Source organism: Sebastes umbrosus, chromosome 3 (genome assembly GCF_015220745.1).
Source record: "Sebastes umbrosus isolate fSebUmb1 chromosome 3, fSebUmb1.pri, whole genome shotgun sequence".
In the NCBI taxonomy this organism is placed as follows: Eukaryota; Metazoa; Chordata; class Actinopteri; order Perciformes; family Sebastidae; genus Sebastes; species Sebastes umbrosus.
Window position 1 is genome coordinate 38,834,387 of NC_051271.1, and position 144,179 is coordinate 38,978,565.

General features: G+C 41.2%; 3 protein-coding genes and 1 long non-coding RNA gene across 6 annotated transcripts; 3 read left to right on the plus strand and 1 right to left on the minus strand.

Annotated features, from left to right (window-relative positions):
• Positions 1-8,322: 8,322 nt before the first annotated feature.
• LOC119484775 (testis-expressed protein 2-like) lies at positions 8,323-50,819 on the plus strand. 3 transcript variants are annotated; one of them, XM_037763853.1, is made up of 13 exons: positions 8,323-8,491; positions 8,997-9,088; positions 27,951-29,529; positions 30,636-30,836; positions 31,496-31,826; positions 32,811-33,049; positions 33,319-33,510; positions 35,937-36,036; positions 43,902-44,028; positions 44,938-45,045; positions 45,193-45,402; positions 46,792-46,912; positions 48,038-50,819. In XM_037763853.1, exons 3-13 carry the CDS (start codon positions 27,976-27,978, stop codon positions 48,185-48,187), a joined length of 3,333 nt encoding a protein of 1,110 aa, XP_037619781.1. In that variant the 5' UTR covers positions 8,323-8,491; positions 8,997-9,088; positions 27,951-27,975; the 3' UTR covers positions 48,188-50,819. The 3 variants fall into 3 exon arrangements, with proteins under 3 accessions (XP_037619781.1, XP_037619780.1, XP_037619779.1); XM_037763852.1 differs by having other exon boundaries at positions 33,325-33,510; positions 44,932-45,045; XM_037763851.1 differs by having other exon boundaries at positions 8,324-8,491; positions 44,932-45,045.
• Positions 50,820-51,509: 690 nt separating this feature from the next.
• On the plus strand, positions 51,510-69,000 carry ccdc40 (coiled-coil domain containing 40). Its single transcript, XM_037763854.1, has 19 exons — positions 51,510-51,770; positions 51,939-52,073; positions 52,416-52,509; positions 53,604-53,764; positions 54,085-54,168; positions 54,827-55,046; positions 56,865-57,022; positions 57,145-57,267; positions 58,072-58,193; positions 59,954-60,197; positions 60,296-60,478; positions 60,970-61,215; positions 61,352-61,565; positions 61,841-62,010; positions 62,105-62,196; positions 64,106-64,226; positions 66,677-66,868; positions 66,955-67,113; positions 68,526-69,000. The coding sequence occupies exons 2-19, from the start codon at positions 51,954-51,956 to the stop codon at positions 68,775-68,777; spliced, it is 2,955 nt and encodes a 984-aa protein (XP_037619782.1). The 5' UTR covers positions 51,510-51,770; positions 51,939-51,953; the 3' UTR covers positions 68,778-69,000.
• LOC119484790 lies at positions 65,838-77,583 on the minus strand. Its single transcript, XR_005206119.1, has 3 exons — positions 77,571-77,583; positions 75,061-75,065; positions 65,838-66,455 (listed from the first exon to the last, which is right to left on the minus strand). It is a non-coding gene; the product is annotated as an uncharacterized LOC119484790 (long non-coding RNA).
• Positions 77,584-77,870: 287 nt separating this feature from the next.
• On the plus strand, positions 77,871-101,452 carry card14 (caspase recruitment domain family, member 14). Its single transcript, XM_037763869.1, is given in 25 exon segments — positions 77,871-78,773; positions 79,184-79,321; positions 79,412-79,585; positions 79,588-79,736; positions 82,458-82,604; positions 82,606-82,617; positions 82,786-82,905; positions 84,429-84,547; positions 84,696-84,699; positions 88,302-88,457; positions 88,547-88,684; positions 90,099-90,199; positions 90,796-90,851; positions 91,056-91,113; positions 92,661-92,794; positions 92,797-92,876; positions 92,955-93,081; positions 95,793-96,033; positions 96,140-96,203; positions 96,294-96,414; positions 96,556-96,647; positions 96,649-96,721; positions 98,014-98,132; positions 98,853-98,968; positions 100,437-101,452. Coding segments are annotated over 25 exon segments (2,961 nt in total). The 5' UTR covers positions 77,871-78,559; the 3' UTR covers positions 100,645-101,452.
• Positions 101,453-144,179: the final 42,727 nt, after the last annotated feature.

Consider the following 144,179-nt stretch of genomic DNA (forward strand, 5'->3'; position numbering starts at 1 on the left):
ATATTCGGCTAATGTGTGAAATGATCTCAAAATCTTGTTTTGCAAAGTTTGTCACATCTGCTTTTGTCTGATTAATCATAGCATTAGGGCATTGATCAGAAGACAGTTCCTCCTTTTGCTACACGGTATGATCATCACACCCTGCAACACCACATGAACCAAAATGTGACTCTTTTTTTTTGCTCATCTGACGTGTTTCACACTTTGTCTCGAGTGGTTTAAGTCTTTCACTGGAATAAGGAAGTTTCATCTTCCAGTAGATTCTTGTATTTCTTTTGTGGTTAAGTACCGCTCCGAAATGATTAAAGAATATATACTGTATATATATTAGGGTCAAAGTTAGCCTGATAATAACGCGTTAATGCAAATTTGTTTTAATGCCACTAATTTCTGTAATGCAACTTGCGGTTTTTAGGTTGTAGCAGGCTCCGTTTTAAAGCTAGAGAAGATACTGGTATCATATAAAACTAAAAATTCTAAAGAAACCATCGGTACCAACCATGTTATGGTGACAAGTTAACGTTAGTCAGGAAGGAGGTTGAATAACGCTCCAAACTTATGCTAAAAACTGTCATGTCCATTTTAAAAGGGGTCCCATTTTAAAAGGGGTCCCTTGACCTCTGACCTCCAGATCAGTGAATGGGTTCTATGGGTACCCACGAGTCTCCCCTTTACAGACATGCCCACTTTATGATAATCACAGGCAGTTTGGGGCAAGTCATAGTCAAGTCAGCAAACTGACACACTGACAGCTGTTGTTGCCTGTTGGGCTGCAGTTTGCCATGTTATGACTTGAGCATATTGTTTTATGCTAAATGCAGTACCTGTGAGGGTTTCTGGACAATATCTGTCATTGTTTTGTGTTGTTAATTGATTTCCAATAATAAATATATACATACATTTGCATAAAGCAGCATATTTGCCCACTCCCATGTTGATAAGAGGATTAAATACTTGACAAATCTCCCTTTAAGGTACATTTTGAATAGATACAAAATGTGTGATTAATTTGTGATTAAATATTTTTAATCAACAGACAGTCCTAATTTTTCTCTGTGCCTTGGTATGCGTTTGCCAATAGGTGATGTAGTTGTTGTAACTCATTATTTTGCGATTAATCGCGATTAAATATTTTAATCGACTGACAGCCCAAATACATATATATATATATATATATGTATAAGCAAAAAAGCTTGACTTTTGAGTATAAAATTACTCGGATCATCCGGCGATCTTCCGCATCCATTGGGCCCATAGTTATTAGTGCAGTTTATAACTTTTAGGAACTGATGATTTAAATAAGGGCTATTCAAGTGTTTGTACTGGGAAGGTGATTTACCTAAAAAAAAGAAACTATCTGCTGTTTTACAGACGTCTCTTTCCGAATGTAAGTCTTTGGGAAAAAGTCTTTTTTGTGGCCGTTTGGCTTCTACAAAAACTTCGTGCTTCTAAGTCCGGTGCACTTCCTGGGGACTTGGTGTACATTTATAATGATGATTTGGTGGGAGTGTCTTTGGAGGGAGGCTTGAAGGGACGGACTGTCAGTGTGGCCGACTTGGTGACCTTCTCACTAGATTTAGGGACTTTTGGAGCTAGAGCTGCTGCTACTTCCATTGAAAGAGAGTTCAACAACACTAGGCTGGGTTTGATGGTTGGATACATTTTAAAGTCTAGTGTACTCTTGCTAGTTTCTCAACATTATGGACCCTTAAAGTTACTGTTTGTAACTTCTTACACGTATAAATCGGGTCTGTGTCCCATGCGCGCTCGCGTGTGGCTGTGCTTTTCCAACACAAACTACACGGAAGCACCAAAACCGCAAAGTTCTATCTAGTGAAGCCTGTCTTGCAAAACAGTGTCAACTCATCCTGCTTCAGCCTCCCGACCGTGGCCAGAAGACACAGAGGAGACCGTAGCTTTGGTCTCCAGGGCCGGAGTCTCTGCTCCTCTGCCTGCTTGCCTTCACTCACACACCGCGCTTGTTCTCACTCGCTCCACCTCTTACGTGCATGCGCGCACACTACACACTGCAGAAGACGGGAGTCAGAAGCAGGAAACACAGTATCAGCATTGATCCATGGAGAGACCTTCGTCTGGTCAACTAACATTACTGCCAAGCAGCTGAAATATAGAGTGATATTGTGCTTTTAGCTGACGTGTGTCTCCTCACTGTTTTGAGCGATGCTCGTTCACGTCTATGTAGAGCGAGCACAAGCGCGAGTGCGAGCAACAGGACGCTGACTTTCGTTGACTTAACGGCAACAGGTGTCGCTGTAAACAAGCAATTTCTGATTATTACATAGAGTCCCTTTAAGTATGCATATTAATCTAGATTATGATGAGGATTCTTGTCAGTATTTGAAGGTGTGTACATTGTATTTTGCAAGACACACAGTTAGTACAGACGGGGTTTCCTCCCACTGCATCTGTGTTCATAAAATGAAGATGTTCACCCTCTGCTGCTGCTCCTCCAGTACTAAAGGCAGCCGCCCATCTCTACTCTAATAATCTAGGACCTCAGAGAAGCTGCAATTCATATGATTACCACAGAGAGGCACTAGTTCCATGCAGACTTTACTAGAAATGTTAGATACTCCCAACAGCTGTATGTTCCAGCAAATCTTCAAGCTTATGATGTATATCAGAAACCTTCTGTTTCTCTTAGCAAGAATTACTAAATTATTATTAATATTTAATGTTGTTGAAATCAGGGTTGCTGTCTGGCAATGAAGGAGAAGAAATCTTCAAAGTTCTAAACTCAGATAGATGCTATCTATAGCATTGTTTATCAGTTATCGTCTGTCTTTGGGGAGTGTGTCTTCTTCCTTCTGTCAAAACAGATGTTTCTGAACTTGAGCTGTGTGACACGAGGGAATTGATGTATCCACCGTCTATTTATAACACAGAGAGCAGGTGTGCCGATACACAGAGGCAAAGTGATTGGTTGGGATCTTCAGAGGACTCTTTGTGCTTGTGCAAATAAACACACACACACACACACACACACACGAGGAACATACTTGCATAGTCAAACATGAAAACATACACACATACATTGATCTATATGAATCCTTTTTGCAGCAAAGGCACATGCATGCATGCCCATATATACATATATATATATATACTGTATACAAGACAAATGCACTCCCATGCATGCATACACGTTCAGACAATGAAAGATTTACAGCTTGCTGCTGGCACACCCACAGATATCCAAACACACATTTCCATCCAAGTCCAAGCAACTGTCAAATGAAAAGAGAGACAAGATGCTCTTCACAATATCAGCTTCTTCTCCCCTGAGGATAGAGCAGATCCACACCCACAACCAGATCCTCTTAGCAACACTTCACTCAAATGATCTACTGCACTCAACAAATCAACACATCTTGTCTTAAAGCTGCAGTCGGTGCATTTGAGCAAATATGATGAAAGGTATAAAACGCACTAACGCCACTATATCCTGACAGAAGTGCATGAGACAGGTAATCTGTGAAACAATAATTTTCCTCTGCATCCTCCTAGTGCTCTTAAAGGTACCATATTGTGCTCATTTTCAGGTTCATATTTGTATTTTGTGTTTCTACTAGAACATGTTTACATGCTGTAATGTTAAAAAAAAACAACTTTATTTTCCTCATGCTGTCTGCCTGAATATACCTGAATTCACTGTCTGTCTGAAAGCTCCCTTTTAGAACATTTCAACAGAATTGCGTCGCTAGGCAACAGCTTGGGTCCATGTTTACTTCCTGTCAGCTGATGTCATTCACATACACAGGAAATAAACTGGGACACATTTAGAATGTCTATCTTTAAAACCGTGTAATGGTCTAAATATTGTATATCCTAACGGCTTGTTTCAAACACACAGTTTCTGAAAAACGAGCTGTGTGTATTTCTCCGTATATTGAGCGTTTTGATAGTTTGTATATATATATATTTATATATCACATAAACCTGCTTTATAATATAAAAGATATGAAAATCTCACTTTTTACAATATGGGACCTTTAATGGCATTTGCAAGTTTCCATGCCCGAACAAAAACAACCACCACAGCCGAGCAGTCTCTGGGCAGCTGTCAATCACTGTCCGCGAAACTTGTGAACTCTGATCAAACGGTCAAACTAGACAGCGCTGATCAAATATACGTAAATCAATATTCTGTTAATGTAACGCCTATTTCTCGCCTTAAATATTGGTGCCTTCAAATGAAACTTGTGAGCTTGTGTTTACAAAATGGGAAGTCTTGTAACACATATGCTTGGTGTTCTAGTGGTAAAGTTGGGAGAACACCGCTGCTAAGCAACGGAAATATTAGCGTTACTGTCGGCATCTAGAAGCCACAGAGGCTAACAAGTTAGCAAGCTAGCAAGTGGGTAACATAATGCAGGAAATTCAAAGAAACAATGACAGAGGAAAAAGATGAGGTCTTTGGGAATATCAACATTTTCCTGTCATATACAATTATGAAGAAAAACAATATATGACTATAATTACAATATATTCACTTATTATACACCGAAAAATGTATTTCCAATGCCTCCGCCATTTCTGACAACGTCAACAAATACGTCACAACTTGTGAACTCGGAGCTTTCAGAAACTTACCACTAACGAGGTCATGAATACCACATGAGGGGGGTGTTCATATGGACTCTTCTGGTGAACACGGTAAACATGACCCCATTTGAAGGCACCACAAGCGTACTGTTGATCTGTAAAATGGGAAAGTTTGCTCCGGCCGGTGGGCGAAGCTTGGTTTTGGCTTGACTGTTTTCAGCATGGCGGCCGGGTCACAAACTTTCTCATTTTACAGCTAAACAGTTCACTGCAAGATGATTCTGAAAACATTTTATGCAAAAAATAAGCGTTACAGTATCAGAATATTGATTCATATTTCATCACCGCTGCCTAGTTTGACCGTTTGATCGGAGTTCACTAGTTTCACAAGCAGTGATTGACAGCTGCTGTAGAGACATGCTCGGCTCTGATTGGTTGTTTTCATTTAGCGCTGTGAACTGCCATTAGGAGCACTAGGAGGACACAGGGGAACCTGATTTTTTGTCACAGATGACCTGACTCATGCACTACTGTCAGAATATAGTGACAGGTTTATAAAAATAATAATATAGTTAAATAATTATGATAATTATTTTTTATCATAGTTACCGACTGCGGCTTTAATACAAAAACTTCACAGGCAGTTTCAAACACCATGAAAACTACTATTCAGAGAACTGCCTGTGACCATATTTTATGCCTCCAACAGTGAGGTTAAAGTGGTGGGAATGTAATGCTTATTTAGTCAGAAGAACCAGTACCCAAAGTAGTTTATTACCTCGGAAAAAAAGGGGAACAGAATTTCCTGAGAATCAAGGGTGTGAGGAACATAACTTTGTTTGCATAGGTTTTTTATTGTGGTCCTTTGCACCTACCTGCAGTGAGACTGAAAGCACTGCTGCAACCTCAAAAAGGAAGTAGGCGAGGCCTGTTTTGACAGCGACAGTGCTGCAAAATATGTTCCAAGAGATACTATTTTGAAGTTTTACTCTGTATGTTAAAAGGATGAAGCAGTGGTGAACAGAACAGATGAAGATTTGTTGGAGCTGACTGTTTTCATGGACTGTACTGGACTATTCTTCAGAACTCAACATTAGGCCGATATTTTGGGAATGGTATTAGCTGGTTGACGAGGCGTTTGGATTACAAGTTTTTTTTTAAATAAATCTAGAGGGACTGAGACTGAAGTATTAATTGACACACCTAAGGATATCTCGTGTGTTGGATAGTGGATCACTCATTGTGACAATGCCTGTGATTGTACTAGAGGCCAAAGACTTCATCAGTCCCCTTTTCTTGGTGCGTACATGGGAAGTCTTATCCGGCTGTACCACCTTCAGCCTTGTGGCCTCGCTGGAACCTTCACAGTTACACCTCCAGCATCTCAACACGTTCAGGATCTTCTGCATGTTTACCTGGTGCTTCTTCTTCACCCTTACACTCCTTATCCACATTCTCAGCATCATCCAGTTTCACAGCCTTATCCCATTATCCTGGAAGAACCTGGCTACGACGGCGGCAGTCTTAGGCGCACTGATGTGTCTCAGTGCCTCTGTGGTTTTCCCTTGGATCATCATGGATCATCAAAAGGTGTCTCCGCGCCCTGTGGCAGCTGCCGTGGCCTCCTGCATCACCTTCCTGGCCTACGCCTCAGAGTCCTACATTCTTCGCACCCAAGGCCATGAACAAAGAGGCTACATGGGCAGCATGCCTGGTCTCCTCAAGATACTCCAAATCTGGGGAGGCTGTCATATGATACCCCTGGTTGTGGAGGTGATCTGGGGACTGTCTTGTGGTGTACACAGTTGGCAGCTGTGGGTCTCCGGCGTGTCATACGGTGTCTGTTTCCTTATGTCTCTAGTCACACTCGTGGTAATATTAGGAGACTTTGCTGGGCGATGTTTTCTACCTTTTGACAGATTTTTGGCTGGCTTCAGTCTGATTGGGGTGTTGCTCTACATGGTGGCCACAGTGATTTGTTTCACCAAGATACTGCAGCTGAGAGACCTCGGGCAAAAAATCCCCTGCAAAAATGCAGAACTGGTTATCATGGAAACAGTGATTGCTAGTATTACACTGTTAGCTTATACAGTGGATCTTGCCTTCTCTGTTAAACTGTTGTGTGACAGGAGTCATGCATGAAATATCACATTAAATGTATTGCAGTTTTGAAGTTCATCATGCATAGTCCTGAAAAGTTTAGGAGAAAATCATGTCTTTGGCAAGTGTGTCAAACAGAATGGATGATTTGCTGTTAATTATTGCTGTGTAATCAAACTCTGTCTATGCATTTAGACTTATAAGACATATATAAGTTGTTTGCAAATTAAACTTAAAGCCAAAAAAATGTATGAAACGGATCACTTAACATCATTTACCTGACATGTGAAAGAGTTATGTGACATTTATGGTGCAGTGACACATACTGTACAACCATTAAACCTAGATTATGTGACAGGTGCACTGACTCATAAGTACACAGCATTCTTTATGGACATAATAACCTAGTGTATATAGTGATTTTGGGTCTAGCACTCCACTGTGAATCCCATTGTTGAAGTGCAACCTCCTTTACCAAAACATCATTAAAACTGCATTGCATGAGACAGGTAATCTGAAAAAAATTCCGATCGTTGTCCTCCGGTGTCCTCCGCTGGTCCTAATGGCATCTGCAAGATTTCACAGACCAGAGGAAAACAACCAATCAGAGCCGAGCTGGAGCCTTGCCATCTCTGAGCAGCTGTCAATCACTCGCGACCTCCGATCAAACTAGGCAGCGCTGATCAAATATGAATCAATATTCTGTTACTGTAATGTCTATTTTCCATGTAAAATGTTTTCAGAAACATATTTTAGTGTACTGTTTAGCTGTAAAATGAGGAATTGAGGAAATACCAAGCACCACCCACCAGCTGGAGCAAACTTCCTCATTTTACAGCTAAACAGTAAACTACAAGATGTTTTTGGTAACATTTTACGTTAGAAATTGTCATTACAGTAACAGAATATTGATTCATATTTGATCAGTGCTGCCTAGTTTGACCGTTTGATCGGAGTTCACGAGTGATTGACAGCTACCTCCGTTGAATGAACAGCCAATAGGAACGCTCTCTCTCTATGAAATGACCTGTGATTGGTCAAAGTCTCTCGGACAGGCTAGATTTTCTAAAGCCTGAAAACAGAGCCATGAGGAGGAGCAGAAGTCTAGTTTTCTCTCAGAACACTTGAATTACAAAATGCTGAAAGGATATTATGGAATTTTTGCCAAATGATGCCAAAATCATTCTGCTTCTGAAGCTTTATGTGTAGAATATATTAAAAGTGTTCCTACAGCAGAAATACATTGGTCTCACTCTTAACAATGCTTTTATTGTGAGGATTATTAATCAGCATTACATTAATATTTTTTTTAAATAGTTAATTAGTTAGTTTATATTGGATAGTTATTTTGTAGGAAAAACTATTAATTTAACAAGGGCTCATAATCTCACTTAATTATGAGGTCCTGTAAATGTGGTAATACTGTCTAACTGTTATGTATTGTTCTTGTTTCCTGCATTGATAAGTCAAAAAGCATTGTGTTAACATTATAATATACATGTTACACTGTTCACCTCCTCACATCTGCCTCATCTGCTCCAGGCCTTTATGAGGCTCTGTCGAGAAATCGATTGTCAACCCCGGAGAGTGAGTCAGTTACCTGATCCCGCCGCTCGGTCTCGATTACTCTGGCCTTGGTTTTTCCTTTAAGGAACTGAGTCCCGTCAGTTAGTCAGTTAGTCAACAGGCTGAGCGAGACAACGAGCCGCTGATATACAACCTGGTACGTGGAGCTGATAACACACACGTTACTGCACGGTACCGTGTGGAGAAAAGACTCGTTTTGTTCGGTGTTTCCGGAGAAACATGAAGTCTTCTGGACACGGTGAGCTTTCTTTGACTTGTCTCTCTGTTTATAAAACATTCTGTGAGTTTGGTGAGATGACGTCACGTCGTCCAGCAGACTTTACAACTAATCACGACTCAGTTTGTAGCGAGCTAGTCTTTATAGTGTCTTTATAGTTCAATATGAAGTCCTATTGAAGCTCATAAAGGCAGGACAAGTGACGTTATATGCCAGTTAACGTTGTTGTTAGCTTGTTGTGTGACATGCATCAGCAGACAGGCTACTTTCACTACTCGACGTTAGGTTTGCTGTTAAAACTTGACATGTTTCTGTTTAAAGTTTAAACAGAAACATGTGGTTTAAACTTTTCACCATATGGTTAGATCCCAGTCTACAAACATTGTACACAACAGCTCCCAGTGTTACTACTGAGCTACTCTCCAAGACGCAAACACACTCTCTATATTGTCAGTTTTTATGGTTGTGTTTTTAAGCTACATATGTAATGATTTAGCATTTCCTTTGCTGATAATGTGTTTCTCAGAAGCCTCCTAAGCATCATGGACATGTGAAACTTGACCCTGCAGTAGGCAGATGCAAGTCCCAGGCTGGATTGGATGGCACTGAGGATACAAGGTAAGCACTTTGCCAGTAAATTTGAACTCATTTATTGATCCGTTTCCTGAGCTACAAATGACCTCAGTGAGGGCAAAGTCTAGAGAGACAGAGAGACAGAGAGAGAGAGAGAGAGAGAGAGAGAGAGAAGGGAGAGAGGAAGAACAAACATGGCTCAGGAGAGTGAAGATCCGAGCAGGAATACACAAAAATCTGTGTACACAAATACTTTCAGGGATTAAAAGAAACATTAGGGAAAGAGTCCATATCAAGTGATATTCCTAACCTGAACACACGGAAATGTGGGAGATTAAGATATATTGTGTTTGTCATCACAACTGCAAAGAGCAGGTTTGCCATCTTTGCCAATCACCTGTAGTGATGCTGGTGCTTAAAACATTTGAAAATGTATTTTGCCGATTAGCTGTCAGCTCTCAACAAACCTGGCCTCTAGATGACTGTCCAACAGCTTTTAGCAACGCCACACAAGTTCAGGGCCGGCAACTAAAGGCCATGAAGTATGGATGGTTAAAGTCAATAGCAGCAAGGCGTTCTACAGGTTTCTTTGCACACATTGACCTCAAGGTATATTTGAAATGTTAACTAACTCGCTATGCAAGGTTTCTGTGCATAATGACCTCCTCCCATGTAACCAGTTTACTAACTGACAGTGGTCCCTCTAGTGTTTTCTCTCTCAGTTTTGGCCTGTAGCTGTTGCTCTCGTATAGAAAAACATCAACTTCGCTCGCTGGTTGGAGTTCAGTGTCTCCTGAGGGAATTTCAACATGTCACATTACAGGTGGTAAGGCTACAACTGCTGCTCCCAGAAGGCTTATATTGGACCTCTAAACAAGCTTTCATATCTTGTGGCCAAAGTCATGTAGTGATCCTTTATTGATCACAAAAGCTGCTGAAGGGATCTAAACAAACATACCTCCAGGCCATGGCCCAGCCCTACACACCATACCACACCATGCATTTTGGTTATGCAAATTCCTTTTGTCTCTCTCCTTATCCCCGTTATAATTTATCACATGATCATTTTCAGGTCTCCGGTATATCGTCACACTATATGGTCCTGACCCTTGCACTCCTACAGTGTTCTATTTTTTTGCAGTATTCCCTAATGTCTTTGCTTAGGTGTATGGTAGATTGTAAAGTCTTGCTTATTTCAGAAAACAGTTGCTGTGTTGTTGAGTCAATTATTCACAGTAAATGGTGATTTAACTTTCAAAGTTGCATGACGTTATTAGATCTTGTATAATGTGAACAGACTACTGAGCATACTGAAAATTGTAACTTTTCTATAAGCCTTTATACTGGGTTGCTGGGGCTGAGATGCTGTGAAAATCAAGAAGAAGAGAGTTACTACAGCATTCACTTTTTTGTTTGTTTTTCAGAGAGAGAGGCATTTAGATCTGCAATGAATTGTAGATCTTAAAGGATAACTTATCTTTACTTAACCTATTTTCTCATGTTTTTGTGTCTAAGTGACTAATGGGGACAACAATTTTTGAAATTGGTCCAGTATTGAAGGAGTGCACTGCAGACGCCCGCTGCTAAACAAGCTCTAATGTAATCATTTGGGGCAACATGGCACCGTCAGTTTGCATTCACTAAAAGGGCTTGTTTTTGCCACTGACAAGCTCAGATTGGTATTATAAGTGCCTGACAACATTATGGAAAGGACCCTACAGAGAAACGAAACCTGAGATGAGAGGAGTGCCACGGGACACCGGTGTTGTCAGAGTTTGATGTGTTGGAGTACAGAAAGTGTAGCTTAGTGTTATCTAAAATATTTTCAATGTAATGGCTGAATATTTACCTGATTTCGACAATGTGGACGCAATGCGAGGTTTCGAGACTTCTCAGAGTGAGACACACAATAACGAACAGACCGGATCAAGTGAAAGGTAAGAAAAAGGTAAAAACAAGCACTTTTAATGGGCGTAAACTGACGGTGCCAGGTTGCCCCAAATGATTACATTACAGCCTGTTTAGTGGCTGGCGGCTGCAGCGTTCTCCCTCAATATTTTGACACAAAAACATGAGAAAATAGGGTCCAGGTGGAAAAATACTGAAGTTATCCTTTAAGGGTAACATGGTAAGAACTGGATGTGAACAAAAAAGGAGGGATGGTTGAGTGCATAGGGTCATTTTAAACCAAAGTTGAGTTAAACGATAATGGAGAATAATTTTTTCACTATAAACAAACCCCATGAAAGGATAAAACCCAATAACTACTAGCTGATAAATAAAAATTGTCTGTCTACCCAAAACCTGACATAGCATACAGTATGCTTACAAAAACATGAAAAATGCCATTGGGTTACATATTATTTTTTGATCAGTTAATTGTTTTTATGCAATCAGAACAGTGAGGTCTGCATTTGCATTTATCACAGTCCCTGTAACATCCAACATCATAGCACTGCTTCTTTGAGAGGGCACATGCACCGAAAGGCCGCATATCTTTGCAAATTAAATAAAGTATTGACTTAGCATGAGTTAATCTTTGCATGTAAACTATTAATTAAAAATCGATACAGAGTTTTTGAGAATCGATACAGTATAACAAAACATAATATCGCGATACTCGATTTTTTTTCAATATTTTCTAACCCCTTTAAGTGTGAGTGCATTGTTTTATCTCTGTAAAGTATAGTACAGTAGCTCCAAGTTAGGCTGACGTCGTTGCACATGCTCTGAGACATCCTTCCACGTTTACACTGGTTTGCTATTTTTTTACTATTAGCTACTCTGGACTTACATTTTTGATGAAGAGTGGGTTATGCTTTAATCAATGTCTCAAAAGAGGGTTGGATGTAATGGACCCACAGGCACAGCGCCATATTAGATGAAGTATTCAGCGGAAGAAATACAACAATGATGAGTTGAGAGGAACTGACTAGAATTGCCCAAAAATATGCATCCAAATGCAGCAGTAGAGCTCCTTTATGTTTTGTTTTTTTTATTGTGTTTTGCACAAAAAAAGATTTCTATTGCAGGGAGTAGGGCTGGGTGATATGGAGAATATCAAGTATCACAATATTTTTGACCATATACCTCTATCGATATTGCGACAATGTTGTAGGGTTGACTATTGGTGCTTTTACAAAAATATTTACGCAATGAGATTCTTGATAAATAATCATCAGTAATGTGGATATAATGACTAAGTGGGTAAAGGGGAATAATAGAACAGCTAGAACAGTCTGTTAAGTTCAGAAAATGACATCACTTTACTGTAATGTAGCCTTTAAAACCAGGGAAAGACAACACTTATGCCATGTTACAATATCAAAAACCTAAGACGCTGCATCAGGCTTCGGCTAGGCACACGTCTCTTGTTGGTGGGATAAATTCATTGTTTTTTGTTGATAATAAAAAATAATGCCAGGGTTGTCTTTTACCTGGCACCTGTCACAGATAAGGCACTGCACCACCCGTACACTGTGTGTGCTTAGCTGTCATGTTAGAAAAGGGCGAGTGAGAGGAAGGTGTCAGTTTGTCAGAGAAAGGGGAAAAACAGATTCTAACACCTGTGAGAGACAGAAGGAGGTTTAGGGTTCGAGCGACAGGTGCGGTGACCTTTCACCAGTGTTATTTTCCTCAAATGGAGTGTGCCATATTCATCTGTCACGCTGAACGAAGGAACATGTGCTGCTTATCATACTCTGCGTAAGAAGTGGCCTACACCCCTGTTGACTGAACACCTGCTCATAGCTTTGACTCACATTGTGCTTTCCAAGTTCTCACCAGGTGTGACCTATATTTGTAAAATTGATTTTTCTTTTGTTTTGGTCAAGGCTCAGTCCAGCTCAGATGTAGACAAGTGTTATATTATTATATTAAATTACTTACAGTGTGTTCACACATTTTCTGAAATTGATCTCTTCCCTTCACAATAGCCCATCACAATACAGTTTAATGGCACCTTACAATAGAGTATGATCTCAGTTTACCACCATTTGTCTACTTGATAGAAAAAGAAGGCTTTTAGATACTGCTCAAGAATTGTACAATGTTGTTCCACTGTGATCTACTTTCACTTCTTATCCAGATCTACAAGATAAGAAACTTTTAGGCAACCGTAGCTCAGTTTGCTTTCTCTCATAGCTATAGCTAGCCTTATTTGGCTCTTAAACATGTCACAGTTTTCAGGCTCCTGATTCACGGCTTATTTGGATTAAAATGAATACAAAACCAGCCTCGTCTTCAACAACACAGCCTGCTGATTTGATTAATAAGGTTTGGTTAGTGCCTTGCTTCAGGGTAACTCGCTCACTGCTTATTCAACCGTCTTGTCACACTGCCATAGACACGTTTCCTAGTCTACAGAGAGAAGTTTGACTAAGAATTCCTCCTTCGTGTTTTCATTGAAGTGATTGAAAGGTTTGACAGGTGAATGTCTTTGTCCATAAACACTGGCCCAGTTTCACACAGTTAGCAATCTTGACAACAGTGCAAAGGCAATAAGCCTAGCCTATTGTCGTGTGTGTGTGTGTGTGTACGCGCACATTAGTTTTTATAGGAGCAATGTCCAGGGCTTTGTTGGACATGTGATAGTCCTAGAGTTCCATTTGAGGGTGTGTCTTTCTTGATTTCTGTAGACAATTGTGATGCCTATCAGTAAGATACTGGTCGTGCGTAGGACAATACAACATTTAAATCAGACCGGCAATACGTCATCCAGAGTAGATCTTCAAGACCACGCCCCCTTTAAGAGGAAAACAATCCCGTGTCCCTCATAGACGGTAACAGAGTTAACAGAAGAAGTTGAAACATGTCTCCAAACTTCTACTTTAAACAAACCGCTAATAGTAATAACGCTATGCAAGAGTTGCTGTGTAGTTGGTTGCACCAACGATAAATCCCAAAACACTGATCTCCTATTTGTTCCGCTGCTGTGTACTAAATAAGATATAATAGAGGGGCTTTATGGCTCCAAGCTATAGACCAGACCAGCATGGTCTTTATGGCTCCAAGCTATAGACCAGACCAGCATGGTCTTTATAGCTCCAAGCTACAGACCAGACGAGCATGGTCTTTATAGCTCCAAGCTATAGACCAGACCAGCATGGTCTTTATGGCTCCAAGCTATAGACCAGACCAGCATGGTCTTTATAGCTCCAAGCTATAGACCAGACCAGCATGGCTTTACGGCTCCAAGCTATAGACCAGACCAGCATGGCTTTATGGCTCCAAGCTATAGACCAGACCAGCATGGTCTTTATAGCTCCAAGCTATAGACCAGACCAGCATGGTCTTTATAGCTCCAAGCTATAGACCAGACCAGCATGGTCTTTATGGCTCCAAGCTACAGACCAGACCAGCATGGCGTCATCGCCGAGGCTGAGCTCCCTTTTGGCGGAAAGACGAGCTGCAGTAGTCAAACATTAACGTTACAGCAGCATCAGACTGTCATCTCCAACTAAATCTCAGCCTATAGATCAAACAGTTGGTTATTAACACGTTGTTTTTTTTACAGACAACACTTAGCCTAACCTGATTCAATCAGATATGTAGCGATGTCTGGATAAGCAATATCCGGCCACTGTGTTGGACGGGGGAAGACTGAAGGAACATGACGCTGATCAACTTTAATTTATTAAGTTACTGCGAACGTTCAGGTTCAGGCAAGATTACAAAATAACTATTAGACATGTGTATAAAACAAACGTTTGTTAACAAGAGATGAATGCATATTAATTTGTCAAAATTACAATCCAAACACGTCAAATTGCAATGAAGTCTATGAGATCTTCGGTTTTCTTTCCCCCAAAAGGGGGCGCGACCTTGACTTTTTTGCGAAGTACCCGTATGTGCCGGTCTGATGTATACAAAGCCAAGATGTATATATGTTTTTTTGTAATGACTCTCTAGTTCTGAATCTGTGTTGACAGCAGTTTTACTTGCCTATGATGAGGGGAAAATAAGATCTGCCATTCAAAGTTGAAGATACTTGTGAGCCTTTGGTTACGTAGCTGAGCGTTGCTTCCCCTGAGCTTCCTCTCTATTTATGAAGGTGCCAGCAAATCTCACAGTTGTTACAGACAGGTGCTCCAAACACTGAAATAATGACCATTACCTCATTACTGAGACATCAGGAGAACGTGTCAGTCTGCCAGCCAGCTACGTCTACAGGCCTGTTTCAGGTGCTGCCTCCATTGTACGCTGACAGTACCATTCATCTCGCATACCTTCATAATAATCACTTGTTACCAGAGGAAAGCGACAGAGGCGAGGTGGGAGGTGGGAAGATGTATAAATATAGCCCTGTCTATAAATACTACTTCAGTTTCTCGCAAGAAAGTGAGACATTATTCACAAAGCTACAGCGTGTTCACAGGCAGCATTTTGTGCGAGAGCTAAAGGCTGGGAAGAAAAATGAAGATGTCTGAGCATCATTGAATTCATTTAATGTTTTACTTTGAGCCCTGGGGAAATAAGTGCAGCTGTATAAGATTAAAGACACTCCTTTTTCGAATTTCAAGCAGTCATTCACCATGATCTAAAGATTAGTCCGGAATACACTGACTCACACACTCGATAACAATGTAGTCTTTTGTTATTACAGTTTGCCTGAGTTCCTTTCACTTTGTCCAACACTTATAACAATAAATGTACGAATACTGCAGTCCACACTAATGGTTACGTTTCTGATTGATTGTTGGCCAGGAGGGCACATTATATATTATAAATATTTTTGAGGGATACATTTGAGATATTCTGATGCTAAGAGGAACAATTTCTTTTAAACATTTTTATTTGAATATATTGTAAATGAAATCCCTCAGTAATTTAAAATCATTAGTTAAATACAGGAACTAATGATTTAAAGTGCAGATTCATGTGCCTCAAAGCCTGCTGTTGTGAAACTGTATGGGGTTTAAGGACAACTTAATTACCCTAGACAGATGCAGGCAGCCAGTTCCAGGTGTGGTGAGTGCCATCAGAAACAGGAAAAATCCACACATATATGACATGACACATATCATATGACATATACTGGGAACTGTTTGGGGTAAACAGAAGAATCTTTGTGTAGACAAAGCAGGAAGTTGGTCCAGTCCTCTCCTGGGTTCAACCAGATGTCGCCAGCTGGGCAGATGTCTGCCCCAAAGGCCTGGATGCAGACTGGTGCTTGGCTTACTGCACCATTCCCATGTTCTTGTGTTGGCTGGAAGGCTTAGGCTGAGGCCCAAAAGTCTTTTTTTGCTTAGGAAGGTTCCTAACGGAGTGAAATGACCTGGAAGTATCTAAGTGGCAGCCACGATAAGAGCTGTTCCAATCCTGTAAATGCTGAGGAAAGGTGCTTCAATGCTTCCTTTATTATCTCCTTTAGCATAGGATACACTGGAGCATCCTTTACCAAAGGAAAGGAGATAATGCAGTCTAACAGCACCATTCTGCCCTTTATGAAAACAAACAATATGCTTATTTTGCATATTATTTCCATACAGTCATATACTAATTGGGATTCATGTTGATAAATATGAGTAGACGGTGACACCCATTTTGTTTCACTTTATTTTTAATTATTTATTTATTTCGAACATGTAAAAACAAAACAAGAATAACAAATAAAATGAACAGTAAACAAATAATCATCATAAGTAAAAATGAAAAAGGGGTAGGAAGAAGTACAACCTATCCCCCTTCTCCATAACTCAAACAATTAACTCAATATTTATCATGTATATCCTTTTTTAATTTAAATTTAAATTTAAACTTTGGTAATGAAGTGATATTTTTCACCGGTTGTCCATGTTCGGTCAGATAATCCTTTATTATATGTTGATGTAAAGTGTTCCAGCAGCAGGAGGACCTGTGGTATCTCTCCTTCACACATGGCGGGTGAAGCAGCCTGTCACTGAAGGAGCTATTTTAACAACGCAAAGGGGGAAACATGCGCCTTTTGTAGTCCATCTTCGGAACATTGTAGTTTCACCACGGCAGAATAACACCCGCTGCCTATAGTGAAAGTCCAGTCGGATTCTCTTAACACCACGGTTGTCTTTTCCTAAGTCCTTCTAAAAATCCTTCTCATCTTTCCTTGACCTCATGACGTTTTCTATCGAGGTCAAGGAAAAGTGGTAAGGCAAAAACGTAAGGACGTCATTTTCTGACTTTTCGACCGTAGCCTTAGTTTCACTGTGACTGTGAATCTTTTTGGATGGTACCGATAAGCCTGCCAGGTTTTTGTTTTGCTTTTTAACGATTCAAACTTGTGCCTTATCTGTGTGTAGCTGACTGTTTTTACACCATCATTTCTCCACCAGTTTTCTCAGAAATAGAAACCATAACTAAATCCTAGCAGTAGGCCAAGGCCTTATGAAAAGAGCCCTGGTTTGTCTTGATAGCCTGTCTGCAAAACATGATTACATGGTTACACTCAATTAAAAGAATGATCTTAACTCTTCTTTGTTCCTATAACCAGTGTCTTGTTTTTAAAGAGTGGCTTGTTTTTAAGAACTCTACATGTGACTGTTTTTTATTGAATAGTAATTGAAGTGAAGCTGGTAGATGAAATAGAAGCAATCGAAGAACGTTCTAATTATAAAAATGTAAACTGAAAACAAAACCACGAAAGCTAAAATGTCTGCTTTGAAAACTAGTTAAAGTGCTGTTAAGAAGAATTCTTTAGTTTTAAAATGAAAAGAGATGCGTCTCTTGTGGGAGCTAACGTCAAGGCCGACTGAGTCGGTATCTGTAACCGGAGCATAGAGGCAGATCGCTGTACTTGATCCATGTCACAGTTTTGTCACTGCTGCAACAGAGTTCATTTAAAAATAATGAGAGCTTGTTGATGAGGTTAAGCAGTTAAGTGAGGTGTGCATTATTTAACACGAACAACGTCTGGGTCAGTGAACTGACATGGTTTGAAATAGGCCTAATCTTACAGAGTATTAACTGCATTTAAATACAAGGCTAGTGTCTGGTCTGGGTAGTTGTGGATGTGTAATACCAGGCAGGGTCACTGTGCTATGAAATCCTACTGTTACAGTCTCTTTCTCCCACTCTGTTTCATAATACAGGATTATTTCTCTACTTCCTTGCCTCGGTGGATGCTCTGTCACATGCTCTCCTCGAGCCAGTGTGTTCTCACTGTTGTGATCAACGACAGCAGAGTCATTATTGCAGACAGTAATTGAGCAATCCAACTATCCTGATGGTCATTTGAGAACAAGCGTTAAACTGTCACAACAACTTTGTCATCGGAATGTATGAATATTAGCAAAAAGAGGAAAAACCTATTAATCCAGCAAACAACTTGTTTATTCAATCAGCTCATTTTTACAACAATTACGGACAAACGGCACACTTATCGCATCTGTCCCAATACATTGATTGTCAATGCTGAGGACGTGCATTATAGCCAAACAGGGGTAGGGTTAAAGTCAAGTAGGTCAGTTGCATGCTTACAAAAGTAATTTAGGAAAGGCTGGTCATCTTTTATGGATGTAAAACTTTTGAAATGATACACTGCAAATCTGTTTATCAGTTTTAATGAGTGTCATGAGATTAAGTTACACATTTGCAACAGTAAAATTGGTAAAATGAGTGAGGCCTGAGCAAAATGAAATACTGCTAGTGTGTGTTTTAACTGTGGCTGCATAGGATAACAGTGGTACACTGACTTCCCAAAAGCAATAACATGATCGTATTTTGTCAATACACAGTGTTGGTTTATCTTGTTTCAATGTCAGAGTGTGCTCTAGTTGGCAGAGGAAGGCTGAGAGACGTGGTGTTCTCACCGCCTAACATTTCAATCCCCGCCTGTCTCACCAGTTTGTCAGCATTCTTGAGGGCAGTTTCGGTTCTGTTGGGCTGCTATTGTTTATTCGTCTCCCGAACCTGGAATCTGAAATGACTCTGTGAAATCCATTAACCAGTTTACCACTGCCTCTTAGTCACTCAGTTAAACATGCCAGGACACACACCTTTGTCTCAACTAATGCAGTTAGCCACATGGAGCGCTGATTTACTGCTCTGCTTCCTCCTCGTCTGTCTACACTGTCTATATTTCTACAGTTACAGCGATAAAGAGAGAGCGAAAGAATGAGAAACATGAAAGCACATTACATGCCAGACTTGCATCCACATAACTGATGAAGGTTATTGCCCTCTCTTTTCTATGTATCATCCAGTTAAAGCTGAAGTAGGCAAGTTGGAGCAAATATGATTTAAAAAAAGTTATTTTTATAAAACGGTCACTATATCCTGAATTAGTACAGTAGTAGTAGTACACAAGACAGGTAATCTGAAAAGAATCATGTTCTTCTGTGTCCTCCAGTGCTCCTAACGGCATCTGCAAGATTTCACACCGGAGGAAAACAACCAATCAGAGCCGAGCTGGAGCCTTACCGTCTCTGAGCAGCTGTCAATCACTCGCGAACTCTGATCAAACGGTCAAACTAGGCAGCGCTGATCAAATATGAATCAATATTCTGTTACTGTAATGATTATTTGTTGCATAAAATGTTTTCAGAAAAATCTTGTAGTGTACTGTTTAGCTGTAAAAATAGAAAGTTTGTGACCTGGCCGCCATGTTGATATCAGTTGAGAAAATATCAAGCACCGCCCACCAGCCGGAGCAAACCTTCTCATTTTACATCTAAACAGTACACTACAAGATGTTTCTGGAAACATTTTACGCAAGGAGAGAAATAGGCATTACAGTAACAGAATATTGATTCATATTTGATCAGCGCTGCCTAGTTTAACCGTATGATCAGAGTTTGCGAGTGATTGACAGCTGCCTCCGTTGAATGAACAGCCAATAGGAACGCTCTCTCTTTCTGAAATGACCTGTGATTGGCCAAAGTCTTCTGTCACGGGCTAGATTTTCTAAAGCCTGAAAACAGAGCCATGAGGAGGAGCAGAAGTCTAGTTTTCTCTCAGAACACTTGAATTACAATATGCTGAAAGGTTATTATGGAATTTTTGCCCGATGATGCCAAAATTATTCTGCCTACTGCAGGTTTTACGCACATACGGGGCCATGAAGTGTTCACATAATGAGAGAAATCTCAAACAAAGAGCCATTCTACAGAAATGTCTTAAGTCATGTTAAGCTTTCTCCCACCTCAACATTCACTTTTTAATGAGAACCCCAAACAATGGGGTGTGTATGGGGTATGTATGTGTATGTCCTTGTGCAGCTATTAGATTGTCACTGCCTATGGGGCAGTTAACTGTTAGCTACTGTACTGTAGCTGAATTGTTGGCCGTAGCATTAATGGGAGCACTGAGCTGTGAGACATTTTGCAGGTCATTAGCTAAACTGACAGTGTAAGCACAGAGAAAGCCATTACTACTGCAAATAAATAGCATGATTTAAAGTGGGACTTCTTCTAATCCCTTCCTAGACAACCAGGATAAGGTATAGTGATCTGGGATTTCATTAAGTCTTCCATGGGGGAATGTGTGAGCATGTTTGCATGTCTTTTATAAGGTATTTTTTTTCTCAAAAATACCCTTTCGTTGTGGTTACTGACACCGGAAACACCAATATTTTAAGCCCACATGCATTTAAAAGATAGGGACATTAATGTAGGGGGGTTGAAAAGAATACTGTGCAGTCTCTGTGCAGACACACTTTTGAGCTTCTGGAAAACAAACACAATATGCGTGATCATTGTCTATTGTTGTAGGCTGAAGGCTAGTGGTGTTCCCCAGGTGGCTTTTCCCATAGTCCCATAGCAGCAATTTCCCTACCAGTTCTGTTTATTGTGATTCAGGTTCACTCCTAAGAGAGCTGCAAGGAGTTGTTGACTGATATCTGCTTCCTTACTGGTCCAAGGGCTCTTTGGTAGTTTGTCATTCGGAGTGGATAGTTAGTTAGACTGAATTAAGGGGTTTAGGAAAAGTGACCAATTGTTTGTGTCTTGGGCTGTAACCTAAAACTGCAAAGATAGTTACTGATAGGGAAGACCCACCACTCTGATTAGTTAATTTATTTAAATGCAATTTTTGGTAACCGAGCCGGAGCCTGAATCTGAGCCTGAGTCCATTTTATTTATTGTTGTGGTTTTATTTTATTTGTTTAGAATATTTTAATATTTTGTTTTAACATTCCAATTCCAATGTCTGAATATTCTTAAGAATTAAAGTGACAACAATATTGTTTACCACAATTATTTCTGGGACAATGTATCGACCAACAAAAGTCGTTACCGCGACAGACTTAAATATTAGACCCAAAACAAATGGAGAGAATGACACATGGCATGGTACTGCATGAGGGATGGTTTCATTCCTTCCTGACAGTCACATCCTTTGGAGCTTCTGATGAGGTCATGCAGGAGGTGGTTTCATTGAGAGATTCTGAGTCATGCAACCCATAAAACTGGTTATTTAAGGAAACCTAACATTTCTCAAATATGACACCTCAGTAACATTCATTCAAAGAAAATAAGTCATCAGTCAAGCATAATGGCATTTATCTATCTTGTAAATTCCTGTTTCTTCTGTTGGTGAACCCACTTTTCCTCATCTGACTACAGTTAGCTATTTCTGCTTCTGTTAGGGACTTTCTACATTTCCTATTGTGACATTGTGAAATCCCCAGAGAAAGGTTGTGAACTTGTATTGAACTCAGTGGTCATTGGTGGAGAACACAGTAGAGATACAGGAACAAGAGGTCATCTTGTTAACAAAAATTGACAGTTGCACTTCTCACTAATAAGGCAAGATGTCTTGTGGCTGCATTGATTGTTGTTAACTGTGGCATTGTCAAAAGTTGTCCAACACAACGAGTTTCTCCCAACATTGTTGAACTATGATACATTTACCTTTGAGGATTAATCGGCATTAAATCACAAATATCATTTTCCTCAAACTACTCTTAAACTGAAAGCATGTTAGGTAGCTTATCCAGCCTTTTGGTTGCATCGCACTACACCACAATGAATAACGTCTGACCCCTTTTGCAATGGATTAGTCAAAATATGAAGCTAGGACTAAGTTTATCACACATCGGGATTATTGAGGATGTTCTACTTGGTTGAAACGTTGCCTATTTTTACATTTCTCTAACAAGACAGTTGACATTGTAGTCTTGGACTAATAGGCAATAGGCTTCTGTGTACATTCTGAAATGTGTTTTGTTGACAGGACAAAAGAGGTCAGGGGTCACGTTCTCAGGAAATGATACTGAGAGAACAAGGGGTCAGCAGAAGCCAGTCTGCTCTCTCAGCAACTCATTAGTTTCAGTATGACAGTCGGGAAGCCAAATGGGACCATTGGTTCAGATCCTGTCCCTGATTATAAAGGTTCTAACCCACAATCTGTAGTCCACACTGTACACTTTTGTCATTTTTCACTAATGAGGATGCAACATCTTATTTTCATTTTCTGCTCTTTATTGCTAATGTTCATTTTGAAGACTGCCGGTAAGTAAACATGGATATAAACAATACTGGATTTAAAATACTTTAAAATTGGCTTTGCAAATGTTTTATGAGGAAGGAAATGCATTCAACCCGTTTGATGGACCTCAAGGATGCACAGACAACGCATTTTGGTGAACACTGAATGCAAACATAATGTTAGTTTGTTTTACAAGAAAACTCCACAGGGCACTTTTTAAGAATTCATACAGGCTATGTTAAGGTGTGACGGTTTTACATGCATGTTATACATATACAGAGATGACACTGGGAGGGCCTTTTCATGCATATTTTTTATAGAAAACGTCGCCATCTTCTTTTTCATATGGATCTTGTGAAAAATTACTTTTTGATTTTACTCAGTTTTTCTGCTGAGACACGGCTTTAAAATACCACATTTGATTCATAAATGCATAAAAGATTTCATTCTCAGACATTGGATGAATCTATTTTAGGCTACTTCACATTATAAAACATCACTGTGTTGAAATAGCAAATGACAGTTTTTAATTGCAACTGCTATCTTGTCACCTCACCAGCGAGTCCTCCTCGGGTTCATTTGAACAATACATTCAAGGGCTAAACAAACAAAGCCATGTACAGCTACTCAGTTCATTTGCATGCATGTATTCAGAATGTGTGATAGCTCTGTGAGTCTCTTCTCATAACCAGTGTGTTTGCTGCATGATACAGAAGAAGTGAGCTGTGAACATGTCTGTAATGAGTGCAAAACACAAGGGTTAATGAGGCTGGCTTCCTTCTGTAATTGGCTTCATCAGCGTCAATGGCAAGATTTCGTTCTTCACTGTCCTCTTATGCTGTTCATTGGCTCAGGGAACGGCACTGGGAACACAAGACCAACAAGAATTTAATTGTCAGAGTACTTATGTACACACTTGGATGGACAGCCAAATGCATGCAGATGTACTGTCCATGCCCAGTGTTTTGCTCTGTTTGTTTGTCCATTTACATAGTGTTAAATTGGGGATGTAGAATCCGCTTACAGACCACACATACACACAAACATGTACATACATACTTCACCACTTTATCACTAATCCTAATGTGCTGTTAGCAAATACTACTAGGTCCTTTTGAGTCTTTTATGTTGAAATGAAATCCATGTCCAACTGGCGATCCGTTAGAATGGCCTCATTGTGTTGCTGCTGACTGAAGGCTGGCTAGCTAGGGACAGAGGTGGCTGGCAGACTGCCCGGCTGGGTAACAAGCTCACTCGTGACCAATGTGACAATGAGTGACCAAATTGAGTCTGTATATGAGTGAGCCAGCATGATCTCATGCCACCCACCTCTGTTGACTGGACAAGGCACGAGAATGGCAAATGTAAACAAGACATTCCCATAATTCTTTTTTCATTACCACAGTAGGGATGTTCATAATTAACCGTTTAACCGTTAATCGACATTAAGCATTTTAACCGATTAATGCTATCGGTTAAAACGGTTTAAAGAAATATTTATAATTAACTCAAAAGCTGAGCGGCTCAGAGGAGCAGCTCGTCACTTTAAGGAGAAAAGCTGGTCCACCTTAACAGCCCACCTTAAGAGGCGGAGCCGGAGTTACAGGATACAGGAAGTCGGCTCCGGTCTCTCTGGCTCGCTTGAGCGGAGCAGAGGAGTTGTAGTTTCATAGCATTTATTCATCGACAAATAAACTGTACACACACTGCTACACCTACGATCACAACTAGAACGCCACCAACAACCTCACACTCACCACCAACACACACACACGGACACTCGTTAAAGTTAGGTTGCGCTGACAGACTGTATGTGTGTGGCGGCAGCGGCAAGCAAGATGCCTCCGGCAATGCTAGAGCTGCTAACGTAGCACAAATACACACACTGTTTATCGGACAATCGCTATTCGTTACGGTGAACTGGGTTCTCAGTTGTCTGTTGTGCTCAGACACTGCAGCTGGCGCGAGGCACAAATCTTGAAGGTTAACGGTTAATAAACGGTTAACGAGGGTCGGTTATCGGTTAAGAATTTTTTTCAAAATGAGCATCCCCATATCAGAGGATATCATATAGAGGCAGCAGTTTGATCACGTTGTGTTGCCAGACATGTCCTCACAGTATAGAAAATTGAACCTTAATGTGACGTTCCAATCATTAGCTGTGTTGTTTATGTTGCAAAATGCTGAATGGGACGTATTTTAGCTCAGGAAAAGTACAGCTTAAGCATGAATTCCTTTCCATCATAAGCGCATTGTTCTCTGCATTACACTGGGCAGCTTGGAAGCTGACTAAATTCATAACTATATACATCTAAACTCAGAGATCTAGAAGTCTGAACACTTATCCATGATCACACAAATTCATACTTTTGGATAGACAGTGCCATACAAATGGTGCACTTACCTTGTGTATTTAACCCAAGGCATTTCTTTTTATTTCAAGTATCAACTTTGGTAGAGTTCCTTTACTTGGCTGAACTGATCTTTTCGAAACAACCCTAACAGTAGCTGTACCTTCCACCTAAATGGCCATTTTATCATGTTTCCAATGGTTTGGTTGTAAACTAGCTCTGCATAATGAAGCTGTTACACTAGTGACAGCCGTAAGCTTGTAGAATAAACTCAAAATGTAATTCCTTAAAAGAGTACTCCACCAGTTTAGCATTGACTCCTATAACATTGTTGGACTCACAATGAGCAGTTTAAAAAAAGTAGCAAAATCAATGTAGCAGAACCAGAGATATTGTCTTTTGTATTCCACATATTTGTATTAATTGTCAAAACCTGGTGCCTACATTACCCACAGTGCAACTCAGCCACCAATGGTTCAGTCAGGGATTCTGTGTGCTATGCTAATAGTGGCTAATGAAGCCTCAAGCTGCTAACCTCAAGCAGAGATGAGCAGCGGGCTACAGAGGTCTGGTAAACTCACTTTTTAATCTCCACACACCAAGATTTTTTTTTTCCATTTTCATACTTGTAATTTTCAGACCCAACCGACTCCACAAATGGCTTTGTACAACTTTTCTCACATATGCAGTAGTACTCCCCAAGACCTGTAAACAAACTATGATGTATTAATTGTTTTGGTTAGCTTTTCTTTTTTCTTTTTTAAAATGTTGTATGAATGGCTTTAAATGTTCCCCCGGATAATTTAATAATGAACCCTTTTATAAAGTTGGATCCCTTTCTTTGTCCCAACTCCTGAAATTGCTGTCAGCTGATCATCCAGTGCACTTCAGGCATCTTGTTGTGGCACCAAACAATCGTCATGCATCATGTTGCCATGTTACATCATCCCAACCTCAATTTATTATCTGGACTTTGGCTGATATCTGTTGTCTCTGGACATGTGCCCCTTGAAGGCTGTGTTGTAATGCAATTTTTGCCAGACAGTGTGACTAAGTTGTAAACACTTGTCAAGTCTGTGGAATTATCGTGGCAATTGTTGAATGTTTGTTGGCAAAGGTTTAAATATGATTCAAAGTCACAAGACAAGTCCGTTTTATGTGGTTTGAATGTTCACAATGTAATATGCAGAAGCTAGAGCTTCCAACTAACCACTTGCTGCAGCGTTCATAATTTCTAGTAAGTCTTGATTCTTGTTTTAGCCTAGCTATCTTTGTTTTTGATTGCCTCTTATTGGACTCTTGTTGGACTCCTCGATATTGCTGAATATTTGAGCAGTCGATGCGGGAGGTATTTGCAAAAGTGTCAGCAGGCGGTGAGTGGGATTGGGGGTGTGTGAGTGTGTGTGTTTGTGGTGGTTTAAGATTCCCGATTGCTGCTGAACTGAAGTCTGACGCAAGTCACACAACCAAACTGGTTTAGAGATACAACACTGCATTTGTCAGCACTTACACAGGGTCAGATGAAAATACACATTTTTGTCTGGAAATAGCATCAATACCATAATATATACAATCGTTGGCCTTCCCAGATAAATGGTTAGTGACATCAATGGTTGTCTTTTGAGAATATGATGCATCATCTTCTCATTTTTATAATTTAGCTTGCAGGCCCTTTTCTCACTCTGAGGGTGCAGACAGCAACTAGCTTCCCCTAAGATACATGGTGTTGCAGGCCACTTTTTAGACATGCTAGCAAGGAGCATCACCAGGAAGGGCAACTGTGACTCAGAGGTAGAGGTAGAGCGGGTCACCCACCAATCAGAAGGTCGGCAGGTCGATCCTCGGCTCCTCTAGTCCAAATGGCGAAGTGTCCTTGAGCAAGACACTTAACCCTAAATTGCTCCCAAACTGCTCCTGGAGGCTGTGCCAATGAGTGTGTGTGAATGAGTATTTAGATTAGATCCTGATGGGCAGGTTGGCACCTTGCATGGCAGCCTCTGCCGTGTGTGTGTGTGTGTGCTTCCCACCTTGGAATGCTACCACCTCTGTTTGTGTGTGCCCTTTTGAATTGTTTTTGTGCTGTCGTGATGGATTTAGAGATTGCGAGTCCTGCATCATGGGTAAATGTTATTTATAGTCAGCTCAGCAAATAGCGCAAACGAGCAGCATGTGGTGGTCTCCCACATTTTGAGTCCAGAATATAGGAAACAACCCAAGGGATGACAAAGTGATATAAAGAGATGGCTTCCTTAACCAACAGTAAAAACATGTTCAACATTTGCTTGGATAGTTGATGTTGGTTAGCCTTTTCAACGAAAAGGACTTGTCAGAGGACTAATAAATAAAAGAATCTTTGTTCGGATGTCTACTTTCAACGGCATCTCACGGCCCAAAACTGTAACCACAGTCATTGCATGCTGGCTAGTTGCCTGGTTATAAGCGTCTTACATGGTTACTTGCTACATTCTTACTCATTTTTTTTTTAAATAGAAGTAATGAGATTTAATAACGCAAATTTGTTTTAACGCCACTAATTTCTTTAACTCATTAGCCCCTTAAAAATCCGACGGGCTGTTGGAGGTTGTAGCAGGCTCAGTTTTAAAGCTAGAGTGAAACTTCATCATATGAAACAAGAAAACCTAAAGAATTGCTTGATACCAACCAGGTCATACTAGCTTGTCAACTTAGGCTACATTTTGGTGGGTTAAAAAACTTGCATGGCCATTTTCAAAGGGGTCCCATGACCTCTGACTTCAAGATATGTGAATGAAATTAAGTCATAGTCAAGTCAGCACACTGACACACTAACAGCTGTTGTTGCCTGTTGGGCTGCAGTTTGACATGTTATGATTTGAGCATATTTTTTTTATGCTAAATGCAGTACCTGTGAGGGTTTCTGGACAATATCTTTCATTGTTTTGCGTTGTTAATTGATTTCCAATAATAAATATATACATATATTCGCATAAAGCAGCATATTTGCCCACTCCCATGTTGTATTAAATACTTGACAAATCTCCTTTTTAAGGTACGTTTTCAACAGATTAAAAACATGTGTGATTAATTTGCGATTAATCTAGATTAAATATTTTAATCGATTGTTTTTTGACGATCGACTAATCATCCCTGCCCTGATCTCTTTTTCTTCTGTACAGACTGCGACTCAGTGGGAGTACTGCAATGACCAGCCGGCATCCTAGCCATGCAGAGAGTGCTCACTCCAAAGAAAAACAGCCGCCTGCCTTGTCTCCCAAGCTCCATGTCCAGCGATCGCCATCAAAGGAGACCGTCACCATCCACTTCTCAGCTCTTGGGAAGGAGGAAGAGGAGGAGGAAGAAGAGCTGTACTGGACAACTGTCTCCACTACCTCAGCTGATCAGGATGACTCAAACATTGTGACAGCCGTAGAAGCAAGTGAGGAGATGTTTGAAGGTGTGCCATTGGACTCTGCACCCGAGGTTGCTGTCATGCCTGAATCATCCAGACTTTCTCCAATTTCGAGACATCCCACTAATCGTTCTCCCGCACAAACTCCGCCATCGCTTAATGCTGAGCAAAAAGGCTCAACTTCCACTTCCTCTCCTACTAAATCTTTGAGCTTTCCCTCCATTGACAAACCCTTCCTCAGCTTGGTGAAGTCTCTCTCCTCTGACATGGAGTCTCGGGACGGGATCCCTTCTCTTTCTGGTCCTTCATTAAAGCATAGGCACCTGATGAAGAATCTAGTCAAATCTTTATCTTCAGATACATCCCAGGACTCGTCATCATCGTCCTCCTCCTCCTCCTCCACACCCTACCGTCTTCCAGAATCCCGCCTCAACCTACAACTCTTCAAGCAATTCACACAGTCCCGGATGTCGTCTACTACCGCGTCGTCAGTTGGTGATTCTAAAACTGCCCCTTGCTCTCCATTAACCTCACCAGATGCCCGCAGCTTCTTCAAAGTCTCAGAGGTCGAGGCAAGAATTGAAGACACTAAGCGGCGTCTCACTGAGGCCATCTCCGAACCGCTCCAACTGCTGAGTAAGATGATGGACGAAAAGAGTGCCAGCTTAGGTAGCAGCCATATTTACCGGCCCAAGATCCTCTCTGCCAGTCCCTCAGAACTCTCCATTACTTCTATCAATGGTCACCTGGAGAGCAACAACAATTACTGCATCAAGGAGGAAGAAGGAGGCGAGTTAGTGGGTGAGAGCCCCAACAGGAGGCCTTCTGGTTCATCTGAATCACCTGCCACCCCCACTGTTGACACTAAGATCCCCAACAAATCATTACTCTCCATGTCATTGGACAAATGCTCTATGTCCGCTCTTGCTAAACAAGAGTATGAGGACTATTGCATCCTGTACAGTGAGGACTTTGAGACTGACACAGAAGGTGATGGTGGTGATAGAACTGGTGATACTGGAACTGGGAGTCAAACTAAAGTGCCACTAAGTGGTAGTACTGAACCGTGCAGTGAAGATGAATCCGAAAGTATTGAGCCGGTACCTAGTGTTCCACATTATACTCTCATCATCCTAACTGTACTGGTCTATGGGTGTTTTGTATTACCTCTGCCGACTTACGTCGGAGGAATGCTGTTTGGGATTGGCCTGGGATTCCTTTTAGCCATTGGTGTTGTGTGGCTGACGGGACCAAAACCTTCTGGCAGTACTTTTAGACATTCCAGACACCATGGGAAGCTGTGGAATCTGACCAAGTTGGACATTAAGGAACCAGAAATATATAAGGTCAGTAAATATTTCAAACCACCTTGAATTCATTTTGTCATACTGCGAAGGCCTTGAACGTCTTAAAGAATCTGGCTGATGGACTTGTTGTTGATATGTCAATTCAGTACTGAAAGAGAAATTATAATTTTTGACAGTGTTACAAAAGCGTGAAGAGCAAAAGAGGCGGAACGCATAACGCATGAGCCAATTGGCTATAATCTGACAATGATTAAGCTTTTTAAGAGCTAAGGAATAAACTGGGGTGCCTCGGTAGCTCACCCGGTAGAGCGGGTGCCCCATGTACCGAGGCGGAGTCCCTACCGCAGCGGCCCGGGTTCCAACCCGACTCACTTGCTGCATGTCGTCCTCTCTCTCTCTCCCTTTCACAACTATCACTGTCTCTATCAAATAAAGGCAAATAAAATAAAAAATAGAAAAATAAATAATCTGTCACCTGAGTTAACTGGCTACTTCCCCTTGACATCCATCAATACAGCCTTATACTGTGCAAGGTCATGGTGAGCTGGAGCTTACTAGCCTAGCATTCACTTTATATTAGGAAAAACCGTCAGAAAAATTATACTACATGAAGTTTTATAGTGGAAGAGTAGTTGACTTCAGCATGGCACTGTGTACAGCTGTAACTATGGAGTGCTGTGAATAGAGGCTAACTTGCAATGTAAGATGTATATTTCTGTGATAGTTTTTGCATTTTGCAGCAAATAAACAAAATGTGGATCCTGGGCTGAATTTAGACAGAGGAACTGCACAGAGTCTACTACAGAAAGCAGATGACAACAAACTGTCTCCACTTGAAAAGACGGTGGTTACAAGAGTCTCTTATCAGTGTGAAGTTCATAGAGACATGGTTACATGGGTGACAACACACTGTGAGCAGATATTTACAGCGTCTTCATTTTCCAGGCACCATTCTGAATCATTATCTTTATGTTTGCAGTTGTTGAAAAGCATACAGTACACAGCACATACAAGTTCCATTTTTTAAAGACAGACTCATCTATATGGGTAAACGTACTTATTTGAATTTCAGATTAAAACTGTTTTCTAGTATTATTGTTTTGAAAAGTGATCTACATTATGTGAAATGATTGTCTTCCCTCCAGGGCTGGATGAATGAGATATCGAACTATGACCCAGAGACATACCATGCCACACTGACACACTCTGTGTATGTCCGGGTGGAGGGCTCCATCATTCGTTTGTCCAAACCGAACCATAATGTCGCCCGCCGTGCCACACACAATGAACCAAAACCCGATGTTACCTACATCAGCCAGAAGATCTACGACCTCACCAACAGCAGAGTAAGTTGTCAGTATAATTAAAGAAATTAAAGATGCTCTTGATAACATTCAACCACTACATGTCGCACTCTCCCTCTCCCATTCTGTTTCATTGCCTTCACAACAAGTGGTTGCCAGTTTGTTGCGCAACCAGCATATTTGATTGTCAAGTAAAGATGTGATACCAACGTTGTTATACTATTGGCTCATAAGTTTTGTTAGAAGTGGGGGCCGAATGTCAGATATCTTCCACAGATATAAACAAACATTTTTAAAATTATCAATTCAGTCATAATAGTTTTTGTTAGGAAATGCCATACTTTTATTTGGCACCTTTCTAAATGCTCTGTGGATGTATTCTTTTTTGGATGATTTGTCTACATAAAAATGTTATCAATATAACCTTTAAGTTATTTAAAAATGGTTTCCCTAATCTTCCTATAACTGAGTTACAGGTCAGCTGAAGTTACCTGTTATAATGTACAGATATTTAAGTTTATATACAGTAAGTGTAGTCCGAGGCTAGTTCATTTGAATATGCTATTCACTGAACAATGTTGCATTTTAACATAATGACAAATACTACAGATTGAAAATTGTCCTCTATGGCTTCAAATTATCTTTAAAAAGCAATGAAATTTGGTAGAGATGTGTTGAAACACAATTTTGTCTTCCCCCAGGTATATCTAGCGCCTCAGAGCCTGGCCAGGAAACGTTTATGGAACAAAAAATACCCCATATGCATTGAACTCGGCAAACAGGATGACTTCACGTCAAAGACCGAGGGCGACAGGTTGGAGGCCAGTGAGAGCTCCACCACAAGGGACACAGTAGAGGGGACAGGAGGAGCACAGGAGCGAGGGTGGTCGACTTCGTCCACTAGAGACCTGACCCTCTACCTGTTTGGAAGGACTGGGAGGGAGAAGGAGGAGTGGTTCCAGCGATTTCTATCCGCTTCCCAGCTCAAGGTGGACTTGAAGAAAGCTCCAAGTGTTTCAAGGAGTAAGAGTGGTAAGCAACGCTGATGTTTGTGTCCACAAGACATTTGTCTCCTTCCGCAATTGTAGAAGACAATTTTAGAAATTGAGATTTTTCTTCATTTGTCCTTTATTTTGTCTTTTTTTTATACAATTATATTTATACTAGGATTGTCAATTGATTAAACTATTTAATCGCATGATTGTCCATAGTTCGCAAATTAATCGCACATTTTTTTTATCTGTTCAAAATGTACCTTAAAGGGAGATTTGTCAAGTATTTAATCCTCTTATCAACATGGGTGTGGGAAAATATGCTGCTTTATTTAAATGTATGTATATATTTATAATTGGAAATCAATTAACAACACAAAACAATGACAGATATTGTCCAGAAACCCTCACAGGTACTGCATTTAGCATAAAACAATATGCTCAATTCATAACATGGCAAACTGCAGCCCAACAGGCAACAACAGCTGTCAGTGTGCTGACTTGACTATGACTTGCCCCAAACTGCATGTGATTATCACAAAGTGGGCATGTCTGTAAAGGGGAGACTCGTGGGTACCCATAGAACCCGTTTACATTCACATATCTGGAGGTCAGAGGTCAAGGGACCCCTTTTGAAAATGGTCTTGCCAGTTTTTCCTTGCCCAAAATTTTACTTGAGTTTGGAGCGTTATTTAGCCTCCTTCAAGACCGCCTAGTATGACATGGTTGATACCGATGGAATCCTTAGTTTTTCTAGTTCCATAATATATCTTCACTCTTGCTCTGGAACTGAACCTGCTACGACCTCTGGAATTGCTGAAAAGTTGTTTTAATGCATTAAAGAAATTAGTGGCTTTAAAATGAATTTGCATTATCACGTCAAGTAGGCAGCCCTAATTTATACACTATACAGATAGAGAAATGGCATTTCTGATCTCAAGGTTTAGTAGTTTACAAAGAGCAAAATCTTAGTGCATTGTCTAATTCCGCTCCTTTTTTTTCTGATGTTTGTCGTGGCCCACAGCTCTGAGCTCTCACAGTCGCAGCAGCAGCCGCAGCAGTCTGGATGAGGCACTGGCATCCCAGCCCAGGTCAAAGGACTCCTTAGTCTCCTCAACAACAGCAGGCAGTGCCAAAACCAAACCGCTATTAGATTACAATGTATACATGGCCTCCTTACTGCCAAAACAGGCGGTAGTCAGCCCTGCAGCTGCCAGCCCTTCTCTTCAGAGTCCCCAGAGCAGCCCTGGGGCTGATAAGAAGGTAGCACATATACTCATCTTCCATCTATGCTATTAACACCTTTTCCTTACTAATTTCCTCTCTTAGGTCACAAACCTGTCATGCCATTTGCAATTCAACCTTACTATGGTACAAGCTCTGTAATTACAAACAACAAGTAGCTGATAGTGTGGCTTATCCTCATACATATTTAGAGGGGTAGAATAAGTTAAATTGTAGGAGGTTAAATGTTTTAGAGATATGAGATTCATATTCTTTTCTCCTTGTTAACTTGCCTACTGTGTCTTAAGCTGCAGAGCACCACTTCAGCTCAGGTGCAGCCCAGGACGGAGGAGGAGGAGGAGGAGAAGGAGGAGGCGGAGGAGGATACTGTTGCCTGGGTGAATGCGACTCTTGGCCGGGTCGTCTGGGACTTCCTGAGCGAGCCCTACTGGGCCGAACTGGTCTCCAAGAAGATTCAGATGAAGCTCAGCAAGATACGGGTGAGTGGAGCAAGGCCCCTAACAGAGCATGCACACACAGATAAGCTCTCCAAATGTCAGTTTGCTACTCTTTAAAGCAGCTCCACACTGGTTTAGAAGCAGAGAGAGAGAGAGAGAGACAGAAACACGTCACCCTTCACTTCTATTCTCTTTACCCCCCCCCCCCAGGCAAACCTATTTTGCTTTGTTGTATAATGTTCTTGGTCTGTGTGACTGTCCACAATGTCCTGTGGCAATAGCTGCATGTCATATTGTTGTCTCAGTACAGTGGTGAAAAAAGACTGAGCACAGTTCAGTCCACAAGGGACACATAGAGACAGTTCATTATAAGGTGTGGTGGAGGGCAGAGTGTGTCATCCATGCCTAAGGCTGCATTTACACCAAATCAGGCGTTGCATCGATTAGTGCAGGGTTGCCCTGTGATGTTGGAGTGTCACTTGGTGGCCCACAACACCAAGCGACTGTGCGAAGATTAACGTCTTTTGTTCCCTCATGGCTGGGTTGTGCAGCTCTGGATCGCCGGGGAACGTTATTGGCCATCGCAGCGTGACCTCAGGTTGCGTTTCCCTAGAAGTTCAACCCCCTGCATCCGCAACATAGACTGTATAAAATATGGATGTAGTCTCCTACGTCACCCATAGGTTTCTGAAGAGTGAAAATGAAGTTCAAAGTGGGTGGCTCTCGGCGGCTCCGGCCGTTGCCATCTTGGCAGTGACAATTCCAGCTAATCCAGAAATGGGCAAAGAGGTGGAGCGCGGATGGAGCTCGGGCAGGCCGAATGAAGTCCGGTTGTTGAAACATGCCCACATAGCTCGAAGCTAGCGTCGCCTCACGTTGTCCTTTTCTTGGTCAAAAAGTTGCACATGAACACACGGCAAATACGACAGCCGACGGCCAACTACCACGTACGTTCTGCGTCCGCGTGAGATGAAATAACTCCAGCAGGCGGCGGTAATCTGGATTCATCATTCAAAAAGGGAAACAGGAATACTGAGGACAGCGGATATACAAGCCGTTGTTATGATACGTACATGAAACAAAGCGGCGTCTGACGACCATTTTCACACCACTCTCACTCACCACTTAGCTTCATTCCAGATTGATGTCCTTTTGAAAATATCCGTGTGTTGGAATGATCAGATGAGACGAAGATGAACCTGAGACCTGAGCCAACAGAGATACACCAAAAAAGCTAGGCAGACAGATGCTCTCCGACGGCCCCATACTCTCCGACGGCCCCAAACTCTCCGACGGCCGACCGTCGGGTTGGTGTGTTAGGGCCTTAAGGCTAGAAGCTAGGCTATATCATGGAAGAGAATGGGCTACAAGCACAAGCTTCATGCTACTCTGTGTAGCTGGCTAATGTTAACCCTGCACCGCAGCACCGACAGTAGCCTACATGCAGATGAATGAAACCCGGTCTCATTCATTCCGCAGCGCACAGCCAACACACTGGCAAAAGTCCGCAGACTTTGATGGTATGTTCTGAGCGGGAGAGAGCTCTGTGCGCTGTGTTGTGTTGCCGGTCGGTACCGGTGATAACAAACACATAAAATAATGCAAACGTTAGAATTTCACTCACCGAAAAAACTGGAGCACAGACACCAAATCAATTGATTAAGCTTTGTTCGTCACACAAAATCGTACAAGGTAACGTTACAACTCCAGTGAAATTAAATCCCGTCAGCTCCTTCAATTTGTGCATTAACGTTATTCACCATAAAGCACACATCTCCTCCTTTGTTCTTTGAGTCCTCTGTTCTCTCAGATCGGTATATAGAAAAAGATTTACGGTTGAATGGCGCTATCCGGTATTTCCAGGATTTAGCGACATTACAGTTCCCGATATCCCGTTGGAAATGGAGGTTGTCCAGCAGCAGCCCACCTTCCAACGCCCGCACATTGGCCAGCCTGTCATGAAAGTGGAAATAAGCTATCGAGACCAAAACCGTATTTTGTACCAGGCTGTAAACCTAAAATAAATTTGAGCATTTTAACATGGGTGGGTGGGGGGCTCTTTGGGGATTGACTCGCTTTTGGAGACAGCCTCGGGTGGCCACTCGATGAACCCCAGTTTTGGCGCTTCGGCCTTGGCTTCACTGCTCTGCACCGGAGGTTGCCGCTTAGTCCCCACCACCGCAGATTAAACGCACTACCCGCATTCAAATGAATGGGAGGACTGGCATTTTTGCTGCAATGCCCCGTTTGGTGTGAATGCAGCTAATTGTGTGTGCATGAGTGTATTTATTTCATGATTTATGTATTAAATTTTTTTTCAAGCTGGTATCCTACAGTATATATACTTTTTGAAAGATATATGGTTATGAATTACATTTTTGTCCTTCAATTTGGTTGGATCATAATCTGCAAATGAATTATTCCTGTACAGTGTGCTCAGCGCAGTTGCATGCTTTTGTCTTTTTCAGTTGCCTTACTTCATGAATGAGCTAACCCTGAGAGAACTGGACATGGGCTCGGCCACTCCCAGAATCCTTTGGGCTTCCAAACCCTCCATTGACTACAGAGGCAAGAGAGAAATCAATGTCAAACACACGCAAACACTCACACTCATTTGTTTCTTGTAAATCTTGTAAAGAGATACTGGCCAGTAACGTATTTTGGGAAGACACCATTCATTGTGCAGACTATTTAACTTTTTTATTTAGTCTTAGTCCTGTGTTAAATGTCCCTGTTAATTTATCATATTTAGCATATAATTAGAGCTTTGTCACATCTTCCCAAAAATTTAAATAATTTCATTTTCAAAATCTTGCAGTACAAGAAGTAGTGCAAAATGTCAAATGGGGTGAATACTTTTAGCAATCTACTGCATGTATCCACACATGGACAGAAGTGACATTCTGTCTCATGACTGGCCACTGCTCCCATTCTTTGTCTCGTCCTCCTGCTGTGACTAATGAGATCACAGTGCTGTGTCTGGATGACACACTCTCCATCCTAAATCTCCACTGAAAACAACACTGTCCAGACTGAGATGCTGACAATATTAACCATCACACATCGCTAACAACTAATTAGAATGCTGATAAAATAACGCAGCAGTAAATGTCACACCATCATCTTGTTCTGATTCGTTGCTCCTGGTAAGACTTTTCATGTGAATCAGCATCGACATTAATGCAACTTTCCATACATTTTTGAAATACTAGAAATGGAAATCCATTAAGTATACACAAAAGAAATGTTTGTATACAGCTATGGTAAAGCCAAGAACATGTGCTTTATCAACCCCAATAACTGCTTCATTCAGTCAGCACAGGCAGAATGAGATTTACTGTGTGCATCACACTGCAGCATAACATGAACTTCCACCCACTCAGCTTGTCAGGCAGTGGTACCCTGCTCATTACTTTTAGGCTCTCAGCTGGTTAAAGTAGCAATAGACAAGTTTTTTGCTTTAACTTATCATTATGAAGTAAATGTTGATTGCACAATGTAATAGCTGTAGAATAACGACACCATCGGCGTTTAGATTGGTTCCCTATAAACCTTTCCCTTGAAATTCTGTCTGCTACCCGGTACGATCTCCCTGGAAAAAGAAGGCTCCATTTATGACACAAAGGAACTGCGTCATCCATTGTGCAATCAAAACAGGAAGAGCATAGCGCTTTTGTTTTTCCCGGTAGCTATTGGTAGCTATCCCCAGTTACCAGAGAGTGTCAATGTAAGTTCTTTGCAGTTACTATCGCTAGTAGCAGAAATGGTGGACGGTGGAACAACCAATGAAAGTAACTGTGGAAAACAAAATGCAGTGTGTCCTGTGCAGTGTTGCCAAATGTTTTCCAATGAAAGTAGCTAGCACTAGCTCCAAAAGTTGCTCGAAGTCACCAGATGACATCATACGCCAATTTCATATTGCTGAAATCATCATGCATTAATTTTCATAAAGCTTAGTGGTTGTGTCAGTTGACTGACGGGGAAGAGGAGAGGGAGAGACAGCGTGCTGTTGGCAGAAGAGCCGTGGACTGTGATTACTCTGAGCAGCATTTGGAATGAATTACAATATGTTATATTTGAATATATGCTTTTTCCCTGATGGTCTGAATAAGTCGCTAAATCTGTTGCTTGTAGTGGGCTCTGAGGAAATTGGAAAATGGCCCGGTTGTCTTTGAGACAGTAGTGCCAACAATAGGCTCGTTCTAGATGAGCCAGGCCTGCTCAGAATCGATCACCAGCGATTGGCGCGCAACGCATGCCGGTTACATTTGTGTCCGACTTGATCCCGACTTGCTCAGACGTCGTGCACATGTGGGCAACGATAACCTCACAAGATCGAGGTGGTCGCAGTTTAAGGGAGCCAGGCGCCGCAGTCTCTCTCCACCGATTGCAAGACCCAGGGCATTATGGGAAGCGCCTGGCTGTCGCCTGATCAGAGAGCTGATAGGCTCTTAGTTTCTACAACAAACACCACGTGTTGTAGAAAGTCACAACTTTCTGTGTAATTTGTAATATTTAACGCTAGATTGTATTAGTCTCATGTTGTGCAATGAAGGTTCCATCTATTAAACATACCTCGTGTGGTTGATAGTAGTAATAATAATAATAATAATAATTATTATTATTATTATTATAATTATGAAGGTATTTATATAGCACTTATCAAAATGAATGCTCATTACAAAGTGCTTTACAAGGCGGACATAAAAATAATAAAGGATAGAATCCAATGCCAGATACACGCACATTTCCACATATATTTACAAACAAATATAAATAGATCCCAACGTGGTCTAAAAACTACAAGTAGCCTGCAGATCGGATCTAACAGGATGTTACTTTTTATGTGACTTCCTGTGAATTCAGTGAAGGCTGCTGAAAACAGCTGGAAACTGTCCGACTTGATCACAGCTTTTAGTCACCGCTCCCTGCTGCTGCTGCCTGATCTCGTCTACTTTCCAGGCGAGGCGCAGTTCATCTCGAACGAGCCCATTAATACCACTTGGAAACGCTGGGGTGGGGTTGTCTATTACCACTGGAAGTATAGTACAATTACAAGTGTTAAAAAAAGGCATGTGTGCTCGATTTAATATGAAGAAATCTCCTTTACCAAAGGTGTTATGTACAATGGATCCTGAGAAACACTTCATACATTAAAGCAGCCATGGGTAGAAATGGAGCAAATATGATTATAATCTTGACAGTAGTGCATGAGACAGGTAATCTGAAAAAAATCATGTCCCTCTGTGTCCTCCGGTGCTTCTAACGGCATCTGCAAGATTTCACAGACCGGAGGAAAACAAGCAGTAAGAGCTGATCTGGAGTCTGCTGTCTTTGAGCAGCTGTCAATCACTTGCGAACTCTGATCAAACCATCAAACTAGGCAGCGCTGATCAAATATGAATCAATATTCTGTTACTGTAATGACTATTTCTCTCCTCAGATGTTTTCAGAATCATCTCGTAGTGTACTGTTTAGCTGTAAAATGAGAACGTTTGTGACCCGGCAGCCATGTCGAGATCAGTTGAGGAAATACCAAGCACCGCCCACCAGCCGGAGCACAGACTTTCTCATTTTACAGCTAAACAGTACACTACAAGATGATTCTGAAAACATTTGAGGAGAGAAATAGGCATTACAGTAACAGAATATAGATTCATATTTGATCAGCGCTGCCTAGTTTGACCGTATGATCAGAGTTTGCGAGTGATTGACAGCTGCCTCCGTTGAATGAACAGCCAATAGGAACGCTCTCTCTCTCTGAAATGACTTGTGATTGGTCAAAGTCTCCCGTCACGGGCTAGATGTTCTAAGCCTGAAAACAGAGCCATGAGGAGGAGCAGAAGTCTAGTTTTCTCTCAGAACACTTGAATTACAATATGCTGAAAGGTTGTTATGGAATTTTTGCCCAATGATGCCAAAAATATTCTGCCTACTGCAGCTTTAAGGCTTTTGCTTACAGAATAGAATTTGAGTGGTTAGTGAGGTCTTAGCTGAATACAATACAGTCGGGCCCTAAGCACGAGGCCAAATGGAGGCTTAGCTGTGTGAGGTCTTACTGTAGCTTTGTGAGGGACCATACGTTATTTGCCCGCTGCAGTTGCACAACTATATTGACTCAAGTAGCGCTGAAGTTTCCAGCTGACTGTGTTCTAGTTCTGATCAGAAGGAGTTTTGTATTTGATTTTAAAACTAGAGATGCACCTATCCAACTTTTTCAGTCCCGATATCGATAGTGATACTTGAGCTTTGGGTATTGTTCGCTATTGAGTATCGATCTGATACCAGTGTTTAATTGATCAGCTTAATGACTCACTGTATGGAAGCCACTGGGATCATTCTGTTATGTGTAAGGCAACATCAGGCTGGACTTATACATCACTTTCTTAACTTTGTAAAACAAATTGTGACAAATAAATACATAGATATACATTTACTGATCAGGCTCTGCAGTATTTATATATTTATATATTTATATATATATATATATATAGATATATATCTATAGATATCTATATATATATCTATCTATATATATAGATAGATATATAGATATCTATATAGATATCTATATATCTATCTATATATATATAGATATATCTATAGATATATCTATAGATATATCTATATCTATAGATCTATATATATATATATCTATAGATATATCTATATCTATAGATCTATAGATATATATATATCTATATATATATCTATAGATCTATAGATATATCTATAGATAGATAGATATATATAGATAGATATATCTATATATATCTATCTATCTATAGATATATATATATCTATAGATAGATAGATATATATATAATGTCCCTATTTTAAACTTGCATCAGCATTGAGCTTTCCGTCCCCTTGTCCCACATCGCTTCTCTCATTGTCCCTTACATTCAGAGACGGATCTGTCTTTTCAGCTGTTTCATATGCACAGTCTCCAACTTTTTCTCTTCCTCTTGCATTCACTTTCATTTCATCTTCCTCTTTGTGTTCTTACTCACTCTTTAGTCTCAGTATCTCTCTTCCTCCTCCCTCCTATGCTGAGTCATTGCCTCATTTTGATCGCTGCAGCACTCCATAAACATATAATGAGAGCAATAATTGACTGCATCTCCGACTGGGGCGGCAATGGCATTTATTGGAAGCGTTCCAGGCCAAACACACCTCAACAGTCACTCCAAACACAATCGGTGTATATACTGTATGCCACCATTTTGGTAGAAAAAGTCGTTGGCTTTAATGTCACTTTCATTCTGAAATTGCAATGTGTTGCCAAATGTTTTGATTTGTTATTGCAAGTGGATCTATCCAGATCACCTACTGTCAAACTAAAACAGCGGTGCTTAATTTTTAGACCCATTTCTTAGAAGTGAAGGAAGCAGGAAAGCGATACATGCTGCAAACAAAATACTAAAGATAACTGAAGGTATGGTGCTTTACTGAGCCCTGTGCCTGTTTCTATTTGCTGCAGCTTATACCTCTGCAGAGAAAGTGAGTGTTTTCATTCCTCTTTTCTGCTGTGCCTTTTACTTTGAGGCGATAGTTCGAAAACTTTGAGTGGAAATGGTCAGTTTAGTTTTCCCTTATGAAATCTCCACTGGTGTTACAGTGGCTGTATCCTCTAGGTGTCTCAAGTTCTGCCTTCACCGTGTCTGAGCCAGCTCCTTCCTGGAACAAGCATGCTGAGTGCAGTGGATCGATGAACCTCTCCTCCAGCTGTGTATGTGCTCATATCGCCACAAGAAATTGTCTCTGCATGCTTGTACGTTTGTGTCCAGTACACACTTGTGTTTGCACACACTCAGTTTCTGTAATGTCCATTTCTGGATGCATACAAGCAGTCACTCTGCATGTGTGAAGGCATTTCTTTATGGTATGTGCAACACAACTCTACACCCTGCAGCTTCACCCCAATTAAGGAAGCACTGCCCGTGTCCTGCAGGAGTCTCTCCTCTCCTCTCCTCTCCTCTAGTCTCTCCTCTCCTCTCCTCTCTCCTCTCCTCTCCTCTCCTCTCCTCTCCTCTCCCCAAACTAACAAACCTCAGTGCCCTGCATAAACCCAGACCCAGCCAGACACAGTCTCATTACCCCCCCCCCACATCAGCGCTGCCTAGTTTAACTGTTTGATTGGAGTTTGCGAGTGATTGACAGCTGCCTCCCGTTGAATGAACAGCCAATAGGAACGCTCTCTCTCTGAAATGACCTGTGATTGGTCAAAGTCTCTCATCACAGGCTAGATTTTCTAAAGCCTGAAAACAGAGCAATGAAGAGGAGCAGAAGTCTAGTTATCTCCCAGAACACTTGAATTACAATATGCTGAAAGTTTATTATGGGATTTTTGCCCAATGATGCCAAAAAACAACAAGAGCTTCTTTTTGTCTGCTTTCATTTCTCCTGTTTCTGTTTGACTCGCTCTCACTGTGATTGTTTTTCTCTCCGTCACACCAGATTCATCGCATTATCACGTCATTTAGCACAGCACCAGCTGGTGTTGGGGCCTCACCAGAGCAGTGAGGAGAGGGCACCCAGTCTCAGTGCTGTTTGTTCTCGTGTGTTTTGCCTCCCAGCTCTACATTTCTTCCTATCTGAACAACTTTTTTCCATTCATGTACCTGGGCCATGTATGCCTTTGTCAGGAAGGCTATGCATTTGTACGCACTTAATGGGCTTTTGCATTGCATACATGCACACGTGTCTTAGTTGCAGCAAAGTGTAATGTGTTTTGTTTTAGAATATCTTAATGTCTGTCATCCTCTGATTCACGCTTCACTTCATTCACCTCTCCTGCGTCATCAGTTGTCCTTTGCTGCCTCCCAGTGGTTCAAAGAGAAACCACACCCAAGATCATGATTAGATGTGGCTCTTTGTACACAGGAACATGTGATCCTGTGTTGTGCAGAGAGAGAAAGAAAACCAGAGTAAACATATCTTTCCCCATGCAAGCAAGGCTTTCGATTGAGGCTTTTGAGGAGTTTGTATAATCCAGATTACAGCAGGCTTGGTAGAGCAGAGGTTTACGCAGCCAGTCCCCCCCCCACCTGCTGCTATCAAACGGGGCGGGGGGGTGCTCTCCAACTGTTTCTCCTCTGTTCAATGGACCTTGTGACTTTCAGGGTGTCTTTCTCGTGTAAGTGGAGGTATCAGAGGGTCTTTAGGAGGAGATGGCAGGTTAACAGTAGATGTCACATAGAAGTGGTGTACATCATCTGAAAGCACGGAACCTGAAGATTAATTTGAGATGCAGCTCAGCACTGTGTGACAAGTTGTTCAAAAATAAACATGAATTAATTTAATTAATTAATTAATTAATTAAAATACATTTTGAAAGTTTATAAGGGCTTAGAACATTATGATAGATGTATATGATGGCCATTTCCATGCTCTATTATGTCTCATAAGTTGTCATAAGTTGCAATTTTTGGGTTGATACCATTTGTTACAAAGATTTCGTGCTAAATTTAACCATTTTTTTCCACCAGAGAATAGATGAAAATGATCAATAATCCTCCTGTTGTGTAAACTGCTCAGAAACCCCCTTATTGTTAATCTAGCTAGGAAAGCCATCCATCCTCTGAATGCTCTAGGTCTCTAGTTTGATCCATCCATCCTCTGAATGCTCTAGGTCTCTAGTTTGATCCATCCATCCTCTGAATGCTCTAGGTATCTAGTCTGATCCATCCATCCTCTGAATGCTCTAGGTATCTAGTCTGATCCATCCATCCTCTGAATGCTCTAGGTCTTTAATTTGATCCATCCATCCTCTGAATGCTCTAGGTCTCTAGTTTGATCCATCCATCCTCTCAATGCTCTAGGTCTCTAGTTTGTGGCTGTAAAGTTTCATGAGGCTGTGATTATCCTCGAGGTTACCATAGGTCATTTTATACAATGAGGTCAGATTTAAAAAGAAATGATAAAAATGGTCTCAATACAACGAACTGGCTACTATGGGGACTAACATCATCACACATGAATACAGTTGGGCTCATTGGATCCACAAGAGTCTCAGCTTTACAGTGATACCCAATTTATGTAATTCCAAAAGTGTTTAGGGACACCAGGATGCAGAAATATTCAAACATAATTTTTCGATTAGGCGAAAAATAACACATTTATACTGCATTCAAGAAACTGCATGTGATTATCATAAAGTGGGCATGTCTGTAAAGGGGAGACTCGTGGGTATCCATAGAACCCATTTTCATCCACATATCTTGAGGTCAGAGGTCAGATTACATTGCTGGTACCAGTGGATTCCTTTGGTTTTCTAGTTTCATATGATACCTGTACCTTCACTCTAGCTCTAAAACAGAATCTGCTCCCGCTTCTGAAAGACAGTAAAGTCGGTCAGGATCGCGGGCAGGTTTGAAAGGGTTAACTTTCTCTCTCAGATCAACATTTCTAATAGCTGCCTGTCCCTTTAGGTCTGTGGTTTGACCTGGAGATTTCCTACAGTGGTTCCTTTCTGATGACCCTGGAAACCAAGATGAACCTCATTCGCCTGGGCAAGGAGGGAGAAAGCGTCCGCTTTGGAGAATTTGGCAAAGACGGGTGAGACAGTCAAAGACATTTTAGAAAAGCCTTGAGATATTTTTTTGATTGGATTAGATACTGTACCTTTTTGTCCCTCTACTTGAGTACACATGTCTCTGTCAGGTGTCTGTCTGGCTCTCACGTCGTATTCTATATCTTTGCTGTCTTTTATATCTTCTCCTTTCTTTCCTCTGCCCTTCCCTCTCTACCTTCTGGATTCCACCTTTTACGCGGCTGTAAATCGGATGTGTTTCTGCTCTTGGTGAGTGCTGCTTGACTTTCAGCAATGATCTCTTCTCTTCCACTCTCACTCTCTTTGCATGTCTATAACCTTGGGGTCATCTCATTTCATGTTACCACCAAATGCTTCATCTCATTAAGCATTCATTTCTTATTGTGTTCAGTACCTTCGTCTGTGTTTCTGACTGTTTACAACAGAATATGTGAATATATATGTCAGTGGAACTACAGTCGAGATGCACCGATCAAATTTTTTCTCTCCCGCTACCAATGCATCCATAAAATACAGTGTGCATGTACAGTATATACCTGTCAGGGCTACACTGATTGACAGTAAATGAGAAGTGAGCTCATTTTTGCCAGTCCCCAGGAAACAAGTTCAGATTTAGTTTCACAACAAATTACATCTGAAAGTTGAAAACTTACTAAATTCTTTCTCAAAATATTGATGTTTCCAGAGGTTTATATATCGGTTGAGCATGTGAGCAGTCATGGGTATGCACACTCATGTCACCTTCAGATTGTTTCCGTACATCATTGGTTCGTTGTTTTGTTGGTACAGTACAATAGAATTCAGCTATGAAGCACAATGAAACATAGCAGAACCATACACACATGTTAGTGCATGCATGCATGCAGGTGTGCTCGCCCTAATCCATTTTTTCGTTTATGTGTGTCTAGATACAGGCCACGGACTTACTGCTTGGCTGATAGTGATGAAGAGTCGTCCAGCGCAGGCTCATCAGATGAGGAAGACTCCTCAGAGCTCTCAAATGACTCGGCTGGAGCAGAGGGGTACATACATTCTCTATGCTCACTTAATCCATTTCCAAAAATTTTAAATATTAAATATCAAAAAAATGTTATCATTGACTTTCATTGAAGTACAGATGCACTAAATGTATGTGACTTTAACCTTAATCCTCCTTTTATTGAATACAGTTTGGTCGGAGGCCACAAACCCAGCAAGATCATGCGCTTCGTGGACAAGATCACCAAGTCCAAATACTTCCAGAAGGCCACAGAAACAGAGTTCATCAAAAAGAAGATGGAGGAAGTGTCTAACACACCGCTTCTGCTTACGGTGGAGGTGCAGGAATTCCGAGGAATGCTGGCTGTCAACATACCGCCTCCACCCACTGACAGGATATGGTACGTGAAGGAGGTGTTGTTTTTCTACGACTTAATCTGTGTCATTTCCATGTCTGTCAGAATGACAGATAATCACATCTTCCTTAGAGATAGCTCTCCCACAGACGGAAAACACAGCCCACTGTTGATGTGTCTTTCATGTGACTCTTAATTAGCCAGTTTCCTCACTCGTGTCAACAGTTGCATACTTTTATTTCTAAATAGCAGATAATTCATGTGAAACATACACAGTGACAATATCTGTGCTCTGAACAACTGAAATACATTCTACCCCACAACTGTTTGTTTTATTGAAACAAGTCAGTGTAGCACTTTGTTTAATACATCACTGCCCTCTGCTGGTGGAGACCATACTCTGTTGCATCAGGAGGCCTTTTTTCACAGCAGACATTTTGACTTGTCATAGCAGGAAAAAGCACAGGTGAAACAAATTTGTTAACGACGCTGGGTTCCATCAAGTGTCCAAGGCCTATAGAAAGGAGGCTGGGTCATGCATCATATCTTTGGGGGTACAACACATGCGCAGTAAAATCTGGTCTGCACTCGCCGAAATTGAGCCAATCGCAACGCACGACCGCAGCTTCAGTTACACTGCGCATGTGTTATATACCCCAAGACCCATGACCACCCGTGACCCAGCCCCCTTTCCATAGGCCTTGCAAGTGTCCCAATAAGCCATGACAATGAACCAGAATGCAAAATACCACGACCATAGACTATATAAAAGAAGTGGACATAGACATCGTGATGTCACCCATTGGTTTGTAGATAGTTTTGAAGCCTTGAGTGTCATTTTGGCGTAGTTATCTTGGTTTTCTGGAGCCAGAAGTGACAATAATTGGACAAGAGGGTGGAGCTGGCGAGCAGCGAGGTCTAGCTCTAACTAACTAGCTAGCTTGGTTAGCAAGGTGCATCCGTAATTCACATTAACTGTGATATTAATTGGGATGCTAATTTTGGCTAAAAATGCTTAAAACAAAATGTATTTGTGCTGTATTGAAGAAGACTTGAAACTAGCCATTGAGACCATAAACTCATGTTTACAGTGTTTACTAATAAACCAAGTGAGAAGTCGGCTCATTTTCTCATAGACTTCTATACAATCAGACTTCTTTTAGCAACCAGAGGATTCGCCCCCTGCTGGCTATTAGACATAATGACAGTTTAAGGCACTTTAGCATTGGCTTCACTTTTCTGAGGTCGCCCCTAGACCAGGACCCTGGAAATGGCTCACCTAATGGAATGCAGTCATTTTAAATGTTATCAATTACACCTGTGCTTTTCCTGCTATGACGAGCCAAAATGTCTACTATTAAAATGTATTTGTTCATTTGTCAACTGTTAACAGTGTTTGCAAGTAAATCATTGTTTTGACCTTTTCTGTTGTAGGTATGGCTTTAGGAAGCCGCCTCACCTGATACTGAAGGCACGACCTAAACTGGGTGAAAGAGAAGTCACTCTGGCTCACGTTACAGACTGGATAGAGAAAAAACTGGACCAGGAATTCCAGGTATTGATAAACACTACATTTAATTTTTTTAGGCTCTTACACTTAAAAACAGACGACCAAAAAACTTGTTGAACACACCATGTTATCCACTGCATCAACTCAATTGAAATGAATTACTTCTGGTCTGAAATATTTGTGTTAGGTAGATGCTTTTATTACACGGTTGTGTTGAACACTTGATTCTGATTGGTCAATCACGGCTTTCTGCTGTCTTTAATTTCTTTATAGCAGACCGTTGCTATGTATAGCAGACCGTTGCTATGTATAGCAGACCGTTGCTATGTATAGCAGACCGGTTGCTATGTATAGCAGACCGTTGCTATGTATAGCAGACCGTTGCTATGTATAGCAGACCGTTGCTATGTATAGCAGACTGTTGCTATGTATAGCAGACCGGTTGCTATGTATAGCAGACTGTTGCTATGTATAGCAGACCGGTTGCTATGTATAGCAGACCGTTGCTATGTATAGCAGACCGTTGCTATGTATAGCAGACCGTTACTATATATAGCAGACCATTGCTATGTATAGCAGACCGTTGCTATGTATATCATACCGTTTGCTATGTATAGCAGACTGTTGCTATGTATAGCAGACCGTTTGCTATGTATAGCAGACTGTTGCTATGTATAGCAGACCGTTGCTGGGCGCAGTTCTGATATCGGACTCTGGCGGACCGTTTTTGTGTCAAAATATTGATTTCGTCAGTAAGTAGCCGTGTAATAAGCGGGATAATGTACAGCTAGCGGGTCATTGTTGTGAAAGAATCCCCGTCAGCATCGCCCTGTCGGGATTCTTTCACAACAATGACCGGCTCACTGTACATTATCCCTTACGTATCATATTTTCAAATTATATTCGACTCCTAAATCACCAATATTACAAGCTAAAAATATCAATAAATCCAAACATCTAAGCCACCCAATATCTTTACAATATGACAATATTCTGTGATCCTAGAATGTTCTCCTAAAACATTTTAGATAAACAGTTGCACACTCCCTATTATGTGCTTACTATTTATGGTTCGAATTCCAAGACATTCCATGTGTCAAACATGTGTTTAAAATAGTCCAAATTGATTGCCCACCCACTATCCATCCATCATTCTCTCTCTTCTTTTAGAAAGTCTTTGTAATGCCAAACATGGACGATATATGGCTGTCTGTCATGCATTCTGCCATGGACCCGCGTACAGCCGGCGGACCCTTCGTTGGCCTCGCAGTGGACCCAGAGCCTTCCCAGCCAGAGAAGGACAGCACCAGCCAGCCATGAAGATTGTTTACAGTATTTCCTAGAGCTTGTGAAGTCTCAATTTGGGAACTGGAGCCAAAGTCGACGGTCAGACGCTACTGTAATACAAATCCATTCCCGTAGTGAGTGGGCTTCTCACTCACCATAAGGAGGAACCTTATGAATTTGAAAGGAACAAGGTAGAGACGACCAAGGAAACACGAAAAAGATAAACTGTTGCTTGCTGCTCTTTTCAGTAGTATTTATTGTGCCAGATGAAAAAGGTGATTTGTCTTTTGAAGGATTTAAATAACTGAAAGAACCTATTGAATAGGGACTGATATGTGAAGAGAGTCACGTTTGGCTCAGAATTTGGGCTGGGGAGTATATAGGGATACATCCTAGACTGCATATATAGATGGACGACGCGTCTCCACTTCCTCCCACTGTACAAAAGTGAAGCCAAAATATCCTGGATACAGGAGCTGCCATCTTGACATTTTGACGTCATTTGGAGCCAGAGTCTGAGCAGTAGTGATTGAGGGGCCGTGGTATTGAGGTCCCGCCCACACACCCGCTTGAGCCAATCACGAGCCGAGCATGGCTGCAGCCACCTAGCGTGAGCCATCTTGCTGCTACGTTAGCACCAATTGGCAACTAACCATAATATCTCTATAACTAGGTTTATGATCAAATTGAAACATGTTCTGTTACACTGACTCGTGGCGGTTATGGGAAGTCAAAGTTACATCTCCTCTATAATTCCCTCCGGCTCCGCGACTACTTCACTCAGAGCAGCTGTCCATCACAGCTATCCATCATGAGGTCTTACCCCCTAATTAAAACCAAACTTATCAGAAAAAGGAAGACTTGAACAAACATCAGCATGATAACAACTACCTAAAATGACAGAAACCATATTTGTGAAAAATTCATTTGAGGTGTACTTTGGCTATTTAGTTTGACCCATGTCCCATCTACTGAAATGGGTGGGGGCGGGCTTTATGACATATACTGCAGCCAGCCATCAGAGGGCGATCCGGATGTTTTGGCTTCACTTTTGGGGAGATGTCATGTTGTCCATCTTTATGTCCAGTCTATGGGATACATAAGTATATGATGTCCTATGAACACGTTGATATGGAAGCATTCACCAGATACCTTACAGCCTGCAGATGAACACTTTCTGCTAAGGCTAGAGTGAGATTGAGCATGGTAGACCCTTTATTAAAGAAATACAGTAAATGGAGTTTTACAATCTGATAGTATGTTGACATTAGAGGTGTTTCATAGTGAATGATTAGTGTGTGATGGAGTTGTCATTTCCATTGTTGAGCATGAACACAGTGTAAGCAGGTTTAAAAAGAGTATATCAGAAAAAAGCTTCGATACTTGATGTTCGATTTATTTACCACATGAGACATTTAAACTTTAAGTGGCTTTATGTCAGCAGTTTTTGATCAGGTGTTAACAGTTCCCAGTATTAATTTGTGCTGTGACCACACCCTGAACACCTCCCTTCATTTGCCAAGTCCCCTTTTTTATGCCAATGATGCCCTTATCCATGTCTATATGGAAAACATGCTCACGAGAAAACGTACATTATCTAGGAAAAGTGTCATTCACTATGTAAATTCCATACTTATGACAAATACACAAACACAATAAGTGCAATGATAGAAACACTATAGTAGGATCTTGTATAGATATTATAGAAAAGTGTATGTCTGATGAGAAGTACGAGACCTCTAACATGTCTGTTGAATGTACGTGTGAATCGTTTTGGTTTCTATTGTTCTTGTTTAATGACAGTTTTTACCCGGTCACATTTTGACTGTGGTATGCAAATTATTGCACAAATACAAGTTTTCTTTTTGTTATCTTATGATAAACACTATCTCATCTTGCACATCTTCTGCCAGATGTGTCATTCAATCGTATAGAGGTGGTGTATTTATCTATACATCATTTCTTCTTGATTGTGTTAGTGTTGATGATATTGTTGGAAGTTAATTTAAATGACCAACTTCTATATGTGACAGTGCTTTAAAAAGACTCTACCCGGCATACTGTATGTACAACAATTTGATGAAGTAAAGGTACGTACTGTATAGTAGAGCATCTATTGCCAAGAATGTAGCCTTATCTACAGGTTCCCTTTCTGAAAGTACATTTTTAACCTTGTCATTTTTCTAATGAAACCAAAGTCCTTTGATTAGGCCTATAGTGCCAGACCTGTCTCTGCTCAAAGGTACACATCCTGTGTTGATATAGCATTGTGTTATGATATTTACAAATGCGCTACAATACCTGCATTAACTTTGTTTACAGGAATTCTTACATTGTTTTCAATATTTGCTCTCTTAGTATACTAAAGCATTGTAACATGAAATAGATATTTTTTTCCTGTATGATTGTCTTTCCCTTTATGCCTTGGTTACTTTTTGTTAAGTATTTGTTTTTGAATTACTACACAAGGCGGGTTATGGTTGTATTTTTTTGACTACATCTTTGGAATAAACAGAATGAAATAAGATTTTTGAGGATATATGAAGATCATGATTTGTATCTGTGAATTATTGAACTTTTTAAGATTATGTCATTTTAAGGCCAAATTCAGTGATTATGTGTATCTGCCTTATTTATAGAGCAAAAATAAATCTGTCAATGAAAGCCTTTTTAGTTGTTTTTTTTTGCTTTATATTTTGTATTCTGGGATGCAAATCTTGCTTACATCGTATATTCTAGATTGAAATAAAGCTTTTTCTCAGTGCGTTAAAATAAAAGATTGCGTGAGGCAGCAGAATGGCCTCTGTCAGTGTTACATGATCGTACTTATTGTATTATGATTACTAATTACATTGGTGGCTAAAGCTATAACAACGCATCAATTATAAATAACTCATCATAGGTTTTCTACATAAAAACTGGATTTAGAGTTCCTTGTATATCTCTGTTATCTCAATTAAAAGTGGCATAATGCAGTTTAGTACAGTACTTGAATGTACTTAGTGGTGGAAAGTCCAACTATTTATCCATAACTCTGCCTTCTAGCTCTCTCTGAAATGCTTTATCTGGGGTTTAGCAAACACGAGCAACCCTAAATGATTTGGCTCACTGGATTCAACCGTGAGGGTTAAAGATGTGACCATACCATTGCAATAAAGGTAACTTTAGTTGTGGCTTGATGAGCAGAAAGCGTGATGACTACTGTGTCAATAACTACTGGTAATGATTTTAGTATTGCCCTAAAAATGAACGTCCAATTCTTGTACTTTGACAAGCTGCCCTGCAGTGAGCACTCTGGGAGGAAGATGAGCACCGCCCATCCTCCTCTAACGGATTGTTTACGGTTGCCTAGCAACGGTTGCTTAGCGAGCTGGTTTGTCCTATGGGTTTGTCAGTGACCGTGCGACGGTGGAAAGTGTTGTCACAATTATAGGAAATGATTACTATTTAATTCAGATATACGCTGTGTTTCTTGTATTAGTTTGGTAGCTCAGGTTAGCTCTCCACTAATGGAACGGTTGTAGTAACTGTGGCTTCATGGGAACTAACCTCGGTCTAACCTCGGTCTAACCTTGGTCCAGGCTAACAGGTTACCGCTGAGCTAACGTTACAATAGGTAAGTTAACTAACCTAGTGGTGTTCATATTGGCTCTGAGGGGTTCGTGTTTTCTGTAACACAGGTTAGTTAGCTACGGAAAGCGAGTTAGCTCAGTGTTCAAGTGAAAAATAGCATACAACAACAACAACAAGCTCTGTGTCTCCTCGTCACCACAGGTCACCACAGGTCACCACAGGTCCGATGCAGAGTGCTGAAGCTGAGGGAGGCGGGGAGGAGGAGGTGAGGGAGGAAAGCTCCAGACACAATGAGGATGGAAGTGAAGCAGAAGACTGTGCAGCGACTGTTTCAGCTGCTCCAGAGGTATGATATGATATCTGAGAAATAACCAAGCTACTTTTTCCTTTAGTCTTTAATTTTTCCCTTCCTACTCCAACTCCTTGTGAAGACGTGTGGATATTTATTTGTCCAGATGCTGTGATGTTGCTATTGTCTTTGTCTTTGTATTGGGTGCACATAATAGAAGTTAACTAGGAGTTCAAGTCTATACTGTTGCATACAGTGTTAGTCCTATGGGACAGCAGTTGCCAGCTCCTGTAAAAGTTTAAAATGTGTCTTTGTAATGTGTGTCTAACACTACGCAATGATCTAAATCATCATCAGTGTCCAGGACCTTTATATGTGCTTCCTGTCTGTGGCCCACAGACTCAGGCAGGACCAGAGTCTGATGACCTGACCCCCCAGCTTCACCCTGACCTCAGTGGGGCAGATGACTACTCCGCTGCAGCCACAGAGTTAGGTAGGGTGACCAGGTGTCCCACTTTACCAGGGACTGCACAGCATTTTTATCCCAGTTGTTGTTGTTGTCCCACATATTCAGACGATGTCACACATTTTCAATAGCTCTAGTTTTCAAGAGTCAAACCCCTGCAGGACAGAAGCTTTTCTAAAATCTGGCTTTTATCCAATGGCTGTTAGGAAAGCAGGGAAGGCTGTCCTCACGAGGCCGTTCGCTGTCAATCAAACTGCGCACACCTGGGTCAAGTGCAGGTTAACCTGTCACCGTCTTTGCTACGCTATGCCAGGGAAAATTGCGAGTTCTTTGCGAAATTCGCCAGTTATTTTTCAATTTCACACGGGGGAAATCGACATGAAGTGACATAGTACATGTGAGTCTCACATGAAACGTTTGGCTCAAAACGAGATATGCCAATCAATGGACGCATTCGGGCAAAGCATAGAGATGTTACAAGATAAGGGGCAGAATATAAATGTTTATTTTTCAAGTTAGACATTATATCAGAATTGTAGACTACCTCTTAACATTGATAACGTGTCCCACATTGTCTCACACAAACATACTCTTTGTCCCACATTTGATTTGTTAGGATCTGGTCACCCTAGATTCAGGTCAGTCACACACTAACCCTGGGATTTAAAGTTGAGTACAAAGCAACACAGTATGACACAGCATATCACAGTTCAATACAATATCAGTTATCATCCTGAGAGAAATTAAATTGACGTGATCGGTACAAATTGCATACAGTAAGTACGGTAAAACTGTTCATTTAGGCTGGTTTGCTTAGGATTTCTTAGTTCCTTTTAATTAATTTAGACTGAATACAGGAAACTTTATTGTCCAAGGGTAAGATACTGTGCTGTAAGATTACAGATTACCTTCCTTAACTTAACTTCCTTGTTTCTAACAATATTTGCATTAAACAAGGAGAATAACATGGCAACAAAAGCCTAGGTCAGTATTTGGCGAAAAAAAACCCTGCAAATTAGATTTAGAAGACAGTTAAAGACAGACAAAAATACTTCCAAGTATATATTTACATGTTCTGATTTGTTGTTTGGTTAAAGAGTGTCTCTCTGTTTCATTGCAAGAAAATGTTGCTCAGGCGGCACTGAGAGTTCACCTCTCAAACCTTAACACATCAGAAGATATGGAGGATCAGGAACCACTGCCGGAGGAGGAGGAGGAGGAGGAGGACGACGATGACGAGGACGATGACGACGACAAGTTCATTGTTCTCGACTCTGATCATGTCTGTAGCTTCTCTTTCAATATGTATTCAATCAGTATTTATTAAATGAATAGATTTTGCTTTACTGCTCCTCAAAGAGAATAATGGTGCTGATGACTCATCTAGGAGTCTAAATATATTAGTGTATTAGGTGCATTGGTAACCCTTAAAAGTTAGCTTGGGCTTTCCAATAAATATACAGTGTGCTAAAGTATCAGCAGTACAGCCCTCCAAAAGCTATGTTCATGTTGCACAAAGTTGAATGTGCTTCTAGTGTCAAACATTATACTAGATATTTAGCCCACTGTCATGTCACTGATGCTTGTTTGATGTGTTGGCAGCCGCTGGTCACCAGGCAACAAGCTGCTCTGAGCAACCAGCTCAGTAAGCAGCTGGAGAGGATCAACCTGGAACTGAAGGAAAAGGTTGGCTACATTTCTGTCAACATCAAATTCCTACCCCCCTACTTCTGGCGCCCTTGCTCAGACCACACCTATCTTCCAACTCTGCCTTCATTTTGATCTCAACTACACACCTGTAAAGTTTCGTGACTGCATCTTGCACGGTTGTGACGCTATTGCGGTGACTAAATCTGTCCACAGACAGACAGACAGCCATATAAACACCTGGCAAAGTACTCAAAAGTGCGTCTGTGGTAGTCTCCGCTACAGAAGCTGTCTCCTGGATCACAGTTTGCCACGATGACACACAAAAACAATACCAGTGTCACTGTTGTGGCTGGTAACAACCTGTAGTTCACATAAACATACAGTTCAAGTTCCCCTGACTTTTAGACTATAGTGTCTCAATATGTCCAGAAGATGGTGTTGTTGACCTGTATAGAAATTAAATACAAATATATACATTGTATTTTTTCTCTTACATACAGCATATGTATTTTAATACCCAGCATAAAATGGTAGAAATAAAAAAATAATGAAATATCTATAACTGGAGTAATATATCTGTGACAAAGAGTGTGTGCATGACAAAAGGAAACCATCTGAGAGTCTGATAGAATGCTAAAACTCTTGTTGATTGGTTTTCTGATTCTTGTCTGTGCTCTCTCTCCCGCTGCCCCAGCTGGCAACAGAGAAGGCAGATAACAACCACATACAGGACATAGGTGTTGACATGTTCAGGGTTCAGGAGGAGCTGGCCAGACTCCAGACCAGGCTGGATGACCGGCATCATACCAAGGCACAGGCTGAAACCAAGCACCAACAAACACAGGATCAGCTGGAGGCAATGAAGAGCCAGTGTTCCAGCGTTACCAGCCAACACGGCAAAGTCAAAGCCTATGGTGAGACTGACTTCCTGTGTTGAGCTTGGATTATATTTCATTCTAACTGTGTTGCACCATTTATTTCAAACTCTAATGAACAAATCTCAGATTATTGATTTAATCCATGACAGTTCTCACGCTTGACACCATGTTTTGGAAATAAGGACAAAATATTCTTAAAGTTAGGTCTGTCATTTCTGAAAATTGTGAATTATATTGTAATAATTATCCGCAATCTTGACCTCTTACGCAGCTGAGATAGTCAGCAACACACATTTGTCTGTGCAGCCATGTCCAGGCAAAGAAGTATAGACACACCCAAGAGCAGAGAGTCTGAGTCTATTGTAACTTCACTTGCTCTGCTCATGAGGGCAACTCAATCTCTGAAAAGTGATACAGCTGTAGAAATTGTCTTTGTAGAAGCCATGTGGATTGAAACGCACAGGTCTAGATTTTAATGCAACATAATTAGATTTTTCCTCAGTTCAAATTGTAATATAAAGCTTGATTAAATCCTATCTTGAATTAAATTAGGTCTAGATTTCAGGTTTCAATTTTGGTGCAATTGATTCAACAGTTAAGTGGTGGACACACTGCCCGCGTCTAACGCGCGTCTATTTTATAGAATAGAAGGCTCGCCTATTTTACACACGAGCCGCTCGCGTCTCGGCTGCGTGTCCCATCAGCAACAGACAGTGAAGGTGATTGACAGTATATGGACATCATATCAGCTACATAATACAGTTTACATGTCTAGACATCTGTAGAATATGTCACAGACAGTGAAGGTGATCTATTGACTGTATATGAACATCATACCAGCAAGATTACTACAGTTAAGTAAACTTGTTTTTAAATCAACACTTCCTGCTTTCATTTCAAAATAAAAGCCCTCAGGTGTTTTTTCTATAGACAGAATCCCTTCATTTGTTAACACAAGGCTTTTATTCTGAAATATGAGCAGTCAGTGCTGTGGAACACGCAGTCACTTTGAGAGCTCCAAGAATTGATCAAGTTTGGGGTTTAAATCAACACTTCCTGCTTTCATTTCGAAATAAAAGCCCTAAAGTGGGTTTTCTTTGCACAGAATTCCTTCATTTGTTAACACAAGGCTTTTATTCTGAAATATGTGCCGGACAGTGATGTGGAACAAGCAGTGACTTGGAAAGCATCATAAATGAATACAGTACGGAGTTTTAATTGTGGATTATTACTATTATTTACTAATTACCACACGTTTCTGAAACTTTCTCTGTCTAAAATAAATATTAATTATATTTATCATGAAGTTAAATGGCCATTAAAAAGCAAACTCTATGCAGAAAGAAAGGGCTGACAGCAGCAGCAGAAACCCAGCTGACAGGCAGCCGACACGCAGCCGACACGCAGCCAACAAGCGTCTAGTGTGAACCACGCAGCCACCGAGCGACGCAGACGCCACGCGCTCCTGATGCGGGTAGTGTGCCCAAGGCTTTAGACCTAAATTTATTGCAATTGAAACTTCTTCCAGGTTATTGCACAGTAAGCTTTTGGGGTCAGAAACAGTTTTACTACCAAGTAGGTTTGCACATTGCAAGGAATTTGTCTTGGTGATTTGGTGCATAACAATAAACAGTGCAAAAGACATAAAACAAAGTAGCAAAATAATATTAAAAAAATTGAAAAAATATATAAAGTGGTAGAACTGTACAGTTTGTATTGAAAACAGCCTGTAGTTTGGTCCATTGGATATACCGTATTGATTCAGCAACAGCAAGACAGCATCAGTGTCAGGCCATGTTTCCAACAGTTTGAAGGCATTGTGTTAATGTTGACTCCTGTGCTTCTTCTCTTTAGTGTCCCAGTTACAGACAGAGCTAGAGAGGCTGATGCTGCATCTCGTCTTCACACAAGAACACAGTGAAGATCTGCGCTCTAATGTCAAAGCCATGAAGAATGCCAGACACAAAGCGGGAGCTGAGAAGAACCAGGCCGAAGACCAGAAATTGAAGCAGGTGGGCAGGCTGCAGATCTTTCAATTATTATTATTATTATTATTATTATTGTATTTTGACTGTGTTGGGCGTTATCATTGATGACTTTATTGTTATTGATTAAAATACTCTTGTGTCGTCAGGATTTGTATGTGGAGCGTCTAACAAAGGACATGGAGAGGCTGACGCAGCAGATAGCCATGTATGAGGCCCAGGCCGGTGCTCAAGCAGAGGAGACACAGGAAGCCAAAGAGGCTCTCTCTGAGGTAACTATATTATGGCATAAGACGGTGTATACCTTTAAGTTGAAAGTGCCTTTAATCACCCAGCAAGTACTGTAAATTAGTGCAGCTAATTGACAGGAATTCATTAAGATTAAGGATGCCTTAATATCATTTTTGGCTATTTGGGGCAGGGGTACTATCTGGAAAGAAAACGTTGATAAATCATCACCTCATGAAGTTGTTGCCTAGCAAACAGTTGCCTATTTACACATCCAGTGGATACAGCATTAGCTTATGAGAAAGTTTGTGACCCGGCAGCCATGTTGAGATCAGTTGAGGAAATACCAAGCACCGCCCACCAAACTTTCTCATTTTACAGCTGAACAGTACACTACAAGATGATTCTAACAACATTTGAGGAGAGAAATAGACATTACAGTAACAGAATATTGATTCATATTTGATCAGCGCTGCCTAGTTTGACCGTTTGATCGGAGTTCACGAGTGATTGACAGCTGCCTCCGTTGAATGAACAGCCAATAGGAACGCTCTCTCTCTCTGAAATGACCTGTGATTGGCCAAAGTCTCCCGTCACGGGCTAGATGTTCTAAAGTCTGAAAACAGAGCCATGAGGAGGAGCAGAAGTCTAGTTTTGATTCAACACTTGAATTACAATATGCTGAAAGGTTATTATAGATTTTTTTCCCAATGATGCCAAAAACAGTAAGGTTTAAGCAACAAAAAAAACATGAGCAGAGTATGCATTGATTCCCTTCACAACAATATATGTTGCATTTGCATCATCAGTCACAACACATGTCCACTCATGTTTGTGTCCGTGTGTAGGCTGAGATGGAAATGGAGTCTCTGGTGATGGCGCGTAAACAGCTGCTGCAGCAGTGGAGCAGCAGCCTGGTGGGCATGAGGAGACGAGATGAGGCCTTCAGCGCCATGCAGGATGCTGTGCGGTGAGAATGAGGGAGAGGGAAGGCTGCATATTAATATGCTACTGATCCACTTTAAATGTGCTAATGCATTCCAAACGTACATGTAACTAACATTGGGCCTCATTCATTAATATATGCGTTCTTACTTTGCGCACAAAATAAGTGCACATGCAAAATTACCGACAGATTCATGACACGTGCGCACCGGCCAATTTTTTCCCTTACCACTGTGCATACGTTAGTGAATCAGAATCATTCTAAATTGACAGCCATGTGCCCGCTATTTGTAATCAGCGTACTGCCAAGCTCCCTTTTCTTTATATAAGGAAATATGTGTTCCTAGAGGTTTATCATAGAGAAAGTGAGGAAGTTGTTGTAAAAGAGAGAAGCATGGCCCCTAAAGATAAAAAACAAAAAACATCTACTGAAGAAATGAAGACAATAGTGTCCGAGGTGGAAGGCAGAAGTGTTTCCACACAGTGACAATGATACAAAAAGGAGTCTCAGGCTGCAGTGCACTGGGGAGGTGAATGTTGTGTCCCCTGAGATACGGACTGTGGCTCAGGTAAAAAAGAAATGGTTCGATATTAAAGTTGATGCGAAAAAAACGAGTAATAGACCAGAAGAAAAAGAAGGAAACAGATGAAGGAGGAGGATCACCTGATCTGTCGGCCCAGGATGAGAGACTCCCCGCAGGGTGGGATATGTCCAATACATGAGTGATGACATCCAGCAAGGACTTTTACCCAAAGGCAATTCTTTTTTTAGGGTAATGGCATCATGAAATATGACAACAGACATTTGGAGCTTAATTCAAAAACCTCAATAGAAGCTTCAAAATATATAATATATTTGAATTATTACAATAATTGATGAGGAAGAAAGGGCAATGATTTCATAATTATTCAATACATTTGGCTGATGCATTAGTAAATTAACAGTTTTAAATGTTGTTGTCTATTCAAGCCTTTTTTTATTGAATGCAGTTTTAATATGATATGCATTTAGTTAAAAGGTGTGTGTTTGCATTAAGACAGTCGGCTGGGCCTTCATCATTTGTGCATATGCATGGTCTGAGGCAATTCTAAATTTGTTCTCAGAGTAAGAACAAATTCAGGTAAGAGAATATTGATGAATCCTGGATTCATTGTGCGTCACACATTCGTAAGCACGGTCTAAGCACAGATTTGTGTGTACACACTGTTTGTGGATGAGACCCATTGTCAAAAATATAGCAGATGTGTGTAGAAAATATGTAGAAAATACAACACAATGGGCCTCATGCAGCAATCATTCTCTTATATTTCTCTTATATTTTCTCTTAATTTTTACCCAGCTGTGCTGAATGATGAATCCCACTTCATCGTAAATTGGAGGCATGTGGCGTGTTTATTATCAGCATAGGTAACGCCCCCTAAACACTATAGGGCAGGTGTTGTGCCGTGTGCAAATACTCTGGCACATGCCCCTACTATTGGAGAAATGGCACCAACAAAAGACTGTAAGAAGAAGAACTTCAGTAATGAAATTGAGGTACTGTTAAATAAATGTAAACAAAGTAAACAGGATTTTCCAGAGCCTCAGTACTGGCGTTACAGGAAAATCAAAAAGAGCCGCATCGAAGAGCAGTATGTAATCCATTCAGAAATTGAAAAAACACGCAATATCACCCAAGTATAGTATAGTCTTAATTGGGATCAATGGACCAATAGAATAAAGTAAAGTTTTAAAATCAAGGCATGCATCTATTCACTCTTTACTGCTGCCTTTGTTTCCCTCAGCGCTGCCGAGCACCAGGTGATCTTGCTTGACAGAGAGATTGAAGGTTACAAGAGATCCACCACTGAAGAGCAGGACCAAAATGAGATGCTAACGATGCAGCTGAACTGGTCCCAGATGGACGCTGCCACCTCCAAAAAGCTGCTCAGTCAGAAGCAGGCCCGGCAAGAGGCTCTGCAGGCCCACTACAGCACCTGCCTCCGCACTCTGAGGGAGACGGAGAGCACCCTCGCCCGGCTCTCTAAGGTAGCTAGAGGACAAAGGCTTCTGTTTTGACAGCTCTGCTCCTTCTCTTTCCTACTGAAACCATTCCACTCGCCATTTATTTTCCTGCATTGTACTAGGAAACCAGCACCCACCATGTTGAAGTGAAGGATCAGAGGAAGCAGTTGGAGAAAGAGAGTGCTGTGCGTCTGGAGATGGAGGACAAGATCATGACCCACATCCAGCAGGAGCTCACCTACAAAAAGGCTGCCAAGTATTCCCAACAGCTCATCAGCAGGATAGCCACACTCAAGAAGGAGAAGGTAAAATGGGATTTAGATAGATAGAAAAATCATTCAGAGTGTTTCAGGCTGTGGGAAAGCCTCATAAAAAATGTCATCGGAATTGAATTTAGACCCTTGTCCCTGAGGTCGAAACGCAATGAGTTCCTCAAAAGGTTCCTATAGTTATGGGGGAAAGTTCCTGCGGTCGAAAAGTGGCTCCTCCTTCGGTCCGAAAGTGCAGGTTCAGAACACTCTGACAGCAAAGATCTGTCCACCAAAGTCCCTTTTCATTAACACAATCATATTATTTATATGTACAGTATATTTTTAGATCTTCAGTTTCAAACTGGGCCTCTCAAGGAGTACGCCAGCGATTTATTAATGCACCTCCATACAATTGGGGAACTAATGAGCTGAAGATAGAACATTACAAAAACAGCACAAACCCACATGTACAGTATGCTAAGGATAAAGATATATATTATGATATTACATTTTTGTCCTGCTCAATGTCTCTTCCTCTCCTTTAGCTCTCTCAGTTGTGGCAGCTGGAGAATGATGTGTGGGATGTGGGACTGGAGAGCAGCGAGATCAGCCAACACCTGGACAGCCTGACCGTCACACAGGAGGCCCTCGATGAGGAGATCGCAAAGTACAACAAATTACTGACATCCAACCAGACTGAGATTTCTTCCTTTGTTAAACTCATCAGGCACAAGCAGGCCACCATCGCCAACTACAACAAAAAGATCTGTCAAATTGCAGCCAGCACTGGGGTGAGAGATTTTGGGGGAAGCAGTAATCCCTGGTTGTCTGTTAGTGTGTTTATGTAGAATAGAAGCTCATTAGAAACAAAAAATCAGATATAAGACTCACATGCTGCCTTTGTGATTTGTGTGCCTCCATTCCCAGTACGAGGACCTGAGTCCACTGCAAATCAAGGTAGAGGCATTAATGGCTGAGATCGAGGAGCTGGCAGCGAATGTCAAGAGTGATCAGCAGCTCTGGATGAAACGACAAGGGACTCTAGTAGGACTGACCCAGGAGATACAAGCCAACAGCAAGGACATGCTCAAACTGCAGATAGAGTACACTGGCATGCAGCAGAAGAAAATACGCCTGGAGAGTACGTAATTAAGAAGCACACACATGCACAAATAGATACAAAGGTTCAAGTCAAAGTCAGTTGTCGGTAAATTATACATAGGCAACTAGTGATCATGAGCTAGTTAACAGCATGTCTGAGAATCGAACTATGTAAGTTTTCTGTATTTAACAACATCAGTCTGACATCTCTAAATTAACTGTTGTTATAGTAAAACAATTCATACAGTATGTGAGATAACTTTCCCCATGCACTCGTACATGGGTTGCAATTAAGCCAGCTCCCAACCCCATCAGGTCAGATTGAAGTAGAGCACCGTGAGGAGACGGAGCTGGACAAGAATGCGAAGATGCTGAGAGGAGACCTGCTGAAGCTCAACAGCCTGCTGAGCACCAACGGACAGCTCAGCCAGGCGCTGGAACAGGAGAACGCACTGATGGAGACTGACTTCCTCCACAGGCTTCAGGCATGGCATTGATTGTTTCATTTGTCTTTTATTTTGTTATTTTTCTGCATTTTTTAATAGTAAATGATTATTAAACGTGATCTCATGTGTTTAGGAGGCAGAGCGAGAGGCTATCGAGATGCAGATGACACACGAGAAGACCCAGGAGGAAAAAGAGAGACTCCTCAACTGCCTGGTGGAGGCTGAGTCAGTCACATATTCATTTTGTTTGTTTAATATGAGTTAATATTTCTATGTCTGTATGACAATCAACTTGATGAATTTGATTCCCTAATGTGTTATTTAACAAACATACTAGGGCTTTCAATCGATTGAAATAATTAATTGTGATTAATCGCATGATTCTCAATAGTTAATCGCAATTGATTGCAGAAACCCTCACAGGTACTGCATTTAGCATAAAACAATATGCTCAAATCATAACATGGCAAACTGCAGCCCAACAGGCAACAACAGCTGTCAGTGTGTCAGTGTGCTGACTTGACTATGACTTGCCCCAAACTGCATGTGATTATCATAAAGTGGGCATGTCTGTAAAGGGGAGACTCGTGGGTACCCATAGAACCCATTTACATTCACATATCTGGAGGTCAGAGGTCAAGGGACCCCTTTGAAAATGGCCATGCCATTTTTTCCTCGCCAAAATTTAGCATAAGTTTGGAGCGTTATTTAACCTCCTTCAACAAGCTAGTATGACATGGTTGGTACCGATGGATTCCTTAAGTTTTCTAGTTTCATTTGATGGCAGTATCTTCACTCTAGCTTTAAAACTGAGCCGCTACAACCTCAGAGTCGCAAGTTGCATTAAAACAAATTTGCGTTAAAACCCTAAAAAATATTCCTACTCTTATAAATCGTTGCTGACTTTATGCAAATAAAACAAATTATATTATATTATGATTAGTAGGTAATTTTAGATCATTGCTTAGAAAACAGTAACCTCCAGGGCAGTGGTTCCCAAACACAACACGCCAAGGACCCCTAAACTAACACAAATTAAAGATTTTGTCCCAGTGTCCCCCATCTGATAGCTTTTTTGCTTTTAGAGGATGTGTTATTACAGAAAGTATATAAAACCCATGACCAAAATAGTCATACATTCTGTTATTTTGAACTTATGGATGGAATTATAGTGAAAATAAATGATTCTTTTTCTTTACTGGGGACCCCCTGGAAACTCCTCAAAGACCCCTGGGGGTCCCCGGGCCCCACTTTAAGAACCACTACTCTATAGGGTATTAGAGTTATTTCAATATATCCATAAATATCCAGACATTTGTCTTCTAATAATCAATACCCTATATCTATTGGAATAAAATCATTCAGTTAATGACAGCTTGTATCATTCTGGTTTTAAAGGGATAGTTCAGATTTTTTGAAGTGGGGTTGTATGAGGTACTTCTCCATAGTCAGTGTATTATAATATCTACAGTAGATGGTCGGCACGTCCCCAGTTTGGAGAAACAGACAGGAGTACCAGCACAGGAACAAAGCAATGTACTTGTAGGAGCCAAAGTGTGTATTTAGCCTGTCGTTTATTATTATTATTATTATTATTATTATTATTATTATTATTATTATTATTATTTGATGGCTAGAGATAGGTTTGGATAGTTTCTGTTGACCATCACGTCACTTCACGTTTAGTTATTCTAGTTAGCCTTACTGTTTGTAATTCCTTTAATTTAATAAACTTTAAAACGCATCTGGACTTTTGGACTTTTTGGAACGAGTTACGCAGTAAAGTGCCTACTTCAGCCTCTTAGCGGCTTTTTATTTGATAGTAGTCACTACAGTACTGCTGTGGACGGGGGTGGGCCTTTCTTTTAGGTGGCTAAAACACATTTTCCTGCTGCCCCCGTCTACAGCAGTACATTGCTTTGCTCCTGTGCTGGTACTCCTGTCTGTTTCTCCAAACTGGGGGAGTGCCGACCGCCATCTACTGTAGGTAATACACTGACTATGGAAAAGTATCTCATACAACCCCACTTCAAAAAATCAGAATTATCCCTTTAACAGCTCATACCACACATATTGGGTACTGGTTTTTACATGCGTCCTTTGTTGAGTGCAATGTGTTTTGTGTGCGTGTCAGGCGGCAGATCATGCTGTGGGAGAAGAAGACCCAGCTTGTGAAAGACACTCGTTCAGCTGTGGACTCGGACACGGTTCAGGGAGACATCCATATGATGAAGATTGAGATACACCGTATGGAGGTAAAGACAATATGATTATATACGTAGAGACAATAAACAGTAATATTGAGTTGTCATCCACTGTTTGCCTTTGTATGTGCATACACGTATTGTATGTACATTAAGGCAGTAAAGTTTTACTGCTGACTCACTGAGAGAGGGGGGATCTTGACTGAGAGAAAAAGGCTCTCGGTCAGACATTTGGATATTAGAACACACACCTTTGGTTCCCTCTGCCTCCAGAAAAGACTCTCAAGCACTCTCAACATCTCAATGTTTATCCTTGCTAGTTAGTTGCAACAGCAATAGAAACACAGCACACACAGATCAAGTAGCTAAGTTACAGATTGATTGCCTCCTGTACTAATGACCTACTTTAGATAGAAATCAGCCTCCTCTTGTTTGGGTCATGACCGGGAGTGATGAGGAAAGATGCAGGAGAGACAGACCACGTCAAGATCAATGTTACTACCTCAAAAACAAAAAAAAGTTATGTAACTGTTATTCACCTTTTGAGCCGAATCATACGGTTTCTTCATGGAACTCATAGCAAATGATCTGGGACTTGGGAACCATTGGTTGATTCCATTTTAAACCACAGCACATTTTTAAAATTATGTCATGCCGACTGTAGAGTCAAAGTTTACATATCCAATATGTCAATATATATATTCATCTTTTTCCAACACTTGTTTTTGGAACTTCCTCATCTAAGGTGTAAAAAGGTCTTTAAGGTAAAACAGCATCTCAATGTGTGTGGTTTGGGTGAAGCAAACAGGTATTCCACAAAAAAAGCTTTGTTAAAAAAAAACCAATCTTCTCAAACGTCATTATTAACAGTTCTTTAACTTGAATGGGTTCTTCTGAACATGAACGGTTCTTCTGAACATGAACTGTCCTGAACATGAATGGAACATTGAAGAACATGAACGGTTCTTCTGAACATGGCTTCTCTTGCCTATTCCTTGCTGCCAGAGACCTGGCAGCAAGGAATATTCATTCCAGTTGGTGTCACTCCGCAATAAAGTTGTGCCAGCTGTGTTTGTGTTGCTCTGCAATTACACCACCAAACCGCTAGTTGGCGGCGGTGTCTCTATGAGTTTCCTTCTTCTTCTTCTTCTTCTTGTACTACAAACAGAAACTGAGCGGAGTTGGAGCTAATAACTGTTGAACCACAGAACTTTTACTGACATTACTGGAACGCCGAAAAGAGAAAATATATCTGAGTCGATTTGTGTGAACAAACATTGAAAAGATGGAGGCAGAGAGAAGTTGAACTTTCTGTGGTTGTCCGGGGTCCTGGCCGCTCAGCATCGCTGAGAGACTGGACCAATCACAGCTGTTGCAGTCTGCGTCGCCGCGACGTGTAGTTACATTTCTGGAGAGGTGCACGTCAGGCTACGGCGTCGATTCAACGCAGAAGTATAAATCAAGCTTTAATCAAGCTTATGCGATGTTACACAGGCGCCGCCATAGTTGTTGTGAAATGTTTCTCTGCTTGCATCAAGCCCGGCCGATTGCCCGCCCCCGGGAGCCATATACCCCACTGCGACTGGTAGGTTCGTTCAGCTCGGGCTCGCGCAACAAAGGGACCTTCCACACACAACGTGGCAAAGTGCCATTCACATAAAACTCGCGGGCCGCACTAACATTAAACTTTCATATCAAGGTGGGGGCCACAAAATATCGTCTTGCGGGCCGCAATTGGCCCGCGGGCCGCGAGTTTGAGACCTATGATCTAGAGGGAGTAAAAAATGAATGGCTGGGCCTCTAAAGTATTTTTAAAGGACTAGTGTGTAACAATAAGAAATGGAATATAATATTAATAAGTATGTTTTCCTTAGCGTATAATCACCTGATAATAAGAATCGTGTTTTCGTTAGCTTAGAATGAGCTGTTTATATCTCCATAGGGAGCGGGTCTTCTCCACGGAGTCTGCCATGTTGCACCGCCATGCTTCTACAGTAGCCCAGAACAGACTCTGTTAAGTTTTCCTGCTTGGGCCAGAGCTGATAACGTGACTCGCTCCCGTCGTTGCCGCTCTCGCTCTCTTGCTTCACCGCTCACTTCCCACGTGCACACACACACACACTCTACGCACTGGCTCTGCTCCAGATGACTCTAGAGATGGACATTAAGTGTTTTCACGTCGGCCACCGTGGCTCTCCAACTTGCTTGGCACACGGGAGAGGCTTCAGTTGGTTGCAATCTCCTCACCTCACCGCTAGAAAACCGCCAGATCCTACGCACCTTTAAAAGGTCAAATTAACGAGGCATCATAGCCTGGTAATGATTTGAATGCATGTATTAATGTTTCTGGAGCTTGTTTAATACCTGTGGACACAATTCATTAAACATACAGTATGTGTGTGTGTGTGTGTGTGTGTGTGCGCGTGTGTGTGTGTGTGTGTGTGCGTGTGTGCGTGTGTGTGTGTGTGTGTGTGTGTGTGTGTGTGTGTGGGGGTTTGCAGGTGCGAGTCAACCGGCTGAAGAAACAGCAGATGCTACTGCTGAGGGAGAGTGAAGCAACAGTGGCAAGGAGGGAGACCGTCGTCCTGCGTAGGGAGGCCATACGCCGCAGTCCCCACAAGCAGAATAACACAAAGGGCGAGCTGAACCGCGTCATTCAGGGCCTGCAGCGCAACATCCGGGACACACACAAGGTAGGGGGATGTACATTTTTCCAAATCTGCATATGTGCCTGAAGCATGTTGCACAGTTATCTTATATACAGTATGTATGTCTTCAGCATGTGGCAGACTGTGAGCAGGTGATCTGGGAGCTGCAGGAGAGCCAGGAGAGTCTGAGCGACAGGCTCCCGCAGCTGAAGCAGCAGCTGATAGAACTCTGCAGCACTAGCTACGTACTTGACACCGACTTTGAAAATCTCCAGGACACCAAAGACAGGGTAAGGAGCACAAACTGTGCAGCATACTGCATTACAACACATTAATACATGCTACCATGTAAATATACTGTAAATCAGCTTTGAAATGTTGTATTTGTATTATGGTTGTATTAAAGTTAACACAAAAATAACACGTTAAATACAAATTTGCTTTAAAGCCACTAATTTCTTTAAGCAACTTGCGATTTTTAGGCTGTAACGGGCTAGAGTGAAGATACTATATCATATGAAACTAGAAAACCTAATTAATCCATTGGTACCAACCATGTCATACTAGCTTGTTGTAAAGGAGGCTAAATAAAGCTCCAAACTTACCCTAAATTTGGCAAGGAAAAAGTGGCATGGCCATTTTCAAAGGGGTCCTTTGACCTGAAAATGGGTTCTATAGGTACCCTCGAGTCTCCCCTTTAGACATTCCCACTTTATGATAATCACATGCAGTTTTGCAGTTGTACTGTATCTACTGGGAAAAAAAAGTTCGGAAACTTGTGTTTGGTGGATTATTTCTCTGTTGTATCAATGCTAATGGTCATTGTATTTTTCATAGTTGGAAAGCCTGTTTATTTACCTTCACAATGATGTCCAACTTGTAAGGATCATGCATTTGTAGGATGAGCAACACAGCTGATTATGTGGGGAGCGCCCGAGAAAAATTTGCCAAAATGCTCTGCCAATGGTAAACAGTGTATTCTCCTGTTTTTATTGACTCTTGTTTTGAGTTGTTTGATGGATTGGATGATTGAACTTTCTTTCAGTAACAAGGAACAAACAAGACATATTTGCAATTTTACACTTTATTCATTTAATACACCGTCAGGAGCCTCAGTAGCGGTGGAAGATCCATACGCAGCCACAACAGCCTGGCACCTCCTCCTCATGCTGGTCACCAACCTGGTCACACGTTGCTGTGGGATGGCGTTCCATTCCTCAACCAGGATTGGTTGCAGGTCAGCCAGTGTGGTTGTGTTGGTCACTCTAACACGTACAGCACGCCCAAGCTGATCCCACAAGTGTTGAATTGGGTTGAGGTCTGGACTCTTGGCAGGCCGTTCCATTGTCTCTACTCCCACATTGTGGAGGTAGTCTGTGATAACCCTGGCTCTGTGGGGGTGAGCGTTGTTTCTTGGAGGATGAAGTTAGGTCCCAGATTGTGGAGATATGGGATCGCCACTGGCTGCAGAATCTCATCGTGATATCTCACTGCATTGAGATGGCATGGGTTGTGTTGACATGGCTGTGGAATTACTGACTTGTGCGTCACAGTTTCTACTTACAGAAAAACCACTCCCACACATGGAGAAGAACAGGAATTGTTTTTCCACCTTCTGTGGTCAGTGTTGGAAATGTTCTAACAAGTGAAAGCATAAAAACAAATCCACACTCAATCCACTTTATCCTTCCCCTCCCTGTAGAACCTAATCCACCTCGTGGCTCTACAGAGCCACAACAGGAAGCTGCAGGGGGTGTGTGGGGGAAGCTACCAAGCCTCGTCCACCAGCAAATCCGTAGGAGCCGCTCTACAGAGCCAGATGGAGCGCGTGCACGCCGTCAGCACCATCTTGCACCGTGTGTGTGAGGAGTTCCCCCAGCACCAGGCGGCGCTGCGCAGGCTGTCGCTAGAGTTGGCAGCACGCACACGGGCCCCGGAGCAGGGGACGCCCTGAGAGTAAGGGAGGATGGACACATGACAGTGAGTACAGGGGAAGAAGTGTAGAGGATGGAGAGGGAGTAGACGATAAGAGGGAAAGATTAGATGAGTCATAACCTGAGAAGTTTGAGAGGTCATTTATTTTCCTGTTTGCATTCTTTTATGCTTTGAATGAAATACAGATTGTGAAACAATGTATTCAAATAAAGACTCATGAGACAGTAATACAAATAACTAAATCCTTCATCATGTTTGGCTTTTTCAATCCAGTTGCGAGAATGGAAACTAATTAATTTGTGGTTCAGTGGTACTGAATCATTTGAATGATGAAAGGTTAGTAACATACATAAAGGGTTGCTACTGTCATTGTCCCAACAATTAAAGGTCCCATATCGTGCTCATTTTCAGGTTCATACTTGTATTTTGTGTTTATACTAAAACATGTTTACATGCTGTAATGTTAAAAAACCTTTATTTTCCACATACTGTCTGCTTGAATATACCTGTATTTACCCTCTGTCTGTAACGCTCCATTTTAGTGCATTTCAACGGAACAGTTTGGGTCCATGTTTACTTCCTGTCAGCTGATGTTATTTACATACACTGCAACAGGAAATAAAGTGGGACACATTTAGAATGTTTATATTTAAAACCGTGTAATGGTCTAAATATTGTATATTTGTGACATCACAAATGGACAGAAATCCTGACGGCTTGTTTCAAACGCACAATTTCTGAATACGGGATGTGTGTGTTTCTCCGTATATTGAGCGTTTTGATAATTTAACAGTATTTATATAGCACTTAAATCTGCTTTATAATGTAAAAGGAATGAAAATCTCACTTTTTACAATATGGGACCTTTAATGCAGCAATGACAAAAAAAATATATTTTCTAAACTAATCAGTATAATCACGTTATTGAGCTCATCCACCTTTTATTTGTTCAGTTTCTGAAAAAGGGGCAGACAGCAGCATATTTGAGCTCTTTAAATCCTGTGCCAGGTCAATATAATCATATTTCAGAAGCCTTATTCCCTTATTCACTGCCTCATTTTAGATTTTAAACATTCCTGAGGTCTCTGAGGTTTCATACCCATTCAAATCCTCAAAGCATGTAGCCTGCTTAATTACACCAACAGCCCTGGTTATTTCTGTTGACCTTTTTCTCATATAGTATATTGTAGCCAAACATTGTTTGACCTCCATCACATAAAGGATGGAGGTTGTAGTGGCTCAGTTTTAAAGCTAGAGTGAAAATACTGGCATCATATAAAACCTAAGGAATCCATTGGTACCAACCATGTCATTCTAGCTTGTTCTGAAGGAGGCTAAATAACAATCCAAACTTGCGCTAAATTTTGGCAAGGAAAAACTGGCAACTGGCCATTACAGACATGCCCACTTTATGATAATAACAACATTTACCATCACAGGTGTGTCTTCATACGTACATGCTATTGAAATAAACTGACCACACCTGTCCTGGTTGACAATGGCACTTAAGTCTGTTCACAATAGACCAGCACTGTGGCAGCGCATTTCCCACCATGTCTGCATTGTCAAGCATTGAAATCACTTGTCCAATAACTGGTGGCTTTACAGAGCTGGCCCAAGCAGCTGCAGGCCGTCCTTGAAAGCAGCACATCTGCTTTAAGCGACAGTGACGTCAAACGATTTCAACACTTAATAATGTGACTCTTCTGCAAGGGTTGCCTCCAAGCCATGTCCATGCAATGCTGTGAAACCGGCTTCTCAGATTGCATGCTCCCCGTGAGCACCATCTTGTACTGCGTCTGCATGGAATTTCCACAGCACCTGGAGGCACCATACAGACTGTCACTAGCGCTAGCAGCACAGGCCCTGGAGCATGGCCAAACAAGCAGCTTATACAAAGAACTCAGTCTCCTCTTACTTAAACTCTTTCTCACACTCCTCTCGCCTCAATATCTGGCCTAAATCTAATCTCTGGCACATTGGATATGGCAGATGACTTCTGTCTCACCTACAGCAGTGGTTCCCAAACTTTTTCACATCAAGGACCCCTCAACAAATGACACAAATTAGAGCACGGACCCCCATTTGAGATTTTGTTCCAGGGTCCCCTATCTGATAGGATTTTCGCTTTTAGATGTTTTATTACAGAAAGTGTATGAAACCCATGACCAAAATAGTCATACATTCTGTCATTAGCTATGTTTCCATTGAATTATCAAATGAATACTAAGCAAACGTTTGAAGTGTCACAAAAAAGACGAGCGAATTATGCGCATTTCCATCAACTGGCATAGAGCGAATAAACTCGACTACAGCGTAGTTTGGTCCGACGTTGGTGCTATAAACTACGCATGGCTGTAATCCGCCAGTAAACAGAGTAGTAGACGGTGCGAACCAGAAACAAAACAAGTCGGCTTTGCCATCTAACCATCTATGAGAGAAAAATGGAGAAAGCTCTTCAGGAATTTGTTTCAATTGGGCAAATGTTAATAGTTCTTTCATGTCAGCTAGTATTGGACATGTTTCCTGTGGTCCGGAGATGAAGACAAACATTCGCATATTATTGGAATATCCGAGAAGTTGCTAGCAGCGGAAACACGGTCATATGAGTTAAATGTTCGCTACATCAGAATTTATTCGTCAAAGGCGTATCCATATCCCATTTAGTGCATCAACTCAAATGAATAAATCACGTGTCATTTAACGCCGTTCTCATTCCCAACACGTCATATACGGACACACGGTTGCAGTTTTAAACACGTGGTTGACGTTGTGAATTAAAAAAAATTACTTGGTTATGTTGAGGCAACGAAACTACTTGGTTATGTTTAGGAAAAGTTCATGGTTTGAATTAAAATAAGGACGTTTGTTACGTAAATTAAGTTATGTACATAAGTTAAGTAGGCAATGTAAATATGTCATCGGTTGACTTTTGGTTTCACGCGAGACACGAACACCGCTCCCCTGAGTGAAAATCATGTCCCATCCATCCACCCAGTCCACCTCCCCGCGTGGACTTTCTCGCTCTTTATATTACATCACCTGACTTCTGGAGCAATTGCTCTGAGCATCTAATATTGCGTGAAATGACAAGCAAAAAGCAAAAAATGCGTAGCGATAACACACAAAATGACTGAAGAAACTGGTGTTATTCATACGCCTTTTGGTAAGACCGGGCACTTTAAAAGTGTGTAGGATTTGGCGGCATCTAGCAGTGAGGTTGCAGATTGCAACCAACTGAAACTTTGATTACCAAGCGTGTAGGAGAACTACGGTGGCTGACGCAAAAATGTGAATGTTCCTCTCTAGAACCAGTGTTTGGTTTATCCATTCTGGGCTACCGTAGAAACATGGCGACCGGCTCTGTGAAGAGGACAACCTCTGTATGTAGATATGAACGTCTCATTCTAAGTTAATGAAAACAAAACGATTCTTATTTTCAGGTGATTATACACTAATGAAAAATACTATAATAGTATTATATTCCATTTCTGCCAATAGATCCCCCTTAATGTTACACACTCATCATTTAAGAAATTGGTGTCCCATAAATAGTGTCAGACTTTAACATAGATAACAGGCAATTTGAAGTTGTTCTCGTCTTTAGAGAAAGTGAAGAGTCCGTTTTTTAATCATCTTGATATATGCTAATGTGAAAAAAAGCATATATTTTGTCTGTATAAATACCCACCCTACTAACCCTAACCCTAACCCTAACCCTAACCCTAACCCTAACCCACCTAACCCTAACCCTAACCCTAACCCTAACCCTAACCCTGTGCTGTCTCATCTTTCAACTTGTCTGTCATCTTTTGACCTATTAAGTCATTAAATTATGCCCAACTAATTATCCCAGTAATGTAAACTGCTTCTTGGCTTCAGACCAAGAGAGCAGGGTTCAGTTGTTCTGATTAGATTAATATCATCATTAGAAGGTCTTTTCTCAGTCACCTGCATGATCAAGACTCTTGAGCAGTGCATGTGTGTGCTTAGTCTGACCGACATACAGTATGTGATTAAAGCCTCTGAACACCCACACAGGTGTTTTCACTTAATCTGACTGATCCGACCTCTTCTCAGGACTGTGTGGGTGTGTATAGACTTATGGTGCCTTCAACTGGGGTCGTGTTTACCGTGTTTACGAGTTGGGCCCGTATGAACACCCCCTCATGTCGTATTCACGACCTCGGAAGTGGAAAGTTTCTGAAATTTCCGAGTTCACAACTTGTGACGTGTTTTTTCATGTTGACAGTAATGGCGGAAGTTATGGAAGTTATTTTTTCGGTGCACAATAAGTTAATTTATTGTAATTTTAGCCGTATATTGTTTTTCTTCACAATATTATAATAAGTTTGAGGAAAATGTTGATATACCCAACGGCCTCATCTTTCTCTTCTGTCATTATACCTTTGCATTTACTGCATTATGTTACCCACTTGCTAGCTTGCTAAATCGTTAGCCTCTGTGGCTTCTAGACGCCGACAGTAACGTTAATATTGCCGTTACTTAGCAGCAGTGATCTCCTGCCTTAACCACTTGAACGCCAAGCATGTTGTGTGCACGACTTCCCGTGTTGTGAACACGAGCTCACGACCCCATTTGAAGGCACCAGTAGGCCCTGTCCACACGTATTTTTTTCTGGCCTCTCGTTCACAGGCAAACGGAGCTTTGGGTCACAAAAACAGATATTTCTGAAAATGCCTTCTAAGGTGCAGATTTTTAAAAACTCTGGTTACTTAATATTTGTCTGGATGTGTAAAACGGAGCGTTCTGGAAATGATGACGTCCTCTCCTCATTTAGCTCATGCCCATTGTTTGCTTTGTGTAATGAGTATGCACATAAAAAGATGGTGCACTACCAGCTTTTCTTTTACGTTTTGTTAGCACTGCTCGGACTAATTTACATTTAAATTGTTCCAGTCACAGGAGGCCAAAGCAGGGAACACATTAAACATTAGCCTCTCTAACAACTTCAGTCCAAGGGGGCTTATTGGCACGGGTAACATCGTTTACATTACTAAGCAACTTGGAATTAAAAACTAAAACCTGGTCCTCTCTCTAGGTTCCATGGCGGAGAGGAGGTTGTGTTGCTCTGGCTCTATCTATTCGGCGTGGAGAGGTGGTCGTGTTGCTCTGGCTCTTGCTCTACCTATCTGACGTGGAGAGGAGGTCGTGTTGCTCTAGCTCTACCTATCTGGCGTAGAGAGGAAGTTGTGTTGCTTGGGCTCTATCCGTTTGGCGTGGGGAGGAGGTCTTGTTGCTGTGGCTCTATCTGTCTGGCGTGGAGAGGAGGTCGTGTTGCTCTGGCTCTACCTATCTGGCGTGGAAAAGAGGTCGTGTTTGCTCTGGCGCTATCTGTTTGGCGTGGGGAGGAGGTCGTGTTGCTCTGGCTCTATCTGTTTGGCGTGATGAGGAGATCGTGTTGCTCTGGCTCAATCTGTTTGGCGTGGGGAGGAGGTCGTGTTGCTCTGGCTCTGTTCTGTTGGCGACGCCGGGAAGCTGCTTGACATCCTCCTGGATCAACCTTCTCACATATGTTCACATTAAATGTATTATTTTTTTGTCATATGGATTGTCTATGTTGTATTTTCATTTTGTTGTTACTCTGTACACACGACATCTATTGCACGTCCTCTGTTGCTCTTCCTGAGCTTTCCTTCCATTTTTTTTCCCTGTTAAAAGGTTTTTTTTGGTTATGTTTTTCAGGCAAATTTGTGATTTGTGATTTTGGGGTATACAATAAAATTGACTTGACCTGACTTAAACTTGTAGAGGCTGAAAGGTGATTAATGTGCTTTTAGGCGATTGAAGGCGAGGTTTGGAGCACTCAGAAGGGCTGTGGACATAAATGTGAATAACCTCTCTTTCCTCATTTATGCATGTAAAGAGACAGTTGATGACAGCAGAGTGATGACAGGAATTCCCCCCCCCTCCACCAACAATAACTGTTATCAAACTGACTGTAATGAAGCCGAAGGAAAGGGAGTGAGAAGGCTGGTAGCAAAATTCGTTGACCCTTAACTTGTGATCTCACTTGCGGTGAAAATGTAAATATTACGGCGAGCGCTTGGAGTCGTTTTTGCATTCGAGTGTGTATATTTTGTAAAACAAAGGCTGTGTGGACAGATTTTTTGATTTAAGAGGGGAAAATATCTGTATACGTGTAGACAGGGCCTAATTGAGTGACATCTTCCTGAGTCTCCTGTTAGCTTTGTTGAACCTGTAAGGACGGGACAAATTGCACCTTTATCATTCTTATTGGTAGATAAGAGCTCATAAATTCCCATCATAGCTCCACTTACTGTACCTTCAACCTGAGCAGAGGTCTAATCAGCCAGAATAACTGAAAACACCTGTGTGGGTGTTAAGAGGCCTTAAAGTTAGACAGAAATATACCATTCTTCATAGTTCATAGAGTTCATAAACTATAAAACACACCTTTGCTGAATTGAATATAATCTGGGTTTTTTGTGCTCCAGCCTTACTTGGTCTGGTAGGACCAGAAGCTTATGGTGACTAATGTTATCTAAGGTTAGCAAACTTTAGATAGATACATTGTATCTGACATTACTGAGTCGGTGTATTGACTTTATGATTATTTTGTTTTATTACACGGCTGTGTTGAATACTCGATTCTGATTGGTCAATCACTCTGTTATAGACTTAACTGTAGGAAATGTTTTACTTCCATCCCTTTCAGTCACAAGGTCAAAGTCGATCATTCTCTAGGTGTTCATGAAACGTGTGAAGCGTATAAAGTATAATAGTGTTGAATTTCCTCAAGAGAGTTAATTCAATTTGTGGTGAATAACCTTTCAGAGTAATTACCAATTACCATACCAATGTAATTACCAATTTCTATTACAGCGAAATATGTGGTAATGTAACATACTTTTTCAGAAAAGTTCTGTTGTTCCACCAGTGGATTTTTATATCCCTATATTTTGGCCAAAAACTATGACTTTTTTTTTTTTACTTCTATTTGGTTTCCGGAGTAGAACTCAAACTCTTGTCTTCTACTGACTTTATCCTGAGGAAGGTGAGCAAATAACAAGCTACATTGTGCTCAATAGACTAATTCCATTAGTCCAATCACTCCATCATGGAGTCCATGATTAAGGGGGGGGGGTCTGTGAGCCATGCTCACTTTTGCCCTGTTTATTACTGTTCTATTTTCTTTGTATATTATCATACATGTGCTATGGGATTTAGTTGTCCTGAATATATGAAATGATATGCATGAGATAAGCAGGCTTTGTACTGTTGACAGAGGCTGTGTCAGGTTACTGTATCGGGGGTGAGAGGATCATGTTTTGTCCATCCTCTTTGTTGGTGGTAATAATTTGGTGCAGGCGCTGCTGAGCAGTAGAGTCATGCTGCTTGTAAATTTCATGAACTGACAAGCTGTCATTTATCTGTCATCTGTCAGGGTGCCGAGAGCTGACTCACTAATGTTGTCCACTGGATGACTTCCATATCATTTTCTGAGTCACACTTTTCACTAATCTTGTTTACTGGCACACACACACACACACACCATATTCCCCTTTAATAACTTCCTTTGATCTTAAACCGCATCATTTGTTGGAAATACGGGAATAGCTCTGTGGCTGGGAGACATGTTGTGTGTCATTTGACTGCTCAAGCTCTATACAAATGTTATTGTTCTCTTATTTTCTTTTATTTCTATAGTTAAATGTGCTATTGATAACATTGATAACATTCAGCCACTAGATGTCGCATTCTCCCTCTCCTGTTCCATTGCATTCACTTCACAACAAGTCGTTGCCAGGCACTTTCAGCCATTTATCCGTCTTCTTCCATACTGACGACACAGAGATACCACATGATAACAACGTTGTTTTACTATTGACTCACAAGCCTTGTTAGAAGTTCGACAAAAAGCATCGGTATTTTTCCATTGGGTTTTAGATTATTGCAGAAAATCAGTTTCTTTGGCAAACACATGTTTATGATACTTACACGTTTTGTTCAGCAAGATAATCTCACAATCAACACCACTTTATGGTTTTTGAAGTGTGAATGCAATCGCCAGAAGTAAAAAGCTAACGTTAGGCTAAAAACCAACTACACCACGGTCACATGAACGCGAGTATACACAACGAGGCTGTAACGGCGTGAGTCAGTCGCCGGAGTCAGTGTGATGCCGTTTAATAGTCTCATTTAGCCATTTGTTAGCGACCGCCTTTTTTAAGACACATAAGGCTTCAAAATTCACAAGTGGGATATTTATTGATGTAATTTATGTTGTTAGAACAAAACGTTAAAATCTCTTCAGCTTGTGTTAACCACAGACTTTATTTCAGACATCTAACTAAAACCCATTGACTTTCAGCCGAGGGAACCGGAAGTGCTAAAATGCTAACTCATTTCCGGGTTTTGGGACTCATTCCTGCAGCACTCGATGTCAGATATCTTCCACAGAGATAAAGTAAACATTCATTTTTGACCTGCCAACATTTTTAAAATGATAAATTCACAACCATAATAATTTTTTCATGAAAAGCCATGCTTTAATTCGGTACCTTTCTAAAGGGTAAAATTATTATTAAAGGTCAAATTAATTAAAATTAATATTTTTTTAAAATATTCATCTACATAAAAATGTTATCAATAAGACCTTTAAAAGGGGTGCCCTGACAGCTCAGTTGGTAGAGCGGGCAAGGCCCGGGTGCGAATCCGACCTGTGGCCATTTCTGCATGTGACCCCTTTTCTAGACCTTCCACTGTCCTGTCAATAAAGGCTTGAAATGCCAAAAAAATTATCTTTAAAAAATAAAAAAAATAAGACCTTTAAAAGATATGCTTTCAAACTGTTTTACTTTTTATTTGCATATTTCCTGTAGCTATTAGATTACCTACATCCTCCAAAGTCTTTGTGCCAGTAACGTTATATCATTACAGTAGGCTGCTTTGTTAGCTTCCATTTGTTTGCATAAACCCTTTACAATACAGTAAACAGTAAGTTCACCCAACCAGGGCGGTAAGTTAGCTAACAGAGAAAGCCTATGACCTTGCTCTGACAACCCATGCCAGCTACGCCCCCTAACCTTATTTCCTTCTACGGAGGACTTTGCACTTCATAGCTCAGTGTTCCTGTCAGCGGTGGGGTATGTGTGTTTGCTTTACTGTGATTAGGAATTATTAAGGCGAACTCGCATGTGGTCTACCGTTTCTGTGTCAGTGAGAGGCTTTGTTCATTTACGCCATATGCTGTGGCTTGAGTCCGTTCAACAAACAAACCTGGCTCACTCATTGATAAAACGAGGCAGAGGTTTATGATGTGATTAGATATTGAATTAGCTGCAGAAAGCAAACACACGTTAGAAAGCCACTGAGTGTATGAATGGAAGAGACGTACTGTATGTGTGGCTCACTTGACTAATGTTTTTTTAGTGAGTATCTGAGATGTGATTGTGTGTAAGAGCCTGTGTTTCAGCTCTGTTTGCACCTCTGTGTGTTTGTGCCGACATTCATCGGGTCGGCCCCTTGCTGCGCTGCATCACAGAGGTCTTGTCTTACAGGTTTTCCTACACGCCCACACATAAAACACACACACATGCTTTGACACAAACACCCACAGGGCGTGGAAAGCCTGGCTCTTTTAATAATGCTTTTCTGCTGCTTCCAGTAAGACTGCTGTTCTGTGTGCTCCCAGTAATGAAAAGTATTTGTGATAAGTGTCCTTGCAGCTTGTGTTCCCTCCGTCTGCTGTAGCCGTGCCTATCGTCACAGCGGCAGGCAACCATCTCTCTCTTGAACACACGTAACGCACTCAGGATGGCAGGGGAGTGTGTTCCTGAGGGTCCAGACCTGGGAGAGATGGGCGAGGAGGAACTGTGGGAACTGATTAACGACAACCGCCACCGGATCTCCTTGGGGGTGCGTCCGTGCATCTTGATCCCGTACCTGAGGCAGGCCAGGGTGCTCACCGAGATGGACGAGGACGAGATCGTCTCCTGCCACAACCTCACCAACCGCAGCATGAGAACCAGTGAGATTTCTAACTTGTTGGATTTGAAACACAGTTAAAAGCCTGTCCGTGGTGTTATGGAGGACGTAGTCTGCCTCAGTTTGTTCAGTTTGTTCAGTAGAGGACGAGTGGATTGTGCTTTGTCTTCTTTTACTGCACCTGATTTGTTAACACTGACTGTTGAGTGTATTGCCAAGAGACAGAGGACATTTCAGCCACACTTCAGTGCTAAGAACAAATATTTAGTAGTAAAACCAACATGTTATCCTGCCTGAAAGAGTTTAAGTGTATTGGCCTGCTTATTACTTATTTATTTTATTTTATTTTTGATTGTGATTATTGTAGAGAAATATTGTCAGCCTGCTAACAAGAAATGTATAGAGGAAACATGAAGTCAATGACAACATTACATTACCCTCTACCATTTCCAGGCTATATGCTGGATCTGCTGAGCACCCAGGGGAGGAATGGTGCTGTGGCATTGCTGGAGAGCCTGATGATCCACTACCCCACCCTGTACACACAAGTCACAGGACGCAAACCCAGCACGGAGCCTTCCAGATTCAGTGGTCAGTGGCTTTAAGTGTTCATTTTTTAAGGAAATATTTGTCTCTTTGTTTCTCTTGCTTTATGTCTGACTTGCATTGCTCTCCTCGCAGGCCTGATAAAGTACTCCGAGCTGACAGAGTATCTGGTCCGAGCAGTAACGGGGATGCAGAAGGAGCTCCAGGAGGCGCGTTGCGAGGCTAGCAAAAAAAGTGCACGCTGCGCCTCCCTGGAGTTGGAGATCAGGCAGATAATGGAGCTGGAGGAGAAGTCAACATGCCTTCAGTCTGAAATGAACGCATGCGGAGGCTCATGTGCTCTTTGCAACATGATGTCACCAAGCTGAAGGACGAGAAGTGTGACTTGTACATGCGCTACACGGCAGCCATCGAGGAGAAATCAGCTGTGAACAAGCACCTCCATGACCTCAACCTGCAGGTCAGTTTCTCACCTTAAAAAGCTCAGAAATACATAGAAGGAGTTTCTCCTCCCTGAAACACAAAGCTGTGATCTCAGGGGAATGTCCTCAACATGTCAGGGTCAAAGAACTGAAATGTGAGCATTGGAGCTTGATGTAAATTTAGAAGCTTATGCCATGTATGCCTCGGTAGCCTCTGTGAACATGTTGTGGAAACAGTTGTATTGTGTCTTTTGGGTCTCTGGAGGAGCTTTGCCTGAGAAAGTCATTTTGGCTTGAGCTTAGAGACGGCAGATCTTTAGCAGAAGGCCTAGCGTTACAGTACAAACTGAGGTTGTGGAGTTTGAACAATTTTTACCTGTCAGAAATGAACTTTTTGACTCACCGGCCAAGGGGACAGATAGATGAAAAAAATCCACTGGCCAAGCATATTTTTTACAGGTCAAAATAATAAATTGTCTTTTTCTGTCACATATGCACTTTGTTTCAGTACATTTCATTACCTTAACAAGGTATTATGTTGAATACAAAATAAGAGAACTTCAATTCAATAATTTATTTGCATGTTTTTTTTTTTATTTTGATGTTAAAATGCAGCTAAGTTCAATTTAATTATATTTTCTATGTGTAAAAAGTAACCGTTGTCGTGAGGTCAGAGGCTGGCGGTATGTGCTATGAGTGTGTTTATGTTGTCAAAGTGACTTAATAACAACTGTGTGCTACACAAAACCTCATTTATCATCGCTGTTCCTTGTAACGTTAGCAGGGTATTTTTCTCTCAACTGGTCCCAAAATTCATTTTCATCCTCCCTGATCCTACTTTTTTCAGCCCCAGGACAACGGGACGTCCTTAAAGCTCGAGCCCTTAGAGGAGTTGTAGCATTTATTCACCGATAAATAGCCTAAACTGTACACACACTGCACCGCTACGTTCACAGCTGTAACGTTGTCACTTCATACTCTCCCTCTCTCTCTCACTCGTTGTCTGTGAGTCAAACTCCAACACAGAGAACAGAGGACAGAAGCAGCGTAAATGACACCAAAACGCAGTAGAGACTCTCAGTGTAACCAAGCTTATTCTTTTTCATTATATGACTATTTTGGTATGTTTGCCCGCCAGTGTGGTGGATAGCCTTTCGAGATTTACTTGCCAAACGGTATATCTACTCGCATTTGGCGCTTGTCGGGTGTTAATTTTGGACCCTGCCTGTCACGGAGGGTCTCACAATAGATGCTATTGAGTTGCATTATGGGAAGTGTGCAGGATCCAGGATCTCTCAGCCTGTGCTACATCTATTTTGACTGTTATTCTAATCATGTGGCTCAGTATGCAGTGATGAGTGCCGTAACCCCAGAGGTGATACTGAACGTGGAAGCTGATGTTTTGTGTCAGTCATGGTTGTAACATTTTGGATCTATCGGCTCCAACCCCCCCGCGACCCTGAATGGGATAAGCGGTTATGGATAATGGATGGATGAATTAGACTGAAAGACTGAATGGGCACCCTATAAAGTCTTGTATGGTTGGTTTTGAACTAAGGTCCAATCATATTTAAGGGGTAATAGGGTGGCACCTGGGGTGGCCAATCACATTTCAGGGGTGGCCCCAAATGTGAGGATTTGCTGCTCTTCTCTTTTACTAGTGCAGTGCCCGTCCTGGAACGGGCCGATTGCTTGGCCCCCAGACGTTCTGCTTGCAGCATTTGTCAAGAACCGCGGTATGGCTGCTTGTACCCGCCATATGTGAATTTGATTGGATGAGCAGTTATTGAGATATACGAAGACAGTCATACATACATACACAGACAGACAGAGAATACCTCCTTTATAGTTAGATGATGCTGCTAAAGTGCAACCTATTGGCCAAATAGCACCAAATTTGTCATGGTCACTCAGACAGCATAAATACACACGTCCACCAAATGTGGTCTCATTAGCGCAAAAAAAAGCGGATTCAGGAGATATGCCATTTTTTTGTAATATAAGCCCTGCCTGCAGCATTTTAGCTAACTTTGAGGGCCGGCTATAGCAAAACTGTTTGGAACATCAAAAATCCCAAAAAGTAACTTTTTTACGGCTTGGTCCAGAGATGTTCTGTACCAAATTTGGTGATGATTGCTCAAATGTGTAGACAAAAAATCAGATATGGACACAATTCAAAATGGTGGAAAATCAGTCCAGGGTAGATTCATCTGGACCTACAGAATCCCAGGAAAACAATTCCTTTTGTTTTTGTTTCTGAGAGTTACTTTTCCTTAAGTTACAGGCCAAAATGTAAAGTTCATTGTTATAGCGCCACCATCTGGTCAAATCGCACCACATTCAACACTTCACTCCCTTGGATCTCCAGCAATACACCCGCCAAGAGTGACGTCAATCGGATGAGCGCTTCTCGAGATATGTGAAGGACATACAGACAAACAGATAGGTAGAGAGAGATTCCTGGCTTTATAGTTAGATATAATTGTGAATGGAATACCTTTGGGGTCTGTGGGACTGTCAGTGAGATAATACACATCATTTTAGGCCGTCATTTTGGGTTCTGGTAGCAGACATTTTTATAGACTAAAATGTATTTATTACTGTTTGGTTGTGTAATGAACAACGAACTGCATAAAACTATGATGTATTGGCAAAAAAAGAGAGAGAAAGAGATACTAACCAATTCATTAAAGAATTGGATAGTGGAAAATAATCCTAGTTGCAGCCCCATTAGCATTGTTGTTCTTGTGTGCTGGCAGATGTATCAGCTGCAGACTGAGTTGCAGAAAGCACAACTGGAGAACGAGTTCCAGAAGCAGCACTCGCTCAGGTGTGCCTCTCCTGCTGCGACGCCGCAACTGCAAGAAGAAGTCAGGAGTCTGCGCTGCCAGCTGGTGAAGGCGGAAAAAACTGGACCCGGTGAGAATAATCACTTCACTATTCTGTTATTCACTGATTCATTTGGATTTCAATACTATAGTAACAGCTTTCACACGTAATCTCTAGACAGTGAAAGAGTCCATAGCCACTTGTGTCTTCATGTTCACATCTCATCTGCTGTCACTGACACTGTTGTGTCTCTGCCAGGCTCGTCAGGACATCCTGGCCCAGGACCTGGCTGAGGCCATAGACAGCCAGGTGGAGCTTGCAGAGCAGCTCAGGTGTTACAGAGAGGAGAACGAACAGCTGCTCAGAGAGAAGAAAGGGGTGTGTGTGTGTGTATTTCTGTGTCATCATGGATCATGGAATGTCATGCAAATTCAGCCAAATATCTACTGTATGATGAGCAGTGTCATTTGATTATTCCACTGCTACACAGTACCATGACGTGCAAAAGTATGTCAATCCATGCTCTGACCCCATGACACACGTTGAGTGACATCCCCTCATTTGCATTATGAGGCAAAAATGCATAAAGAAATGTAAAAAGAACTGTATAAAGAAAAGAATACAGAAATAAACTAGAATGGCACTCAGAGAGTGCAGACCTCCACCAACGCATGACTTTAAAAACAGATTACAGCGGGTACCATGGGCTCGCCAGTCTGTGGTCAGCTTATTATTAACACGGTTTGTTTCCGTGTAACGTATCGGCGGATGCCTCCTCATTCAGCAGCCTTGTTATGTCTGTATAACGCACACACATCCACACATGTATCTCTCTGCTCTCAGAAGGAGGCGAGGTCACGCGTCATCAACGCGTCATCAGTTACACTGCGCATGTGTTATACTCTGTGGTCTTAATGTTCTGGCTGATCGGAATCCCGTAAAAACATTCCTGAATCCGGATCATGATCCGGATCGCCACCAAAATCGAATCGATTGTTCATTGTGCCACACCCCACCCTTCCAAAAAATTTCATTAAAATCCATTGCAGACTCTTTGGAGTAATTCTGCTAACGAACAAACAGACAGACAGACAAACCAACAAACCAACAAACCAAGAGACCAACGGCGGTGAAAACATAACCTCTTTCCTAGGCCTTCGGCCTTGGCGGAAGTAATAAGTTTGGGGAAATAAATAAGGTGTGAAGGGAAAATCGTGCATAAATAAATAAAAAATAAAAAATAAACAAATAAATAAATAATACACATATTTAAAGATAAATATAATATAAATAAAAGTAGATGGAAAATAAATAAATAGATAAAACATAAATGCAAAAATAAATATATAAATGTATTTTAAAATGAATAAGAATTAATACATACATAAATAGAAGGGGATATTAAACAGAAGAGTAAATAAATAAGGAAATTAATACAAAGATAAATAAATAAAGAAGCAAATACAAAAATATCAATTTTGTCAAATTTTTTCATTAATTAATGGTTACATTTATTTTTAATATTATTTTTATTGCATTTAATGAAATATCTATTTATTTATTTATTGAGTCATTTACTTATTTATTCATTTATTTTCAGGTTCTGTCCTCCATACATAAGGCTTTGGCCAGAGAAACTTCTAATTTAAGCTATTTTCTGAGTCTCTGTAATACTTAAAAAACATCTTGTAACATGAAAGCAAACAAACTGTAATAAGTATAAGTGAAGTGATAAGAAACTGTAAAATGTTAATACTATATACTGTATACCACCACTATCTATGTCAGAGAACACAGACGTTCCCGTGTGGCTTAGCAGCGCGTTGACTCGCTCATCCATAATATGTCCCTAAAACACTTGAGGCCACATTAGTGTAATGTGTGGTGCATCTTGTGTTCAGCTCCTGGATCAGAACGAGTGCCTGAGCCTCCAGGTGCAACAGCTGACCCTGGACTGTAACACGCACCAGCAGAAGAGCACTGTGATCCACAACCAGATGAAAGAGCTGCAGCAGAGAGAGCCCAAGTAAGGAACAGATAACAATCTCAAACCTTCTGGAAAATATCATTCACTTTTCCGAGCAGTATTTTCTGTTTTTATGGCTCGCTTGGAAACTGATCTTCCATCACATCATGTTGTTTGTTTTTCCTGTAGAAATGTCAAGCAGTCAGGTGTCAGCAGGGCTGTTGGGGGGAGTATCCCAATATCAGCCAGCTCACTTACTGTCTGTAACTCCCTGTTGTGTGCGTGGGCGTGTAGTTATTTATGTCTCTTTGACATGGGACATTTATTAGGCTCTCCTTTACTGGAAACACATCTTTTTTGTACACAACTTACATAAGCATAGTGTTTTCTGCTGCATTACACCTGTCGATGATACGCAGTAATGGCTCATCTTAAAACGGTTCTTACTCGTCTTCTCAACATCACTGAGGCTCGTCCTCCGAGAGGAATGAAATGAATAATCTACCCACACACACACACTGACAACTGTCAGGTGGTCACGTAGCTATCAGCTGCTCCACTGGAGCTGTGCAGTAACCAACACATGTTTCTGCGGTACCTAGACCAGGGGGAGACATTGATGACATTCTTCTCAGAGGCTTTTTACATTTATACACTTCAGTGAGGGAATTCCGTTTCTTTCTAGTGAGTCAGATCATTTGGCTCAGCTCACCAAGAAGAGCCGGCTCTTTCGGCTCCCAAACGGCTCTTCGTTTTACAACTTCTGCCTTTTATAGTCCAGACAAATTTAGCGCAGTTTTGAGCTTTGATTAGTATGTGTGCACATATATCACTTAAATTATGCAATATAATTATACTAAACCTTATAATTTCCTGAATACCATAATTTTACATGCTTCTCGTTTCCGACTGTCACTCATCTAGTCTGCTATTCGCGCACCGCATTCCTCTCTGTCTTTCTCTCCTCCTCTCCCTCCTGCTCTGTACCTGTACTGCACCCCCGCCCCTCCCTCCCCCTCCCTGCTTGATGGTATGATCCTTGTCTGTCATCACCTGATTGGTTGCACAGACGTCATTAACACAATATTCAGTCACAGTCAGTGTATGGAGTGCCCGTGGCGCAGAGAAGATCATCCTATCATTCTGCCTTGAATTAATTAAAAAGAAAATATCTCTCGGACGGGAGCCGGCTCTTTGAGCACACACACAACACATCACTAACACACTTGTTACTCTGTCACCGAAAGGTCTTAATACACGTTTCGATTTGTAGCCTTTCTTGTGATTGATTTCACATTTTTTCCATTAGAAATATTTTTGTATAACATTTTTTTCTACGTATACAAAAACGCTTTAATAATATTTTCTCATATATTGTTTTTTCTCTTTTAAAATTGTAACTTTACTTGTTGGGGTGTGACATAGATGTCCTCCTCCTAATTAAATATGTTCAGAAAGCTCTAGCATTGATGACCAGGTGCAGGTGCTGATTACTGCCTCTACAAGAAATGCCTGTTTTTCTCTTTCACACCTGCCCGAGGAGGTTCTTGTAGATCGAAACGTTGCCATGAAAAGAGAAAAAGAGAAATAAACTTCTAGCCTAATTCGGCTCCAAATAAAAAGTTATATAGACCTAGCAGACCTCCTTTGTACCAGTTAAGTATTTTTTGTCTTGCTCTGGAGTATTTTTGCCTGGACGTGCACACACTTGGTTTCTCTTCAGTAACCAACAACACAAGAAGGTGACAATTGTTGACAGCTCCGGGGTGTAATTAGTGGATCATACTTGCTGTAAGATTGTGTCACACAGGATCTGCATGTGACTGTGGGGTGGAATACCTTGTGTTTCATGCTTCTCGCTCTTCATTTAAAAAAAAATAATAATAATAATTCTGAAAATTACAGTTCTTAACTGGAAAATCCTCCTAAATTTTAAAACAAGGCAACCAACACTTGAAATCCCCCATGTTGTATTCTATTCATCATGTTGTATTAAAGAATTAAGATACTGTATATGGGATACAGAGTTAAGATCAAGATAGTAGCTTTTAACACACCACTACCACTTTTTCCTTACAAGATATACTATGCAGCAATTTTGCCTCAAATTGCATCATTACATTTTGGATGTCACGTATGAGGTTTTCTATCATGCATTATAAACAGTGAAAGGCATGCATGGTTGCTGCTCCAAGTTTCTATCATGTATTGTTCCTGAGTTTGTTGTGTTCACAAGAATGTGTCAAAAGATAGAAGCCACAGACGCCACATTGACAACATCCTGCATACCACAGGCATGTCAGGCCTGTCTAGTTTTCTTCTGTGTTTCGCGAGGCTGTGTTTTGTGTTAGAGTGAGTGCTCTGTCTCATGAAAAACTCACTTTTCCAGTGCTTGTGCACATACACTTGGGTATCTGGAGTGCCTACCAACCCACAAACTGTGAAATAAGACGACGTAGTCAATTTTTTAGTGGGCTGCATATAGCGCCCACAGCTTGAGAACTACCTTTGCAAAGGTGGACCATATTTTTCTTCCAAACCAATCAGAGCAGACTGGGCTTTTTCGGGAGGGGTCTTAAAGAGACAGGCGCTTAAATGGAGCGTTTCCGACAGAGGGTGAATACAGGTATATTCAGGACAGACAGGATGAGAAAAAAGTTTTTTTTTTTTTTTTTTTTTTTTACATTAAAGCGTGTAAACGTGTTCTATTAGAAACCCAAAATACAAGTATGAACCTGAAAATGTGCATAATATGTCTCCTTTTAAAGGTCCCATATCATGCTAATTTTCAGGTTCATATTTGTATTTTGTGTTTCTACTAGAACATGTTTACATGCTGTAATGTTAAAAAAACAACTTTATTTTCCTCATACTGTCAGCTTGAATATGCTTGTATTCACCCTCTGTCTTAAACGCTCCGTTTTAGTGCATTTTGACGGAATTGCAATGGAATTGCTTTGCTAGGCAACAGCTTGGGTCCATGTGTACTTCCTGTCAGCTGATGACATTCACATACACTGCAACCAGAAATAAACTGGGACACATTTAGAATGTTTACGTTTTAAATCTGCGTTAAAGGGTCTAAATAGTGTATATTTGTGACATCACAAATGGACAGTAATCCTGACAGCTTGTTTCAAACGCAGAGTTTCTGAATACAGGCTGTGTGTATTCCCTGTGGATTGAGCGTTTCGATACTTTCACAGTATTTATATAGGACTGAAGCCTGCTTTATAATAAAAAAAAACATGAATATCTCACTTTTTTATAATATGGGACCTTTAATACTTCTTCATTTACTTTGGGGACAGAGCATTCTCCAGGGCAGCTCCCAAGCTCTGGAACTCACTCCCCAATCTCATCAGAGACTCCGATTCCCTCACCATATTCCAGTCCCGCCTCAAAACACATCTTTTCTCATCTGCTTACCCATAGCCCCCTCCCTCCCCCTACCCATCAATCCGTGTGTAAGTATGTGATTGTGCCTGTGTATGTCGCTTTTTGTCGTTCGTCTCCTGTCTGTCTCACACCGTTTTCCCCCCCGACTATGTTAAAGGCGTCTTTGAGATCACTAAAAAGCGCTATATAAATCTAATATATATATATATGTATATATATATATTTAACAATCCCTTACTGAGACATGTGCATAACCATGTTTTTAGTTACAGGTGGTTATCATGACGTTGTGATTTGGCTTAAACTCGGATTGTGTTTACCTGCGTGAATGAGAAGCAAGACATGTGCTCAGTCCTTTCTGTGTAAAATGAATATGTAAAGTAAATATGAGCGATTCCCGTGCTTCTAGGCGTACCTGTCACGAGACGAGGCCCAGGCCATGATCGCCCGGACCCTGGCTGAGAAGGACACCCTGAGGTGTCAGCTGGTGGAGCTCCAAGAGCAGGTCTTCAGTCTGCAGGCCAAGCGCAGCCCCAGAGAACAACAACAACGGCGGAGTTGTGATGTAATTTGTCACACAAGCACATATTAGCATACACATGAATACAACACATACAGAAATAATCATGTTAATCTCTGTGTTTTTTGTTAAAGGAGACGGGGGTGGACTGGGGGAGCCCGAGTTCCAGCTTTGAAGAATCCCCACTACCCCCACCCAGAATGCCCACTAGACGTAGACTTTGCCGCATGGATGCAGTCAATCCCATGTCAAATAGTTCCTGTAATTTAGAGGTGAGTGTGTGTTCGTATGAGATCAGTCACAATTATGTAATTAGGGCTGGGTATTATAATTCTTTTTTGGACAAGTATCAAGTATTTTATTTTCTAATTTCTTAAAGTTCTTGTACAGCTGCTTGTGTTAAAGTGGCAGTCCTGGTTGATTTGGCGACACCTTGTTTACTGGTAGTAACATGAAACGTGGTTTAATACTACAAGTCCCAGAATACTGGGGGCAGCAAAATAATCTATTGTTGTTTTTTATAACGAAGACGGGCAATAATTGGCCTTTTTCCATCATTCTGTGAACAACTGTGAGCCTGATGCATCTCATTTCTCTGGGCCAGAGAGCTCCATGTTTCCACCCTTGTTGCACTGTAATTTATTTTGAGTCAATCCCACAAATACCATTGTTACTACTATATGCTTACCAAATGTGTGTGGTAATCCATGGCCTAAAATAGTCCCCCAACAAATACACTATTTAATCCTTTTTGAGTAACAATTGCGACAGTGCCCAGCTGTTTTATGAAATTAATAATTAGGCTTTTTCAAACTATACATTTTTGACCCAGTTTTATGTCTCCGCGCCGGCAACAGCCGTGGCCAGAGGCTTTATGTTTTTGGGTTGTTCGTCCGTCTGTATGTCCGTACTTTCGTGAATGCGATATCTCAGGAACGCCTTGAGGGAATTTCTTCAAATTTGGCAAAAATGTCCACCCTGACTCAGAGATGACCTGATTAGATTTTAGTGGGCAAAGGTCAAGGTCACTCTGACCTTACGTCCATCCCACTGTCGTGACAGCGATATCTCAGGAACACCTGGAGGGAATTGTATTACATCTGGCACAGATATCCACTTGGACTTTGAGGATGAACTGATAGTCAAAGGTCACTGTGTACTCATAAAGCACGTTTTTATTTGTAGATTATTTGATAGTAGGTTGGAAACTATTGAGTGCTGGCATTGGTCTGTTTGTGGGATTTGTTGACAATAAGGACCAGTGTGTAAAAATTACAGGGATCTATTGGCAGAAATGGAATATAATATTAACTAGAATGGCACTCGGGAGCGCAGACCTCCGCCAAGGTGCCTGACTTTAAAAACAGATCACAGCTCCCGGCTGGCAGTACCGTGAGGTGGTCGGCTTATTATTAACACGGTGTGTTTCCGTGTAATGTATTTTAATATATTAAGAAGTTGGACATATTTTGCATATATATATAGAGTATAGGCTCCCGCATTTTTTAATTTTTTTTTTCAAATAATAGCCAGGCCTAGATTTTATATCTGTCTCTAACAGTCAGTATATTTTTTTGGACTGATCATTTTACCTGATTTAAAAAAAACAACTTGATTATTGTACTTTTTTCTACAGTAAATAATTAATAATTATGTGTCCATGTGTATCTGTATGTATGTGTCCAGTGTGAAGATGCTGTGATAAATAGTGTCCGATCCCGAAACGCAGAGCCCCCCAGTCCAGAGTCTCTCCGCAGAAGGGAGGAAGCTCTTTATGCAGACAGCAGGTGTGTGTGTGTGTTTTTATGTTCATCCACAGTATGTGTCACTGTGAGTTCATGCTCCATTAGATTAATAGTTCCAACTGACCAAGGCTGTTGGCAGGACACCCACCAGGAAGGACAACTTGAAGGTGTCATTGACCCCTGCATTCCTTTCTGTTAATATGACGGCATCCAGCTTCAGGTGGATTATCGATTTACAGAAATGAGAGGGGCTTAACTAGGATCTAATGTTACCAAGAGTCAATTACAGATAGCATGAAAGCTGCAAGCAGACGGTGTTGGGAGTGCTGTGAGAGCACACTGGGGATAGACGTTTTTGTACAGACTGACATTCCTCATTTCTTGTATTTCTACTCAAGAAAACTTTTGTATTCTCATGTTCAAAGTGCTGACAGAAGATTCATCTTTATCATTATGAGACTAAAATTATTCACTTATCCACCACCAAACCAGTCTGCGGGTTGTACAATGGCAGTAAGCTCAGGATAGAGTACATAACTCAGCATTATCTGTACACGTTTGTATGTGCAACAGAGTGACAGACAGAGAGAAATCTGATAGAGGTGTTCATGTTGCTGTTGTCTTCTTTTCTCTTGCAGCTCGAAAACAGTGGAGACTGAATCTCTCTTGGACGACTTTGTTTTTATCCCCAGTGGTATGTATAGAAAACTGTCTTTGTTTAAGTGTGTGTGTGTTTGTGTGGAGGGGTTGGTGGGTTGGGGTTTGGCAGGACTTTCATTAGCTGTTGTTTAATGATGAACCCATGCCAGCGCTGTAAAGTGACACATTAACTCACACGCATTATTTCCGGGGAAACAACGCAATTGCCAAATCATTGAACAGCCTCTCTTTTGTTTAGAGGGGAGCGACAAGCAGACGCCCAGGCTTTCCTCTTCTAATGGCTCCAGCACTGATGGGTGAGACGATAAATAAGGAGTTTCATATTACTAAGCATTTATGTGTGTAACATCTGGTGGAATCTAGCGGTGAGATTGCAGATCGCAACCTCTCCCGTGTGCCAGCCGTGGCCGATGTGAAAATGTGAATAGAGCTGTTGTAAGAGTAACGTAGGTCAGAGGAGAATAGAAGTGTGTAGAGTGTGTGTATATGTGGGACGTGAGTCGTGAAGCAAGAGAGAGAGAGCGGCGGCAGCGAATGTGTGTGAGGAAACAAGAGAGCTATGGTGGAGCAGAAGACAGAGTTAGTTTAGCTTTGAGAATATCAAGTGAATGTACAGTGGAAGTTGCACTTGGACTCCGGTCCAAGCAGGAAAGGTTTGTCCGTTCTGTGCTACTGTGGCAGCCGGCTCCGTGGAGAGGACCCGCTCCCTATGTAGATATAAACGGCTCGTTCTAACCATTCTTATTATCATGTGATTATGAAAAACATACTTATTAATACTATATTCCATTTCTGCCTATAGATCCCCCTAAATGTTACACACTGGACCTTTAAGGTAGTAGTAAATTTAACAGAGGGTAATAAAGGTATTGGAGATTAATAATCAATAACCAGTAAATTAAACACAACATACCCAGCTTTAGCCCATGAACTTGCTTAGATTTAATAGTCAATTATGATATGAAATATACTTTAAGAGCTCATCTAGTGCATATAGCTGAAAGTGAGGAAGTGACTTTTTCCATGTTTTCTAGTCTAACCCAGCACACTGGGTTTGAAACATAGCCTGTATATAAGAAGTGGACGTAGTCTCCGTGAAGTCATCCCTTGGTTTGTGGACTGCCATACGCAGAACGTACGTGCTAACTGGCCGTCGGCTGTCGTCTTTGCGATGTGTTCAAATGCAACTTGTTGGCCAAGACAAAGGCGACTAGAAGCGACGCAACAGACGGCCTTCATCACCACTAGTTCTTTGATGTCTGCTTGGTGTGTCTGGGTCTTAAATGGGACCATAATTTACTAAATGAACATCATGCTGTATTGATTAAGACTTGAAACTATCGATTGAGACCACAAACTCATGTTTACAATGTTTACTGAGGTAATAAATCAAGAGAGAAGTAGGCTCATTTTCTCATAGACTTCTATACAATCAGACTTCTTTTAGCAACCAGAGGAGTCGCCCCCTGCTGGCTGTTAGAAAGAATGCAAGTTTAAGGCACTTCAGCGTTGGCTTCACTTCTCAGACCCGGAGGCTACGTCCACTTCTTTTATACTGTCTATGGTTTGAAATGAAATGACTGAGGTTCAAGTGCTGACTCTCACATTTTGCACCAATTTAGCTTCATTTCAAATCCGATGTGCTAAAGTACTGAGCCACTAACTCCTAAAATGTATCACTGTCCTACAACTTACAGACCATACTGGGTATAGCTGTTTATACTGTATAGTCTGAAAGGATTTTCTCTGTTCTCAGTGAGACATTTTTCTGTTCCATAAAAGGAAATGTGATCCTTACAATAATCAAAATGTTTGATTTCCTCCTCCCCTCATTACTCACCAGCATGTCCAGAACCTCAGTCCCTCCCTTCCTGATGCGATCTCGTCAGAAAGCAATTCGCGTCAACGGCCGTGTTCTCAGCATCTCCCTCCAGGGGGAGGCGCTGCTCGGACAGCTGGTAGTGCTGGGGGGCAATAAGACGGAGTGTTTGTGCACCAGGTGACAGAAGGGACCGCTGCCCATACTGTCGGCATCAGCCCCGGGGCACAGATAGTGGAGGTGGGTTTAATGGCGTTTCTGAACTCTAATCATTCTTCCTACTGTGAAGGTGTTTCTCATAATGCTGTTGTTCTGCAGGTGAAGTACGAGCAGAACCAGAAGGCTCTGAGGATGGTGCTGGAAGATTCCACTCTAGAGGAAGCTATGTGGGCTCTTGGCCAGGTCACAGGGCTCTGTCACCTCTCCCTCCGGCCCAGGCAAGATGGTATGTCCCACAGCATGTACATAAAACACTTTTGAGCCTCTTGTAACCAAGCTGGTAGGTCTCATCATAAATCATAAATACATTTTACTGAAAATGTTGCATCCCACTCTAAAACATATCTCCATTCTTGAGTTCCAAAATAATTCATATCAGACATTTCCCATGACTTTACACGACCCAAGACTTTCTTCATCTTCTCAACAAATGCCACTCTATTTTCTATAAGCAGAATTAACTTAATGCCTAACTCCGGTACAGTGGCATTGGGATCATTTGTGTTCATACTGTAATTCCAGGATCATGAAATTAAATAACATACTAATGGAAAAAAACAGCAACAAAGGAATGCATTACTACAGTTTTTTATTTTCAGAAAGAAAACAATCTTTTGCACACAAAACATATGTAAACACACACACACACACACACACGCACACACACGCATGCAAGAGCAAAGACATAAGGCAGGACTGTTTGTAACAAATCACAGTGACTGGGATTAGCTAGAAATTAAAGTTTATGGCTTCAGCTGTTATGAGGCCTCCAGGAAGCAGATTGTTTCTCTTGAGAGTAAAGGGATGGCCGGCTGTCACATGAGGAAACTGAGAATGTACCTGTGCCTTGACTGAAATAGCAACAGGATATATTGTTGATTAACCCGCTGTATTTATGAGGGTGTCTTTGTTTTGCATCACTCAAAGAATTCAACATTCTTCGAAGACTAGTTATTGAGACAAAGTAATTTGATAGCTTCATAAAACAGTTTTTGAAGTATCCAAGGGCATCACATAAGACACAGCACAGAACAGTGTCAAAAGCACAAAACCTTGTGCCTCACTGGGGACATTTTTGTCTTTTTAAGGTCAAATTTGTTTATCATTTAGACTGTGTTAAAGGTGCTGTTGATAACATCCAGCCACTTAATGTCACATTCTCCCTCCCCCGTTCCATCGCGTTTACATCACAACAAGTCGTTGCCAGACACTTACGGTCAGTCTCAGCCATGTATCCCTTTTTTCCACATTAACTGACGACCCGGAGATACCAAGCGATACCAACGTCATTTTAGTATTGGCTCACAAGCCTTGTTAGCAGTGGAAACCAAACGTCAGATATCTTCCAGAGATACACAAAACATTCATTTTGGACCTGCCAAAATTTAAAAAAAAAAATTAATTCACAATCATGATATTTTTTTCAGGAAAAGCCATACTTCTATTCGGCGTCTTTCTAAAGGCTCTGTAGATGTATTCTTTTTTATTTTTTTTATTTTTGCTTTATAAAAACGTTAACAATAAGACCTTTAATGCATATGGCATACATTTTGGCAAGGGTGTGAGTTCTTATTTTTAATTTTTAAGTTCAACCTCAGCTTCTAAAATAAGTCTATAATAAACTGTGTAGCGAAAATACAGACACTCAGATCCTTAATGAAACAAATGTCCCCATTGAAATCCATTAAAACCAAAATTTCTGATCCCACGGCCATTACAGCCTAAAACCATTAATTCTATTATATCGGGTCTTCAATCTAGAGCCCTGGATTCAACATTGTAGTTTTAATATTTTCCACCAGATTGAGCCATTTTCTCCGGTGGCAAATGCATATTATTTTCCTGGTTTCTACAAAGGAACATATAAAAGAAGGAAGGGTCATTAGGTCACTGAACTCACATCGATGCCAAGCAGGTAGTATTCTACATGTATTCGATTGTGATAGAGCATCTTTGTTATCAATAACTAACCAACCATCAAACTGTTAATGACATTTAATAACAATCAGGAAGGCTAACGTTAGCCAGCTCTCTCGACAATGTTTCCTATTAATGTCAGGAGGTGTCGCTAATCGCCAAATTGTATATGCCTCTGTAAATCTGGACCTTTACACCGGTACTTGCAAAATTAGAGTCACGATGACGTAATGACAGTTCCTTGGTTTCCACTAGGGTTATTGCTGCTGTATAGAGTGCTAGTCAGCTCTTTCGGTTCCCTCGTCTGGAAGTCAATGGGTTTTTAGTTAGATGTCTGAAATAAGGTCTGTGGTTAACATAAGCTGAAAAGATTTTAACGTTTTGTTCTACGATATAAAATTCATCAATAAATACCCCACACCTGAATTTTGAAGCTTTTACATGTCCTAAAAAAGGCGGTTGCTAACGAGTGGCTAAAAGAGACTACTAAACGTCATCACGCCGACTCGTCCTCCTTTACAGCCTCGTTGTGTATACTCACACTCATGCCACCGCGGTGTAGTTGGTTTATAGCCTAACGTTAGCTTTTTACTTCTGCCGATTGCATTCACACTTCAAAAATTATAAAAGCTGAACAAAACGTGTAAGTATCATCAATATTTGTTTGCCACAGAGCTGATTTTCTGCAATAATCCAAAAGCCAATGGAACAATCCCATTGGCTTTTTGTTGAGGGAACCAGGGCGATGCTAACTTCCTGGATGGCTTTAGAAATACGTCATCCCTGGAGCACTCTGTTATGGAGCACTGCAGTATTTGATGCAATGCATCAAAATCAATGTTGTTGTTAATCATTGATATATCCCAGACTGTGAGAAAATAGTAGTCACAGCATGGTGACTAGACCGGAAGTCACGGTGGACAGCAAGTGAAGACTTGAGAGATTACATCATATGTAAATAATGCATAAGACACAAACATACAGTGGCTTTAGTTAAAGTCTCTTCCTCTGCCTGTTCAGACTACGAGGCGCTGCTGCAGCAGCTGCAGAGCAGCGAGACGTCATCCGGAGACTCCTTCTACGTACGTGTCAACATGTCTCTCCCTGCTGGCCCCAACGGAACCCTGGCCGTGTCCTGCAACGACATCCTTCACGTAACCAACACGCGACCCGCTGGCACCGAGGACTCGTGGTGCGCCAGCCAAGTTCACCCCTGTCGGCTGCTGGACCTCCAGAGTGGAAACGTACCCAACTATTACAGGTTGGTACACTGATGAGGAATGTACCAACTACCAATTATACTATACTATACTCACCACTCACAGTGCTTTAAACTGGAAATTTGAATGATTTTTCTGATGGCACAGGGCACAGCGACTTCTGATTCATGCAATTGAAGACTTGAGCTTTCAAACAAAGAAGTCTCAAAAGGTAAGAATAATCTAAAGTACTGCCACCCAGTGTTCCCATCCTAAATGTCACAGTGTGCTTACTCCTGGGAATATTCCTCTCTCTCACCAGGTTGGGCGTCTGGTGGCCCAGAATAAGCAGAAGGCAGTGAGGATTGTCGGCACCGTGCGCCAGGGCAGGAACCCACTGTGGGTCAGCGTGGAGGATGAAAAGACCAAGAGTGCAGAACCAGGTACAGGTACAGGTCGCCTGCAGCAGCACAGTCACAGTACAATATCTCGCTTTATTGCTTCTTCAATCTGCTGCTTGATGAATATTTTGAATGATTTTTTTATGGAAACATTTCTCACAGTGTATATTATTTCCCATACAGGTGATACATCTGCACCCAAAAGTTGTCTAACCCTGATGCCCTACAGCCTGGTCACCCCCCACTTCCCACCCGTCTGCAGGCCTGTCCTGCTGCTTGCCCACCATCCTGGGACACATCCTGGACAAGAAGCTGGCAGACTGGCAGGGCTTCCAGCTCTGTGAGGCTGGTAAGAAATACAGTGTTGTTATTATATGCTGAAATGAAACCCTGTGCAATCATATTTCATAATCTGTTTCCGCTGGAGCGTATGCCATTGAAGACACATTTTTAGATACAGAGGAGGGAAGCACTTTGCTGTGCTGACAGATAGCTCTGTTTGACTTGACAGATCACGTTTACCTGTTGCTGCAAACCAGGAAGGAAATAAACTTTGTGAATAAATAGTAATAAAAATGACAGAGGCTATAAAGACAATACATGTTTGCCAGTTTTTCCTGCAATGATAAGGTAAAATGAGTTTGATGATGTCGGATGTAGGAAGATTACAAGGACTAGTGTATTTAAGAGAACAAAAAGACACGACATGCAGTAGAAAATTATAAATGTTTCAGATAATGTACCAAATGAATTAAAGATAATGCCACTACTGAAGATAAAGATGTCATATCTTCATATAGAGTTTGAAATATATTGATGAAAATATTAGGGCTGTCAGAGTTAGCGCGTAACAACGTTTTAACACCACTAATTTCTTTAACGCAACTTGCGATTTTTAGGTTGTAGTGGGCTCAGCTTTAAAGCTAGAGTGAAGATACTGGTATCATATGAAATTAGAAACCTAAAGAATCCATCGGTACCAACCATGTCATACTAGCTTGTTGAAGGAGGTTATATAATGCTCCAAACTTATGCTAAATTTTTGGCGAGGAAAAACTGTCATGGCCATTTTCAAAGGGGTCCCTTGACCTCTGACCTCCAGATATGTGAATGTAAATGGGTTCTATGGGTACCCACGAGTCTCCCCTTTACAGACATGCCCACTTTATGATAATCACATGCAGTTTGGGGCAAGTCATAGTCAAGTCAGCACACTGACACACTGACAGCTGTTGTTGTCTGTTGGGCTGCAGTTTGCCATGTAATGATTGGAGCATATTTTTTATGCTAAATGCAGTATCTGTGAGGGTTTCTGGACAATATCTGTCATTGTTTTGTGTTGTTAATCGATTTCCAATAATAAATATATACATATATTTGCATAAAGCAGCATATATGCCCACTCCCATGTTGATAAGAGTATTAAATACTTGACAAATCTCCCTTTAAGGTTAATTTTGAACAGATAAAAAAAATCACAATTAACTCTGGACAATCATGCGATTAATCACGATTAAATATTTTAATCAACTGACAGCCCTAGAATATATACATAATTCTTTCATGAACGTATATGACTTCACATATACAGTATCATGAGTTCATGTCTCACCTGTCTGGTTCTCCCTCTCTGCTGTACAGAGGTGCTGAGCTCCAGCGAGCATGCAGCCCAGCTGCAGAGGTCCGAGATCCTGGAGGAGTGTGAGCAGGGAAGAAGCTGCTGCTACACCCTGCAGGGTGTCGAGAAAGTCATGAAGAAGGTCAGAACATTCAACACAAAAACTGATCTTATATAAAGATACTTTCATTGGAGGCTGGTAGCTCAAAAAGCAAAGAATGAGACGACTGTAAAGTTAGTTTACATTTAATGAAAATGTGAAAAAATATATCAAAATATTTTTATTCTATGGATAACAGTGTTAGATGGTTGGTTGTTTCACCACCTTAGTCCACACTTCTACACACATCAGATGGGTTGGTTGTAACTCAGTATTCTGCCTGTGTATGTGGGAGACATTAGACTATTGGAGCTCATTTATCCTGAGTGTTTTAGCCCCCTTTCCAACTTAAACAATTTTTTGGAAATGAACGCTGCTGTATCACATTTTAAGATATGATGTAACAATTGATAATGTGAAATGCAGTAGAATTATGACTGAAAAAGTGTCAGATTGAAGTGATCATATAAACTGCTTCACCATACAATTTTTCATTATTTGTTTCATCATCATTGCACTAATCAACTGTTCAAAAATACACCATCTGCCTTTGGCTGCAGATTTGTGGTGCTGTGTGTTCACATCATGAGTATATATATGATATTTGTTTTTCCTTTCATGTAAAGTTATATCATGCTACCACTTTAAAAGTATGTGCTCGTAGAAAACGGTGCAAATTAAAAACAAAGATTTTTATTTTAAACATCTTCTCAGATTATGCATTTAACCCATATTGCATGTATTCTTCTCCTCATCCTACAGGGGATTCACTGTGTGCTGCCGTTGGGGCTGGACTGCGTGCGCCGGCTGCACCGGGCCGAGATCTTCCCTATTATCATCTTCATCGGCCAGTCTGCACGTAGTGCTCGGAAACTGAGGTAAACCCTCCTCCTTCTTCTTCATACACATGCTGACAGAGCTCACCTCGTTGCTCGTGACTCTGATAATCATCATAAGCACGGAGATGGTTACTTGGGGTGAACCTTGATGACCTCACTGATATCTGTCATAGCTTCCATGTTCTAGAGATGGATACATGTTGTTCTTAAATTGACGTTCCTCATAGAAGTCCCAAAATAGTTACTGACATACAGTTAGAGGGAGAGTAAAAATCATACAACAAAAACAGTGCACCCGGTCCGACTGTTATCAGGCCATCAAATAGGCGTTATCAGTTGCCTACAGTAAATGGCGGTTGGCACAACCCCAGTTTGGAGAAACAGACAGGAGTACCAGCACGGGAGCAAAGCAGTGTACTGCTATGGATGGGGGCAACAGCAAAACAGATTTTAGCCACCTAAATAAATCAATATCAATGTACGCTATATTTAGAATATTTTCACCGCTTTACCTCGCCGCCAGACAGCCCTTTCCGACGGGGAACTGAAGCCGTTATATCCATCTATGCTCTCCTCAAAGCCACCAGACTCCGTTGACAAAAACAGTCATTTTTACCTCGCAGAACACGGGAGTTGCTGGTCTACCGCTGCCTTGATTGGTTAGTTTGTGTTATTGTGTGACTTTGGTGTTTTAAAGGTTTTAGGTCGGACTCACCAAAGTCCCACAATGACAAACAAATAACAAACAGCAACTCTCGTGTTCTGCGAGGTAAAATTACTGTTTTTGTCAATGGAGTCTGGTGGCTTTGAAGAGAGCGATATAACAGCTTCAGTTCCCCGTCGGAAAGGGCTGTGACGGTGAGGTAAAGAGGTGAAAATATTCTAAATATGGCTTACACTGAAACTGATATCCATTTTTTTAGGTGGGCCTTTCTTTTGGGTGGCTAAAATATCTGCTTTTGAATGTTCTGTTACATATTGTCATATACTGTAATCTTACGTTTCCCTGAATAATGTTCAACCCCCTCAACAAACAGGCTTAAACTTCTCGTGACCTGCCTTGTGTTGTATTATTAAGCAATAGCATGAGAACAGCAAGACATTCAGTTTTTCCACTGAAGCGAGAAAATAAAGAAAACAAAGTTATGTCGTCCTGTGGCTGCGATATGATCTGAACTATTGATGCAGCTATCACTGGAAAAACTGGTATCTCTGCTATTCTATGGGGATTTCCCCCTGTTGACAGTTCAAACTAGGTCTAGAGCAAAACCTGTTCCCTCTGATTCTGAAGGACTGACATCACAACCTGACGTTCCATGTTGATGTTTTAGAGAAAGGAATAACTTTATTACGTCAAACTCAATTGTAGCTGTAAAGAAATATACTGATATGATGTCACATTGTCTACATTTGGACAGTTATGAACAAAAATCCAACAAAAAATGGATCCAAAAATGATCTTTACCTTATCTTTATTTATTTCGTTCATCCTCTCCAACACTTCCAGGTCCAAGTTGCAGCGCAACAGCCAGTCGGAGGAGCGTCTGTTGGCGTGTTCGAGGAGCGAGGAGACGCTGCTGGACAAGCTGCCGTGTCTGTATCACAGCGTGGCTCCGGACTCGTGGTGTGACCAGGCCTCGCTGCTGACCAGCCTGCGCACCATCATCTGGGAGGAGCAGCAGAAGATCGTCTGGGTGGAGCCGGACCTTCGATAGAACAGAGGATAGAGCTGAAAAATATCTTAGAAAAAATATTCAAATAATAGGAATTTCTCAAGGGGCTTAACATGATGTTGAGAATATATTTAGCTTTACAATAAATTTGTAAACATGAGTATGTATCTATGATACTTATGAGTAAAAGGACTCTCATAAAGTGCTATATACTGTACTTTTAAAGTGTATGAATCATTATTTACTGTGAACATTTTCTGCTTTGTGTCGCCCCCCTTTTTGAGGCGTTTGTTTAAAGCAACCACTGGTGTGAGGTGTCTACTAAAAACATCATTCAAACAAACTGTAATGTCTTGTATGTACTGTATCTCTACAATATGTTGTAGGTCATTTCCCACTATGGGGGATTTTCTGTTAATGCTCTGGATCTGTCAGCTCTTGTGCTTAATCAGAATGCTACAGTCTGTGGTCATTTTGATTTTTTACTTCAATTACTGTAGTAGGAGACAGGATTGTTATTAGCAGGAAAAAAGAAGATGAATTGTCGTGGAGTCTACATCCCGAGAGATCTGTATCCTGTGTGTCGGGTTCATGACCGGGATGTTGCTGCAGTTATTCTTTTAAGGAGATCCTCTCTTTTTCCTTCTCTTCTTCTCCTCTCTGGTGCCGCCCAGCACCCATACACATGATGACTTTTACTGTCAGCTTTTCACAAACTGTTCTTGCCGTCCCTCTGAATTTCTGTAGAAGTTTTGTTGGCAGATTCTGTAATGGTTTGTTTTATTTTATCATTTTGTTTCCAATGTGTATCACTGTACACATTAATAAAAAAATGTAGCAATATTCAATAGTTTATCTTCATTCAAGTGAATTCAACTTCAAATTTCTAGTTTTTATTTTAATTTCAGGTCTTACAGACATGACTTTGTCTGGTTAGACTTAATAATGAAAACAATACTAACCGCGATGAAGGTTAGTATCAAACTTAGTCACTACCACCGTGTACTTTTATCATAATTGATCAAAGTCAATGGCAGCAGCCTCACAAATTGTCTTTTTACTGACTCTGGTTCAGGAGGGATTCCAGCAGCAGCAGTCATTTATATGTCAAATGAAGAAGTGACTCTTGAAACAGAAAATGATTGACTGCAACATAGAACAGTAAACAATTGTTCATTATTCAGAATATAATTATTGTATTAATCTTAATATAATATAATTAAATTCAGTTAACTTAAATCAGTTGGTTTAACATTTCCACAACTCATCAGATACTTTTGAAAAAAATAAAATAATATATATATATATACATATATATATATATATATACGTATATTCAAGTTGTGTTCAGCTAACTTACATTTTTAGGGCAGCAGGAAAACGTGTGTTATGCTCTTAAATTAAACCAGCTGAAAATGTTTTGTGCTTTCAAACTAGAAACTAGAAAATGTGCAGTAAGTTGAAGGCAGTAGAAGTTGATAAGTTCGATAAATCCAAAAGTATAAAGCCTCCAAAAGTGTTTCACTCTGGGTGAATCTGTCAAAGGATTAATAATGGTGTTTTTTTTCTATTCTCAAAATATCTCATGTTGGACCCAGTTTAGACTTTAACAAGGAGAGACAACACTTCATGAGACATCCCGTAATGTCAGGTGCATCACCAAAACAAATATTTGATACTTTCATTATTAACATTAATATAGGGGAGAATCAGGAAAAATCTGACAAAGTACATACAGTATATGTCAATTTAAGGAATAACATACATGTTAGTGCAAATTTGATATGGTGAGTTTGTGTGCTTGTTCTAAAGAGGCATATTAAGCAGGCCTGTAGAAACACACAACATTGTATGAATTAGGTAAATTTAGTGTTTAATTTAGGACAAGATTCTTAACAGGACATGAGAACATGTTTGTGTTGAACAATGTGACACCTGTCATTGTTGGCTGAATAGGAACTCCAAAAAAGGCATGACCCGCCCTACTCTGCCTCTGATTGGCTTACTCTGATTATCTTTACCCTAACCCGGACCAACCCCACTCCTCATGCCTAAACCTAACCAGCCAACCCAGCCCAGTGCCCAACCAACGAAGGCAACGAGTACGAGCGAATCAGAAGCAGAGTAGGGCGGGTCATAATTTAGCCATCTAAAAGAAGATGGCCCCCAGCCTCCAATAACCTCAGTAAACAGACCTACAGGCCTAGTACAGGCCTAGAGCTAGTTCTGTACCTCCACAATCTTTCATCTTCATCATTTAACTGCTTCTTTTACTGAAAAAAGTCAAGTCTTCATATATTTTCCATTGAAACATATTTTCTGAAAATGTCCCAGGTGGAACCAGTTTTTGGTGCCTTCAAATGGGGTCATGTTTACCATGTTTATGAGATGAGTCCATATGAACGCCCCCCTCTTGTGGTATTCACGACCTCCGAAGTAGAACGTTTCTGAAAGCTCCGAGTTCACGAGTTGTGACGAGTTTGTTGATGTTGTCAGAAATGGCAGCGCCCGTGGAAATTCATTTTTCAGTGCATAATAAGTTAATATATTGTAATTTTAGTCGTATATTGTTTTTCTTCATAATTTTATAATAGGTCTGAGGAAAATGTTGATATTCCCGAGGACCTCATCCTTTTCCTCTGTCATTATGTCTTTGCATTTACTGCATTATGTTACCCACTTGCTAGCTTGCTAAATCGTTAGCCTCTGTGGCTTCTAGACGCCGACAGTAACGGTAATATTGCCGTTGCGTAGCAGCGGTGTTCTTCACGAACCACTTGAACGCCAAGCATATCAAGTACACGACTCCCCATGTTGTAAACACGAGCTCACGAGTTTCATTTGAAGACACCATCATGTCTCGCGCAGGTATAGGTGACGGGTCCATCCGCCTTCGATAGGTCCCTCCATTATCAGCTGCATCACCACAACAGGGAACAAGATAGAAACAGAATAGGCCTATTTGACATTTTACATTTACAGCAGGCCATCTTCAACACGTCTAAACCGGGGGTTGGTTAGTTCAGTGACAATATTGTTCAGTTCTTACAAATACTGTGACACCTGGGGTGGTCTGGGGTGGGAGGGTTCACCTGAGTGGAGCTGCGGCTCGAGCTTCGTAGACAAAGAGGAGGAGATAAAAGGAGGTTTGCTGCTAGCTTAATTTGTTTTTTGTTGTAAACTGGCCGAAGGTGTTTCAGGTGAATTTGTGGAAGGAAGTAAATATCTAGTGTGAGCTAGCTAACTGTAACTGAATGCCAGTAAAAATGTGTTTTTCTCACTCGAACACCTTCAGTTTAGCTACTTTACAGCTGTGCAGGTGATTGACATGTTGCCCTCAGGCCCAGTCAGCCCACACCAATACTTCCTGTACAGCGTCAGGCATGGAAGTTCCATGTAGGCTAACCTACATCTATGTAGGCTAACTTGTAAGTTACTACAGGCTCATTCTGAGTTACAGGTGGATGTTGAATAGCAACAGCTCATATCAAACTTTAGCCTATAACATCAACGTTGAATGTCGAATTAACTGAAGAATATTTGAATTAGCCGACTGTATTCCCATTCTTATAGGTCGGTTTGAATGTAGGCTTCTAACAGCACTGTTTGACACGTGTTCATATTTCTTGAATAGCTTTATAAATGTGGTAGCCTACACTATTTTACACTATGCAAGATCAAGTTAGATTTGGAGTAGGCCTACCACTTGACATTTAGGCAGAGTTTCAGGGTTTGGAAATGGCCATGACTTTATTAAATGTTATAAATGAAATTAACAGATGCTCTTCAGTAAAAACCTCTCAGAGTGAACAAATTGAAATATGTTAGGTTGCCAGATAATTGTTTGTAGTTGGATTTTTCTCATTAAACATTGTGTTTCACAACCTGGCAACCCAAAGGTTTCTCTTATTTTATATCATAAAAGGATTATTACTTGTCTGCAAATGATTAATACTAACTATTAAACTGTGAAAGGGTAGCATATCCCTGATTTCAAAATCAGTGAGGACAAAATAAAAGCATGTCACTTGTTTAATAGGCTCACATCACAATAGACATACGCTTAGGCTAGGACTGTCCCCAATACTATTTTTTGGGCTTCAAAGCTTTGTTGAGAAATATTCGAAGGTATTTGAAGCTTCGCAAAGCATCAGGATGACATGTTTTTATGTCTGTCTGTCTCCATCTCACCTGTTTCAGTGCCCGGGACACTGCCACAAACAGTGATATCTGCTGAGAGTAACTAATAATAATTCATGATGAATATGAATAATATTGTGGGATTATTCCTTATTTCATGGGCTATTTGGGGATTTATACTTTATTATCGCATATTTTACATATTAAAGAAAAAGAAAGCATTCAAATAGTGATTTGGAGGTCGAATACCATGGCAACGGTTGAAGCATCCAAGCACTTGGGTCAGCCCTAGCTTACGCGTTTTGGCACAGAGCCTTCTGTTTGAAGTATACAGATTCAGTTCAGTAATATACACAAGGGCAGAGTTCACACACAGCTGGGAGTTGGATCCAGTTATTTGGGAGCCTATCACTTTTCTTTCTCATAGCTCTAGATACAAGGCCTATTGAAAGAGGCTGGGACACAGGTCTTGGGGGGTGGGGTATAACACATGCGTACTGTAACTGGAGCTGCGGTCGTGCATTGCGATTGGCTCAATTTCAGCCTTCTTCAAACACTCTGAAGAAGGCTGCGTGCCGAAACACATAAGTCTATTGTGATATGAACCAATTAAACAAGTGAAATGCTAGTATATTGTCCTCCCTGATTTTGAAATCTGGGATGTGCTACCCTATCACATTTTTATACTGATTGGACTTTGGGTCTAGCACTCCACCGTGAATCCCATTGAAGCTCAACCTCCTTTACCAAAACATGATTTCAGAAAGTTATTAGTTACATCTATAAACCCTGTAAATATGCTTTATTGTAAAGTGGAACCATATGGTGGAAATAATTAGTCCTTGGATTTTAAAAAGCAAAAGAATCCTCATCTGTTACAGTTCTCCTTTACTGACAGAATCATTTTGTATAGCTAAAAGAGCTGCCACGAGCATTAGCGGCCACAGGGGGGAGGCAGAGAGAGATGAATGTGCTGGAGGGAGTGGTTGGGAGAGGAAAACATGGCTCCCCTGAGAGAGGGAAGAGCAGGGGGGGATGAGAGGGGACACTTTTGATTTCTGACCACAAGCCTAAAGCACCACTGTCTTTCATCAGACTGTCATGCTGTTTCGTTGGCTGTTTACCAGCTCTTGATTTGACTGCTTGTGTGTACTGGCCAGCAGAAAACAAGGATAATCAATGCTCCCCCTTTTTTTAATCTGGTGGTGATTATTGACTGGATCTGAAGGATTTTTTTTAAGACTTCCACTGAATCAATTTCCTCTCCTGGAAGACGTTTTTGGCTCCATCAGGGTCCAAAACCCTAAACCCTCCCTCCTGTTGCTGGGAAACCACTCCAGTGATTTGTGTGTTGTCAGAGTGCATTATAGACACTGACACGGAGAGAGAGACAGAGAGAGGGAGAGAGAGAGAGAGAGAGAGACAGAGAGAGAGAGAGAGAAACCTTGGCTGGAGAAAGGAGAAAGAAAGAGAGGGAGAACGAGAGAGGTGGGATTCAAGAATAAAAATGATTACATGCACATCTACTCTGGTTCCCTTATGCTTCCTTGTACTGTCTCTCTCAAAAACACACACATCCATACACACATCATAGTGCACTCTAGGGATTGATTAACATGCTTTGATTCCCCTGTCTCTCCCTCTCTCTCTCTCTCTCTCTCTCTCCCTCTCTCTCGCTCTCTCTTGCTCGCTCTCCTCTGCCATTTTAACTGGGTTGAGTTTCAGCTTTTGGGATGAAAGGAATGAAGAATGTGTTTGGCAGCAAAACTGTTGGGGAGAATATTTGATGTTTAATTGATAGAGGTTGGATGTCAGAGCAGAAGGCTTGTTATTTGCAATTACCCTAAATCACAGTGTGAGTGTGTGTGCGTATCTGTCTGTCTATGCCCATATGTGTGTGTGTGTGTGTGTGTTTGTCAGTCTGTGTGAGATTTACAGCCAGGAGCCGTGTCTTTGTGCACTGCAAGTGTGAACGATTTCATACTACGGTCAGAAACGCCTTTCGCTGCCAAATTCCTCTCCTTGATGTGAGAGTAAAACTGTCACTTTAATTAAAAACAATAGGGCTCTGCTCTACAGCGCACTGCTGATAGAACTATGAGGACTATTGAAATGTTGAGGGGGAAAACGGTGGCTCTTATAATGTGGATATGAGTTTTCTTGTAGAATTTTACTAGTGCAGTTTCGGAAAAGTACTTATGCCTTAAGTAAGGGATAATGTACAGCGAGCCGAGCATTGTTGTGAAAAAATCCCCGACAGGGCGATGCTGTCTCTCATCGCCCTGAAGGTTTTTTTTTCACAACAATGACCCTCTAGCTGTACATTATCCCGCTTATTACACGGCTACTTACTTTATAAATAAATAATTTTACACAAAAAGGGTCCGCCAGAGTCCGACATCAGAGCTGCGCCCATAGCAACGGTCTGTTATACATAGCAACGGTCTGCTATACATAGCAACGGTCTGCTATACATAGCAACGGTTTGTTATACATAGCAATGGTCTGCTAAACATAGCAACGGTCAGACTGCAGAACGCCGTGATTGACCAATCAGAATTGAATATTCAACACAGCTGTGTAATAATGCCCTACACTAGGGGTCTCCAACAAGTAGGCTAGCTTGCAAGCTACCAGTAGTGACTACTCGCTACCTGTTTCTGAGTGGCTCGCTAAAGATTTTAAGAATATGTACATAAATTTAATAACACAAAGTCAAAGTGCTGCTTGGTCTTTGTGGTAGTCACGTACAGGTGCACTTTGGATCTTTCAGGTGTACTGTGCTTATTTATGGAGTCAGATCAGTCTCAATATCAACAAATGCACACAGAAAGATTCCCTAATGTATTTTGTGATTTATATATAAATGACTCTCCACAAAATATTTTTCACTGCACACAATAAAAGTTGCCATTCATACCGTCGTGGGGGCTCGCTTCGAGACATCTGATTGGCTACAGATAACTCCCTGTTGAAAAAAATGCATTTGCAGATCGGTGTACGTCAGGGGAGTCTCATAAAACCCACACAGATGAAGTGAACACATGACAAGCAGTTTGTAAATGCAGGTTCAAAGGTTTGTATATAAATGTAACAATATCCAAATGTGTTTTGGATGAACATTGCAAATACGTTTAAATAGATATATTTGTAGATTTCTATTACATTTATTTAAAACAATAAATTATTGTGTCAGAAATATATTTGTGAACCTTATTTTTTTATATGTGGATTTTTTTGTTTTTTACATTTATATACAACGATAACTATTTTTGTGGGGGGGTGGAGAGGGATAAGGGGAATTGGAAGGAAGTGAATTTTTCATATCTCAACTAGAATAGCACTCGGAGAGCGCAGACCTCCACCAAGCTGCCTGAGTACGATTGCCTCCCCTCTCCGTTCAGTTTGCGCCATCATCCACGTGTCATTTTGTTAATGTTGAGATCATCTGTACGTAGCGGAGCATCATAAAACACTTAAACACAAAATAAAACTCACCTAAACCGTCGTCGTTACTCTTTCCAACAATCACCAAGTGTGCTTTTGTAGCCGGAACGGTCTGCAGGTCCCGACCACACTGCGTTGTGTTCTGGTGCACAATCAGACGCTGGACACTAGCATGTCTTGTTGAACTCAGGTTTATTCCTGTTTTGAGCCCTGTTTTGAGCCCAGAGAGAGCAAAATGCTGTCATATGGTTTTTATCCTCATAGAAACACACCTCTCGCAGTCAGGTTCAGTGCAGACTCATTATAAACATGAAAATAACTCAAAACATGTAAATCAAATAAGACACAATAAAATATAAATGAGTGTGTCATTACTTTGTGTCTCCAATTACATAACATTCAATTATATTATCAATAACAATTGGCTTTAGGCTTAGCCTACATCGCCATGACATGTGAAATAAATCATATAGATGTGTGTTTGTCATTAAATGACACACACACACAAAAAAAATACATATTCAATAAAAAAAAGATTTTACAGACCCCTATGGCTGTCATGAAAATTACACTGTTCCACAATCACCTCACACAATATACTTAAAATGAATACTATAATTACTGAACACGGTAATGGGAGTACAACACATATACACATACCTGTTCTGAGCCCAGAGAGAGCAAAATGCTGTCATATGGTTTTTATCCTCATAGAAACACACCTAACATGAGAAAAGGACAAGCTTACATGTGTATCCCACGGGAAGATAAAACGGCGACACCAGCACACACACATGTTTAGCTAGTTAGCTTAGCCTCTCAAAACTCACTTTACAAGTAAAAAACACGACAGAAAATTACCCAGTTCGTCTGTCCTAATGATACTATGAAAGAGTAAACTGCTCTGTGTAATTAAATCAACATTAAAACATTAGAATTCACACTTTACATCGCGCCACTTTAGATACATACCTCTCGCAGTCAGGTTCAGTGCAGACTGACGAGAGAGCGGAAGAGACGCAGTACGTCTGCTAACAACCACTAGAGGGCGCTGTAGCACAAACTAAAACAGTACTCCCAATACCAAGGATAAACTTAGGAACAACACAACAAGTGAGGGATTTTGGTGAAATTAATACATATTGCAATAAAACACATAACATAAGAAATAAAAATTACAAATATTATTTACTGTCACTTCTTCTATCTGTTACACTTTGGTCGAACTCAACTGTAATTTCACAGAGTTTAATGTGAAAAAACGCAGAATCTACAGTTGTCATCCCCCCTCCAACCCTTCGCTCTGTCTCTGTCTCTCTCTGAAGGAAGGAGGCTGGGTCATGTGTCATCATCAGTTACGCTGCGCATGTGTTATACCCAGAGGTTTTAATGCTCAGGGCGATTGGAATCCTTAAAAAAATTCTTGAATCCGGATCATGATCCAGATCGCCACCAAAATCCAAAGGATTGTTCATTGTGCCACACCCCATCCCTCCAAAAAATCCATTTCGAATTTGTGGAGTAATCCTGCTAACAGACAGACAAACAAACAAACAAACCAACGGCGGTGAAAACAAGACCTCCTTCAAGGCCCTTGGTAATAACAATACATATCACGATATAGCATGTTTTCTAATAGTCTATTTGAACCACATGGCAAAGCATATTTTTGTATACTCTCGTCCTCTGTGAATCAAATACTTGACAACTGAAAAGTATTTTCTTGAGTGCAAAAGGATCATATCAGTTTTAAGTGAAATTACAGAGAAAAAAATAACTAAATATAGGCCAAGACTATATAGAAACAATATAGACTTATATATACGATAGACATTATTATATAGTTTTGACGATGTATATCGTCATATTGCCCAGCCCTACTCCTAAAACTTTTCAACAGAAACTGAACATTGTAACTTTCATAAACCTGCTATTGAGTGCATGTGCTGCAATCATGCAAACAGGCTAATCAAACACAATCATCCACTCAGTAGGCGCTGATGTCAACATTTGCAAAATTTTGTGTTGAGCACTAAACAAAAATGCAAGCTTTGTATTTTATTTTATAATAATTAGTAAATGATGATTTTTTTTTCCTCCCTGTTGCCACTGGTAAGCAATAAACACCTTTGCTTCCATCCACTCTCAGCCTTGGTCGACCTACGCAGGTGTTTTCACTTATTAAGCCTGATTAGAGCTCTTCTCAGGACTGTGTGTACGTGTGGAGACTGTGCTGCTGGCAGTGTTCAAGTCACTCCCTAATCCTCAGCAGTTCCCACAATGGAACGAACAAAGTGGTGTCTATGACACAATGCGTTTTATAGATGCTGAAAGTACAGTTGTGCAAATCTACACCTGTGAATGATGACGCAAGATGATGATTTATGAGGGTCTATTTATAGAAAGTAGTGAACGAGTGAAAGATGGAGTGATTTCAGACAAAGCACCTTGTCATTCATACTGATACATTGAGGTGACCTAATTCCCAGTATAGACAGGCATAGCCCCACCCAACATCAACCTGAGCAGAGGTCTAATCAGCCACAATGACTGAAAACACCTGTGTGAGTGTGCAGGGCCTTTATATTATAAAGTACAAGGTCATATATTGTGCTTATATGTTCCAGTCACCGTCCATGGTCAGAAACAAATGGTATTATTGTATCAATAACAACTGATACCTGTTATCATTTTTATTATGGCAACGCAGACCCAGAGCAACATTATGTTTCTGTCCACCCGACAAACCTCTCCTTTTAGCTCTGTTTTGGTCTCCACCCATTATCTGGCTCTTTCTTTTTTTCATCGAAAACAATGATTTAAAGGTGGCTAAAATAACTAGTAGATCTGAGGGGGGCTGCAGAATCAGAATCAGAATACGATTTATTTTGCCAAGTACATACAAGGAATGTGACTCCAGTTTCATGCAGCTCTCTCTAAGTACTTACACAGAATAGAAACAGCTAGGAACGAGGACAAACAGCTAGGAACAAGGACAACAAAGCTGGACAGATAAAGGTGAGGAATAGACAGGACTGTTATGTACACACATAGTGAAAAAATAGGTGTATATATAAATATTATATCAATGAATAAATATAAAAAAAGCACTAAAAATAAGAATACAATTCACATCCATGTGTATTTTTGTAGCGGAGCATCGTAAAACACTTCATTCAAACTGGACAGAAACAAAATAAAACTAACCTAAACCGTCGTCGTTACTCTTTCCAACAATCACCAAGCGTGCTTTGGTCCAACTCAACTATAATTTCACAGAGTTTAATGTGAAAAAACACCGAATCTACAGTTGTCCCCCCTCCCACCTCCCCACTCTCTCTCTCTCTCTCTCTCTGAAGGACAGAGGCGGGGTCATGCGTCATCAACGCGTCATCAGTTACACTGCGCATGTGTTATACCGGAGGTCTTAATGTTCTGGCTGATTGGAATCCTTAAAAAAATTCCTGAAGCTGGATCATGATCCGGATCGCCACCAAAATCTAATGGATTGTTCATTGTGCCCAACCTAAACCCTCCAAATAAATTAATAAATTAATTCAAATCCATCACGGACTTTTGGAGTAATCCTGCTAACAGACAAACAAACAAACCAAAACACCAACAAACAATCCAACAAACAAACCAACAAACCAACAAACCAACGCCGGTGAAAATATAACCTCCTTCCTAGGCCTTTGGCCTTGGCAGAGGTTATAAAATGTATAAATACAATTCAAGTGTAAAGAAATAAATACTGAATGGATACATGGTACATGTATACATGTCTGTAAAATATTACAAAAATGTTTGCATTAAAGACTGTAAGAATTATAATCTATAATGGCAGTGACAGTGTATTGACAGTGTATGACTGACCTAAGTGTTCATCAGAGTGACGGCGAGCGGGTAGAAACTGTATTTGTGTCTGGTTGTTTTGGCGTACAGTGATCTGTAGCGCCTCCCAGAGGGGAGGAGCTGGAACGGGTTGTGTCTAGGGCTGTTCCATTTTTTAAGCCTCGAAGCTTCGGTGAGTAATAATCAAAGACATGTTCTTCTGTCTGTCTGTCTCCATCTCCCCTGTTTCAGTGCCGGGGACAGTGCTGCACTACTGTACACACATACACAGACACACACACCTCTACACACACAAACATAGATAGATAGATAGATAGATAGATAGACTTGTGGTATTTTTATTTACCTATAGAATAATATTGAACCCTCTGTCCACACATTGTTTAATATGTGCTTTCTGTTACGCCATGTAGGCCTACACAAACCACGTACCTATCAGCTTTTGTGGTCGAGATCAGACTGGAGACATAGCCACTTTAAAGATGGGTGAGTAGTAGGCTACTTGCTGTCTTCTGACGTTTGTGTTTTTTAAACAGAAAACACAGGTTTTATACTGCGATATTTACTAAGAATGACAATACAACACAGCCAACAGTAGCCTCAGTAAACGTTCAGGTGATCTCCCTCCAGCCAGCTGTCACCTTATTTAGGTGTTCGTCATGAAATGAGGAGGCATCGTATCAAATAACTCCTCATTTCAACTTCACCAATCAGCCGTTCCTCATCCGTTGGAATAAGATAAATAGAAACAGGGCGTCTGACAAAAGTTCAGCTCAAAACGGGGCACCCTGTGCAGCGCTTCGTCGCTCGCGGCCAGTTGGTTCATTCCAATAGAAAGCAATGCAATCTAACTCGTTTTTTTTACTGATGTTTGCTCGCGTTGCATTCTGTGGGAGGCTGTAATATGTGAGCTACATGCATCCCAATACACTAGACCTCTGCGTTGTACACATTACATTCCCTCTAGATTTGTGAACCCCCAACCTTAATGTTCAAACTGCGCCAATGACAGTTAGGTAAGCACGCTGAACTTCCTGAGCTGACACAGGAAGTACATCCTCTGCTGGGCCTGCAGAGAGACACCTTTACACAAAGTCATTTGATCCACTGTTGATGTGAAATGTATGATTTAGTGCAACTTTACTGAACAGACTAATTGAGTGACATCTTCCCGAGTCTCCTGTTAGTTTAGACAGACAAATTACACCTTTTATTATCGTTACTGGTAGATGAAGATTTGTGACCTCATAAATTCCCATCAAAGCTCCGGCCCACCCACCTTCAACCTGAGCAGAGGTCTAATCAGCCAGGAGAACTGAAAACACCTATGTGGGTGCACTTAAAGCTTTTCTTTAGGAGCAATTTCACTCGGAAGGCCATTTGAATGGCACTTCTGACTGAAAAAGTTATGGTAATTTCGTAAGTTCTGATTTTATGGCAACCAACACAAATGATATTAAACTCTGTCTTGAATTTTGTCGTTGTCGTTGTCATTGTCGTTGTCGTTGTCGTTGTCGTTGTCGTTGTTGTTGTCGTTGTTGTTGTTATTGTTGTTGTTGTTGTTGTTAAGGTTGAAATATAAATCTCTGTCTCTCCCTGTCACCTTGCAGAGTGCTGACCCTCTGATGACCCAGACCCAGCATGGTGTGAAACACGTCACACAGGAGTGGCTGCAAACCCGTGTGAGTCTCTCCAGGCGATCGTCTGTCACCCACACACACTCACACTCAGAGCTCAGCTTGAGGGCAGCCCTCATGTACCAGCATGGATTAAAGCTCTCATGGGAACTCCGCTATGTCAACAGTTTCTGAATGCACAACTGCAGTATCAACAGTTATCAACCCTGAACACATGCACGTAGTCTCACAGCACAGCCCAGTGTTTTGCATAAGCTCTAATGTTGTAACATGTTTACACGTATGATCAGAAAGGTAAATGTCAAATGTAATATTTAGGGCCGTCAAAGTTAACGCGATAGTAATGAGTTAACGCCATTCATTTCTTTAACACATTAACACAACTTGCGATTTTTAGGTTGTAGCGGGTTCAGTTTTAAAACTAGAGAAGATACTGGCATCATATGAAACTAAAAAACCTGATGAATCCATTGGTACCAACCATGTCATACTAGCCAGTTGTGAAGGAGGTTAAATAACCCTCAAAACGTACGTTACATTTTGACGAGGAAAAACTGGCATGTCCATTTTCAAAGGGGTCCCTTGACCTCTGACCTCCAGATATGTGAATGTAAATGGGTTCTATGGGTACCCACGAGTCTCCCCTTTACAGACATGCCCACTTTATGATAATCACATGCAGTTTGGGGCAAGTCATAGTCAAGTCAACACACTGACACACTGACAGCTGTTGTTGCCTGTTGGGCTGCAGTTTGCCATGTTATGATTTGAGCATATTTGTTATGCTAAATGCAGTACCTGTGAGGGTTTCTGGACAATATTTTATAATTTTTTGTGTTGTTAATTGATTTCCAATAATAAATATATACATACATTTGCCATAACATGATTATTGTATCATTTATGTTAGTGTAGCCAGTGTTTCAGGTTGAATATACTCCCATGGTAGCATTCAAAATCTTGCAAGGGATGCTTTAGATCATTACGTTATGAATGAGATACTGAAGCTGAAACACCGAGCTGGTACACTGATATCACTGAAAGCTCACTAGTATGGAAGATTTATGATCTTGTGTTAAAGCAACTATCGGCATAATATCCCATCAAATAGTCAGGGATACATATTATAGCACATTAAAGCTGAAACCTGCACGTTTCAGCATGTCACCATGTAGTGAGAGGTTGACAGCAAAAAGCAGAGCTGTTGTGAAAGGTTTGTGTGGGACCTGTGGTTAATCATTTATTGGCATCTTCATGTTGGACCTGCCATGACAAGCTCATCAGCTTTTCTCAGTAACACAAAATAGTAATTGATTTGTTTGGAAGAAACACAAATCTCATGTATCAAACTGGGGTTTTAAAATGACAGGTCAATAAAATAAAAAGAGAAAATGACAGAGAATGAGAACAGGCAGATACGGGGTGTTTGGTGTTCGTTCCTCAACATGGCTTGTATTTTCTTGCCAGATCATTTACTACAAACTTGTCACACATGTTTTATTTATCTCAGAATCAGGCTTATTGACAAGTAGGTTTTCACATACGAGGAATTCGTCTTGGCATTTTGGTGCATAACAATAAACACAGAGAAAATAATAGCAAGTATTACAAAAGTCAAGAACATAAATATAGCATCGAAAAATGTACAATGAAAATTTGAAAAAAATACTAGGGCTATCAAAGTTAACGTGATAATAACACGTTAACTGAAATGATATTTAATGCCTTTAATTCTTTTAAGGCATTAATGCAACTTGTGATTTTTAGGTTGTAACAGGTTCAGTTTTAAAACTAGAGAAGATACTGGTATCATATGAAACTAAAAAATCTGATGAATCCATCGGTACCAACCATGTCATACTAGCTTGTTGTGAGGAGGTTATATAACGCTCCAAACTTACACTGAATTTTGGCGAAGAAAAAACTGTCACGGCCATTTTCAAAGGGGTCCCTTGACCTCTGACCTCCAGATATGTGAATGAAAATGGGTTCTATGGGTACCCACGAGTCTCCCCTTTACAGACATGCCCACTTTATGATAATCACATGCAGTTTGAGGCAAGTCATAGTCAAGTCAGCACACTGACACACTGACAGCTGTTGTTGCCTGTTGGGCTGCAGTTTGACATGTTATGATTTGAGCATATTGTTTTATGCTAAATGTAGTACCTGTGAGAGTTTCTGGACAATATCTGTCATTGTTTTGTGTTGTTAATTGATTTCCAGTAATAAATATATACATACATTTGCATAGAGCAGCATATTTGTCCACTCCCATGTTGATAAGAGTACTAAATACTGGACAAATCTCCCTTTAAGGGACATTTTGAAGAGATGAAAAAATGTGTGATTAATTTGTGATTAATCACAATTAACTATAGACAATCATGTGATTAAGTGTTATTATATATTATAAATGATTGACAGTATACTAATACTGAATAAAATACTGTAAGATATACGTAAAGATATAAAATACTGTAAGATATATGTACAATATAGCCGTTCTACAATAAAAGAGCTGTACAGTTTTGTGTAGGAATGTGCAATATACTGACCAGGAAATGTGCAAAAGCTCACAGCATGAAGTATAGAAGGTGTAGCGATAGAAAGTGCTTTGTAGGATGTCAGTATGTCAGCATGTGTATGTGATATAGTTTCAGTGGAGAGCTGGAAGAGCAGAGGATGGATGGGATCTGATTTAAGAACATTAGGGTTCATGTGATGTGCATTTTACAATAGAAGCAATAGAACTACTCCCACCATACCTCGTTGACTTATCATGTATGTTCACACAGATATGCACACACATACTGCCACTCTCTCTTTCCCCTCCTCCCCCCCTCCGTCACCCGCTCTTTTCTCCCCCTCTATTCTCTGGCTGACAGTGAGGGTTGACGCTGGCTGGAAGGCTGTGAGTGGAGCCATTGTGCCCAGGGGTCAGAGAGAGTCAGAGATACACAATGCCAGGGTCGGAGTCACTGCGGTGATGGCCCGACCACTTGGCAGCACCGTCCTACTCAGCCAGATGAACCACAGTTGGGAAAAGAAGTATTCAGGGAAAGAGAGAGGGAGGAAGAAAGAGGAGTGGGTACAGAGAGCGAAGTGCAGCATGATAACTAAAAATCCAATACCAATGGAAGTCTCTTCTAAATAGCGCAATAAAAGAGGAGGTGCAGAAAGAAGAATGACTAAGAGTTTATAAAAAATGCATCTAGCAGTAAGTGGCATATTGGAATAGAGAGACAGTTGAGAACAAATACATAAAGGTGAGGATATCTAATAAAGACTGTCACAGTCAAATACTCCTAGAGTTTGCAGGGTCCTCTGGTCATGTAACACATGCAAAATTCATGGAATTTAAAAATGGCCGTGTGCTTGGCAAGGCTGCATTCGGTGGACTAAAATAAAAACAGATTTCATGTGCACACAAGTCTCATGGAGACATTAAGGACCTTCAGGGCGTTACGTTTTTTTGTAGAGCTTTCAATGTTAATTGAAACGCTAATAACGCTAATTCATTTTTACGGCACTAATTTCTTTAACGCATTAACACAACTTACAATTTTAAGGTTGTAGCGGCTCAGTTTTAAAGCTAGAGTGAAGATACTGATATATGAAACTAGAAAACCTAAAGAATCCATCGGTACCAACCATGTCATACTAGCTTGTCGCGAAAGAGGCTAAATAACGCTCCTAACTTGCGCCAAATTTTAGTGAGAAAAAGCTGTGTTTTCCCCACCATAGGATCTATAACACCAAAAACAACCATTAGAGGGTCGAAATCAACATTTCTATTCAATACCTGAGACAAAGTTTGAAAAATACATCTCCAATAGATCAACAGACTAGGACAGCTCCAGAACATGATGCTGGCACTTGCCCACAACATTTGCATGAGGGATCAATATTTGGGAATATTTTATGAAGCTTTTGTTTAGACCAGTGCAGCCGATGTAACACCTTAAAGTGTAAGAAGCCGTCAACCTAAATACTTCAGACCTGTTTGATAGTGACATGTAGTGTAAAGCACTTTGAGTGGTCGGAAGACTAGAAAAGCGCTATATAAATGCAAGTCCATAGTGATAAACAGAAACACATTTCAGTTTGAATCATGTTAACACCACTTTGTTTTGCCCTGATATTCCGGTTGCTTTGTAATCAGATGTCGCTTTCGGCTGGCCGGCTTCATGGCTTCGTTCGCACCTGAAGACACATTTTGGTCTCCCATCGATGTCAATCTATATGACTGTGGTCATATTCAACATAGTTTGGGCTTAGCGTCGCTTGACGATGTGGACTGATTCAAATATTTCTCCATGCTCGCCAGCTAGCTAGCTGGCTAATAAGCTAAGCTATGCAGCTTCCTGAGTGAAGTGACAGATTCACGACAGATTGACGTGATGAGTCACAATCATATCAGAGTTTCTATTGGCCCAAAGCTAACATTGGTGGGAGTAATGGACACAATATGCTTGTTTTATAGGTGCAAATGGTCCCCATCTGTAGATATGAACTTTTTTTTTTTTTTTTTTTTTTAAATGTTATTTTTTTGGGGGCATTTTTTAAGCATTTTATTGATAGGACAGTGTTGAAAGGGGGAGAGAGCGAATTGACATGCGGAAAGGACCACAGGCCGGATTCGAACCCGGGTCCACCGCTGCAAGGGACAGAGCCTTGGCGATACATTGGCGCTCGCTCTACCGACTGAGCTAACCAGCCGCCCGATATGAACCTTTTTAATGATACAGCACAATCTTATAATTTATAGCAAATTATGTCGTGGACCCCCTGACAGAGTGCCAGGAACTCCACTTTGAGAACCACAGGCATAAGATAACCTGCTTTTGACAGCCTATAGAATATCATTGTAAATGGCCATTGAAATAACATCTACACTGCATGAACATAGTCTCAAGGACACTGACTTTTTTCATGAAGTGCACTCATGAGATGAGTCAAGTTTAAAGTAGGGCTGTCAAAGTTAACTCAATAATACCTCGTTGATGCAAATTTGTTTTAATGCCACTAAGAATGTTTTTAAGGCTTTGAGACAACGGAGATGTGGATTGTGAACACTGCTGTACATTCAATGCATGTGCTTTGTTTTATTTTAACACTGTTTTTATTATGCTTTTAACAATTATAACTTGCAAAACACGACTCTCCACATGAGAGATCATACAAAGTATAAGCATAATAATTGCACACACATTGTACAATAAACAATCTATCATATAATATAAATTTACAATTTACAGAAGAGTGTGTCTTACCAACAGTCTTACCAACATGAAAAAAGGAATAAATAAATCAAATAAATATTAAATATATTAACCAAAAACCTTAAATAAATTAAAGTAAATTAAATTAAATTATTTTATTTTATTTTTTTAAAAGGGGTGGATGCTGAAGGTCTGTCCGAATTCTGTTTTTGTAATCAGGTGTGACTAAACAGTAAGAGGGAAGCTCATAATGGAGATGGTGGTATACATATTTGTTAATGTTTCAGTTTCTGGTCTGGCTAAAGTAATCTATAAAAGGCGACCATATTTTGTAGAACTTACCCTCCTGTCTTTTTAATGAGAACCTTATTTTCTCTAAATCTAAATGCGTCATCACTTCTCTCATCTAATTTGCATCAGTAGGGGCGGCTGCTTGCTTCCAGTTACGTAGTATTAATCTGCGTGCCAGCAGAGTAACACATGTTATTACACTGCACTCTGGACTAGTTTTCCCCACCATGGGATCTATAACACCAAAAACAACCATTAGAGGGTCAAAATCAACATTTCTATTCAATACCTGAGACAAAGTTTGAAAAATGCTTCTCCAATAGTTCAACAGACTAGGACGGCTCCAGAACATCTGTGTCAGTGAGGATGGCACTTACCCACAACATTTGCATGAGGGATCAATATTTGAGAATATTTGGTGAAGCTTTTGTTTAGACCAGTGCAGCCGATGTAACACCTTCAATTGTGTGAGGCCGTGTCTGGCACAGACAGATGAAGAATGGATCCGGCCAAGTGCCTCCTCCCAATGCTCTTCTGAAATCTCTATTTCTAATTCTTCCTGCCATACCAGTCTCAGGTTCTGCATAGTGTTTGTACCTGTCAGCTGAGACCATTTTTTAGATATTACTGATATGCCCCCTTTGATAAGTTGATCATCCAGAAAGAGTGAGTCCATGGGTGATTGTTCAGGAACACAAGGATATAGTGTATTATTTTGCTTAACAAAGCTTCACACTTGTAGATATTTAAAGAAGTGAGAATGAGGTAGATTGTATTTTCTTTGAAGCTGCTTGAAAGATGGAAACAAATTGTCTATAATAGGTCCTTAAAATGATATATTCCTTTCTCGTGCCATTCATCAAATACAGTGTTGTTAAAAGATGGTGCAAAGGAATGATTTGCTGTAGTGGGGGCCAATAGGGAGCTGGCATGCCAACCATAGAGTTTTCTTATCTGAATCCAGATTGTGAGAGAGTGGGAGACCACCGGATTGCCAATAAAGCAGCATATTTACCCACTCCCATGTTGATAAGAGTATTAAATACTTGACAAATCTCCCTCGAAGGTACATTTTGAGCAGATCGTGATTGAAGATTTTAATCGATTGACAGGTCTTTTATGTCATTTATTTAGATGAATTTCTTTTGTCATGGTGTTTACCACTTCCCCCAGCAGGAACCACAGGAAGGCGAGTTGTGTTAGAGCAGCCTGTATATGGTAAAGAAGGCCCATGATTAAGGGTATGTATGTCTATGTGTGCAGAGTCAGACGTGTGCAGGTGTGTCTTTGTTTGTGTGCACATGCAGGCTGTAGCTGCACTGTAATGCAGACAGAGATGTTTTCATTTCCCCAGAATGTCTTTATATAAATATGAAACATAATGTCAATGGTATGTTCAATAATCACATCTTGTAGTTTACTGCACATCACCACTGAAGCGCTAATGTGTTGGTGTTAAGCTCTCTCCAGTCTATAAACGTGGAGTAACCACCATCTATTAGCTGACCTGCTGTCACCCAGCCAGAACACAATCAATACCCTCTGATAATGATGTCATTTACTCACAGTAAACCACAGATAATGACGAGACTGGAGGTCTCCTGTTATTACCTCATTTCATGGGTTTAGTCTCAATGCAGGGATCAACCGTTACACCAACCCTCTCGTGAACGTGTAGAGGGGGAACCTTTCAGACAAAGACTTGTGCGTAGCATGTGGAAGAACTAATGAATGTTGTTAAATTCAATGATCTAAAAACAGCAAGAGGCTTATTGTGATCTACAGAGACAAACTGAGGCTGTATACTTTTACGCTGGATTTTTCATATTGATTAAAAATGCTGATCATTTAACAGTATACCAGCCATGTTCTTTTTTTATTAATGCACATTTTTTTGCATGTATAATTGCATGTTGAACAGTTAACGTTTCCTTAACAGACCCAGTCTGCACATCTGTGATAGAGAGCAGCTGTGCAGAGTCCTGGAAATAACAGAGTCCTGGATACTTGAATTAAAGCTGTAGTAGGCAGATTGGAGCAAATATGATTTTGTTTTCACTATTTCCTGACAGTAGTGCATGAGACAGGTAATCTGGAAAAAAAATCATGTTCTTCTGTGTCCAACGGTGCTCCTAACGGCATCTGCAAGATTCCACAGTCCGGAGGAAAACAACCAATCAGAGCTGAGCTGGAGCCTTGCCGTCTCTGAGCAGCTGTCAATCACTCACCAACTCCGATCAAATGGTCAAACTAGGCAGCGCTGATCAAATATGAATCAATATTCTGTTACTGTAATGCCTATTTCTCTCCTCAGATGTTTTCAGAAACATCTTGTAGTGTACTGTTTAGCTGTAAAATTTGAAATTTTGTGACCCGGTAGCCATGTTGAGATCTGCTGAGGAAATACCAAGCAACTTTTTCTTTTCTTACATTCCAGCTAACATAGTATTCTTCTAGGTTCAGTAATACCGCTTTTCTACACAAAACATTTTAGCTAAACTGATTTTAGATTTTTTTTTTCTAACATTTATGACTTGTAGCTTTCAATGAATGTTCTGAGATGTGTTTTGTATGTCTTGTGTTTGAACTCAACTAAACCGATTCCTATTAGATATCAAAGTTGAAGGGGCATTGAGTTTAGAATCATGACTATATTCATTTACTGCTGGCCCTGACCAATTTTGGTGCCCTAGGCAAGATTTGATCTGTTGTCCCTCCACCTTTTTTTTTTGTGGTCTCGCAAAGCGCGCCCTGCCAGGAGGTTCTTAAACAGTGTTATGTTTGTGCATACAGGATTGAATATAGCATCTTAACCTGCATATAATATCGCTACCATATTGACCTTGATTATGAGACAAAAAAAAATTAAATCGGACCAGAATGCACCAGTAGTAACCAGTAGCAGTAACATATTGAGAGAAAAAACAAGGTAAGCTGATATATATCTTTTTTTTAAAGATTTGTTTTTTACTTTTTTCTCTTTTATTTAGTGATAGCAACAGTTGTGAAAGGTGGAGAGAGAGGGGATGACATGCAGCAAAGGGCCGCCGGTCGGATTCAAACCTTGGGATGCTGTGGTAAGAAATCAGCCCTACCAGGTGAGCTACCAGGTGAGCTACCAGGTGAGCTACCAGGTGAGCTACCAGGTGAGCTACCAGGTGAGCTACCAGGGCGCCCCAGCTGTTATACTGTATATCTTTTAAATTAAATTGTATTGTTGGCCAAGCATTTAAATGAAACTGTAGCCTAGTAGGCCTATTTCTAATATAATTAAACCATCTAAAAGTGAAAAATAGAACTATAGGTTATATTTGAATTAGACTCTGCCTGTCTCATTGATCACCATGATCTTAAAATTGGAATTATTCTCCTCTTCAGTTCTTGGTTTACTAAGCCTACTTTTAACCCTCTGAAAGTGATGGAGGTTTTTAAGATAGTGGAAATACAGTGGTGCCATATGAATCTTGAGATTGCGGTGAATCCTTTAATACCAAACATGTCATGCTAGCTTACTGGGAAAGGGGCTAAATATTGCTCCAAAGTTGAGCTGTCTTTACCTCGAGGTCCGTTGACACCTCAGTGGCAAATGGCAGCTTTATGGTGTGTTATCACCAGGCTGTTTGTGTCCCCTCCGGCACTTGGTCCTGTACGGACAGCGAGTGATGCGCGCGTGCCTATCAGCGGCACTGATAGTCACGTTAATATTTCTGAAAGAAATAGGCCCTCTAATGTATTAATCTAGCTCCACATATAACAATATTTAACCACCACCTATCCATTTGCTGCTGTTAGAGAAGGATCCAGTGGTTTTTACTTTGAGTGTCCATGACTGTCCAGACCTAGTCATGAAGAAATGTAGCTCTGTGTGTGAGGGTGGTGTATATATACTGTAGTGTGTGTGCAGGTGTATGTGAATGTGTTGTAAATTCATGCTGAGGTGAGGTCTGAGCCTCAGGTTGATCCACGGTCGATCTGACAAGAAGCACAGGGAGTCAGAATCCGCCTCCAGCCAACTGCCCCCCACACACACTTTCCCTTTTACACGCACACATTCACCCCTGCTCCTGGGCTTACTACACCTCCACAGCCTCCCCCTGCATCCTCCATCCACCCCCTCCTCTTCCTCCTCCTCCTCCTCCTCCTCCCCTCTCCTCCCTTCAGGATGCGGGTAAAGACAGCCAGGCTGAAGTGGATGTCGGGGGGAATTAGATGCTAGCAGACAATTTGATTTCTTCGTCTTCAAGGCTTCCTACTCCTCCACAGGCAGCACAGAGGGTTTGATGCTCACAGATAGCAGACAAACAGGTCTGAGAGGAGAGGGAGACACAGACAGAAACAGACAGAGATGGAAGCAGATGAAGGTAAAGAGTGATGGAGAGAAAGGAATGGGAGGTGCAAGTTGTAGTTTGAAACATATAAGAAATTAAGTGGCAGGTAATTAAGATTGATGCAAAAAAAAGAAAGAATTTACAATGAAAAGAAGAAACCAGAGAGGAAAAAACTGAGCAGGGGGAAAGGTTGAGTGTGTCAGTGGGAGAGAAACCGAGGAAGACAATAGGAGGCCATCCAGGCAGCCACTTAATAGTCCACCCACTCGCTGCTGTCCAAATGGGCAGATTGACGCCTGTTAGCTCCTTTAAGAGCTCCTATAATGGACAGCAGTTTAGGTGGGTGGCAGGAAAGGGAGCCATCCTGTCCGAAGTAACTCAATTCCTCGGTTCTGTTCTCTTGTTTCAGCCCCTTTCAGCACATCAGGGCGGTGAACAGATCGTGTGCTCTTACCTCGCTGTGATCATGTACACAGATAGATTTACTAACCCACAGAGGACTCTGGCAAGGTGAATTATGGCGAGAGTGGCCGACCTTGTAGTAACGTAATGTCAGTTTGAGTTGTGTGCATGTCTGTGGGTCCTGTACATTATGTGCATTATGAACATAACACACACACATACTGGAGGTGTGTCTTCTGAGTGTGTATAGTATGTGTGCCCTTGTGCATGTGCGCCTTTGTAAAGGTCCATGTGAGTTTGTGTACACATGAAGCTGTGGGTTTGTGTGTGTGTGCTTTGCTACAGGGGAATAAGAAAGTCAACGTGTGGAGAGAAATGCTGGTTGAGCTATAATATTATATTTGGGAATCTTGATAAGTTTACTCATACTACCGCCAGTCTAATTTAAATCATTGTAACGCACACAAACTAAAGCCTCAAACCTCAGTCATTACAAACTCGTGCTGTGCAGCCAAACATCATTCAAACCCACATAACTTCATTTTAAATTCTAGTGGGAATCCAAACGTTTCCAGAGAATGGGTATAAAATGATGCAATGCGACGTAAAACAAGCTATTGGTCAAATACACTGATCAGCCATAACATTCAGACCACTGACAGGTGAAGTGAATAACATGGATTATCTGGTTACCATGGCACCTTGCAGTGGGGGGGATATATTAGACATCAAGTGAACATTTTGAACTTTGTGTTGGAAGTACAAAAAATGGGCCAGTGTAAGGATGTGAGCGACTTTGACGAGGGCCAGATAGTGCTGGCTAGACGACTGGGTCAGAGCATCTCCAGAACTGCAGCTCTTGTGGGATGTTCCCGGTCTGCAGTGGTCAGGACCTACCAAAAGTGGTCCAAGGAAGGAAAACCAGTGAACCTGCGATGGGGTCAGACCCGAGGCTCATTGATGCACGTGGGGAGCGAAGGCTGGCCCGTGTTGTCTGATCCAATAGAAGAGCTACTGGAGCTCAAACTGCTGAAAAAGTTAATGCTGGTTCTGATAGAAAGGTGTCAGAACACACAGTGAGGAGCAGTTTGTTGTGTATGGGGACCGGTCAGGGTGTCCCGTGCTGACCCGTTTCCACCGCCAAAAGCGCCCAAAACGGGCACGTGAGCATCAGAACTGGACCACGGAGCGATGGAAGAAGGTGGCCCGGTCTGATGAATCACGTTTTCTTTTACATCATGTGAATTGGAGGTGTTGACTCGGCCTCCAAATTCTCCAGATCTCAATCCAATGGAGCATCTGTGGGATGTGCTGGACAAACAAGTCCGATCCATGGAGGCCCCACCTCACAACTTATACAGGACTTAAAGGATCTGCTACTGACGGCTTGGTGCCAGATACAGCAGACCTTCAGAGGTCTAGTGGAGTCCATGCTGTTTAGGGGGCAAAAGGGCAACCTACTCAATATTAGGCAGCTGGTCATAATGTTATGGCTGATCGGTGTACACTCATGCCCCTACTACAGTATCGCCCAAGAAGTCCTCCAAGTTAAACGACAAACTAAGTCCTTTGTCCGTGCTCTTTAAATGGTAAATGGACTTGGACTTATATAGCGCTTTTCTAGTCTTCCGACCACTCAAAGCGCTTTACACTACATGTCAGTATTCACCCATTCACACACACATTCATACACTGATGGCAGAGGCTACTAAGGTGCCAACTTTGCCCATCAGGATTTAATCTAAATACTCATTCACACACCGATGGCTATGCCTCCAGGAGCAATTTGGGGTTAAGTGTCTTGCTCAAGGACACATCGACATGTGACCCGGAGCAGCCGGGGATCGAACCACCGACCTTCCGACCTTCCGATTGGTGGACAACCTGCTCTACCCTCTGAGCCACAGCCGCCTATGTGTCATTCTTTAGAATGACACATAGTTTTCTGATCTGAAGCCCCTATCGACAGGACGACATCATTTGTCTGTGCATCTCAAAACCATGACAAATCACTGAAATAATAAATCAGTGTTACGACTTGGTAAGTGTGAGATCATTATACTGTATCACAGATTCTCTCTGTTGGTCAAAAGAGATGTCACCCTGACCCATTTGTCCGTGTGATGCTTTTCTCCATGGCGCCATGTTGATAAAGAGCGATCACATCAGCCAACCTGAGACCAAGAACAGAGAGTTCACGTTTTCGTTGATCATCTGAAAATATGTATTCATCCGTTCAGGGAAAGATCATGGTTTGGGTTAAAATAAGTACTTCATTAAAGTGGCAGAATATTTTTGGCATCATTGGGCAAAAATCCTATAATAACCTTTCAGCATATTGTAAATCAAGTGTTCTGAGAGAAAACTAGATTTCTGCTCCTCCTCATGGCTCTGTTTTCAGACTTTAGAAAATCTAGACCGTGACGGGAGACTTTGACCAATCACAAGTCATTTGAGAGAGAGAGCATTCCTATTGGCTGTTCATTCAACGGAGGCAGCTGTCAATCACTCGCAAACTCCGATCACACTCAAACTAGGCAGCGCTGATCAAATATGATTCAATATTCTGTTACTGTAATGCTTATTTCTGTCCTCAGATGTTTCCAGAAACATCTTGTAGTGTACTGTTTAGCTGTAAAATGAGAACTGTATCTTAGGGTTTACCCTTGAACTGTAATTCCTGATCATTTTGTAGATTTTTTTTACCAAGTTGCTGGTACGATTTATTATTTTAATAATAAATAACAATTCACTAAATGTATATAAGTATTTATTTGTTACATTCCGTCTTACAAAGTTAAGAAAGTAATGTTTAAGTCCAGCCTGATGTTGCCTTACACATAACAGAATGATCCTGGTCACTTCCACACACTGAGGCAAACAGCTGATTAATTAAACACTGGTATCAGATCAGACGGTATCGGCCGATACCCAAAGCCCAGGTATCGCTATCTGTATCGGGACTGAAAAGTCGATTGGTGCATCCCTTCTTTGTCACCGGTTTCCAGTCCTTGTTGTTTGTGAAGTGTCCCCCTCAGCTGCAGGCGGTGCTGCTCCGCTGTACAGTTGCTGATGCTGTCGGGCTGGTAGTTGGGGGGAGGAGACTGTATATCTGCTCCAGTCGGGACTCTGAACACACCCAGAGTAACTTGTTAACTGTTCTCTGTTGGTGCCCATGCGGCGGCTATGCTTTGCATGTCTCCAGCACCTCCACACCCTCCCAACCCTCTCCCCAGGTGTGGGTTGCCAGGTCCTCAGTCCCCCCCAGATGCAGGTTGCCAGATCGTAGTAATCCCATGCAGTGTGGAGGGGCTCTGAGATGCTGGCTGTGGCCCGGTGCCATGCTGGGCCTGGTTATTATCTCCAGATGACATCAGCATGAGCAGCAGATGCCTTTTTGGCCACAGGGGCCGAACAGAGAGAGAGAGGCAGAAAGAGAGAGAGTGTGCGACTGTGTGTGTGTGTGTGTGTGTGAGTGTGTGTGACTGTCTGCATGCTGTTCTCGGCAGGATTGGCTATTTATTACCTCCCCACTTATCAGGCCATCTCCCCCACTCAGCTGGGAAGGAGTGTCTGTTTCATTCCAAAACGATTTCTCCTCGTGATGATAATGTCATCATGCAAAGACACACACGTACTGAGATGAACCGTTTAATAATAGCAATCGTTATCTATTTGCTGTGGCAGTGACGCTAACATACACACGTTACAAAAAATTACATGATAATTAGCCTTGTGAATAATTATGATGATAATGATGGTAACAATCACAGTAGTAGCAATGAAAGAAAAACGGCTTGATGTCACACTGGAATAGAAGACAATCATCTCAGTAACACTGTAAATAATGGTGTGATTTTCACTGAAGCACAATACCAGAAGATACTGCAGTTAATGATGGTGATCAGCATTGTTATGTAGGTCACCTGTGTGTGTGTGTGTGTGTGGCCAACTGTGTGTGTGTGTGTGTGTGTGTGTGTGTGTGTGTGTGTGTGTCGTCCCGCTGAAAGCTGCTGGTTTATTTATGCCTGTGTTTTCTTTGAGAGACAGGCTGAAGAGGCAGGAGATTAAACTCATGGAAGCAAATCAAAGCAGAGGCAGACGATTTAGATTAAAGCGCCTGCACCTCACCAGGTTTAGCGAGTGCGCGGCGGTGTGTAGATGTGTGTGCACGTTAGCCCCGTGCGAGGCAGCAGGCACTGCAGCCGTTCCCTGTCCATCACCTCAGTTATTTTACAGTCCTCCTTCCCTGCAGCTTATTATATACAGTCTATCCCTGCTCAGCTCCGACCAATTTAATGGAGGGAAAAAAGACGGGCATCAGGAAATGATATTTCTAATCAGACAACAGCAAAGGGCCCCTTTTATTAAAGTGGGGGTGCTCTCTCTTTCCGTCTCTGTCTGTGTTCAGAGCAGTCTATGAGGCTGATAATGGCCTCGGCCGGTTTGGTGTTATCATATTAAAGCATGCACACACACACACACACACACACACACACACACACACACACACACACACACACAAGCACACGCACGCACACACACACACACACACACACACACACACACACACACACACACACACACACACACATACATATTCCCTCTTCTCCCTCTCTGACCAGTTCCCTCATATTCTTCCTGCCTTGCTCCTTTCTAGTGAAAATGGACACTTTTGTTATTCTGTCTTTTATTGCTCCATACCGATGTGTATTATACCCTTTGAAAAAATATTGAATTCCCCCGAGTTCTCAGGGCCAGGCCATCGCACCTCATAAAAGCAGCTGTGGATTTGTAAAGTGGTAATGTGCTGGTGATCTCATGCACTGTGGCAGGTGGATGATGTGGCGGAGCAAACAGTGTGTGTACACCTGCACAGTATAGTGATAGAAAATGGAATTCAATTACATTTTTTATATGGTATTTGTTTTTAATAGTTTACTTGATGTGTAAAATGTGTAAAATGGAGTGCTTGTGAAGGAATGATTTTTCCACACATTGAATACAAAATGAGTCCAGGAAATAGATTTTTAAGTAATTTATTTTCCATTTCGTGTGATGATTTTTTGTGCATGCTTATGTCTGGGCGTATGGTACGGTCACAGTTGTTTTAATTATGATTAAAAGACAAAGTGCTTTGTTTTCAGATAATTCCCTTTCCTTTTCCTGTGGTTCAATAAACAACATGACTGTAAGGTTTGGAAGCTGTTGCTGATAACAAAGAGCTGCAGGGAATTTTGGCAAAAAATGGCTCCATGGACTCTGTGAAGTTGATCTTATCTGAAAGTGATTAAAATCATAACCTTTGAAGGTCAGGCATCTTCATGACAAGAAAGTGGATTTCTCAAATGAGAAACATTTCTTCTCAGGCCACAAAAGGCAGTCTTAGGCTTTTAGCAAAACCTCCTTAAACCGCTTAAGCTGTTGCTGCTTTGGGGGATCGGATTTAATCCAACAAGAACATTGTAATTAGCCTGCTATAAGACAAGACCTTCAAATGCATCTTAAAATATTTCTGCTAACCAACCAACCTTCAAATGTTCCTATAGTGCTGGATTCTACTTTGGTACATATTGCAGAAGTCCTCTTTATTCCAGATTAGCGTATTACAGAAAATTCTTCTGTAATACTTCAGGGGAGTCAGACTGCAAAATCTGAAACAAAACTCCAGTCAGCACTCCACAGTGTTTTGTGACAGCTGACAAGGCCCAAAGGTTTAATTTTTCAGTCAAGTCTAACAGTGACAGGGCTTTGTTTGTTTGGAAGCTTGTAATAAAACCGGGATTTCCATAGTGCATCTGTACTTTGTGCTTTGGACAGCAATGATGACACACAGGGTAAAACTCCTCAGCAGCTGATGGACTGATGGCCTTAAACTGATGTTGTAATCGCAGAGTAACACTCTGTTATGAGGAAACATTTGAGTATAAACAGCAAGTCAGTTTATTTATGTATATGTGTGAGAATAACCTCACTGTCAAATGTAAAAACTTAGCAATAAAAGAAAACAAAGGAGCTCCTGTGCTCCCTCTTCCTTACCCGCACTGCTCTTTTCAGCCTTACCTACAGTGTCTCCTGTGTGGCTCTATTGGTAATCCGGTGGTCTCCCACTCTCTCACAATCTGGAATCAGATAAGAAAACTCTATGGTTGGCGTGCCAGCTCCCTATTGGCCCCCATTACAGCAAATCATTCCTTTGCACCATCTTTTAACAACACTGTATTTGATGAATGGCACGAGAAAGGAATATAACATTTTAAGGACCTATTATAGACAATTTGTTTCCATCTTTCGAGCAGCTTCAAAGAAAATACAATCTACCTCATTCTCACTTCTTTAAATATCTACAAGTGCAAAGCTTTGTTAAGCAAAATAATGCACTATATCCTGGTGTTCTTGGACAATCACCCATGGACTCACTCTTTCTGGATGATCCACTTATCAAAGGGGGCATATCAGTAATATCTAAAAAATGGTCTCCGCTGACAGGTACAAACACTATGCAGAACCTGAGACTGGTATGGCAGGAAGAATTAGAAATAGAGATTTCAGAAGAGCATTGGGAGGAGGCACTTGGCCGGATCCATTCTTCATCTGTCTGTGCCAGACACGGCCTCACACAATTGAAGGTGTTACATCGGCTGCACTGGTCTAAACAAAAGCTTCACCAAATATTCTCAAATATTGATCCCTCATGCAAATGTTGTGGGTAAGTGCCATCCTCACTGACACAGATGTTCTGGAGCCGTCCTAGTCTGTTGAACTATTGGAGAAGCATTTTTCAAACTTTGTCTCAGGTATTGAATAGAAATGTTGATTTTGACCCTCTAATGGTTGTTTTTTGGTGTTATAGATCCCATGGTGGGGAAAACTAGTCCAGAGTGCAGTGTAATAACATGTGTTACTCTGCTGGCACGCAGATTAATACTACGTAACTGGAAGCAAGCAGCCGCCCCTACTGATGCAAATTAGATGAGAGAAGTGATGACGCATTTAGATTTAGAGAAAATAAGGTTCTCATTAAAAAGACAGGAGGGTAAGTTCTACAAAATATGGTCGCCTTTTATAGATTACTTTAGCCAGACCAGAAACTGAAACATTAACAAATATGTATACCACCATCTCCATTATGAGCTTCCCTCTTACTGTTTAGTCACACCTGATTACAAAAACAGAATTCGGACAGACCTTCTGCATCCACCCCTTTTAAAAAAATAAAATAAAATAATTTAATTTAATTTACTTTAATTTATTTAAGGTTTTTGGTTAATATATTTAATATTTATTTGATTTATCTATTCCTTTTTTCATGTTGGTAAGACTGTTGGTAAGACACACTCTTCTGTAAATTGTAAATTTATATTATATGATAGATTGTTTATTGTACAATGTGTGTGCAATTATTATGCTTATACTTTGTATGATCTCTCATGTGGAGAGTCGTGTTTTGCAAGTTATAATTGTTAAAAGCATAATAAAAACAGTGTTAAAATAAAACAAAGCACATGCATTGAATGTACAGCAGTGTTCACAATCCACATCTCCGTTGTCTCAAAGCCTTAAAAACATTCTTAGTGGCATTAAAACAAATTTGCATCAACGAGGTATTATTGAGTTAACTTTGACAGCCCTACTTTAAACTTGACTCATCTCATGAGTGCACTTCATGAAAAAAGTCAGTGTCCTTGAGACTATGTTCATGCAGTGTAGATGTTATTTCAATGGCCATTTACAATGATATTCTATAGGCTGTCAAAAGCAGGTTATCTTATGCCTGTGGTTCTCAAAGTGGAGTTCCTGGCACTCTGTCAGGGGGTCCACGACATAATTTGCTATAAATTATAAGATTGTGCTGTATCATTAAAAAGGTTCATATCGGGCGGCTGGTTAGCTCAGTCGGTAGAGCGAGCGCCAATGTATCGCCAAGGCTCTGTCCCTTGCAGCGGTGGACCCGGGTTCGAATCCGGCCTGTGGTCCTTTCCGCATGTCAATTCGCTCTCTCCCCCTTTCAACACTGTCCTATCAATAAAATGCTTAAAAAATGCCCCCAAAAAAATAACATTTAAAAAAAAAAAAAAAAAAAAAAGTTCATATCTACAGATGGGGACCATTTGCACCTATAAAACAAGCATATTGTGTCCATTACTCCCACCAATGTTAGCTTTGGGCCAATAGAAACTCTGATATGATTGTGACTCATCACGTCAATCTGTCGTGAATCTGTCACTTCACTCAGGAAGCTGCATAGCTTAGCTTATTAGCCAGCTAGCTAGCTGGCGAGCATGGAGAAATATTTGAATCAGTCCACATCGTCAAGCGACGCTAAGCCCAAACTATGTTGAATATGACCACAGTCATATAGATTGACATCGATGGGAGACCAAAATGTGTCTTCAGGTGCGAACGAAGCCATGAAGCCGGCCAGCCGAAAGCGACATCTGATTACAAAGCAACCGGAATATCAGGGCAAAACAAAGTGGTGTTAACATGATTCAAACTGAAATGTGTTTCTGTTTATCACTATGGACTTGCATTTATATAGCGCTTTTCTAGTCTTCCGACCACTCAAAGTGCTTTACACTACATGTCACTATCAAACAGGTCTGAAGTATTTAGGTTGACAAGTTTTAGAATACAAATAGATCCAATGGCATTTAAGAGTAGCCTACAAATGGTAGTAAGCATTATGCTTAATCTGTTTTACGTTCAAGAGGGGGTCCTTGGAAAATGTTCTCTCCTTTCCTGGACCCAAAAAGGTTGAGAACCCCTGTGTTATGCTACTTGTGGAGTCATCTTCTCTAGTAGAGATAGCAGACTAGTGCTTGTGTGAACGTACACAAGGGAATGCAGATGGTGTCTGAACTGTGACAGACTAAACAGTTGCTCTGGGTTGCATCAGTTGTGTTTTTCTAACTCTGCGCCGTATCATCACAGTGGAGCTAAATCAAACTTAAGTCCTAATTACAGGCCACTGGTGGCTGCGTGGGAGTTGTCCCAGAGGTAGTCAGTGGTTAGTGTGGAAACAGAGAGGAAACAGAAAATGTCACACAGGTAACAGAGCCCGGCTGTTCAGGAGCAGATCTTGGCGACCTTTCCTTTCCTTTTTTATTTGTTTTAGTTGCATCAGCTGCAATTAACAGTTCCTGCTTTACCGTATCCACCAATAACTTCTCTGTCTCCTTCTCTCGCCCTCCAGTCACTTTGTTTTCATCCGGAGGCCCTTGTACTGTCCTGGAAGTTGACTGGTGACCAAAGGTGACGGTGCAGCTCTGGAAAACCACCGGTATGTTGTCACCCAAACTCAGACACCACCTCCAGGCTTGAGCTCAAGGTAAACACGAATGTCGCCAGCAAACACAAAACACACGCATGCATATGAAAATACTTGGCACAAAGGTCTGCTGACATGCCCGGTAAGCTCATAAATTAAGGCTTCTGACGTGGGCGTTCACGTGCACTGACACACAAAGCAAACATGTCATTCCGACTTATGAACAAACACACACTCATCCCCGCCCTGACCTCTGAAACGCACACTCACACACAGAAGCAAAACAGTTTAGAGTCACTGCTGAATACTTGGCCTGTCTCTTGGTGGTGTGTCACTCCATCTTAATCCCTCCGGTATTTACAGCATGTGACAAGTGCACACAGCGGCCAGTCACGGTACGTTCAGCCAGCATCCTCAGGGCGTGGTTTTGCTTTTACTTTTTGTTTTCTAAGCCAACAAACATCCTCTTTGCGTGCAATTGCGTTACTAATTTTAGTGTGTGACATTGTTTTTGTAAGCCCACCAGTTGTTACTACAAGAAGGTCAACATAGCTGAGTTAACCTGCTGGAAACAACAGAAAGCGTAAAAGCTACAAAGTCATGCTTGGATTGTGTAAAAGATAGAGGAATAGGTGGAAGACTAGTGGCATCATTAATAACAGCAGAATCTCACATGCAAAATATTAAATGTTTTTCTCAGTGCATGTCCTGCAGAATATCAGAAAAAAAACAAGTAATTCTGGTTGTATAACATCAGTGTGCTGACTTGACTATGACGGAAGGAGAGACTCGTGGGTACCCATAGTACCCATTTTCATATCTGGAGGTCAGAGGTCAAGGGACCCCTTTGAAAATGCATGCCAGCCTTTCCTCAACAGAATTTAGTACAAGTTTGGACAAGCTAGTATGACATGGTTGGTCCCGATGGATTCTTTAGGTTTTCTAGTTTCATATGATAGCAGCATCTTCACTCTAGTTTTACGTCTGAGCCCGCTACAACCTAAAAATCACAAGTTGCGTTAATGCGTCATTATGCGTTTGACAGCCCTAGTAGGCTATTTTTTCTATAGCTTTTCTATATTTATGTTCTTGACTTTTGTACTACTTGCTTTTATTTTCTGTATGTTTATTGTTATGCACCAAAACACCAAGACAAATTCCTCGTATGTGCAAACCTACTTGGCAATAAGCCTGATTCTGAGATAAATAACACGTGTGTGACACCTTAGGAGCGTTATTTATACTCCTTCACAACAAGCCAGTAGGACATGGTGTCAATGAATTCCTTAGGTTTAGGTTAAAAGCTACATATTGAGTGTTTGTAGTAGGGATGTGCATCCCAAGCAAAAATACTATTCCATAATCACTGGGAACTAGTCAAGGATTTTTGGAAAGATCGCCGCATACACCCTTCTGTTGGGTTCCAATGACGTTATGTATTGCTGCTGGAACAGCTGATCTACCTGCTGAAACTATGAGGGCCGTGATGCCGCTTATGCACACACACACACACACACACACACACACCAACGCTGACAGAAAAGAGCCAAACTGAACGTGCCACGTACCAGGCAGCATCTGCGGCGGTTAAAACAAGGGAAAATATATATAAATATAAATTAAAAATAAAATATATATATATTTTTTTTTTCCAGACAGGACGATTTGTCAATTTTCTATAATTTAATAACTATTCGAAAAATCGAAAATCATGACCCATGCCATATTTTGTAGCTTAAAAATGGCAAATTGATGGTTGGATTGTGTAAAATAAAGAGAAATAGGTGGAAGACTAGTGGCATCATTAATAACAGCAGAATCTTATCTACATGCAAAATATAAAATAATGTTTTTCTCAGTGCGTGTCCTCCAGAATATCACAAAAAATCAAATAACTCTGTCTCTATAACCTCGATGGCTGTAATGAGACTAATGCATGTTTGTGACACACCCATGAGCAGACACCTCTGTACACTTTTGTGTCCATTCTCTGCTGTTTAACTCACCCTGAGCTTCCAGCTATTCATTGTGTTTCATTACTACATTAAGCTGCTTCGAACGCCATAAAAGACAACGGCTGTGAGTCAATGGCCTCGCCTGCACAGCCACAGCTGAGGCGGCCATCTTAATAGGTATTGACGGCAGGTTTTAGCCGCGTTCTCCCACCACGCTTAAAAGCCCATGTTCCACTGATTAGCTAATTAAAACCTAGAGCGAGGGCCATCGATCCAGGGGGGAGGGCAGTCGGGAGGCATCTGTCCCTCAGCTTGACAAGGCCCTGGCACCACTCCCCCCCCTCCCCACCCCTCCACCCCCCTCCCCAACACACACAAACAGGCACACACCTCCTCAGTTAGGGCCTGAAAGCATTACCAAGGCCTTTTACACTTCACTAGATCTATATATTGGCTTTGAGTACAAGTTATCACTTCTATTTTGAGAACATTTGCTCGTGATTGCCAGTTGTGAGGGTGGTGATTTTGTGCATCTGTCGCGTGTGTGTGTGTGTGTGTGTGTGTGTGTGTGTGTGTGTGTGCACGTTGTAAGGAGGGCCACAGCTCCAGCCTGTGTTCGATCGCTCTCCTGCCAGGCTCTCAGTAATGGTGGGTATTTCTATGCAGAGCTATCAGACACCTGATGGAGGCAGATTACAGGCTTGTGACTGGACAGGTAGCTATAGAGGTGTCAGCCCTCACTTTTACAGAATCAAGACTCTTTCCTTTTTCTGCCACCTCACATTACAGCTAATAGCACTGTATCACCACACCGGTGCGTGGGTAAGGGATAAAATGAAATCAATACAGTGTGTTGTGTTAAAGGCAGGCTCAGAGAGATCGAAAAATCACAGAAACAATTGGTGTCACACTCTGGGGGAAACATTTTGGAAATGAGTCACTGCAGCAACACAGAACAGAGATGAAGATTAGTGAATCAACAGTAACATTCGGTATGGAAAAAGGTAGAAGCAATATTACTACACTAATTGAATTCAAAGAAAGAATATTACTGTATATTCCCATGATGGTTAAAATAGACCTGGTTCAATCACAGACTGAATTGTTATGGATTTATGTGATTATTTTCTTGTAATGACTATGATAATGAAATTTACACATGTAATATGGCTGTATATGTTGGTGTTTTGTTCATTCAGGGTTTTTTTAAGTAGGAAATGCTGATGACTGTTTTTGATTTCATCCTTGCATTACAAATACATGCACGTCTGTCAAGCTTGTATTTAGTCAGTATTCGATAAATTCACTAAACTCATGTTCTACTACCTTCTGTCATGGGGTGAAAAAAGTAAAAATGTAACATTCGTAGTCATAATGTTATGAGGCAGTCTACAGGATTAATGGACTTTATGTAATTATATATGAGTGTAAATATACAAACATTTTGTAAACAAAAGCCTAAAAATAAGTATCATGGTGGACAAATCGGTGTGTTTGAGCTCCTGCCTGCATAACAGCATGAGGTGAGCTGAGGTTGATGGACAGTGAATGTTTCATTAGTACAGTTATGCAACTTACACACACACACACACACACACACACACACACACACACACACACACACACACGCACACACACCTGTGTGGAAAGTAGGCCGTGTTAGTTCTATAATCACATTCTTTCATAATGAGGCTTATCTAAAAACTGATCCCGTCTTGGATAGGTTTTAATACAGCAAATAAACCGTGTGTGTGTGTGTTTGTGTGTGTGTGTGTGTGTGTGTGTGTGTGTGTGTGTGTGTGTGTGTGTGTGGCTTTGCGCATTCAAGCGTTTCCCCTTACAGTGCATTGAATATTTATAATGCTAATCAACAGTTGAGCGGAACAAAATGCTGTGTGTGTGTGTGTGTGTGTGTGTGTGTGTGTGCGTGTTTGTGTGTGTGTGTGTGTGAGAGAGAGAGAGAGTGTGTACAGTATGTAGATGTTTTGATGCATCCATGCACCTACCCAAACAGTGTGTGTATACAGTAAAGACGGTGTGCGTTTGATGGCGTGGAGCTCGCAGCGCCTTGCGGACTCACATTTCCTCCTCTGTATTCATTAGCCTACCGCTCGTCTCTCCTGGGATGGAGGATTAGCCCGAGAAGGGAAATGAATGCTTTCTGGGTAGACGGCGTTCTCTCTGCCTGCAGCAGGAGGTCCATTGTCTAGTTTGATATCCGCGCAGGACACGGGACATCTGATCTGGCAGCCCTGACACACACGACACAGCCGTTAGCACAGGGGGGATCGGAGAGGAAGCTGAACCACGGTGACGGGGACTACTGTTTGATCGGGGGAGTGAAATACGTGCTTGTGATTGACCTCACTTGTTGTAAAAGTGGTGGACAGTAATGAAGACTTTATTGGCTTCCTGTTGACAAGCGGGGACATGTCAACAGGAAGTTGATTTACGCTCGTGGTGTGAATCATCATCATTGATTTGACTTTGTAACAGGAGGAGGAGAGTCAGCTGTTAAGCCTTTATGGGGTAGCAGCTTAGAGAGTAAACAATAGAACATATAGAGTTTGACTTGTACAATATGCTGGGAGGAGATTGATTAGCAGCTCTATGCTGAACGTCTCTTGGACAGGAGGGGGAGTTGAAATGTTGATGCAATCAATGGCAGCGTGCATAAATGCAAAGAGGTTTTCATAATGCATTAGTTGCTTCTTGTATTATTCTGCTTCATTACTGAATAATGCTACATCAGGAATCACATTTTTTTTCTAACCAGTCTTAAAATAAAATTCTCTAGGACAAAATAATTCTCTGCAAATTGCGGCATTAAGCTTCAGAGAATAGAGCGCGTCACTTCTCTGACCACACTGCCCCCTTCCCCTCTCTCCTCTGTCCACAAAATCCATCAAGGAAGTTTAAGTAGCTGTTAATTACTTCCCTGTCCCTGTTGAAAAGAGGAAGAGAAGGGGAGAGAAATCAAGAGAGAGAGAGAGAGAGAGAGTCTTTAAAAGAGCTAAAGCTTCGCTGCGGTGCAAATCCTCTCTGCCTAACAAAACCAAATCAATCTATACCCCTCAGCCATCCACAAACCGCTCTACCCTCACACACACACACACACACACACACACACACAACAGGAAGATGATCCTGTAAATCTGTGGTCTCGAGGGGCTGTTTGAGTGCTACTCCAGGGGTTTTTGGGAGGGGGGCAATCACGGGGGTTCGGGGATTGAAGGGAAAGCGTAAATATCCCCAAATTGCAGCTAAAATGTAACATTAGGATTGGTAAGCCCCACTCTCGCCCATAATCTTCCACAGCACTAAACCATTGCACCAAATGACCTCTATTACAGAGCCTGAACCCATTAAGTCAATACAGGAGAGATTACCTGTGAAATAGAGGCGACTATAGCTGCCTGCTCTGACAGACGTGGCCCCCAAAAAAGCCCCGGGCAGAATTAGATTTGAGGGCCGTGCGTGGCGTGTGCCTGTGGGCTAGAATTAGAGGATGTTGTATCGACCGCCGCTCGCTTGTTAGGAAGGAATGTGTGTATGGGGGCATGAAGGTTGATCACAGTGCAAATGGCAGAGATCAAAACCAGGGCAGTGCTGTGTGATTTAAGACCAAGTGAGATCCTGAAAACTGAACTAGAACTGCAGAGCTGTCAGGTGGTTAGTAGTGAAGTCCTTTACTCTGACTGTCACATGTTGGAGTCCAACAACAGTCAGTGTTTCCATCAGCGGCCACGTGTCCTGATGGGAAACAGGTGTTGGATCATATCTGCTGAATGCCAAATATGTAAACATGGTGTGCAAAAAATTAAGTGGTGATTTATGACAGCAGTAGACTCAAATGATATTAGCTAACTAATGTAATAACTAATACAAGAATGAATAATCTTAACATGGACACATGAAAGATTATAAGACAGGACAGCTGATCTTCTGAGCTTGATACTTATTTATCCCCATTTTCCATCAAGTATCAAAAACTAAAGATGTAAGCAGTATTTAAATCACAATGCAATTAAATCTAGAGTAAGCCATTGTGCTTTCAAGTGTCATCTCACCCAAATTACATAAAACATATATATTTTCATTTACCTGGAGTATTGGCCATGTTGGTAGTTTTGGTTTAATCTATATTACAGGTTCATTGTCTCGATGAGCAGAGCTGACAGTGTGTTCTTGGGATTTTCTGGAGTAACAGTGACATAGAAGATGGAGACAGATACCTGAAAACTTACAAATTGTCCTGTCTCAGTTTTGTTTCCTGAGACAGATTACCCTCCTTAAGCTGCCCCCCAGACCCTGGGGAGGGGGCTGGCTGTCAGAGGGGTCTACTGTCACCCTTCTGCCCATTCTGAACAGCCCCCAGACCCGTCAGGAGAGAGAGGGTTCAGTGTTGGGAGAGAGATTTTTTTTTCTTCTTTTTCTCCCCCTATCTTTCCCCTCCTCCTTCCCATTTAGTTTTATTTATTTGAAACCAGACGTCAGGCCGCCCCAGCCAGGAAATAGGGAAAGGGGAAGGTGGATGAATAAGTGAAGGAAGGGGTGGAAAGAAGAGAAAAGAAATGATTGTCCATAGTTAATTGCGTTAAAAGCGATTAATAGCTATTTGTTCAAAATGTACCTCAAAGGGAGATTTGTCAAGTATTTAATACTTTTATCAACATGGGAGTGGACAAATATGCTGCTCTATGCAAATATATTTATTATATGAAATGAATTAACAACACAAAACAATGACAGATATTGTCCAGAAACCCTCACAGGTACTGCATTTAGCATAAAACAATATGCTCAAATCATAACATGGCAAACTGCAGCCCAACAGGCAACAACAGCTGTCAGTGTGTCAGTGTGCTGACCAAAAGGAGAGACACGTGGGTACCCAAAGAACCCATTTACATTCACATATCTGGAGGTCAGAGGTCAAGGGACCCCTTTGAAAATGGCCATTCCAGTTTTTCCTCCCCAAAATGTAGCATAAGTTTGTGCCGTTATTTAGCCTCCTTCATGACAAGCTAGTATGACATTATTGGTACCAATTGATTCCTTAGTTTTTTTTAGTTTCATATGATCCCATCTATGACATATCTTTACTCTTGCTTTAAAACTGAGCATGGTACAACCTCTGAAATATTGGCCGCCCGCCGGTTTATTAAAAAATCGCAAGCTGCGTTAATGCTTTAAAGAAATTAGTGGCGTTAAACAAATTATTATCGCGTCAACTTTGACAGCCCTGCTTTATGTAATTTGAGTGAACAAACCCTTTAAAAGCTCTGTCTGTCTATAGTCCACATCCTCACCTGCTCACTGAAAACCTCCAAGCATCCTAAACATGTTGTCTCATTCCCTTTCTGTCTTTCTCTCTTCTTTACAATTTGTACCCAAGGGCACAGAAATCATTTCAGTGCACATGTTCACTATCATGTAGCCCAGGCTGAAAATGAGTTGCATTTTTGTCTGTGTGTATTTCCATGTCAGATGCTATAGGATCAAAACGAGCTGATGCCGGTGCTGTGGTCGCGCAGGGCGGCGCTGTTCTTTGTGTTGATGCGTGTTTAGATTCATGCATGCATATAGTGTGAGGACCAAAAGTGAAGTGTGTGTATGTGTGTGTAAATGTATGTGTGTGTGTGGTGTTTGTTGCCATAGCAGACATCCCGCAGGGAGTGGATAGTGGTGGAGATGGAGGGAGGACGTTTTTAAGCACTTCAAAGTGGCCTCATTCCACACAGCTGAGCTCAGAGGTGTGTGTGTGCATCTCTGCGTGCATGTGTGTGCATGTGTGTGTGTTCTCCCTCTGTAAACCTCTATGTATTTATCTGTCAGTATATGTCTTTCATAGGCATGTGAATGTATACGTGTAAGTGTTTGAATGTGTGCATAGTGCATGTGCATGTGTGAGTCTATACATCTCTTTGTGTGTGTGTGTGTGTGTGTGTGTGTATGTGTGTGATGGACTGCTGTACCTGGCTTTGTTTATGCCCTCTTCCAATCTGGGCTCCTCCTGGGAATGAACTACAGAGAGCACTGCAGTGCTTTGGGCCTCTTTGTGAGGTGTGTGTCTGTGTGTGTGTTTGTCTGTGTGTGTGTGTGTGTGTGTGTGTGTGTGTGCGTGTGTTGGAAGCCGCTTCAAGTGTGTATAAAAAAACACAGAGTGGAAGAGCGAGGGGAAAGTGAAAAGACAAAGTGTCACGGTGACTGATGAGCTTCTGGTTTCAACCTCGGCCGCAGTGAAAGTGAAATCCACTTGCTATTGCTTTGTCTCCTCTTTCCCCGCAAGAGAAAATGGAAATAGCCAACATCGAACCGACGCAGTCAATACCACTCTCCAGAAAAGGGCTGAGAGGGACGCTCTCCGCCGCAAAGCTGATGGACTGACGGGAGGGAGGAGTGGGCGATAGCCGGAGTATGTCAGGTTTCATCTGCCCCGTGTGACACGCAGCGCCCTGACAGCTCCGCTACACTCCATCTAGTCTCAAAACTATCTCTCACGTGTTCACACACACACACTTTGTCTCTTCCCTCGTTGTTCTCTCTCCTTCTTTCACTCTTCTGTCTCGGTCTTTCCAGTTCTCGCTCTATCTTTATCAGTCTCTCACCCCCTCTGGGCTGCCATTTTGCAGCATATGGCTCTCCCACACAAGCGCTCACACATGCACTGCCATATGCGTTTGCTCATACACTCCTCTCACACACACCGTCTTTCCCTCTCTTCTCCTGTTTATTTGCTTATCTTCCTTCCCTGTGTGTCTTTATTAAAATAGCACCTGGCCAATTCATCTGCATTTAAATGAGCTCATTATGAAAATGTAACAAGATGGAGAAGGGTTTTGATTGGAAGGATGGTTTTGAAATTTTCATCTCTGTCCTTTGACCTTTTGATTGGCTGAAGTGGACGTCAGTCAGGCATTCATAAGCTGTCAGTCACTCAGTGTCACGTCTCCACGCATGACTTGATTTGTCCACTCTCTCTGCCCACTTTCATCTCAAACCAGCAGACCGTTGAGCTCCAGGCCTTGGTAGCGTTTGGTCATCCAACCTCCAGGTGTTCCATCACAGTTGTTGTTTGATGGAACACTGGTTGTGCTGAGTAACCATTGTGTGTGAAGCATGGCATTGTGTCAGGGCTAAAACATGCTGGAAGTAACATGTAACATGTTGCTCAGCGGGGTTGCCTGACATGTTAGCTCACCAAGGAGCTCAAGTGCACATGTATAATGTGAAACACATGCAATGCACATCACACAGAGAGTTAAACGACCCATACTGAGTACATGTTTTAGGCCTCAGTCATTACTGATTTAAGGTTAATGTGATCTCTTTCTCAACAGAATAGGATTAATAATGTTTCAATCCAGAAAAAGGAGGATTAATATGGTGAGACCTTGAGGAATGATGTCTGAAGCTTTAATAAGATGTTTGGACAAACAGCAGATCTGTATCAAAGCTCAGGAATTCATGCACCCATGCAAGGGGAAGATATCAAAATGTACCTTTAAACTAAGGACAATTCACAGTACAATCTGTACAGCAATACAACATCCTTTGATTAGATTAGATTAGATTAGATTCAACTTTGCAACGAAATGCAGTTTAGCATCTAACCAGAATAGAATAGAATAGAATTCCTTTATTACCTCCTTCCAAGGCCTAGGAAGGAGGTTATGTTTTCACCAGCGTTGGTTTGTTTGTTGGTTTGTTGGTTTGTCTGTTAACAGGATTACTCCAAAAGTCAGCGATGGTCCCGGATTCGGGATTTTTTTTTTAATAACTCCGCTCAGCCTGTGCATTAATACCACAGGCTTTAAGACATGCGCAGTGTAACTGATGACGCGTTCATGACGCGCCACCCAGCCTCTTTCCTTCTGCCTGCAGAGAGAGAGAAGCACCTATAAAAACAGTAAAATATTGCACATGACTGAGTTGTATTGGCACTATATACAAGTAATAAATAAAAATGGGAGTAAATATGTACAAAGGAATAAACTAAGATACAGTTGGAATGTAAACATCTTTAGTTATATATATATATATATATATATATACTTACAAGGGTGCAGTTGAAATGTAAAAAAGTAATGTAAATCTGTAAAGACATAAATACAAAGTAGCTGCACCTGTAGGTATTGTAGTGCTAAAGAAGTGAAGTGCAGAGTAACGTACAGTACAGTGTATACAGAATGAACAGTAATATATATATATATATATATATATATATATACTGTATAGTGCAGGTGTAAGTAAGAAGAAATGTCAATAGTAAGAACAATTAACAGCTGGAGGTATGATAAGAATAATTCAATTTCAGTTCAAAATACTTAATTTGTCCCTCCAGGGTCCATCCAAGGCAAGTGAGCGTGCAAACAGAAATACACAGACTATTCATTCATACACGTGAAAAACAATCTAAAAATACAAGTATGACAATGCTAGAAAGGCGCACACAGGATTAATAACAGCAATATCTGACACATGTCAAAAGTAAGACAGCTGTTCACATCAGGAAACTAGTGAATACAATGGCCTGTCACTATATTAATGCAAATCATGGATCTGTCGCCATCCTCATATTGAAATGTACAGATCTCCCAGATTAGGCAGTATTGTAAATTAAGTCTTGTGCAGGGAAAAGCAACTGCATATACAATACAATTAAACCATATGGACTAAATGAAGATATGAATTTATCTTGTTTTCTATATCTGTTTGTTTTTATAACATATTTTATATTTACATGTGTCTCTGATGATGACTTGCTTTTTGTCAAAACATTTCTGTATGGACCTTCATAATCATAACCATATGCTCAGAATCTAATTTTTCTGCCTGTTGTGGCACCAGATAAAAGCTCCCGATTGTTACCTTGAATTCTTGAAGAAAACGTTGTTTTTCTTGCATGCCTCCATGGTGAACAGAGTATCAGAAAACTGAGTAAATCCTTGATGAGTTGAAGTAAATGGATGCCAGAATTAACATCAGCAAAACTATATCAAAACATCCGTTTACAAACTCTC

What these genes read in the sequence shown, in the direction of transcription:
- LOC119484775 (XM_037763851.1), top strand. Translation starts at nt 27,976, where the DNA reads ATGACCAGCCGGCATCCTAGCCATGCAGAGAGTGCTCACTCCAAAGAA. An exon ending in GGAGAATTTGGCAAAGACGG is followed by an intron (nt 44,029 to 44,931) that starts GTGAGACAGTCA and finishes ATGTGTGTCTAG; the next exon opens with ATACAGGCCACGGACTTACT. An exon ending in CCACCCACTGACAGGATATG is followed by an intron (nt 45,403 to 46,791) that starts GTACGTGAAGGA and finishes TTTCTGTTGTAG; the next exon opens with GTATGGCTTTAGGAAGCCGC.
- ccdc40 (XM_037763854.1), top strand. Translation starts at nt 51,954, where the DNA reads ATGCAGAGTGCTGAAGCTGAGGGAGGCGGGGAGGAGGAGGTGAGGGAG. An exon ending in TTGTTCTCGACTCTGATCAT is followed by an intron (nt 53,765 to 54,084) that starts GTCTGTAGCTTC and finishes ATGTGTTGGCAG; the next exon opens with CCGCTGGTCACCAGGCAACA. An exon ending in ACCTGGAACTGAAGGAAAAG is followed by an intron (nt 54,169 to 54,826) that starts GTTGGCTACATT and finishes CCGCTGCCCCAG; the next exon opens with CTGGCAACAGAGAAGGCAGA.